Source organism: Sphaerodactylus townsendi, linkage group LG03 (assembly GCF_021028975.2).
Source record: "Sphaerodactylus townsendi isolate TG3544 linkage group LG03, MPM_Stown_v2.3, whole genome shotgun sequence".
NCBI lineage: Eukaryota > Metazoa > Chordata > Lepidosauria > Squamata > Sphaerodactylidae > Sphaerodactylus > Sphaerodactylus townsendi.
Window position 1 is genome coordinate 76,123,548 of NC_059427.1, and position 107,732 is coordinate 76,231,279.

The 107,732-nt window shown below is 44.2% G+C and overlaps 1 protein-coding gene and 1 long non-coding RNA gene across 2 annotated transcripts; one reads left to right on the forward strand and one right to left on the reverse strand.

The window, feature by feature from the left end:
* Nucleotides 1–31,739: 31,739 nt before the first annotated feature.
* LOC125429888 lies at nucleotides 31,740–57,980 on the reverse strand. The gene is made up of 3 exons (XR_007244062.1): nucleotides 57,715–57,980; nucleotides 34,216–34,424; nucleotides 31,740–32,405 (listed from the first exon to the last, which is right to left on the reverse strand). It is a non-coding gene; the product is annotated as an uncharacterized LOC125429888 (long non-coding RNA).
* Nucleotides 57,981–58,088: 108 nt separating this feature from the next.
* Nucleotides 58,089–85,147, forward strand: CLINT1 (clathrin interactor 1). Its single transcript, XM_048487360.1, has 7 exons — nucleotides 58,089–58,092; nucleotides 58,963–59,270; nucleotides 67,276–67,348; nucleotides 75,798–75,863; nucleotides 80,957–81,231; nucleotides 81,887–82,091; nucleotides 83,314–85,147. Exons 1-7 carry the CDS (start codon nucleotides 58,089–58,091, stop codon nucleotides 83,673–83,675), a joined length of 1,293 nt encoding a protein of 430 aa, XP_048343317.1. The 3' UTR covers nucleotides 83,676–85,147.
* Nucleotides 85,148–107,732: the final 22,585 nt, after the last annotated feature.

A 107,732-nucleotide genomic window follows, 5' to 3' on the forward strand; every position in this document is an offset into this window, starting at 1 on the left:
TGTCCCCAGCTCTAGAGGAATGAAGCCAGTCACTCCAAGGCTTCCCCCCTAATCCTGGAAACAACAAAGCAGTGGGTCAAAAGATCATGACTGACTGTATCAAAAGCTGCTGTGAGGTTGAGCAAAAACTTGGTGCTGGAGATCATCTGTGAGAGGGACCATCCCAAGACCAGTGTGGAAGCCAGAATGAAGTAGGTCAAAACCCAAAGTTTCATCTAAGAACACCTGTAGCTGCATTGCCATCACCCTTTCAACTACCTTTCCCAGATGTTTCACCACTGCCTCCTTCAGCCCTTCTGGTAAAGTTCCTGACTTTAAGGACAAGTTGACAATCTCCAGTAGGGACCATCACACCCCATCACCACTGGCCTTGACTAGCCATGAGAGACATGGATCCAGGAGGCAAGTGTTTGGCTTAGGAGAGAAAGCTGAATTGGTCAAACTGAAGACAGGAACTGAAGACAGTCAAGAGATCTTTAACTAACTATATCAATATTAACAGGAAAGTCCTGGTGGAGTGACAAGATTTTATTTACAAAAAAAAACCCTTCACAAAAGCATCACAGCCAAATCTTAATCACTAATCTTTTTAGGTCCCTCCGAAAGGGACCCTTTTAAATCCCTCAGAAGAACTACCTTAAACAATTGGGCTGGGCATGAGCTAGCAGATGCAATGTGTGGCCTTCAGAACCATCTCATAGGATTTAATAAAGTTAAGGTTTTTTTTTAAAAAAAAGCAAGTATTACTAGATTTTCAGGAAGGAAATATTTTTGCAGATATGAATAAGCATTTTGGCCAGAAAAAAGATAGATCTAAATTACTGGATGGGGGAAACTCTGCCAAAGTGTATTTCAGTATATGGAAATGTTAGAACTGAAAGATGTCTGGAGAAAATTATACCTGAATGAAAAAGATCTCATACATACATCTCAGACATACATTATTCTTATTCAAGAAATCATGTGCTGGATTTTAAAAGCATTAATTAAAGGTGCAGAAACAGTAGAAATTCAGTAAAGGACCTTAGAAGACTATAATCCAATTGAACAAAGTTGGAAAACAGGAAAAAGACATAAAGAAGATGGAGAATGAATGATACACTACTACTACAAGATGAAGTCAGGCAGAAATGCAAGAAAGATTTGATGGAATACTTCAAAATCAATAACACAGTTAGAATTGCTGTAACAACAGTTTGGGAAGCAAGTAAGGCTTTTATAAGAAGGGCTCTGTTGACAATAACTACAAGAAAGAAAAAATAAGAACTAATTAAGAGTATAACAGAGACAATAATGGTGTTAGAACAGAAACTTAAAACCAATTTGAACCAAGGCAAATTGAAGAAGTTAAGGCAACTAACAGTCTAATTTAGATGGGGGAGTGAATGGGTTGTGGGAGCAGCACTGGGCTATGCCTACACATTTGCTCCCTCTTCTAATAGACACCCCTGCCAGCAGAGGGGGCACAGGCACTGGTGTCTAGGCACCCCACAGCTCTGTGATGGTGAAATCAAGAAGTGGGCATCGCCATGGAGCAAAGCAAATGCCAGTAAACAGAGAGGATGGGCCAGGATGTTCCTGGGTTGGAGACAAATGTAGTCAGCTTCCACTGGTGTTTCAGCCCAGCCCAGAGGACACAAACCTATACTGCACTTTTGTGTGGCGTAAGTGTGTTCGGGCTATGGGGCAATTTGAACATCAGGAGGGTTTTCAAATTACCCTCCTTTCTGCACCACCCAAAGTCCCTGTGGAGATGGCATGGCAGCATCTTTGCCACCTCAGTGCTCTCCCCTCCCTCAATCTGGATTGCCGTTTAAAGAATCAACTGGACCTGTTAGAGACAGAAGAAATTCAGAAAAAAAGGAAATTTTTAAACATGATATTTTGCTAATAAAGAGAAAATGATACCAGGGATTAAGAATAGAAATTAAATTATGTATGTAGAGCAAGAGATATATGAACAAAATATAACTTTTTTCTCAAATCTATACACAGAAGAATTTATCGAAGAGGAAGGCATGAAAGAATATCGAGCAGAAACAGAAATTAAGAAATTTACATTGGAATATAGAAGAATTTTAAACCAAGCAATAATACAAGAAATTAATTATGTGATAAAAATCAAAAACAGATGAAGCACCTGGACCTAATGAACTGACAGCAACATATTATAAATGCGTTGAAGAAATTATAGCAATTCCTCTACAAAAGGTAATGAATGAAATACAGGACAGAAGAAATATTCCACCAATATGACAAGAAACATATAAAACATTAATATATAAAAGAAGGAAATGACCCCCAATAGTACTGCAATCTGCTGCTGTGGGTTTTCTGGGCTGGGCGACCATGGTCTGGTAGTTTTTGTTTCTTACATTTTGCTTGTATCTATGGCTGGCATCTTTAGAGGCATATCGTAGCAAGATGTGTTTCTTTTCATGACACAGTACTGCAATTGCACAGAAGGATTGCATTGTTAAATATAGATTATAAAATCTTTACAACTTTCATGGCAGAAAAACTCAGAAATTGTTTATCAGAACTAATTCATGAAGATCAGATTTGTTCTTCGAAGATACATGAAAGACAGTATTAAATACATAATAAATGCTATAGAATATTTGAGAAGAAAAAGAGAGAAAACCCTGTTAAAGTTTTCAAATGCAGAAAAAGCTTTTGACAGCCTACCTTGGTCCTTCCTTACGACACTGCTTCAAAATATGAACTGTGGAACAGAGTTTTTGAATTGGATCCAAAGTATTTATAGTAAACAGCATGCAAGAATTCTAATAAATGGGACTATGACAGAAAAGATTGCAAAGGCAAAAGGGCAAGGCTGCCCAATATCACCTATCTTATTTACCTATCTTAATGGAGATATTAGCTACCCAAAATGGACAAGGTAAGAGGATTTGCAGAATAAAAATTGACAAAGAGGAGAATAAAATGAAAATCTATGCAGGTGACATTATGACATGATGAAACAAAAAACTTTGCCTCTGGATGTGCCATAGCCCAGGGCTCCAACCTACACCACCCTTTTGGATAGTGTAGGTCCAATGGATGGTTTTCCGATGCTGGGAGGTTTTGCTTTCCTTTTTTTTCCTCCCTGGACCATCAAAAAGTCCTCTGGAGTCTGCATTGACCAATAGTTAAAAACAGTTATTTTTCTGTATTCTGCCCTACATTATCAATATCCACAAATAATGAGAGAACAACTCAAATGCTAGTAGAATCCATGAGTTTGAAATTGTTTAATTGGACCAAATCCAGTAACCTTCCCATTAATCCACATTATTACACAAAAGAGCAAGCATGAAAATCTGGTATCTAACTTAAACTGTGTGTGTGTAAAGGGCTTTCAAGTTGCAACTGACTAATGGCAACCCCAGGAATGCACTTTCAAGGCAAATGAGAAGCAGAGGTGGTTTGCCACTGCCTTCCTCTACAAGATTTTTCTAGATGGGTCTCCCTTCCAAGTACCAACCTTGTCTTACTCCCATGATCTGACAAGACTGGGCTATACCATGCCACCTTTCCCTCTACTAAGCTGTGCAGCCACAGAATAAAACCAACAACTGTATTTGTACTTTTAAATAAAAAGCTTATCTGCCATTAGTTGAAAGTGACTTGATGGTTCTTAACATGCACTGTGTCAGCAAACAGTCCTCACTTTTCTTGGTCCCATTATTGCATCCACGCTCAGTAAATAGGTTCTGAATATATCTTCAGCCAAACTTTTAAAATTTAACTTCTACTTTCTTGAAGTTTTCCAAATTCAATGTAATTTCCCCTCACACAATTAGAAATCTGTTGTCTTCTCTGTCCTCTGTCCTACATTTTATTGAGATTATAAGCCTGTGAAATAAATTAGACTGGTACCACATTATCCAAATAAGTTAGCAAATAACAGACTTAATTCTAGACACTTCCTTGCTCTTAAATTTGAATTACATGGGTCAATTGCTCATTGACTTCAATAGCCCTAGAAAGGCATACCTCTGATTAGGATTGCATCATAAAGAAACAACTCAACAGCTAATGTGGCTAACCATTAATATAAGAAACCTTTTCACCACCACACCTGTGCTCTATTACATAAAATATTGACAAGCTTAGGAGGCCTGTCATGCAAGATAGAACTTGCAAGGATGTTGCAAGGCATATCTAAATCTTCAGTGTGTGAACTATAAATTGCATACAGTGTAGCAGTTAAGAAAAAATTAGAGACATGCATCTAAAAAAATCAGTATTTTTCAGATTTAGATTTTGGAAAGAGCCTAAATACACTTCAGCACTGGCATTCTTGTTCCCTCTCACTCCTGTGAAGAAGAAAACATCCCCCCCCCACACACACACACACATACACTTAAACATAAAAATTTCATTTTAGGTCTTTTGTGGGATCTTCTTCAGCTTGTTTTCAATGGAGATACTTGCCTACTTTCCTAACAACTCTTGCTTCAATGATATTTGGGGGGGGGGAGTTATGAGAGTGACAACATTTGTGAGATGATATTTATTTATTTATTGCACAAAAGTGCTCCCCCAACATCTGAATCCATTGCCTGGGAGATCTACTTCCTCCCCAACCAAAATGCCTGGAAAATGTATAAAATTAAAGAAAAACAGACCATAAAATTCCAGTCCCAAAATTTTGGAGATTCCCAAATATTTACAGATTTGGGGGAGAATCAATATCCAGTATTCCATAGAATCCCAAATATACCCCCAAAATACCAGTATATATTTTCAGACCAGAAATATCTGGATACATATTCCTAGGGAACTCTGTATTCTAAATAATCAACAAATATTTTGAATGAAACTGAGCCACAGGGGAAATCTATCTTTCAAATTCAATTATAAACATATTCCTGTGCAACTGTAATAGGTCAACATACATTCACCCTGATTAGGCAAAAAAGTTGAGATAAAAATTGTTCGTAAATATAAACAGTACATAAAAATCTCAACTTTATAGCATCTATGCTGACTCCATGGTTCAGTTTTGAACAGAGTAAATTGATACATAATAGCAGAGATTAAAAATTAGGGGTAAATTATGCAGTTAGTGCATGGACGTAGGTAAGGGGGGGTTCTCGGGTTTGAACCCCCCCCCATTCATGTCCGAAGCATTGTTTGGGCTAGCAGCACCAAACTTTCAGGGATTGTTTGGGGGACTCTCCTGATGATACCGCCCAGGTTTGGTGAGCTTTGGTTCAGGGGGTCCAAAGTTATGGACTCCCAAAGGGGGTGCCCCCATCCTCCATTGTTTCCAATAGGAGCTAATAGAAGATGAAGGCTACATCTTTGAGGGTCCATAACTTCGGACATCCTGAACCAAACTTCACCAAACCTGGGATGTACTATCAGGAGAGTCTCTTATTGATACCACCCAGGTTTTGTGAAGTTTGGTCCAGGGAGTCCAAAGCTATGGTCTCCTAAAGGGGGTGCCCCATCCCCCATAGTTTCCAATGGGAGCTAACAGGAGATGGGGGATAGACCTTTGAGGGTCCATAACTTTGGACCCCCTGAACCAAACTTCACCAAAATCTGGCTCAGCGTGAGTATCATTAGCCAGGAGACTACTTCTTAAAGATTACCCCTGAAAGTTTGGTGCTGCTAAAAACTCCAGGGGAATTTAGAGAACCTGCAGCTTCTGATGTTCCAGGAACTATAATTCTCATCAACCTTCTCGTCAGCATGGCCACCATTGGCCATGCTGGTAGGGGCTGATGGGAATTGCAGTTCCTCGAATTTATCTGAGAGCTGCAGGTTCCCTACCCCCCCGTGCTGCTAGCTTAACAATTTCCCACCCTGACAGCAGGCACCCCCCAAATTTCCCCAGATTCTCCTTTTAAATCCACCCCCTGTGGCATGGATTTAAAGGGAGAATCTGAGGTCCTCAGTTTAGAAGAAGAGGAGGAGTTTGGATTTATATCCCCCCTTTCTCTCCTGCAGGAGACTCAAAGGGGCTTACAATCTCCTTGCCCTTGCTCCCTCACAACAAACACCCTGTGAGGTGGGTGGGGCTGGGAGAGCTCCAAAAAGCTGTGACTAGCCCAAGGTCCTTGGCAGCCCCAGCTGGCGTGCGGTGTGGGAGGCAAGCGCATGAGCTAATCCTGGAATTCCCCAGATAAGCCTCCACAGCTCAAGTGGCAGAGCAGGGGATCAAAGCCGGTTCACCAGATTAGAATGCACCTGCTCTTAACCACTACGCCACATTGAAAGTGATGCTGTTTCAGGGTGGGGGATAATCCACCCCAAAACAGCATCACTTTCAATGTTGTTTAACTAGGGACCCCAGATTCTCCCTTTAAGGTGGATTTTAAAGGAGAATTTGGGCTCTCTAGTTTAAACACCATTGAAAGTGATGCTGTTTCAGGGTGGATTCCAGCATCACAGTGGCTGCCTGGGGGGGGGGGGAGGACTCAGATTTTGCACCATGTTCCATTTTCCCTCTATGCCTCTGCCCAGAGGGAAGGGGCAGGGCAGGGCAGGGCAGGGGAGTCTGCCATCCCCGACCTCGGAGAGCTGCTTTTATAAGCGCTAGGCCAGGGGTGGGGCTTGGGAAGGCATGGCCATGCCCTAGGGGTGGGTGGGGGTGTGGCCCCACCCTGAACCCCCTCCATAAAAAATTTATACCTACGTCCCTGAGTTAGTGTATGATCAAAAATTATTTTACACTGGAAAGGGGTTTACAGCTATGGAGTTACTCTCCCAACTCTACCATGTTCATTATACCTTAAGAGAGCTGTTTACTACTCAGTACTCTTGAGTAGGTAAGAAATAGCAGACCACAAATCTTGCAAAACGTTGTTAACAAGTAGGGTGAGTTAATATTCTTTGAGGTAGCTTTAATGCAGGAGTCGTTCTTTAAATGTATTTGGTTTGTTTGTTTTTCCTTGAAAAGATAAAAAGAAGATTCTTCAAGCATGCATATTTCCAACAGAGTCCGTGGCCCTTTCCTCACAGGCCATTTACAGCACCCCAGGGACAGCAAAAACGCCGTCCCTAGGGAGCTGTTCGCATGTGCGAAGCCGCTGTTTCCAAACATCGCTCCCCGAGTGAGGTTTTTTGGAAACAGTGACTTCCAGCCGCTGCCATGCGAACGGTAGCAGCTGGAAGGCACCATCCCCCCCTTTCCCGATCGACGTACTTTCCCTGCGACCTTCCGGCACATTGCCCAGGCCTGGGGACACACCCCCTGCAACTCCAGAGCTGTTGCGCAGGGCAGGGGTGTGTGTCCCCTGGCCTGGGCGACGCCACCGGGAAGATCGGTGAGGGAAGGGTATCGGCCAATCGGGCGATCGGCGTAGCGCTTACACGCCGTTTTCCTCGCTGCTCCTTACCGGGACCGGGTTTCGCGGGCGATTGTGGTCCCGGGGTGTTGGTTGTATATGCCGTAGACGCACTCTCGCTCGCGGGCTACATATGTGGAAACGGCCTGTGATTAACATCAGCTTTTTTTTTCCTGTTGGGAATCGTTTATTTGGCTTTTTTCCTTGAACATCATCATGCATTTTCAAGTTCAGAATCTCTGTCCAGTTTTCACACCTATCTTTTAATATCCTATTTCTTCTTTTTACCACATTGCTTAGTCCATTGCTTGCTAAGCTTTGTTGCCCAAAGAACCATTGCTATAATGTCTGGTTCAAGCATATGTGTATCCTTACAGGTGTAGTATTCCAGGTTCCAGAGGATCTGTATGTCTGCTGTATGCATACTTATTGTCTTGAACCTGATAGGAAGAGCAGGATGACAAGTGTTTAAACAGAGAATAACACTGTTGTCCTGACCAGCATACTTAGAAGCAAAGAAAAGTTAAATAACAGTAATAAAAATGTACAATTTTTTCTGATAGTTCAATAAAAGTTTCTTCTTCGTCTTCTTTCCTTTTCTCTTTCTTTTTCTCTTTCTCCTTTTTCTCCTCCTTTTTCTCCTTCTCCTTCCCCCTGAACTGGTTTCCTGCATGTGCAGGGTCAGTTTTGTAACTGTTTCTTCTAAAGGTCACGATTTTGAGTGTCTTCTGGGGTAAGGTTCTTTGCCCACAGGTCTTCATTGATTGTGTCTATCCACCATTTTTTGGGTCTGCCACATGGGCGCCATCCACCAGATTTAAGGTGCAGGGCTGTCTTTGCTACCAATGTTTCCTCACAGCGCATGACATTGCCATACCACCTTAGCTGTACCTGCCTCATGTACTGGTCAATTGGTGTTATTTTAAGTCTTTGCTGTATGTCACCATTTGGCACATGGTCGAACAGTGTCAGGTTTAGCATCCTTCGAAGCATCCTCATTTCCATGACATTGTTCATGTTTTCTCGTTGCTGGTCAGCATTCAGCTCCAAACAGTGCTACTGGGCAAACAACTGTTTTGTAGATTTTGGCCTTGAGGTGTTCAATAAAAGTTTCACTTTGCAAATTCTAATGTCCAGGTATGGTTACTTTAAAAGTAGTAGCCAGAATCAAAGGCCAAAGGCATGCTCGGTTCATGGACAATGGACTCCACCCAGACATGGGGTTTGCATTCACTAAGACTGTTGCTGCTGCAGGGAATGCAAATGTGAATCATTCCCTGGACAGAAAAACCCCACCCACAATACAATACTAACAACCACACCTTTGCATAGCAAGTTCCACTCAAACACTTACTGATTTGTTTCCCACCCTGGGACATGGACATATATATCTCACTAAAACACTCCCTTCTCACTGGACACAGTGTGTAACAGACTTCCCTCTATGATACACCTCTGAAGATGCCAGCCACAGGGGCAGCAAAACGTTACAAAAAAGATCTACCAGATCATGGCTACACAGCCTAGAAAACCCATAATAACCAACTATACTCAATCTCACCAAAAGATCTAAGGAGATTTTTGAAATCATCCATTGTCATGTCCTGGACCTTCTTGGTTGCTCTGCTTGGGTCCTAGTGCCCACCTTGTGTCCTCCAGCAATATCTGCCTAAGGGACACCCACGCCTTTCCATCCCAAGTCTCCTGAGAAGTCCTCTGCTGGGGGAGGGCGGAGGAGTCCACTCAGAAGAACCCCAAGCAGGGGTAGGGAGACAGCTGAGGCAGTCCACCTGCTGAAGCACCTTACCTTCTGCTGCCACTGCCGCTGCCTTCTCCTTGCCCTGCTGCTAGCACAGGCCTTACCCAATGTGGCCACTGGGTAAAGTGGACAGCTGAGTGAGTGAGCAGAGTGGGTACTACTTTGTGTGGAGGTGCTGAAGGCAGAGGAGCACTCCAGAGCTGCCACCACCTCACCTCTCTTGGGGCTGCCTCTGTGACAGGTGTACGTGTGGCTAAAGAATGGGTGCTTGCTTGGGGTCCAGTGTGGCATTCTGGGCAGGGAGCAGCAGCAGTGGTGGTTCCTTTGTAGGGTGCCTTCCTTCTTTGGGGTGGAGGCAGCGGTGGGATTTAAATAATTTAACAACCTGTTCCGGTGATGGGATTCAAATAATTTAACAACTGGTTGTTTACAAACACCGTTTTAGAAGAAGAAGAAGAGTTTGGATTTATATCCCCCCTTTCTCTCCTGCAGGAGACTCAAAGGGGCTTACAATCTCCTTGCCCTTCCCCCCTCACAACAAACACCCTGTGAGGTGGGTGGGGCTGAGAGAGCTCCGAGAAGCTGTGACTAGCCCAAGGTCACCCAGCTGGCGTGTGTGGGAGTGTACAGGCTAATCTGAATTCCCCAGATAAGCCTCCACAGCTCAGGCGGCAGAGCTGGGAATCAAACCTGGTTCCTCCAGATTAAATACACGAGCTCTTAACCTCCTACGCCACTGCTGCTCCTTTTAACAGCCAGTTCTGCCGAAGTAGTGTGAACCTGTTGAATCCCTCTGCTGGGTGGGGGACACAGTCCTTCCAACCTTCGGCTCTGTTGCTTGGTGCCCACCATAAACCCGCAGTAGCAGCAGAAGCAATGGATGGCCACCATAGGCACCTACAAGGAGCTCAGAGATCTACTTGACTTCAGAATGGTTGGCACTCCATGGGGTCCACACAGGCTGGAGGGAGCAGGGAAGGGAAGCGGGCAGCCAACCTGCCTTGCAGAGTAAGCCAGAGCCAGTCATCCCCATGTGCCACCACCTTCCCCTCCAGGAGGTCGCTCTTGGTCTCAAGTAGAAGGATTGGAAAGGTGATCAAGAGCTCTTTCCTGACATGAAGTGAGTGGGTGAAAGGGGGGCTTCCCTGTTAATGTGGCAGGAGGCACCTTTTGCAAGAGCTGTGAGTGAGCCAGGACTCCATGGAGGATTGGAGAGGACTTGGGGGTGGTGGTGCTGGGCCTGGCGGGGCAGTGGGATAAGCTGCTCTGTCTCATTGGCCCGGGCTTGGTATTTGGGGTAGGGGAGGGTTGGAGGTCTAAGTGCAGTCAGGAATATTTTCTATTGTGGAAGCACACTACCTACACTGCTTCCCCAAAACTAGGTCTTAGGTTTAATGCTAATAATCGAGCCCAGCGGCCCAGGTCAGCCTAGATGTTTGTGGGGAGTAGGGGGGGGGGGCGACTCTGTTTGCGCACGCCCACAGAGAGGGCTCTGAGTACCACCTTTGCCACCACTGTTATAAGCCTAATTGGCAAGTGAGAAAATATGCCTTTGTAGCTAGGTCTGTTTAAGGAACTTGAAAGAAATAAGAACTGTACCTACCTAAACCATTACGTTTATTAACTTTATTGAAATCATTATGCTAAATTAACTTTATCTTAAAATCTTTATTTACATTATTTATAGTCTTCCTGTCTCACTGGGATTTATTTATTTATGTATTTTATTGATTTTGGTTTAAGCGAAAACAACTGTTTTATTTAGGATTCACTTTTGCCTCAGAGCCACATCTACACCCTGACCATTCTATCATTCTACCAAATATAACTAAGCTATCCCATTCTTTGGGTCCAGCTAAGAATTCTGAGGCAAGAGCCTCTGGTAACAGTGAAAATAAGTAAGAAACACAAAGGGAGAGAATGCGACAGATAACACATTTCACCTCAGAACACTATAGAGTGGCACCTTTATATGTATTACATAAAAATGGTCTCAGAAAAGAATAACATGTAACAATGATGGTTGTTAATATTTTAAATATAGCACCAACTGTTACCCTTCCAGTCTAAATAATGACTGTAGGGGAGTAACAGAGTGCATGGACACAGTGGGAGCCAAGACAGAGTTCTATTAAATTTTGAACACTCCTGTTTTTCCCAAATACTCCCACTGCCCAGATAATGCAAAGTAAAATCTTGAATCCTTGTCCAGTATACTTTTGTAATGAGTAAGGTAGGAGAAAAGTTTCTGCTGCTGTAAAGGATATTCTGCCCAACTCTTTCTGCTTAAAATTATGAAAGTAGGAAGTAACTGTCCTAAATTCCATAAATGTTTGTAGTGTCATTTAAGAAAAGAAGACGAATTTGGATTTATGCTCCACCTTTCTGTCCTGTAAGGAGACTCAAGATGTCTTACAATCACCTTTCCCTTCCTCTCCCCACAACAGACACCTTGTGAGGTGGGTGGGGCTGAGAGAGTTTTGAAAAACTGTGACTAGTTCAAGGTCTCCCAGCAGGAATGCTACTCAGGTGGAGGAGTTGGGAATCAAACCTGGTTCATCAGATTAGAATCCACCTGCTCTAAACCACTACACCATGCTAACTTTTTTAGAAATGTGGATCATCAGGTCATAATGAAATTTGTCTGCAAAAGTATGACTGTTACTAGGACAAAGGCGTTTTCAATAGGATTCTCACCAGTGAGCCAGAAGTACAGAGCTTTTGCAAATGCAAACATTATTTTGTAAGGGCAGCTGTGAAAAATATTTCCCTGCAAAGATAGTAACTACCTCCAGTTGTTTTTCTCATTCTTCTTGTTATCAAACCGTCTACAGATGGAATACTGAAACAGAGAGCAATGTCAATTGTAGTAATGTACAAGCCATTGGGAGACATGAGAAATAGTATAGTAACACAAATTTTAAATGTTGCAAACCTAACATTGTGTCTACTATTTAAATTGAGTTTCTGAAAACCTGTTATAAAAACACAACAAAAGGGACAGTCTTCTATTAATACAGATGCAAAGGCATTAACAAAGGCATGGCACAAGTTCATTTCCAAAGATATGGGAGGTGATTAAAGGAGAAGGGGGTAACATTTCATATAATGACTTAAACTATCTAGCCAGATCTGAAGTAGGAGGCCCTTGGGCACGCACATACTAATTACTTCTCTTTAAGTTGCCAATCTTTTACTAGAGGTCATTTTACCAGTGATAATTTACTGAATATGGTGCATTGATGTCTTGAGATCACATGTGAGAATGTAAATATTCCCTTTGCACCACAGTAGGTTACTAAAACCGCTGGTCCAAACAAAAAGTGTATTTTATTAATCCAGTTGGAGGTTGAATAGCCCCCAATGTAAATAATAGAGATAAAAAAGATCTTCTGGGTTGCATTGCCCAAGGAAAAGATCAACCCTTTATTAACTATACCCCTTAAGAGTTACAGAGCACCAATAAAGATACTAAAGAGAAAACACAGGGGTAAAATTGTAAGAAAATACAATTTTGTCAGTTTTACCATATATACTACTTTCAGTTATCTTACAAAGGCAATTGGACCCCAATTCCAGAGTATACAGTACAATTTACAATGAATATGTGTGTGTGTGTGTGCGTGTGTGTATGTACGCGCGCGCACACACACACACACACACAAGGGGTCATAATAAATGTTCAGGGTGCTCAGTCTGCAATCTGTGTATCATTACGGAAAGGTTCATTCATCCTGATACTGGCTTTAAATATGAAATTATACACTTTAGCAACTGTAATACAAAACATTTAATATACTTAATTCAATGTTCCTGTAATAAATTGTATATAGGTGTAAATATACAGGACATCTCTGAGGGTGGACCCAGATCTTTTTTGTTGTTGACTGATCTAATACTTTTTTTTACTTTACACTTAGCAGTTGAAGGAAGTTTGTGCTACATTAAGGAAGAGGATTTTCTCATGCAAGCAAGCACATCATTCCATCTCCCCATCAGAAACTGTTTTGGTATTTTTGTTGGCAAATACTGATGAAGTTTATAAAACAGTGTAGTTAGCTTTTTGTTTGTTTGCCCGTTGCCTTTACCTATATACATTGGATATGTTTGATTACAACAAATATCAAGCTCATGTTAATATAAGCACCATGTAGACTATTTGATTTGTTGCCTATACTTACTGAAAATAAGTTTGGTTGTGTAAAATATCATTTTTAGATTGATACAAACCAAATTGGTTGTGCAAAATATAATATTTATGCTGATTCAACCAGTGCTTATTTACATTAACAGTTGGAATTTAATAGATATTAATCCTCAACACAATTTTGTTGGCACTCTTACAGATGAATTTGGGAGGGGAGCGCAAGCCACCTTAGGAGGAGGCATAGCCCTGTGCCGACATATTTGCCCCCTCTGCCAGTGCAAGGGGCAAATGTGCGAGCAAAGGAGAGGGAGATACACAGGCAGGCAGGTGCCCCTCGGCCCTGCTGCCACAAAAGCTGGAAGTCCTGACTGCAGTGCAGCTGTGCAAGCATGGAGGAAGGGGGATGTGACAGGGCATCCCTGCCAGGGTTGTGGCCAGCTGTGCCACAAGATGTCCTCCCGCTACAGCGCAGGGGGGCAGGGGCGGCCTCCCAGCCCGGCCGAGAGCCGCGGCCGGGAGGGGTGAAGGTGGCGCGCCCGGCTGCAGCCAAGCGCGCGGACCATGCGATTCCCCGGCCCCGCTACAGCGCAGGGCGGCGGGAGCGGCTTCTCGGCGCTGCCGGGAGCTGCAGTCCCCTACCGCAGGAGCGCCCGGCGCGCCCGGCTTGGCGGTGCTGGGGCTGAAGAGCGCTGAGTCGGGCTCCTAGCGAGGGAGACTGGGGCAGGACTAGAGGCCTAGACCGAGAGGGCGTCTCATATAATTTTCTTGCCACTGCGTCAGCGCCTGCGACACTCGCCTAAAATCAATTAAGATCAGACTAACAAAGTGCTGTACGAAAAACGAACCGCCCAACCCCCTCCCACACCCCGCAACGAATGTAGTAGAGGGGAAGCTGAAGTCAGCCCCTAACTGCATGCTTTGGCCGCGCCCACAAAACAGGAAAGACTACAAGTCCCAATATTCAACGCGAACCAATGCTTTTCTCGCTAACCCTTGGCTGAAGAGTTGCGGAGAGACTTCTTCTCCCAGCAGGCTTTGCGGCCACCGCTGCCTGTTTCCGGGGGGAAGAGTTTCTTTCTGTGCCGTTGGGGAAGCCGAGGAGGTGGCGAGGGAGGCCGGACGGGGCCTGTCTTTGCGGTGCTGGGGCTGAAGATCGCTGAGTCGGGCTCCTGGCGAGGGAGGCTGGGGCAGGACTAGAGGCCTAGACCGAGAGGGCGTCTCTCGGCGCCTCCACCGACACCACGGCCGCGATGCTCAATATGTGGAAGGTCCGGGAGCTGGTGGACAAGGCGTGAGTATTATGGGGTGTTGGGGAAAATGTGGGTGCCTGGGTGGCTCCTCCTCCTCGCCTCACTTACTGAACTCTTACTCCTTCCTACCCGTCTCTTGCCTAATCGTTTCCTGCGTCCCATTAAAAAAACAAACTCTCCACTCCTGCCTTAATAGCTACAGCAATTCCCTCCTTTAATTCACTCGCATCCCCCATTACCAGGAAACCTTCCTTTCTTCCCCTGTCCTAGGCAAGGTTGGTAGCTTTTTTCCGTGCAGCCTCCTTAACCCTCCTCCCTCGTTACAGGTTGTGATACTGACTGAAACTTCTTCTGTTTCACCTGCTGTAACTGAGACGTATGGCATTCTCATGCCCTGATGTCATTTCTTGCGGGACTTTAGCCTTTGGCTTAGTTAACTTTCTTCCTCCTCCACATCTCCCAGTACCTTTGCTACTATTTCAAGGCTTTTGACTCCCGTATAACTTGTTTGTGTGTTCTCCCATCTCTTTCTTGGCAGCTGCCTCCTGTTGATCTGATACTTTTCGCCAACTCTCACTCTTATCTGCCTAATTTAATTTTGCTGTTCTTTCTCCGCTCTTGGCCAAGGATATATACAGAGCCCCTGTTGTAGATTATAGGTAGATTTTGTTCTTGCTGAGTTGGCCACAACCTTAGGCCGCTTCTCTACATGTTTGTCTTTCTACAATAAGTGATCTTGATGGAAAATCCTAGGATACACAGCAGTACATGTCAGGCCTCTATAGCCGAGCTTCCTTGTCATTATAGTACTAAGCCTTTGGTGGAATGCATGAGGGAGAGGAATTTCATACAGGAAGTAAAACAACTTAGTACTTTAGGTGGGGAACCTGCATATAATAGCTGTGGTTTTGAGCCAATTGCAAACCAATAGACAAGCTTTTCTGTTACTAACAACTCTTAGATCTGTTCAGAAAAACAAGGTGGGATAGGCAAACATTATCTGGCACCGCCCTTGCATTTGGAGATTCAGAAGTCTACTTTATCTGAAACCACAGCTTTTTTGAAATGTCAGATTTTTTTTTTGCAACATGGTATTTCTCTTTGATTCTCAAGAACATTCACTTTTAGGGGCCTAGGTTTGCCATTGGTTCTAGAAATGGCAAAAACAGAAGCATCAACTCTATAACCAGCACCTTGCATTATCAAGGGTATTCTCCTCTGCGACTTCCTGTAAAGTGAAAGGTACAGCTGATGTTTAAAACCATTTGTGGATGAGACTTTTTTTAACAAGGCTATTTACCTTTTGCATATGATGGTTGGACTTTGGAAGGGAAAATTAAATTTGCTCATAATACAGTGATGTTAGTTAAGTACCATCTTAGGCTTAATGTAGCTGGTGACATTCACTCAACTAAAATTCACAGAAGGGTCAAAATTTAAAGAGGCCATCCTGTGTTTTGATGCATTAGCATTCCCCAGTGTATTAATAATTTAAGTTTTCTAAGGTTACTTGAGGATTCCAGGAAATTGCTGTGCTAGAGCAAAGAATACAGGAGAACCAGGTTTTATAGTCTTTGCACAGTAGCTTTTATTCATCATCCAGCATATTCATTAAGACTGAAGGCAGAGGTTACTGGGAAACTATGGAGTCAGAGTTGGAAGAGACCATAAGGGCCATTGAGTCTAACTCATTGAGTCTAACTCTGTGCCATGCAGGAAGACACAATTTATTTATTTATTTATTATATTTGTATACCGCCCTCCCCAAAGGCTCATTCTTGATAGATGGCCATCCAGCTGCTGTTTAACAGTCACCAAAGAAAAAGACTCCACCACGCACTGAGGTAGCAGATTCCACTGTTGGACAGCCCTCACCGACATGAAATTCTTCCTAATGTTTGTGTGAAATCTCTTTTCCTGTACTTTGAACTAATTACTTCTGGTCCTAGTCTCTGGAGCAACAGAAAACAAGTTCCATCTCCAACATGACACTCCTTCAAACATTTAAACAAGGCTATCATTACCTTAATCTTGTCCAGACTAAACATACCTAGCTCCCTGAGTCGCTCCTCATGGGGCATGGAATCCAGACCTTTAACCATTTTGGTTGCCCTCCTCTGGACCCATTCCAGCTTGTCAATATCCTTTTTGAATTGTGGTGCCTAGAACTGGACACAATATCCCAGGTGAGGTCTGACCAGTGCAGAATAGAGTGGTACTGTTATGTCCCACGATCTAGGCACTATATTCCTATTGCATTGGCTTTCTTGGCGGCTGCTGCTGACTCATGTTCAGTTTATAGTGTACTAAGATTTCCCAGATCCCTTTCACATAAGGGGAAGCCAGGTGTCACCCATCTTATATCTATACATTTTATTCTTTCTGCCTAGTTGAAGTATCTTGCATTTATCTCTGTTGAAAATTCATTTTGTTAGTTTTGGCCTAGCTCTCTAATCTGTCCAGGTCATTTTGAATTCCGACTCTGTCCTCTGGAGTTTTAGCTACCCCACCTAATTTGATGTCATATGCAAATTTAACTAGCATACCCTCTTTTCTATCACCCAGGTTATTGATAAAAATGACAGAACCCTATGACATCCCATTAGTCACTTCTGTCCAGGATGAAGATGAGCCATTGAATCAAATAATACAAAGTATTAACAATGAAAGTGGTATAATATAAGTATGTCAGGGTTCACAGCTTCCTTTTTTGAAAGTTGTATTCTAATTAGACCACCACAACATTTCTATCTGGGAACAGTATACTGTAAATGTAAGTTTTGCTTAAACACAATCAGTCATGTGTTCCTTTAGTAACTTTTGGACACACACTGAAAAATATTTGGAAATCAAAATAAAGTTCTGTTGTGAACACCAAACCTCCAACAACAGTGTGCCAAAAACCTTTTAAGAAAGTTTTCCGATAACATGACATTGAGATCTGCATTGCTTGCTGGAAGAATGAATTACAATTATTATTACTCAGTTTGCAACAACTAAAATGGCACTGTTCTATACAGAAGACTCTTTAGGAGTAACATGCAGAGTATACACGTTCTTCCTGTGAAGAATGAGCTTAAGTGAAGAATGGATTTATATGCATAAGCCTTGGCTTGAAAAAGCTTGCTTATTTCTAGACCTACGCTGACCTTGAATCTGGAGGTTGTATATGTACTTTTTGCCCCTATATATTAGATTGTTACATGAATTCAAGGAAGTTATGAGATTGAAAATAGGTTGATTGAAAGTTTTAAAAAATCAAGGAATTTTTGAAACGTGTATATTCTTTACAAAGTCAGTTTTAACATCTAAAAGGAATATTGCTAGGCCATGTAGCTTCTGAGTGATTCTACAAATGATTATTTAAAGTTTCTTGTTCTGTGTAATAGTTCACCACAAGTACAAATGTGTTTTGCCGCTTAGTTTTGCTACATTATTTGTCCATTTTTCCATCAGCATCCTACTGTGGTCAACACTATATGAACTTAGCAGATCTTATCTGAACTACCTTTCAAATCCTCACAATTACTTAGTCGCAGCTACCACTAAGAAATATGGATCAGATCATCCTAGGTTGCCATTGTTTGGTCTGGATGTTGTTGAGGAAGAAGTGGATACCTCCTTTGGTCCTTGCGCTGTTTCCTGATTGACACGGGCTAGCTCGCTCTCATCAGATCTTATAAATTAATCAGGGTCAGCTTTGGCTAGTACTTGGATGGAAGACTACCAAGGATGTCCAGGGTTATTACACAGAGACAGGCAATGGCAAACTTTCTGTATCTCGCCTTGAAACCCGTATAGGGTTGCCATAAATTATCTTTGACTTGATGGCACTTTCCACTACCACTTCATTTTACAGTGATAGATGTGGCAAAGTTATTATTTTATTGCACTTTATATATGAGAAACAATATTTTCCCCAGTTTTTAATAAGGCTGTGATTTCTATATTAATTGTACAGAGCAAAAGATAATTCTCCAAGGGTTCAACCCTGTTCATATTAACCTGACAGTGAGTTTTATTAAACTCAGTAAGACTTCTGCGTATTTGCAATTAGGATCACAGTAAACTGAATAAAACTTTTTAGTAAAAAAGTTGGTGTACCTTTTTGAGGGATGGGTCGAAGTAGTTTGGGGCTTCAGTCCACCAGCTTATATAGCTTTGTTTCTGTATATAGACAAGAGGATTTTGCATCTTTCATCGTATCCCTGCTGTTTCTAATGGAGGAAATTCCACAGAATGGAGTTTAGAAATATATCAACATGTAATATCGCCAAATTCCTCAAGAGCTACTCAAGAATTGCTTGAGTGTGTGGATTTAGAATGATATATTGTCTGTTTCAAGAGATACAATTACCACTTACCGCCCTGTAATTTGAATGTACTTTTCTTTTTGTACTAAACTACCATTAAGTTAATTTTAAACTTCAGCATTAGAACAAACATAACCTTTGGTTTCATGAACTTAGAAATATTCATATACAGATGAAATTTCAAAGCTGTAATTCACAGAGTAAAACATTTTATTTCTAATCAGACAGTTTTAGTACTGTTGCCATCTTAACAGTGCAATCCTGAGAGAAGGGGGTGGGGGAGTGGTGCAAAAGGGCTCTATATGTGACATGACCCTGCCAATGGCATAAATGCCACTCAGCGTGGCGTAAATGGCATCTATGCTGGTGGTGGCGCACTTGCTCCAGTATTATGTGTCTTCACAACAGCCAGGTGTGAATGCTGCCATGGCGCCAGCACTCTTCTGGTGCAGGAGCCCATGCCAGCGCCAATGGGGAAATTCTCGGGGCAGAGCCAACTTTAAATGGCTTCCTGAGCCTGCCCAGGATCAATTTCTGCCATCAAAGAAGGGTGGAACAACTCACTTAGCTGCCTAGGGGCTTTTCACAGCCCTTGGGGAGTATTCCTTGTTTTCTTGCTGGGCGCATATCTGCATACCTTTTTGGAAGCAGTGGGGGTGTGCCGTGCCTGGTTGCTGCTCAACTGCCCCCCCCCCCCTTTCAGGATACCACTGCCTGTCTTGCTATCGTAGCTCATCAAGAAATATTCAGGTGTGGCATTCTGTGAGCAAGGTTAACTCAGATGGCACCGCTGTTCTGAATCGCCTGTTGTACAGATACCCTTGTACATTCTTGGGATACCATTAGCACGGCAGTTTGGCTTGCCATCCCCTCTCTAATTCAGTAGATTTTTGTACTACTCGTATTTAGAATTTCCTGTTTGTGCACAGGATATCCAGTTGCCTTGGTTTCCCCTTTTCATTGATTTATTTGATTTCCTTTGTTCAAACAGACTTTAAAAATGTAAAAAAAAAAAATCCAACCTGTTAACCTATTCATTCTTTAAAGTGATCTTTTGTGGTTCATTTCACAGAAATAATTTTTTTTGCTTCCCTTCTTTTGGTAGGTTCCTGCTCAATTATATTTCAGTTGCCTGAGTTGGTGTATTAAGTAGCAGGTATTCAGTCTCTGTAGTAACTTTAATAATGTAATGAGGTGAGAGTGCAAAATTCAGTTCGTGAAATATTCCTACATTGGACATTCAAATATAAATTGCACCAGGAACCAAAATGAGGAGAAACTGAAAAAAACCTCTGTAGTTGTGAACACATTATTCAACCATGTGTAATAGCTTTCATCTAGTTTTTCAGAATTCAAAGAAGTATTGGCTATAAACATATAAATGAATTTACATAAGTTTCAAATATGTAGCCTTGGTGAATTAATTTGTGTGATCAAGGAAAAATGATTTTGGGCGACGATAGATTAGTTTGACACTGATGTCATAGTCTGATTTTTAAGAGTTTTCTCTCTTACAGTGAAACTTATTACATTGTGTCTGACAGAGAAAAAAATGTATGTTTTCTTTCTTTATAGTTGGCTTTTCATACTACAACTGAGGTAGTTCAACTGTGTGTTTCCTTAGTGAAATATTTATACAATTCCACCCCCATCAAAGGGAAGTTCAAAACATGATTACAAACAATCCTGTTTGAGTGAGTTGGCAATACATATTGTGTGTGAGGTGAGGGGGAAGGAGGGATAGCGCTATAAGAATGGTGTGTACTAGTATGATATTGCTGCATCAGGTTCACAAAATTGGCTAATTTTCTGTTTCTTCCAGTTACAAACAACTCGCTACAAAAGAGTAGTTAAGGTTACGCTGTAGTATTCTCTTTTCCACTGAAAGATTAAAGTACAGTTGTACATTCATTTGCCACATGCTGGATCCTCCTTGTCGTAGATTGCTCCACTTGGATCCTAGTGCCGACCTAGTTTGCTACACCCCTGTTCAGTCACCTTTTGCTACCCCTCCTTCCTCTTTAAGAGGCTAGGCGTGGGGCATTGCCTGGCTCTGCCATGGTGTGGAGCTGGCTGTGGACGAATTTGTCTGTCTGCAACTGCCTGTGCACTCCTTCTTTCCACCTCCTCCACCTATCCACCAAGTCTCACTGCTGCCACCTCCCACATTGGCAAGGCGACCTGAAGATTCCTCCCCCTGGTGGGTTCCTACTACCCCTGCCTGCTGAGCCTTGCTGCCACCTCTCACCTCATTGGTGAGGCGGCCTGAAGATTCCTCCTCCCCTGCCTGCTGAGGCATGTTTAAATATGCATAGAATAATGGTTTTGACAAAGGCAGCGCTTAAAAATGAATTATAATTTTCACATTCATTTGGGACTATTTTCTATTGTGGAAGCATACTACTTCCTCTTCTGCTGTGCTGCAACTGACTGCACTTTAATCCTTCAGTGGAAAAAAATATAGTTGGTTTCACTGTATGGAAAAAAACCTTTTGCCCTCCTCAATAATTTCCCTTTTTTGTCAGCATTGTGTAGTAGTTAATGTCATGCTGGACTCTGAGAAATCCTATTTCAGATCTTGACACTGATGTGCAAGCTTAGTGTGTGACTTTGGGTCAGTCACTCACTCTTAGCTTGTCTTACCTCACATGACTGTTGTGAAGATCAAACGGAAAAGCTGATAACATTGCACGCTGTTTGGGTTCCCATTGGGAAGAAAAGTAAGGTAGGAATATCTAAAGTAAAATGTAAGCAAATAAATACAGGGGACCAAAATATATAAGTTGTTCCAGATTGGAAAGGGGGAGCAGGGGGAGAGAAAATCCTCATAAAGATGTATTCCAGTCAACAGTCATAATTACCTGATAACTGTCAACCAAGCAGGTATCATTGTATAGCTTCCTCCAGTTTGACACCCATTTCTTCTCCCTCTGAGGTGTAGGACAAACTCTCTGAGAGGCAGGAATGACTTTTTTCTCTGTCCTGTCTTCATTGTGGGGGTCACCCATTCTTCCATTCTTCTCCTGCCTCATCAGGGGAAGCAGCTAGAAGTAGCATGTTCTCATCTATTTCTGTTTCTCATTCTAATCACTCAATTATTAGTCCTTCTCCTTACTATTCTTATCTTTCATCTTACCTCTCTTTTGCTCCTTTTCATTGTAAAAAGTGGAGAGTGTAGTGAGGGTTCTTCTAGGAGTGATGACTGAGTGCCACCACATGGCTTACCAGGCATGCCTTTTTTTCTGCTGCTCAAAGCATGGAGCGAGAGGAAAGCAATGGATTTTTCTCAGGGATGAAATTAGAGGCTCTGATCACAGCAAGAACAGGAAAGTCTCCAAAGTGAGCAAGTGTCGTTCCAAACAGGGCTGCTGCTCTGATGCACTCCCAACATCAGCTGAAAAAAACATGCCAACAATGCCACTTGCAGAAAGCTTTTAAACAGCTGGTCTGCTCTAGTGCTGGCTGTGAGTGGCAGCCATTTTCAGTGCACAGGCCAAGACAGCAGTGAAGCTGCCACTGCTTCAGTTGGGCACAGGAAATGGCAGGAAGGATTTGGACCTCACGGTTCAAGCCTCAGCATGATCAAAAATTAAGTCTGGATAAGGGAATATCAATGTACTCACCCATGAGCCCTTCCCCCTTCCTGCAGAATTTTTCTCTGTCATCCGGCAGAGCATGAGAGAAGAGATATGGTTCTTTCAGAACAGCTTCAGTTCAAACAGGGCTCTGTCCAGTCCCCACACCAGACGTGGAAGCTTGGGTGGAGATTCCATGTTCAGATAGCCAACTAAAGCTTCCCAAAGTGACTCATTCAGCAGGAAAAGAGGGAGGAATGGTCCATGATGGGAAACCAATCCTTGTTTAGAGAATGATCCTAGATGACATGGAGGAGGGAGAATTCCTCTCTGACGAGGAAGAGAAAGATACTGAAGTCCCTGAGCAATCAATCAGATTTTTAAAAGAATCTTTTATCTAAGACCCTGTAACTTTGGACTTACGGAAGATACCTGTGGAGAGGATCAGTCACCCACAGTGCCGGAGTTACACTGCAGGCCAAAGGGAAATAAAGATTTTTTTCCCCCAGATCAGGTACTAATGAGAAAATTTTTCCTGTAACTAAGTTATTCAAGAAGCAGGTGAAGGCAGACTAGCCCAAGCCTATGGCCAATGAACAGTTCCCAGGATTCATTAAAAATTGTATGCCTTACCTTGCAGCTTCCCTTAGCAGGTGCAGCTGTTACAGCACTGTAGTTGTCAGGTCGGTTGTTAGAGGACTACCGAGGCTTCATTAAAGGCAGCCTGGACAAGAAGGCAGACTTTGCATTAAGAAAAGTGCACGAAGCCACAGCCATAGCAGTTAGAGTATATATACCATAGCATCCATTACCAGAATGGACCAGAAAATTACTCCAACTTACCCCAAGCAACAGTTGCCATCTGAGCGAACGTGGCCAACAGATTACTCTGATTCTACCCTAGACTCCTTTTTTAAAAAATCTAGGACCATGATAGCAGCAGCTGCTGCCATACGAATCCTTTGGCTGCACTCATGGTAGGCAGATTACCATTCCAAGGGTATAGTGTCAGCCTATTCATTCCAGGGGGACAGACTGTTTGATGAGCCATACACAAAATCATAGAACCCTACATTGCAGTGATAAAAGACCATGTGGAAATTTTGTCTTTTGTGCCCAACATGAACTTCCCAGATTTAAACAGGAAATTAGGAGAAGCTGCTGGAATTCTAGACAGGCATTCAGAAGGGGAAACTCCAGTGCCATATTCTAAAGACAATCAAATATCAGACTGGAAAAGTCTGATAGAGATGGAAAGATTCCCAAGGCCTAGGTGGCTATCTGCTGCGGTGGGTGGAGGTTGGCTACTGCGTTTCAGAGATTTCTGGATCAACTCTCAAGCCAACCGTTGGGCAGTAAGGATAGTCACCAACTATAACCTACTGGAGCAGTTCATAACCTTATAACAATTTATAAAAACCTTTCAGAAACACCAAAACAATCAAGCATACAAGCCTTGGAGCTTGTTCCCCATTTAGGGAGGGGACGTGGTGTGTACTCTGTCTTCTTTGTGGTCCCAAAGAAAAGTGGGTTTGGAGGACAATTCTACATCTGACGTTCCTCAACTGATTTGTGAAATGAAGACACTTCTGAATGGAGACATTGTGGTCAATCGCTGAATCCCTTCAACTCAATTAGTTCCTTACCTCAGTAGATCCACTGCCTTAGTCTAGATCAGAGGCTCAAGTTCTATTAGAATTTCTTCAGGAAGGCATTGACAAATGTTTGAAAGCTGCGACTCTCAAAAGTCAGATTGCAGCACCTTCCATAGTATTACCTAAACTGGAGGGGAAGGGTTTGTCAGAACATCCACATATATATCTGTTTCTCAGGGGTGTATCCCTGAGGAATCCCTCTCAGATACATAGATTTCCAACCTACAAGTTACATACAATATTTGATCCCTAATCAAATCAGGATGAAAACCTTATTTCTGGAGGCCATTACATCTGTGAGGAGGGAGAGATCGGGGCACATTACATCAAGCCTGGACATTGCATATTCCACAAGGATAAGATAACACTGAAAACTGACCCTACATTCCAACCAAAGGTGAATTCTATCTTCCATACGTCTCAAGACATTAAACAAATAAATTTTTATTAGACATAATTTGATCATACATAAAAATATAACTCATAGGGCCAGAGCCTGTAACAAAAACTGAGCAATCTTCTCCAGAATAAGAGGATTGTCACTATTCAAGAGTCGCACGATAATTCGGCTTAAAGGGCCATTTGCCTTGGATAAGAGAGCAGCCACCTCTAAGCAGAAAATATTTTGGACAAATAAACAGAATATGTTCAAGAGTTTCCACAGAGAACAGGCAGTTTATACAATATCGGGGGGGGGGGGCGCATATATTACAGAAGCGTCCCTGTTGCAGAGCTGATGGCAAAGCATTGCATCTGGCCCTCATAATGACCTACCTTTGTCTGGGCTCAGTTAGATGGTACAAATATTTAGCAGTCTGTCCCAGTTTGGGGGTAATACCAAAATAAAGTGGGGAACATGATGTCATAGCACAACTTAAAAGATATTGTTGTTCCTGGTTAAGAAGGCACATTTTGACTTGCCTCAGTCTCAAGACATTAATTGACTATCATTCTCTCTGAATTCCAGTAGTTCAGAAGAAAAAAAATGTGGCACAGTCTGGCCATCAGAAGAGCCTTAGACATTCATATGCAGGAAGGAACATATCAGAAAAATGAACACACTGTACATTTCTACCTTTCCATCGTATGGAGGTTGGGGGATGTCCAAGTCAGCCATCAGCAGATGTATCAAGGATTGTATTATTCGAGTCATACAAGCTCCCTGATTTGGACGTGCTGCATGGAATCACAGCTCAGTCGAGTTTGGCAGCCAATGCAGCCTTTAAGAAGAAAGGTGGCAACATGGTAGTCCAGCTCTACATTAATAAGGCACCACAAAATAAACGTCTACAATTTGACTGATGCTGTCTTCACCAGAAGGGTATTCCAGCATATCCTAGATGCAGAAGACAATGACCCACCCAGGGCTTGAGGACAGTGCTATGGGAAGTCCCATCAATATGTCCTCCACTTTTGTGGAAGAACAAGCCTTGGGTATTTACTGTGAAGAGTCCTGTTCCTTTTATCCCTCCCAAGTCATTGTCAGTTAGTCAGACAACTAAATATAATTATCTACAGGGTGTTTTTTGACTTGTTATATACAGTCATAGGGTGTAAGGTGGTTAATTGCTTTCAGAGTCCCCAGAACTGAAGGACTGGTAACTCCCACAATGGAGACAGAAAGTAGGGGGGAAATCATTTTTGCTTCCCTGAGGAGATGGTGGGCCATCAAAATGCCCTCCTTTCTTCATGAGAGAAGGACCCTATATGGTAAGTACCCAATTGGTGTTCCCCTCTGCACCAATACCAGTGGCTGTGTGCAGAGAACCCTACGGTCATAATTCTGATCAAATCTACCTTCGGTGGGAAACTTGAATAAATGTCCCACTTTCTGATCAGCCCCAAAGAAACTTCTGCTCCTAAGGAACCCCTTGAATTGTAAGGCGGCGTGAACCAAGGTTTTGTTATTCTTGCCAAAGCTGATAACCACTGTGGGAAAAGCAATCCATGCCTAAGGATAGAGATGTCTGATACCTATAAAATTTTAGTTGTAGGAACTATAATGTTTTGTTTTCTGTATTATATAATTTTATCCATTTAGTCTACCAAATTGATTAGTTGGGTACATGTAAAAACATTATTCTACATTATTACTTTAATTTCTGAGAGATTTTCTAAGTTACTTTCCTCAATGACCTTACAGAATGCCATTAAACTGTTGTGACAGCCTGTGTGAATCAACACTAAAAGGCCACTTCTAGAAATAGTAATTTAAGGGATTTTAGCAATACACTTTTTAATAGGTTTATCTTCAATCACATGGAGTTTTTAAACATTCTAAAATATTGCAGTGGAATTTTGACAAGACATACTACTATTGAGTATATAATCTGATTTTATTATCACATTGAGCAGTCATTCTATCATCAGAAGTTTATTGCCTACTTTTAATATCAAAAATAATGTTTTCCTTTCTAGTATTATTTTGTAGCTGTTTATCACGTTTCATATTTGACTTTGCAGTTTAGCATGTTTCATACTTTGTAGTTACAGTGAAGCTGAGTACTTGCATTTGGCTTTTTAGGCTTAGTGCGATGAAGTGATTTTATGTTTCTTCACTCATGTTAGTTTATGAGTCTTATGTACATAGGGACTCCCCAAAATATTAAACAGTCCTAAAATTCGCTGCCCTCCAAAGGATGCTGCAATCTTATGGCTGTGTTCTTGTTCTCCGTCTTATAAAATCATAGCTGTGGGAGAGATTGACTAGAGAGGGTATTTCTTCATTTGAGTAATGAATGCCTTGATGAATGGAAGGGAGCGATTAAAGTAAAACATTAAAGTTCACTTCAAGTTAAAATAACGGCTTGGTGAGACATTACTTGTAATAATGCTCCCTTGTACCACACTGCATGAGAAAATGTTATGCTAGAGTTTGATTGAGTGAATTATATTGTGCTTATAATAATTTCTGACCCCCCCTGCTCCCCCATACAGTGGTGATTTTTAGCATGTGCCAGTATTGACTGAGGGAGAAGAGAGGAAGATGCATGAGAGATCACAAATGGTGTGTCATGTCTATTTAGAAGAAAAATTCTGTTTCTCTTGTAATATTTAAATTTGTGTCAACCAGTAAAACTAATAGTTTCATCTTTCATGACTGACAAATGGAAGCATCTTTTCATTGCATCTGTAAATGGTTTATGGAATTCATAACCACAAAATGTGGCAATAACCTCTAACCAGGGTGGCTTTAAGAAAGGGTTACATAAACTTCCAGAGGGCAGGTATGCTAGTGACAGTTAGTTGTGACAGTTTAGGAAGACTTAAATACCATATATCTTAGTGCAAGATGCTAGGGGAATCACAGGAAGGCAAAGATTTCATGCTTTATTGTGAGCTCCCAAGGGTATTTGGCTGATTGCTGTAGGAAAAGCAATGCTGGATCTTTATCTAATAAAGTAGAGCAATTCTTTTGTATTTGTCAAGTTTTCAAAGGTATCTGGTTTTTGAAAAGAGAGCACCATACCAGATGAAGCCATGGTATCATCCAGTGAAGCAGTTCTTATATTAATATAAAGAACACAGAAACAAAACTCTTACAAGATGGTAAAGTGCATAAAGCATAGGAGGGGGCGCCACTCAGCGACTGGACACTCCAAAGGCCCGGCGGAACAACTCGGTCTTACAGGCCCTGCGGGACTCACCAAGGTCCCACAGGGCCCGGACAGCTGGAGGAATAGTGTTCCACCAGGCCGGGGCCAGGGCGGTGAAGGTCCTGGCCCGTGTGGAGGCCAGCCGCATCATTGCGGGGCCAGGAACCACCAGCAAATTGGCCTCTGCCGAACGCAGAGGCCGAGTAGGGGCATATGAGGTAATGCGGTCTCTCAGATACGAGGGTCCCAGGCCGCATAAGGCCTTGAAGGTCAAAACCCACACCTTGAAAATGATTCGGAATTCCACTGGGAGCCAATGCAACTGGCGCAACACAGGCTGTATATAATCACGAAAGGTGCCCCCTGTGAGCAAGTGCGCCGCTGCATGTTGGACCAGTTTCAGTTTCCGGATCAAACGCAAGGGAAGGCCCGTGTAGAGCGAGTTACAATAGTCAAGCCTGGAGGTGACCGTTGCATGGATCACAGTGGCCAGGTCTGCCTGAGAGAGGAAGGGGGCCAGCCGCCAGGCCTGCCGAAGATGGAAAAACGCAGTCCGGGTTACAAGGGCCACCTAGGTCTCCATTGAAAGAGACAAATCCAGGTGGACCCCCAGACTGCGGACGGAGGGGGCCAGCGCCAAAATGGCCCCCTCCCACTCCAGCGGCTGGAAATCCTCCACCTCCCCCCTGCGGCCAAGCCAAAGGATCTCCGTCTTCAATGGATTGCAAATTATTAATAAGCCACTACTTCATGTTCTCTTCTCTGCCCTCTCTTAGGTCCTTCCCACCTTTGCATTGTTCTATCTTTTCCCTTGCACACTTCATTCACCCTTTTCTGTTCAGTGGGCAATATAGTCTTGGGATGTAGAAGTATCAGAGGTAATTTCTACAACTTGGTAGGTGTTTCTCTGAGTAAATGTAGTTAGGGTTACAATCATAAATAGCTACATTAGTTGCTTGACAAAACCTGGAGCAAGTAAGATAGTTAATGTAGTCCCTAGAACTTTAAAAATTGGACTGAAGCTTGATACATAATTTTTTCAGACTGGAATCCTTCAAGCGCTAGTTAAACAAAAGAACGATTGATTACATCACCAATGTTTGCAATATTTCAGGATAAAATAAAAAGAGATCTGTACAGAAATTGTCCCTGACCCAAGGAAGGGTCAGGATAATACAACACAGAACATCATCTGATGTGTTTGTAGATCTTTTCTCCCTTGCCCGAAAAGCAATTAATACTGTTAAAGTTAGCTGCGCTGATTAGCTGATAAGTGGCAAGAATATATTTTCCATTCTGATTAAATCTCTGTATACTGCTGTTTTCTGACATATTATTTCCTGATCTACTTTCAGAACTTAATGAACTTTTCAGCCTCTGTCTGTAAAAATGTAAGAATTCATGTGTATTTGCAAAATCAAGAAGTGGAACTTCCTTCTGAAAACACAGCAGGTTTACTTCCCTTGGAGAGGCTTAATTGTAGGATAAAACATACGTGGATCTGCAGTGTGTTCCAGCTGTAATAGTGATACTGGATGTTACTGGCAAGCTTGCTTTCTTACATTGTGTTATACTCTTGTTCCACTGGTGGAGAACCTGTGAGTTCTTCTAGTTCAGGGGTAGGGAACCTGCGGCTCTCCAGATGTTCAGGAACTACAATTCCCATCAGCCCCTACCAGCATGGCCAATTGGCCATGCTGACAGAGGCTGATGGGAATTGTAGTTCCTGAACATCTGGAGAGCCGCAGGTTCCCTACCCCTGTTCTAGTTCATTCTTTCATACTGACTGAAGGGGTTATTGTTGACTAGTACTAAAGCCCACTTTAAATTAAAATAAAATGGACTCAGGGAGGGAGGAAACCCCCTCCTCCTTCCCTCCAGGAGAGCAGTTCATGTTGTTTGGGGCAGGGGAGGCTCCTGGGTTGGGGAAAAGTGTGTGGAAATGGGGTGGAATGTCGTGAGTCCTCCAAGCCTATTGGCTAGGGGTTCATTTTCGGACATTCCACCCTTAGGCAATTATGTATAAGGATTTCTTATATCAAGGAGCAACTTGGTTTGTTCATCACAATCAGCTTACCCGGAACTGAACTGCTGGTTCTTAAATACTTGTATGTTTTAGACAATAACAAGGATTCTGTTTAATGGTAGATACATGGAAATCCCAGTGGGGACTTCTAAACTTGTAGTCAGCGTGGTGTAGTGGTTAAGAGCAGGTGGATTCTAATCTGGAAAACCTGGTTTGATTCCCCACTCCTCCACCTGAGTGGCAGAGGCTTATCTGGTGAACCAGATGTGTTTCTATACTCCTACATTCCTGCAGGGTAACCTTGAGCTAGTTATAGTTCTACCGCACAAGGTGTCTGTTGTAGGGAGAAGAAGGGAAAGGAGCTTGTAAGCTACCTTGAATCTCCTTACAGGATAGAAACTCCTCCCCCTCCTCCTCCTTAAGTTGAACAAGAAATTTGAGTGTTATTTTTTCAAAATGCTCAGATATTAAGTGCCTTAGTAAATGCAGATACTTGGGGCCTTAAAAATATAATATAGAGAAGGGGTCATCTGTGTGCTTCCTGTAGAGATCATGGTGCCCTCCAGCACTTTTCCTAACACCCACCAAATGTTTTTTTTAAAATGGGCGGGACCTGGTGATTTTTTTTTATGTTTGTGGTATAATAGTGGCAATAGTTTTATGTAACATACTTTACCATGCAGATAGTGAAGTGATATTCTTAAAACACAGTTGAACTTGATTCTGACTTCTGATGCTTACTACGTATGCCTGGAACTTCTACTAAGTTTTATAATTTTATAATGTGTTTTATAATTCAGGTAGAAGACCATAATAGCATTCCTACATCAAATTATGTTCACTTAAATATTTATGTTCCTATCAACCTCTGTCCGGAATGTCTATTACTGTACACACGTGCAAGAATCTCTCGCCAGCCCTTCAGCACTGACTGTAATTGTTCCAAGTAATAGTGCAGGTTAAAAAGGCCTGGACCCATAAGAAAAGGTCTCATGTAAAGGGATGGTCAGGTGAAGAAGCATATTTTCCCTTTTGCTTTTGTATTAGTGTGATGGATGCCTGAAAAATGAAGGCAGATAGTGCAAGGTCAGGGTTTCTTAGCTAATGTTTATGCTTATTTCGTATGTAGGCAAGACACTATTTTTAAACAATGTGCTAATTTTAAAGGCAAGAAATTAATTTTAAAATATTAAACAGAGTGTCTGCCTGAAATGCTGACTAGAAGTATCTTCAATTGGACATGAAAGCAGATTGCAAGTCAGTGCAGATGGAACAAAACTGAAGTGATATGGCCCTTACATCCCACTCCAGGTAGCATTTTCACTACAGCATTCCGTACCAGCTGTCACTTCCAGACACTCTTCAAGGACAGCTTCACATAGGTATCATTCCAGTGATCTAGTCTTCAGGGGGTATACTCAAGAAATGCCACAGCTGCCTGGCCAGTTGAGGTTGGTAGAAGATGTCCCTGGTTGCTTCTGCCACCTGTTTAGCCCACAGGAGGCTTGAGTCCAGCAGGTCTCCCAGACTCCGAACATTCTCTTTCTAGGGGGAGTACAAGGCCAGCCAGTATGTTGTGGATATTTTTTAGGAGGAAAATATGCTCTTTGATAATTGGTAGAAGTGAAAAGTAACCTAGCTACTTGGACATATTATTTTACTAATCTTAGCCCAGCTTTCAAAATAAGCTTCCTTTTTTGCCTTCTCACTGCCTTCCTTTTTAAAGCATCATGTCACCTACCACCATCTTCTTAGGCTTAACAATGAGACCATGCCAACTTACGGCTCTATCTTTTTATTTCAAGAAGCCTCACTAGTTTAGCAGCGAAATCAAAGCTGACCTATATATTTCTCGGTGGGAATCAAGGCAGATTATAGCATTAAGCAATCTGATAGAAACAGTAAAAGTGTATAATAAATATTAGAATATGATTGTTTTCTATTGCATTCCGGTGTAGTAAAACAATATAAAAGATATGATGGATAAGATATGCAAGAGCTGGATTCAGAAATTAGAAAACAATGCAAATCAAGAAATGCATACTACAGTGTTGCACTTCAGGCCTATTGCCTTTTATTTTTAAAAAAATCCTTCCTAAACTTTACACTGAGTTCTCAGAACTGTCTGGTCATCACAACTTGTAAATGGCTCAAAATTCAGAATAAAAGGAATAGTGAACTCCAGAGCCAAGGATGTACAAGAAACTCCTAGCCTCAGGTTGGGAATCTTCCATACTGAGGCTTTTTTGCTGGACGTGTGGGCAGGCAGCCTTCTCCTTCAGAACCAGGAGAACTACCGGCTGCTCTGGGTGAAGGTAAAATACGTTGTGTCAGGAATTGCATGCATCATGTTTCTGAAGAGCTTATACCAGTGCTTTAGGTGAGAAAGGTTAGTGCAGAAAATGCTTTCATAAATGCCAAGGCTCATAAAGTGAGCTTTAAACTGTGTTGTGAAGTTCAGCTTTAAATCCTTTGTGCTCTTAACTCCATGGAAGTAAGATACTTAAGTTAATTCTCAGTCATAGTCACCAAGTTTGAATTGCTTCAGTATCCAGTGTTTGATTATCTTTTACTTGTGTGTGCTCTTCTCTTCACTTCAAAAGTTGAAATTGCTAGCGTTAATGAAGTAATGTCTCCTGTATTCTAATTATTGAATGGTTACTTTTGTTCTTAAAATACTTGCTTTTTAAAAACTTTCTTTGGTAACTTTCTGTGGCTGTTAAATTGGCGGTACAGTGGAGTCACATGTTGTTGATCTTCTTAGAAAGGCTTGATATAATCTGTAAGGGGAAAAGGTATCGAGTGAGCCCATTAAACAAATGCTATCAACAGACCAATATCCTCAATATGTAAGAATGCCATTGAGCAGCTCAGCTCAGCTCTGCATGAGGGTCAGGAACTTGGATTAAAAAACTGCTGTACTGCGTGATCTACTTAGCGTGTTTTTGTGTGTGTTTTAAGTGATGTTTTCCTTAGGTCTAACCATAAGGTAAGTGAGCACTGTGTAACCAGAGACAGCTGTGTGTATCCTGCCATTCCACAGGGCAGTTTGAAGCCTTCATCCAACTTCACTGCCTCTTCCTCTAGTCAGAGGCAGGATACTTTCCAGTTTTGTGAACTTTTCAGACCTTTATGGTGGGCACTGCTTTTTAAATACTGTGTGCTAGCATTCTTGTTCTAAAATCTGAATCTCCAGAAATAATCCTCAGGTTCCATGGCCGAATTCTACTGGTTGTGTGTGTGAGGCAAAGAACTTCTACACAAAGGTAAATAGACTGTTTTACAAAAGACCGGAAACTAAAAGGCAAAAAGAAACTTGAACTGAGTTTAGATATCCTGTTTTTGAAGTCAGACTCCAATAAAACCCAGCACTAGCTCTTGAGTTGCAATACTAATAGACATGCCATCCCGCCAGGGTCTCATGGATCAAAATGTGTTAGATGTTACACACAAAAGTAAATACTTTTTTTAAAAAAATGACAATGGTTTGATTGTTTTGTGAATTATTATCTGCAAGCAACACTCATGGCTTGTTCTTTGGATATTGTATTTTGGATGTCCGCAGACTGTTTAGTTAAAAGCAAACAACAGGCAAGTCCAGTGGAATCTGAATTTAAAAACTAAGCACATCAATTACTGGGACCTGCAAGCTGTGACATCTGCAGTGGTGCTACCATAGTAGGCTAGGTTGTGGTCAGGGTTCCATCCCTTTCTCTCTTGAATTAAGGACACTCATGGCCTGATGCTGCAGAACACGTTTACTTACAGAAGAAAAAGAGTTGACTTTTATCCCCTCTCTATCTTTAAGGAGTCTCAAAACGGTTTACAAACCCCTTCCTCTCCCCACAAGACACCTTTTGAGGGAGATAGGGATTTGAGAGGTTTGAGAAAACTCTGAGTAGCGGTCACCAAATAGGCTTCATGTGGAGAAATGAGGAAACAAATTCAGTTCACCAGATTACAGTTCATCCCTCTTAATCACTACATCATGCTGGTTTCATGCGTGCTTTCCCAGTGATCAGTGATCTACTCATTAAATATCAAATCTATATACTATATCTGAAAAGCTTGTAATGTTCTATACTAGAAAGTTCCCACCTCATAGGTTCTGTCACTCCACAGTCCTAGTAGAGTAGCTGTATGCCCCAGGAGCCATCTGCGGCCACAAATTTGCCCCCTTCTGACCTGTCTTTCCTTTCACTACAGTGACATCCAGCTTCAGTGAATGGCCTTCTTAAAGTCCCTTCCTAACTATTGGGTTCCCCTGCTCTCTCAGGACTTGGTTCAAATCCCATTTATGACCTAAAGATATTCCCTCATACTGAGGCTGTATGACCCAGCTGTTGGCCCCCCAGGCACTGTCTCCTAGTGGTTGGTCCCCTCATTGCCTGCATCAGATTATCCACCCTTTTGTACTAATACCAGGCCTCTTTTGTCTTTGCACGCTCACTAGGATTCTCATGTCTGCTTGACAGCACAACATCTTTACTTTTAGCACAGAATTAGAACCATGAATTGGAAGTTTGGGATATTGCCACGGTGATGCTTTCCTTTCCTCATCAGGTTTATATGTACTGATACATTGCTTACCATTGTTTTGGTTTGCAAACTTGTAAGCTTCCAAGTTAATGTTGCATCATAGCTGGCTTTAAATATTGCTGTGTGTGAAGAAGGAATTGGAGCCCAAGGGTGAAAGTACCTGTCAGCCGTTTCTGTACCATGGTTGAAACTGTTACATCTGTAGTCTTTGTTCCTTAGGAGACCATTTCTTCTTTTGCTACTTTTTCTGCCTCCAGTCTCTGCAAGAAAGGTGGACCAGTTTAATTTTATTTTTATTATGACTCAAGGCCAGCCAGAAAAATTCCTTAAAATATAATGTACAGTAGCAGTAAAGCCTGCTACAGGGTAAGGAATACAGTGGGCCTAGATAGGGCAAGGGAGGGTGAGGGCAGGTAGGGTACAGGGCTTTCCCAGTTTGTCTTTGGAGGTGGGAGAGGGTGGTCAGAGGGATGGGAAGGCTCATGGCAGACTCAGCAGGGCAGGTGGGGGCTATGTGCTGCTGCCCCGCCAGTCCGTCACATAAAGATATACCATACATCTAGCTTAATTGTAGAGCCACAAAAGCCATGTTGTCTCCATGCCCTGAGGAACAATGTGCCTGAAGATGCTTACTTTCTGGGTAAGAAAAATAGTGGCCACATTGGTCCCATATAGCAAATGAGAGAGAAAGAGAGCGCTTTTGGTTGAACCAGCTAGTGTTTTCGAGAACTGAACAATGCACAATGGCTGTATTAACAATGCTGAGGATTAATTTTGAAAGTATACTAATTACAAGGTGATTAGAAACCATATTACCATGTGTGGGAAAAAATTCAACATCCATTTTTTATAATATCTTCTGGTCTTTAATACCTGTTGAAATATCTGAAGTTATTGTTCATTGTGCTTTAATATTGAAGGCAAGGATATGTTGGTTGTGTTTTGATTAAGACCAAGTTATTGTAACAGTTCTAATGAATATGTCCAAGTCATGGGTGTGTGTGATGGATGCTTGCACATCTATTCTATGTTCAGTGTAAGGCTAAAAGTTGTACAGAACCACAGTGCGGATATGGGATTCAGTTTCCTCAGAGTCCTAACTTTAAAAAAAGAGAGAGAGAGGAGTTTCTGCTTTTAGCAAATATGCCTGAAAGTGTTTGACTGATGCCTGCTGACAATAAGCCAAAAGAATTCCTGAATAAGATCCCCAGTAGTCAAGGGACAGCCTTTTGAATGCTCTACATAGTCTCTTGCCATTCTGATGATTACTGTAAAAATAAATTATGCAGAATAAAGTATTCCAATATATTATTGCATAATATATGCAAATTTCAGAATTTATTCTAATAAAATAAAATGCAGAATTAAGCTTTTTTAAAAACACACACCCCCTCCCAAAATTAGGTTATTTCAGTACATACTGTTTTAAATTAATCACATGGAGCCAGGGTACGGCCTTCCTTATCAGACCCTCTTCCCCAGGCTGAAAATGAAGTGTGCACTTTGCTTTAAAACGTTGTCCCATTTTCTTGCAAGTTGGCATGGTCTCATTGTTAAGCCCTTTCCTATGAAAAGGTCCTGCTGCAATGAATCAGTTAGTCTTTGAGGTGTCCCTGTGCTTCTTGTCTTTAAAAACTCGTTAGTGGTTCACCTAATGCACAGTGCTCATTCGAATGTGCCTTGAAATATAATTCATGCAGTACAAAGGTTAAAGTGGCAAAAACGGTATGAGTGAGAAGATACAGGCTTGAAAGGAAAAGAATTAAAGAAGTTACAGTGTTAAAGGGACAAAGTTCATATTCTTGTCCTGTGTTCATTCTCTATTCATTGGTGAAAACGAGTTACAATGGACAGGAAAGATCAATGTAAAAATTTTCCCCTACCAAATAATATTTAAGCCTCACCAGCAGGAGGCAACTTCCTCCCGTGCAATACAGGAAACCAGGCCTTTGTGGCATTTTTTTAAAGCCTCCTCCTCAAAAAAGCTTTAATTAAAGGACTGTCTAAAAGGACATCACTGCTGTATTTAATCTTTCAGACTTCTCTAGGCCATTCTGAGAAATATGCAAGAGCTGAAAGACTGACTTCATAACCTGAACATTCAGCTTGAAAGGGAATCACTTTAGTTAAATTTAACAGTTAACTTCTAGCATGTTGTACTCAAATCTGACTGAAACCTATGTCCTCACCCTTCAGCTGTTCTGAAAGCATGGAAAAGGGTTCTGCTTAATGGGTTCGCTTGTTTTCTTGGTCCCTTTTAACCACAAAAGTTGCAGGAGCAGGAAATAGCTTTTATAGTTCCTTCCTGCCCCAAGTCATAACTCTGCTGTAGACATCAGGATGTTTTTCTTGGCTTATCTCTTTGAGCTCAGTTTGTCTTGCACATCTGCCACATAAATTATTAAACTGTTTCTTCCAAAGATGGAAATGAAAGTCTTATAGTGGCATGCTGAAGATGGCGTTGTTGGTCAGAAAAGAGAGATGTGGTATTTGGAGAGTGATTGTGGTATTGATGGTGTTTCTTAGCATGATGTCAGCCAAACAGATAATCCCTCTGTAGCATTCTCACTGGGAGGCAGTTTCCACAATTAAGGATCATTTTCTGAAATACAGGCTACAGATTTCACAGTGTTGCTGATGGCAGGCTCACACAGGAGCCAGGTTGTGGGTTTTTCTGGGTGTGTGCAGAATCACAAGGAAAAAGCTCTGTCTTAGTTGAGCAATCTATGGTGAAAATGTAAATGCAGTTGCAGAAATAGCTGCAGGCTATTTATGTAAACAGGTGAAGTTTCCTTGTACCATTTCTTGCAGAAGAATTGATCCTAACAACCAGAAATTCAGTTGCTGCCTTCTCATATGTTTACGCACTGACAGCACATTACCATACACTCTGGGGCTAGTGTATGTTATGTATATTATGCTAATTAATAAACAATTTTAAACTTAGTAGGTTATAAATAAAAGGAAAGCATGACTGTTGAGAGCTCTGGTACTTGTCTCCCCTCAAGACTTCCCAGGATGGGCTCCTTCAGAGCATGGATACTTGGTTAGATCTATGCTTATTTATTTATCCCTTTTGGCTCAAGCCTTTTGTGCTGTGGCAGATTCTACTTTGATATTATCTAGGGAGCTTCTTCCTTGCCTTCTGCCTGTCTGCTTATTTGTACCTCAAGTGCCTGTCCAATGTACTGATCACCAGAGCAGTAGCCCAACCCCAAATGAATTAGGTGAGCAAACACTCCTAGTTGCTGTTGCCACTCTGGCTCAGCTGCCTATCTGTCTTCCTTATGGCAAAGTGGCTCTTTCCTATCATAGCTGCTCTGACTCCAACCAGAGCAAGAAGTGGCTACTATTTTGCATTCTTCTGATGGCACAAGTCCTTGTATACTGCTGGGCCTTTCTAGAAAAGCAATTTTTTTCCCTCTTGCTCATGCAAGAGTAATTTGCGCAACACACAGAGGAGTGATGGGTGGTTACCAGATAGCTGAATGGCTCACAACTTGCCTGGGCCCAGCAGCAGCTTCCACTCAACTTATGCAATTGGCCAGGCCTGTCAGTGGCTACCATACAACTCATCTGAGTGACTTGCTGCTGCACAATTTTGACAATCTTGATGGGAGAGAAGAAAGCAGAAAAGGGGAAGAGGATGTGGAAGCTGCAAGTAGGAGGGAAAGATAAATTAATGTGGAGAAGGAGATGCAGGGGAAATCACCTTTGCAAGCTCTTGTGGGTTCCCTGTTTCATACTTGAGGGGACAATTAAGCAAATATAAATGGAAGCAAAAGATACCCTAGTGATATGTTGACACTCCATTGCTCACCCACCCAAAGTTAAGAAGCAGTGATGCCTAGCTGACTTTCATCAGTATCTGAAGAATCTTGTTGGTTTATTTGTAAAAATCTTTTTCCATGTCCATTCCTAAAAGGGTAGTGAAACGGAAGCATTGTGGGTAAACTTTGTTGTTGTGTGGCTATGGGTGTTCAGGCTAGTTCAAGTGTAATGTTTATGATTTTGCCCTGTAATTGGTTTTTAGTGTTTTGTTTTTAATCTCTGGAATGTGAACTACCTTTACAGTTGTGGAAAGGGGAGCATAAATGTCTGAAATAAATTTTTCTTAATGACTGATCATTTCATTCTTGGTTTGTGGAACGAGTGATGTAACGGCTATCGGTTAATAGTAGATGGGATACAGCTGAATGGCAGAACTCTCCTTCTTTGTAGATGTTAATGTTTCTCACATGGTTTGCTGGTCTCTAGTGACTCGTGAACAGTGCTGGAGTTCAGGAGCCCAAGTTTCATGTGATGCTGCTTACAACAAATGCATATTGACAGAAAGAGCTGGTTCACCAGAACCTGGGTGGGAGTATAGCAATACTATCCTTTCTGATGAACAAACATATTAAAAGCAGGATAAGACAGAGGTATAATTAGGGTTAGTGTCTTAGACCAATACAAAGGGGGGGGGGGAATTGATCTGTTAAAAGGACTGCAAGGATTAACCCTTTTCCAGCTCAGAGAAAAATGCCGCTGTGCATTGTGCTGAGAAAAGTGAACTTGGCCAACCACAGTAGAATTCATTTTCACAAATGCAGTTACTGCACATACAGTCTTTGTGGTAGAGCTTGATATTCCTAACTGTGGGTTATCGTATCAAGGTGGGTGGATGAAAAGTAAGCCGCACACAGACTGGTTTTAAAAACAGCAGTAGATGTTTATACATTGTATGTGTTTGATTTTTTAAAAAAATTGGGATTGATTGAAGATGTCAGTGTAGTGCTCTTTATTTTTACGATGTTCATTTTGGGCTGGCAAGAGTAGTTTTGGTATGCGTTCAAAGTCTGGATTCTACTGGAGAAGTTGGGTGTAAATGCTTGCTAAACATCTGAAATCTTTTTTGGGTGAGAATCTTTAAAATATTTTTCAAAGCTAATCAAAGTAAGTACAGAATGTCTTGCACATTAATCCCAACATTCATTTCTTGAGTATTTGGACACAGTGTATAACTCTGATTTGGAATTCATTAGAAGCTCAAATCGATCAAAATGAGCATTATTCCTCTATTGAGCATTATTCCATTATCCCTCTATTGATAGAGTGCCATGGTCCGACCATTATGCCCTGAAGGTCCGGGTGGACTTGCCACAACGCCCCCGTCTAGGCGACGGGCTTATTTATGCCCGCCCGCGGAGACTCATGGATCCACTTGGTTTCCTGAATGCTCTGCGGGACCCTGAACCCGCCGGCACACTCGATGAGCAGGTGGAGGACTGGAATGCCCGGCTCTCTGATGCCATCGATGTTGTTGCCCCCCGGCGTCCTCTACGCCCCCGCTCTCGACGCTCTCCGTGGTATTGAGGAGTTAAGGCTGTCAGATGAAACGGGGCCTTAGACGAAGCCAGGGAGCGAGTATGGAGGAAGTCTCCCCATGAAGCTGCTTTAACATCTTATAGGATGCTTATGAAAGTTTGCGAGATGGTGTTTTTTAAGGAGGTAAAGAGGGCTTCCTTCTCCTCCTGGCGTCCGCCAGCTCCCTACCGGCTCAATTATTCCGTAGACCAGTCATTGTATCTCTCTGTCAGAAAGGTCAGCCCTTCTCAATTGGATATTAGCTAGAGGCCTTTGCGAGCTTTTTTTTGCGGATATGCCGCGTCATTCACGCATTTACCTTCCACCCACGTTGGCTACAATCAGCTTAACTGGAGACTCCCTTGCCGCCTTTCTGGCCCTTTGTTTGGCCCAGTTTCCCCTGTTCAGTGAAGCCGCTGTTGACGTTAGGACCTTTAGCTGCTGTTAGACTCCATTACCTGTCCTCTCTGATCCGCGTCTGCCTTTGTTTAGAAAGCCCGCCGAAGCGTGAGCTACGGCCCCATCTCGTTGAGTATCGCTAACAACTCCCCGAGCAAGGAGTTTTCCCAGATGGGCTGAAGTATGCAGTGGTCCACCAAATCTTAAAAAGAATTCATCATTAGATCCTGGAGATCTGGCTTAATTATCGCCTGGCTCTCGAATCTTTCGCTTCTGGGGAAGGTAATTCGAGAGTGAAGTTGGAGCAGCCTCAAGCTTTCCTTGATGACACATCGCCTTTCGACCCCTTCCAGTCCGGGCTTCCGTATGGGCATGGGACGGAGACGGTTCTCGCCGCCATTACAGACATCAGCCCGGTGATGCAGCTTGACCCAGGGCGGATCGCCAAGTTGGTATTGTTGGATCTTACCGCAGCGCTTTGATGTGGTCGCATCACTCTATCTTCTGGCCCACCGCCTGGTTGCCTCTGGAGTGCAAACTGTCCTTCAATGGACATTTGCCTCGTTTCTCCGGGGGCGGACTCAGTAAGTGAGGTGCGGGGATGAAGCCTCCAGGAAGTGCCCGGCTTCATTGGCGGTAAAAATTCCCCAGGGGGGCATTACTATCCCCGCCGTTATTTAACATCTACATGCGACCTCTTGCTCAGCTGGTACGTGGAGTTTTGGGCTGTCCTTATCATCAGTACGCTGATGACACCCAGCTCATTCTGTTGATGGAGGGGGGGAACAGCCGCCGCCCCCGCTTTGGCCTCTACAGCATTGTTTGGAGGCGGTTGCTGGTTGGTTCGCGACAGAGCAGGTTAAAAACTGAATCCATCGAAGACGGAGATCCTCTGGCTGGAGCGTGAGGGGGAGAGGGGGATCGTTCAGCCGCCGGTGTGGGAGGGGGTCTCATTGGCTCCGACCCCTCCGGTGACGCATTCTCCTGGGGTCCACCTGGATTACGTCTCTATCAATGGAGACCCAGGTGGCCCTTATAACCCGGGCTAGCTTTTTTCCATCTTCTCCAGGCCGCCGTTAGCCCCCTTTCTCTCCCAGACCATTCGCTCAGCCACAGTGTGATCCATGCAACGGTCATCTCCAGATTAGACTATTGTAACTTCGCTCTACGCGGAGCCTTCCCGCTAGCGTCTGATTCGGAAGTTAAAACTGGTCCAAAAATGCAGCTGCGCCGTTTCGCTTGGGTAATGCCATCTGGGGATCATATCCAGCCTGTGCCTACGCCAGCCGCACTGGCTCCCAGTAGAGTTCAAATCATTTTCAAGGTGTTGGTGTTGACCTTTAAGGCCTTACGCTGGCGCTGGGACCTTCGTATCTTCGGGACCGCATCACCCCCCCCACATGTCCCAATCACGGCTTCTTCGTTCAGCAGAGGCCAACTTACCTGTCGAGTGGTCCCTGGCCCCTCGATGATAATGTGGCTGGCAGCCTTCCCACACGGGCCAGGGCTCCTTTACAGCCCTGGCCCCAGCCTGGTGGAAGCGGCTCTACCACCTCAGCTGTCCGGGAGCCCTCGCGGGGACCTGACAGAGTTCCACTTAGGGCCTGTAAGACAGAGCTGTTCCACCGGAGCCTTTGGAGGTACCCAGCCGTTGATGGTGCCCTCCTCCCATGGCGATCAGACATCTGCGCCTGTCATCTTGGGATTTGCTGCTCTTCCCTCCCATAAGAGGGTTTGAAATTGGGATTGCGGATGCCATCTTATACATTAATTTATCTATTATAGTCAGTTTCTATTTTACCGCTGCTTTTAAAAGTTTTAGTTGTTTTTAACTGTACCTGATGGTCATTATGTTGTGCACCGCCCAGAGCCCCTAGGGGATGGGGCGGTCTAGAAATCTGAAAATAAATAAATAAATAAAAATAAATTCCATTTTGGAAGTATGCAGAACTACCTTTCATCAAAGTATACTTCAAGAAAATCTGGACTTATTGTATTAATGTCCAAGCTAAATGGACTGAGAAATTGATTTTATTACATTATGAAATAACAGGTTCTGAGACAGCTTTCATTGCTATGTTTTCTTTGCTTTCTGAGAACTCTTTCATTGACTTGCTGTCATACAGGATGGGGTCTCAAAGATCTTAACATCTGAGATGACTTGATTATACCTGAGTTTAGGAGGAAGCCCACAATAATAAATATAATGCATGACTTGGTAGGGCTTGCTGTGTTTAAGTTCAGAAACTGTATTTCCCTCCATGGTTCATTTTTGCATCAAGAAACAGCCTAGAACTCAATCTGTGTGATGGATAATCATGACTTAAGAGAGTGAAAGTATTAGCTTTAATGCATTTAAAGAATGCATTTAAAATTAAATTATTTTAAGAGGCATAATTGTTTTCATAGAAGGAAAAAATTAAAATTTAAATCCAGATTTAGTATGTATATTGTCCCCCATCATATGATGATTGCTCAGTAGACATCTTGCAAGTTTGCTCTTTATTTTTGTTTCCATATCCATTTTTTGGAAACGTAACTTTTTACTACTGAGGATTTTTCAGGCTGTGTATTTGTTTGCAAAATCTTGACTGAGCTGTGAGTTCCACTCTGGGGTCTTGCTGTATGTACACACGTGAAAGCATCCTACATGTAAGAAGTTTCAGAGAAATGCCTGGTCACCAGAACGGAGAGGATGCATATGCTTCAATATCAAAATTTCACCTCACAATATTTACAACCATTTTCTTACCATCTGTGCTCTGTCCTCTGGAAACTATTTTTAAAAATTCTCCAAGGCACTAATGACTTTAAAGAAAATCTGATTGTTTTTGAAAAGTCTAATACTTTTAAATGCACTATAATTCCAACCCCTGTAGTAGTGGGGTTGAAAGCTTGTTTTGGATTGACAATTTAGTCTTGAAGTGACCAATAGACACCTTTTCATTTTCTATTTCCTATCGTACATTCTTTGTTGATTGTCAAGGTTATACTTGGACCACTTTTCTTTCAGTGGCATATGTCATGGTTGAAGGGGGGGGGGAGGGTGAGCAAGAATATTAGGGATTGCACAAAATTATGTTAAGTAGAAAAGGGACACCCAGGTTTCAACTTATACATTTAAGTGTAACTTAATAATAAAACTGCATTCATTATTCAAGTGGGATTTTCTACGCAGGCAGTAGGGTTGTGCTGTACAAAATGATTCACAAAATTACTTGGATAAATTATTAAGGACTGTGGACTGTATTGCTATGAATAACTCACTGTAAGTAGAATCCTACTATGCAATTTTTCTATCATTTACTGTGTCATATTAATATTTAGGTTTTGATTCAGTTCTGTTTATAGATTTCTGGTTGGTTCTGCAACCCTAATCATCTAGCATTGTTTATTGAATGCCCTATCCTGTTGATTGTATTGACTCACTTTGTGTGATCCACCTTGAATCCAAGTGAGAAAAGTAGATTATAAGTAGTTAAATAAGTAGACCGCAATGAACAGATTGTTAAAAAATACAGAATTTCCATATGCTAATATGTTTTCTACAAAAAGAATCCTTTTAGTTCCGAATGAATTGTAGCTCTGTGGTGTGTATATACACATTTAAGAAGCCCTGCTTCTTGTTTGTGTTTTTATGCTTGGTCAGAAATGCTGTAATTCAATTTTTTTATTGTATGGTATGTATTGTTAAAATGTTATACTGCTGATGAAGGCCTATTGTCTGAAACTTTTTTGATTTTATTGGTTTTTATGCTGCATCAAAGTTTTGTTAATTTATCACATGTAACCATTAAGTATTCATTTTGGTTACTTGGCTTTTCTGGATTGATGTTTTTCTTCCCCTTTCTGTTTTCATTTTTTGTATGCATCTGGGGAAGTTGTCCTTTGCTTGAGAAAACAGCCACTCCAGCCCTCTGGAAAGAATCCTCCATGAGTAGTAATAGAACTGAAAAATATTGGGTTTTTGAGAAAAAAAAACCTTGACATGGAATACTAGAACGATATTGGGGGACCAGAATAACCCAGAATAGTGGTATTTGTGCTTTTATCAGAACCATAGAATACTGAATTTTTCAGGTCCATTTTCCTAGTTAAAAGGATCTGTTCACAAACTTGTCACCAGTTGTCTTTGTGATTTCTGTGAGCTAGTTGATGCACCGTCTGGCGGCAGGTACAGAAGATGTGAGAGGGACGTGCTGCTACTGTATCAATGCATTTGTGGTTGTAAAGTATCTGTTCCACATTGGGTTTTTAAAGCTGCTTTTAAAAATATAAAAAGTACTTAAAATTCTATTGTGTTAATCTCTTTCTATTTTATAATAATAGCAGCAGTGTTTTTACTTTTGTTTAAGATCACTGTTGAAACAGTTATATTGTTGGAAATAAACTTTGCCTGGTTTTATTCATCTGGACAATTTTTGAAACTTGCATAGATACTAAGTTCACACAGGTATTAAGTGCTACAATTTGCAAATAGTGAGCTAGTTACTGCCGGATAATGCTTTGCTTCATAAAAGGCTTTTAAGCATAAAAAAGCTCAAAGTCCTTTTGTCAGTCTAGCTATTGTGTAGTCCATGTGTGGTGGTTGCAAAGGAGTCTGTCCATAGCAGCTTAGAAGGATTTCTTGGAAAAGGCCCAGGATAAACTAACCAGAGAGCCCCCCCTGGTGTCTGAAAGTGTCCTCAGATATCACATTTATATCAATCACAGGAAGTCTTAGTAATCAGACTAGTCACTTTCCCCCCTCACATCTGGAAGTTAAAAAAATTCTGCTGTAAAGGTCAATAGGCATTATGGGTAGGGCATGGAATAAGAGCCATAGAAAACATGGGAAAGGAAGAATAAAACGCTATTTCCACCTTTTTAGAAATAGTTATTTTTAAATGACCTGGAATGTAGCCAACCTACACAACCTCTCTTTTTGTAAGTTTACATTTGTTGCTGAATTAAATGTGGCTGAAAGATTTTGTTCTGGAGTGCTAGATCTTGGAATTTATGAGCAGTTTCTCTGATTTGCTGAGACCAATATTTTTATTATAAGAAGGATGAATTCAGAATTTGAGTGTGTTGCTGTACTCAGTGCTGTTTAAATGCAGCATTTGTTTTTGCGTTAACTTTGCCCAGTCTGTTCCTTTAACTTCTTCAGAGATTGTTTTAATCTTGAACATTTAATTGCTATCAACTGATACTGGTGGGCAGTATGTTAAAGGATGTTTGTGGCCTTTTTTCCCTACATGACTTGCATTTTAAAAAATTTTTAATCTGGATAAATGTAGGAAACGCTTCATCTTATAGTCTTTTCTTCAACCCTTCAAACAAGAGCTTGGGGAAAGGTGGTAAAATACAACATGCCCAGTTTGATCTGCAGGCATTACTTAAATTGCATAGGGAAAACTAGTGTGCTGAAAAGGTACTTAACCTTTGAAACCTGTCGTCGAAAACTAGTTCCATACAAATGGGGATTTAAAAACAATACCAACAATTTAAAAACAAAATTTAAATTTAAAAACAAAATTTAAAACAAAACAATGCCAACCTTTACATGTATATGTGGTAAAAAGGGATTGCACAATTTCAACTTCAAGTTATGATTTGGCGAGATGATCTTTTGGTGAAGCTACTCTGTTATGAATATTTCTGGTCAGTTTTCACATCAGTTTGTATTTATTCTTAGTTCAGGGGTACAGATGATGTACATGGTTGAATATCAGGCTGTTTCCGCACGGCCAAATAACAGCGTCATAGGGATGGAAAAAACACTGTACCTAGGAAGCTGTTTGCACACACAAGCAAAACTAGCGAGGTTTTATGGCTTGTATCGCTTTTGGAGCGGCGCTGTCGCGAACAGCTTTGACATGAGAAGCCGCTTTAAACCTCTCTGAATATGTGCAAGGCACACGGGGGTCAGAGGACAGCATGGGCTTGTCTGTGCAGCCGCCCGGAGCGGAACGAGATGGCAAGGTAAGTGCCTTGCACACACCCTGGGCGGCTGCAAGCAGTTCCAACTTCATTGAAGCCAGTGGAACGCCGCTGCCGCCTGCTGTGCGGAAACAGCCCAAGGTTCTGGTTTCAAGGATTATTGCTGTGGTGTGTGTGTGTGTGTGTATTAAATTTGTCACAGCATTACCTAACTCTTGGTAACTGACAACACATATTAAAAGAACAATACAGTAGTTTCCAATACAGAGTTTCATCTGGGTGATTGGTGAAGATCCTTAAATCAATTTTAACGTCTCCTAAAATTATTGTTGAAATAAAAATACTTCAGCAGTTCTTCCGAAACAAGGGTTGGAATATGTGCCTCAAACTTAAATCGTAACCAACATGAAATTTGTTTGCCTGGTGACTGTTTTCAGCTTCTTTACAAATAGGACAGTGTTTCTTGTTCACTTAGATTATTGGTTGAGCACATGAGTTGAATGCAAAAAGTTCTAGTTTCAACCCCTGGCATATCCAGTTAAAAGATCAGATAGCTGGTGAAGTAGAAGAGCTCTGCCTGAGACCTTGCAAACAGTTTGACAGTAGTGGGCTAGATGTGGCTTTGTGTGTTATGTGTGGAGGTATAGGGTGGACTGCATGGGAAAGGAATGTTCTAATATGCAAGACCCATGTGGATAAAGTTCTTCACAGATCAAAATCACTGCATCTGAATAGGATGTAAAATTGGAAAGTAGCAGCTGGTTAGCTTTGAATCCAATAAGTTGAGGTGTCATTGTCATTTCAAAAAAAAGATATTCTCATCTGATCTCTGGTCTGTTTAGTAAGCAACGTGTTTTGGTATGGTAAAGTGTCTCTTTTTTCTAATCTTCATTTGGCTGAAAGGTTTGTATGTCTCCTTGGTAGAGCAGAGCCATGCATCAGTAACTACCAGACTACTTGACTATTGCAAAGTACTCTATACTTGAAGTACTACTGAACTAGTACTTGAAGTACTACTGCCCTTGAAGTACTTGAAGTACTACTGTCACAATGAAATCTCCAGGTGCCATTATGACCTAGGACCCAGAAATTTGACAATTCATGTTTATAATGATTCTGAGAAAGAATCCTGGAGCACTGGCAGGCAGCAATCTTAGCTGTCTTGAGCATCCTTCTTTCCAGGGTTATCCCCTGCACCCACATTCACACATTATTGTATTACTGGTCTATCCTCAGCTGGGGAAGAACAAGTCCCAGGGGCCATCAGTCCAGCTATTGATCATGGAGACAGTCAGCAAAAGCCATACAAGAGCCTGGGAGGAGGCAGTCAGGGAAGGCCCAGATGAAGTCCTCCCAGGAAAAATACAATTGAGAGAAAGGAGGAGGACCAGCAAGAATGGAGGAGGAGACTGGGGAATTAGTTCTCCAACCCCTGGCCCAGCTCAGCTGATGAGGGTGGGGGAGGTGGTGGAATTGGGGTGATTGGCAGAGCAGGGAGGAAGCATAAGTGGTGGCTTCACAACCAGGCCAAGGAGGAATCAAAGGGAGGAAAGTGTCATACTCCGCAGGAACATGATGGGGGGGGGGCTTGGGCGGGGCAACCCTGTGCCCACCCCTTTCCTTTTCTGAGGCCTAAGAAATCTTAGGGATGTAAAGCAATGTGTGAAGACTGGGGAGTGGTGATGGGGAGTGAAGAGCCTCACACTTGATCTTGTTTTGTCGGTGACAGCTGGTATACCAGATACACACAATAACCTTCTGCCATTCCCCTATACCCAAACATTCAGAATTAAGGCTGCTTAGAGAAATATAATGCACTATGAACATCAACTCTTGTCATTCTCTAGATCAGTGGTGGCGAACCTATGGCACTCCAGACGTTCACGAACTACAATTCCCATCAGCCCCTGCCAGCATGGCTAATTGGCCATGCTGGCAGGTGGGGTGGGGGGGGGGGGGGGGGTGGGGGGGGGGGGGGGAGGGGGGGGGGGGGGGGGGGGGGGGGGGGGGGTGGGGGGGGGGGGGGGGGGGGGGGGGGGGGGGTGGGTGGGGGGAGGGGTGCGCGGGTAGGGGGGTGGGGGGGGGTGGGGTGGGGGCGGGGGGGGGGGGGGGGGGGGGGGGGGTGGGGGGGGGGGTGGGGGGGGGGGGGGGGGGGGGGGGGGGGGGGTGGACGGGGGGGGGCGGGGGGTGGGGGGGTGGGGCGGGGGGTGGTGGGGGGGGGGGGAGGGTGGGGGGGGGGGGGGGTGGGGGGGGGGGGGGGTGGGGGGGGGGGGGGGTGGGGGGGGGGGGGGGTGGGGGGGGGGGGGGGTGGGGGGGGGGGGGGGTGGGGGGGGGGGGGGGTGGGGGGGGGGGGGGGTGGGGGGGGGGGGGGGTGGGGGGGGGGGGGGGTGGGGGGGGGGGGGGGTGGGGGGGGGGGGGGGTGGGGGGGGGGGGGGGTGGGGGGGGGGGGGGGTGGGGGGGGGGGGGGGTGGGGGGGGGGGGGGGTGGGGGGGGGGGGGGGTGGGGGGGGGGGGGGGTGGGGGGGGGGGGGGGTGGGGGGGGGGGGGGGTGGGGGGGGGGGGGGGTGGGGGGGGGGGGGGGTGGGGGGGGGGGGGGGTGGGGGGGGGGGGGGGTGGGGGGGGGGGGGGGTGGGGGGGGGGGGGGGTGGGGGGGGGGGGGGGTGGGGGGGGGGGGGGGTGGGGGGGGGGGGGGGTGGGGGGGGGGGGGGGTGGGGGGGGGGGGGGGTGGGGGGGGGGGGGGGTGGGGGGGGGGGGGGGTGGGGGGGGGGGGGGGTGGGGGGGGGGGGGGGTGGGGGGGGGGGGGGGTGGGGGGGGGGGGGGGTGGGGGGGGGGGGGGGTGGGGGGGGGGGGGGGTGGGGGGGGGGGGGGGTGGGGGGGGGGGGGGGTGGGGGGGGGGGGGGGTGGGGGGGGGGGGGGGTGGGGGGGGGGGGGGGTGGGGGGGGGGGGGGGTGGGGGGGGGGGGGGGTGGGGGGGGGGGGGGGTGGGGGGGGGGGGGGGTGGGGGGGGGGGGGGGTGGGGGGGGGGGGGGGTGGGGGGGGGGGGGGGTGGGGGGGGGGGGGGGTGGGGGGGGGGGGGGGTGGGGGGGGGGGGGGGTGGGGGGGGGGGGGGGTGGGGGGGGGGGGGGGTGGGGGGGGGGGGGGGTGGGGGGGGGGGGGGGTGGGGGGGGGGGGGGGTGGGGGGGGGGGGGGGTGGGGGGGGGGGGGGGTGGGGGGGGGGGGGGGTGGGGGGGGGGGGGGGTGGGGGGGGGGGGGGGTGGGGGGGGGGGGGGGTGGGGGGGGGGGGGGGTGGGGGGGGGGGGGGGTGGGGGGGGGGGGGGGTGGGGGGGGGGGGGGGTGGGGGGGGGGGGGGGTGGGGGGGGGGGGGGGTGGGGGGGGGGGGGGGTGGGGGGGGGGGGGGGTGGGGGGGGGGGGGGGTGGGGGGGGGGGGGGGTGGGGGGGGGGGGGGGTGGGGGGGGGGGGGGGTGGGGGGGGGGGGGGGTGGGGGGGGGGGGGGGTGGGGGGGGGGGGGGGTGGGGGGGGGGGGGGGTGGGGGGGGGGGGGGGTGGGGGGGGGGGGGGGTGGGGGGGGGGGGGGGTGGGGGGGGGGGGGGGTGGGGGGGGGGGGGGGTGGGGGGGGGGGGGGGTGGGGGGGGGGGGGGGTGGGGGGGGGGGGGGGTGGGGGGGGGGGGGGGTGGGGGGGGGGGGGGGTGGGGGGGGGGGGGGGTGGGGGGGGGGGGGGGTGGGGGGGGGGGGGGGTGGGGGGGGGGGGGGGTGGGGGGGGGGGGGGGTGGGGGGGGGGGGGGGTGGGGGGGGGGGGGGGTGGGGGGGGGGGGGGGTGGGGGGGGGGGGGGGTGGGGGGGGGGGGGGGTGGGGGGGGGGGGGGGTGGGGGGGGGGGGGGGTGGGGGGGGGGGGGGGTGGGGGGGGGGGGGGGTGGGGGGGGGGGGGGGTGGGGGGGGGGGGGGGTGGGGGGGGGGGGGGGTGGGGGGGGGGGGGGGTGGGGGGGGGGGGGGGTGGGGGGGGGGGGGGGTGGGGGGGGGGGGGGGTGGGGGGGGGGGGGGGTGGGGGGGGGGGGGGGTGGGGGGGGGGGGGGGTGGGGGGGGGGGGGGGTGGGGGGGGGGGGGGGTGGGGGGGGGGGGGGGTGGGGGGGGGGGGGGGTGGGGGGGGGGGGGGGTGGGGGGGGGGGGGGGTGGGGGGGGGGGGGGGTGGGGGGGGGGGGGGGTGGGGGGGGGGGGGGGTGGGGGGGGGGGGGGGTGGGGGGGGGGGGGGGTGGGGGGGGGGGGGGGTGGGGGGGGGGGGGGGTGGGGGGGGGGGGGGGTGGGGGGGGGGGGGGGTGGGGGGGGGGGGGGGTGGGGGGGGGGGGGGGTGGGGGGGGGGGGGGGTGGGGGGGGGGGGGGGTGGGGGGGGGGGGGGGTGGGGGGGGGGGGGGGTGGGGGGGGGGGGGGGTGGGGGGGGGGGGGGGTGGGGGGGGGGGGGGGTGGGGGGGGGGGGGGGTGGGGGGGGGGGGGGGTGGGGGGGGGGGGGGGTGGGGGGGGGGGGGGGTGGGGGGGGGGGGGGGTGGGGGGGGGGGGGGGTGGGGGGGGGGGGGGGTGGGGGGGGGGGGGGGTGGGGGGGGGGGGGGGTGGGGGGGGGGGGGGGTGGGGGGGGGGGGGGGTGGGGGGGGGGGGGGGTGGGGGGGGGGGGGGGTGGGGGGGGGGGGGGGTGGGGGGGGGGGGGGGTGGGGGGGGGGGGGGGTGGGGGGGGGGGGGGGTGGGGGGGGGGGGGGGTGGGGGGGGGGGGGGGTGGGGGGGGGGGGGGGTGGGGGGGGGGGGGGGTGGGGGGGGGGGGGGGTGGGGGGGGGGGGGGGTGGGGGGGGGGGGGGGTGGGGGGGGGGGGGGGTGGGGGGGGGGGGGGGTGGGGGGGGGGGGGGGTGGGGGGGGGGGGGGGTGGGGGGGGGGGGGGGTGGGGGGGGGGGGGGGTGGGGGGGGGGGGGGGTGGGGGGGGGGGGGGGTGGGGGGGGGGGGGGGTGGGGGGGGGGGGGGGTGGGGGGGGGGGGGGGTGGGGGGGGGGGGGGGTGGGGGGGGGGGGGGGTGGGGGGGGGGGGGGGTGGGGGGGGGGGGGGGTGGGGGGGGGGGGGGGTGGGGGGGGGGGGGGGTGGGGGGGGGGGGGGGTGGGGGGGGGGGGGGGTGGGGGGGGGGGGGGGTGGGGGGGGGGGGGGGTGGGGGGGGGGGGGGGTGGGGGGGGGGGGGGGTGGGGGGGGGGGGGGGTGGGGGGGGGGGGGGGTGGGGGGGGGGGGGGGTGGGGGGGGGGGGGGGTGGGGGGGGGGGGGGGTGGGGGGGGGGGGGGGTGGGGGGGGGGGGGGGTGGGGGGGGGGGGGGGTGGGGGGGGGGGGGGGTGGGGGGGGGGGGGGGTGGGGGGGGGGGGGGGTGGGGGGGGGGGGGGGTGGGGGGGGGGGGGGGTGGGGGGGGGGGGGGGTGGGGGGGGGGGGGGGTGGGGGGGGGGGGGGGTGGGGGGGGGGGGGGGTGGGGGGGGGGGGGGGTGGGGGGGGGGGGGGGTGGGGGGGGGGGGGGGTGGGGGGGGGGGGGGGTGGGGGGGGGGGGGGGTGGGGGGGGGGGGGGGTGGGGGGGGGGGGGGGTGGGGGGGGGGGGGGGTGGGGGGGGGGGGGGGTGGGGGGGGGGGGGGGTGGGGGGGGGGGGGGGTGGGGGGGGGGGGGGGTGGGGGGGGGGGGGGGTGGGGGGGGGGGGGGGTGGGGGGGGGGGGGGGTGGGGGGGGGGGGGGGTGGGGGGGGGGGGGGGTGGGGGGGGGGGGGGGTGGGGGGGGGGGGGGGTGGGGGGGGGGGGGGGTGGGGGGGGGGGGGGGTGGGGGGGGGGGGGGGTGGGGGGGGGGGGGGGTGGGGGGGGGGGGGGGTGGGGGGGGGGGGGGGTGGGGGGGGGGGGGGGTGGGGGGGGGGGGGGGTGGGGGGGGGGGGGGGTGGGGGGGGGGGGGGGTGGGGGGGGGGGGGGGTGGGGGGGGGGGGGGGTGGGGGGGGGGGGGGGTGGGGGGGGGGGGGGGTGGGGGGGGGGGGGGGTGGGGGGGGGGGGGGGTGGGGGGGGGGGGGGGTGGGGGGGGGGGGGGGTGGGGGGGGGGGGGGGTGGGGGGGGGGGGGGGTGGGGGGGGGGGGGGGTGGGGGGGGGGGGGGGTGGGGGGGGGGGGGGGTGGGGGGGGGGGGGGGTGGGGGGGGGGGGGGGTGGGGGGGGGGGGGGGTGGGGGGGGGGGGGGGTGGGGGGGGGGGGGGGTGGGGGGGGGGGGGGGTGGGGGGGGGGGGGGGTGGGGGGGGGGGGGGGTGGGGGGGGGGGGGGGTGGGGGGGGGGGGGGGTGGGGGGGGGGGGGGGTGGGGGGGGGGGGGGGTGGGGGGGGGGGGGGGTGGGGGGGGGGGGGGGTGGGGGGGGGGGGGGGTGGGGGGGGGGGGGGGTGGGGGGGGGGGGGGGTGGGGGGGGGGGGGGGTGGGGGGGGGGGGGGGTGGGGGGGGGGGGGGGTGGGGGGGGGGGGGGGTGGGGGGGGGGGGGGGTGGGGGGGGGGGGGGGTGGGGGGGGGGGGGGGTGGGGGGGGGGGGGGGTGGGGGGGGGGGGGGGTGGGGGGGGGGGGGGGTGGGGGGGGGGGGGGGTGGGGGGGGGGGGGGGTGGGGGGGGGGGGGGGTGGGGGGGGGGGGGGGTGGGGGGGGGGGGGGGTGGGGGGGGGGGGGGGTGGGGGGGGGGGGGGGTGGGGGGGGGGGGGGGTGGGGGGGGGGGGGGGTGGGGGGGGGGGGGGGTGGGGGGGGGGGGGGGTGGGGGGGGGGGGGGGTGGGGGGGGGGGGGGGTGGGGGGGGGGGGGGGTGGGGGGGGGGGGGGGTGGGGGGGGGGGGGGGTGGGGGGGGGGGGGGGTGGGGGGGGGGGGGGGTGGGGGGGGGGGGGGGTGGGGGGGGGGGGGGGTGGGGGGGGGGGGGGGTGGGGGGGGGGGGGGGTGGGGGAATTGTAGTCCATAACATCTGGAGTGCCAAAGGTTCGCCACCACTGCCATAGGGTTTTCAAGGCAAGAGATGTTCAGAGGTAGCTTGCCTTTGCTTGCCTCCATGTTACAACCCTGGTATTCCTTGGAGATCTTCCATCCAAACACTAACCAGAACATGGCTCAGGGCTCAGAACATGTGACTGGCCCAAGGTCACCCCGCAAGAGGATAGTCTGACACCTTAACCACTACACCAGACTGGCTCTCTTATGTATACCTCATCACAATTAGGGGACTAGTACTTTAAGGGATGTTCCATGTGCAGTGGACCAGTTTTTTAAGAGTGGAGGTAAGGAACCTCAAAGGACTCGAAACAAAGTAACTGAGTTCATTTCTTTTATTTCATAAGCTTCAATGATCGCAATACATGGAATGCGGATTCTGACTTTCCCGGGCTTAAAGTGTCGCTTTTACGGACCCTTCAGCCACCTCCCCCAAACGTCCCAGCAGAATTCCCACGACAGGATAGAAACAAGCTTCAAACACACAAGATAACCACAGCAAGGTTAAGGCCACAACCACCCCGGGCACAAAGCCCAGAACGAGGAATGCGCCAAGGACAGGCAGAAGGAGCAGAAACTCACCCCCACCCTTACACTCCGCCTCCTCTATGAAAGCCCCCTCTCCACCTGGTTTATGAGGGAAAGCCTTATGGAAAGCAGCGATCAAAGGGGGGGGGCGTCAATGTACTCAACAATACACGCATTAGTTATGGCGGCCCGAGGGATATCCCACCCAGGAAACCAAATATTGCAAGGCGTTTGCGTATGTAAGCGAAGATCCAGAATGGCGTCGATTTAGTAGTGTTTGTGGCCATCAGCGATCACCGGCTGGGGAACCTCCGTTGGAGTCGTGCCAAACATCTGAATCTGGGCAGCAGGCTTAAGAAAGCTGGGAATGAAATACGGGGTAGATATTACTGAGAGAATTAGACGTTCCAACTGAGCAGTCACATCATTGATCACTTGGGTGATCCGAAGCGAAGACTATGAATTTCTTGCCCTGGCTTGGAATATTTATGCACATCCCTAAGGTTTTTTGGTAGACAAATATTACGCCCCCACTTGCAGAGGAAAATCCATCCTATGATAAACATCTTTTGGAGGCTTCCTGCGCTTGCGAATATGTTGCAGCACAGCCCTGACCAGGCGTTCATGCTCTTCCATCATTTGCAGGAATATATTAGAGCGTCATCCAAATACACCACCCTGCCACCTTTGAACAGAAAATCTTGTAGGACATGGATTAATAGAGTGACGCAATGAAGAAGCCCCTGGGGTGCGGATAATCCGAATGGCATTACAAGATATTCATACTATTAAATTTAGGTATTTAAAATGCTGTTAAATGCTTGAATCCCTCAGCAATTCGTACTCGATAATAGAGCCTCCCTCAGGTTCCAGTTTGGTGAAAATACGCCCCTTTCCCAAGGCATCGAGCAGGTCCTTGATCAGGGGCAAGGGGTATTTATTTGACAGCGAAACAGCGTTGAGACCACGATAATCAGTGCACAGACGTTAGGGTTCCATCGCTTCTTTTCGTCACAAACAAAGCGCTGGGGGGCTGCGTGAGAATTGCTCTTGGTGGCTCGGCCAGATGAAACCCGCCGAAGGCAGATTCTTACCGAGAAGGCTCGAAGCTCCTTCTCCTCGGTTGGACTCATCCGATATATTCTACCTTTGGGGAGTTGTGCCCCTGGGACCAAGAGGATTTTACAGTCTGTGTCCCTATGGGGGGGGAGTTGATCGCACTCCTGTTCTGCAAAGACTTTGGCTAAATCCCAGTACTGTTTGGGAACTCCGGCCAGTTCCGGACTCGGGTCGATGGCTAGAGCCATTGCCTGGGGCGCATCGGGGTCTTCTTCAGCCTCTGCCGGTGGCTCATCCTCGTGTATGTGATTACACCCTTACAGTGGAGAATATAATTACAAATAACATTCCAGTCTCAAAAAATGAATTGCCTCTCTCTCTCTTCAGACTTTCAGAATGAAAATTCTTAAATGCCAGCAACACTGGAAGGGAACTTGCCTTTGCTGTTTTCCAAGTAGGGTAGTATGAAAAAAAAAATCTAGGTTTTCTTTTATCAGCTTGTCCTTACAGTAAACATGGTAACTGTTTTTCTTTTGTGTGTGTGTGTGTGTGTGTTGAAGTAGCCTTTTCCCTTTTTAATGGACTGTGTGGACAAGCGTTGCCTTTACCTTAGTGAGCCCAGAAACCTGATGTCTTTTCATCTTGCCAAGTTCTATCCTCCAGGGCCTTGACAAACTGCCACACTAGATGGAGCAGCTGCGCTTGCATCCATTCCTGACTGACACTAGCCACATGGCAGACCAAAACACTGCCTCAGTAAAAGCTACTTCAGTCAAATCAGCTTTTCCTCTCTAAAAGCTCCTCCCCAGGGCATAAAAAAGAAAACGGCTGTAAAAAGCTAGCTGATAAAGTTGGTCCTGGTAACACTGCATGCTGTAGCTCTATTTATTCTGTCCTAGATATGTAGATCTGCAGGAAGCAATCTTTGATCACACTGAGGGTGTTTTGGTCTGTGGTAAACTATTGGAACCAGCCCTGCCAATACTTTATGTAGGAGTTCCTGATTTTATCCTTACATGCTCAACAAACACTTCACATAAAACCTGTTTTGGTGCCTGTGTAATACAAGTCCTATTCAGGCTTTCCCCCACAGAAACAGGATTTCCTGAGGATTTCTTGCACCACAAAATCAGGGAGCAACAAGCAGCAGATTGGCCCCTCAAGTGCATAAGCTACTCTGTAAATGTTTGACGAGGACCACAATCTAGACTCGCTTGTAAACCCAGTTTTCTGTTTACACAGCAGTGCAGCTGTTATACTGTTCTGCAGTTCATCTTGCCAAAGTAGTAAGGCTACATGTTACATCAAGTTTTAGATGTCGCTTTGCTGGAACTGTTTCCTTTCCTTTAGGAAAGGATTACAGTGCAAAGTATAGCACGGTCCAACTTTCGATCATGTGTTTGGATATCTGCAGAGGCTGGTTTTGCTGCTTATGTTCTCTCCCACTAACACCCCCCCCCCCTCGCCCACTCCTGAGATTTGGGAAAGGATGTGATACAGAAAACTACAGCCAGAAGGTAGAATCTATAGGAATCTATGCATACCACATAATCTCAGCTCCTCCTACAGCCTGTGGTCAACCTGCTCTCGATTATTTACAGGAGTTCTGGCAACCAGCATATACTTGATGGTCTACCAGCGAGTTATAATCTACCTGTTGCCCACCCTGTTTTAAACTATTTGGCCCAACTATGACTAAGCAGATTTCCACTGATTAGACTTCTGTCAGTTTACTGAAATCATTCTACACTGTAAATGGTTTTGCAGTATTGATAATCAGGTTGACTTCAAATGTTTACAAGCTGTTGTACAAATGTTCTCTTCTACTTTAAAATAATAACTACAGCCACGGAAATGAAGATTTATGTGCTAACCTTGTTAGGGTATTTTTGTCCCCTGGTCATGCCTCTCATCTCATTTAATGTGCTTCTGTATAGCCAGAGAGGCTTCTGACTCTTGTTTCTAAATTAATGAGTGTTGTGACTTTTGGCTGTAATTCATGGTTCAGAGAAACAGAACAATAGTATTGAAAAATGCTATAATGCTTTGTTGTTTACTCATATTGCCCCTTCGTGCTGACTGTCTTGTCTGCATATCAGCTGTTCCAACTTTTTTAGTGTGGAAGCTGCAAGTAATTCACATCAGCATCTAATTGTGCTGAGCATAGTACCCCTGCTTCAAACTGCTGGCAGATAGGTTTGTTGACACAAGGAGTTGTATTCATTTATGAGGAACTCTTTATCCTAATTAAACCCACAGTAGGCAGGAGGTTGTGTAGGACACCCTGGATTGGTTTTAAATCAAATTGACATTCTATGAATAATCTAAAGCAAGAGCAGCTTGATTGACTCTATTGTTAAATATACACAACGAAGAATTTTCACTGCTGCAACCTTCTGGGTAGTGAGTGTTCGGGGGGAGGGGGTAGCAGACCCAGTAATATGGGCCAAGCCTCTAAGACTTAGATTAAAATCTAAATTGTATGGCATAAAACAGAAGGGTAATGCCTTCATTTTATTCCTCTGCTTGTGACAAAACTAATACCCTCTCGGGGTTCTTTTAGCACAGTCTCAGCAGTTGACCGTTCTATACAAAATGCTCTATAAGAATTATGTGGGAATCTGGCACTGTATTTAACTCAGCATGGGAGCAATCCACCCAGTGCTGTTGCTACATAATTTTGCTTCATTTCAGTAGGACTTGAATTTCTGCACAAAACTGTCTCAGAACAGAAGGAGACTACTCAATAGCAGTGTTTGGATTTACTCTCCTTACATTTGACTGGTGCTATTAGTGCTTTTTATTAGTTTGCATCTGCAATCTCTGTTGGAATAGACAGTGAAATGCTGGGTGTTTATTTCACTGATCTTAATGAATTAAACGACCTTTACTGGCAAGTAGATAATATACAGAGATGCAGTGGGAGGCATAAACTAAGTAATAATAATAATAATGGGAAAAGCCTAAACCATTGTTAGTGGAGAACAAAGGCTGCCCCGCAGAGCATACTGCAGTTTATGTTGCATCCATGCTGACAAGAAGACAGCCTTTCTTAAATGAGATGGTTTAGTGCTCTGTTACTTTATTGAAACATAGACACCTTTTGCAGCCATTTCCTGCTTGAGAGCAGTTATCTTTCAAAATATTTTTCAGTTATGTTCGTGCTCTTTATCTTTGTGAATTGGCCTACAGAAATTACTTTTAGAATAAAAGTACAAGAAAAGTCAATACAGGTTTGTGGAAGACTTTTAACCTTGCCTTTCCCAGAAGTGCAGAACAAGTGGTAACTTTTTCAAAGCAGTTTATAAAATACTCACACATGTCCTGCATAGGTCCAGTTCATCCACATGGTTGGGTCTGGTGATCTGTGAGCTCAAGAATAACTGATCTTTGCCTCGTTCCCTTTCCTCCAGAAGTTCTTTGTGACCCCGTGAAAGTTGATTTGTGACAATCCACGTTTCCACATGCAGATTATCTTCTGATGAACTGCTGGATCCACTTGTGATTTGTAGGCCTTAAACAGCATTTGTGCTAGATCTGTTCCACACCTAAACTCTAAGCATAGCAAGGGAAAAGAGGAGGAATTTGGATCACAAAGTAGGAGAGTAAAAACTGCTGATTTGCCGGCAACTGTTTGAAAGGTGGCAGTAATGAGACTGTAACAAACCAATTACATGATAATAATATGTGTATGCGTATCTCTTGTGTCATTCAATCCCCAAATAATCAAAAGCTACTTATATAGAAGCATCTCTACATTGGCTCCAATAAGTGATTTGATTTGTTAAACATCTGAAGAAAGGAAATTTAAAACTGGTGAATGTCATCAAACAGAGCTAGAAAAGACATGCAGTGCAGAATTGTTCCTCTGCATAGAGAGCACCATCAGTTGGCTATAAGAGCTTCATGAAGTATTATGTAAAGCCCAACAGATCAAACTAGCACCTTGGATTGTTCCTGAGAAAGCTCATTCCTGTCAGGAGGAAGGCTGTTGAAATTCATGCCAGCTTCAACTATCAGAGTAAGAGATTTTGGAGACAGAACTACTTCTGTGTCACAATGTCCAAAAATAGAAAACTATATTCTTCTCCACAGAGAAAATTAGCTGAGGGTGTCTAGGCTTTGTCTGGACAGTTCTGTCAGCAATTCCAACCAAGAATGAAGAAGAGCTAGAACCTACTCTCACTGAAAGGTGCCAGTTAAAGTCTTTGACAACCACCACAACAGAGTACTTGAGCATCTTGCATACCATCCATGTATTGAGGCTTGATTATTTTTGAAAATGCAAGTTAACTAAGAAAGCATTTCTATTGTTACAGTCACAAAATGAATAGCCACAGGCAGCCATTTTAAGCAGCAGCCTCCTTTTATGGTTGAAGAGTGTGAAGCTATTTTTTAGGATATCATGAAGGACTTCTTTCCATCAGCTAATTGGGCATAAATGCAGAATGTTATTCAAATTCATTTGATTGCTTATTAATGTGTATTATGCTTTGAAAAGCCTGAATTTTTCTGAGTTTAAAATGTCTCCCCAGAGGCTAGTGTTCAACAATAACTCTGGCAAGTCATCTGCCACACTCTTTTTATTGATCCTTTATCTGAGCAATATACTCTTTATTTTTGCAGTGATAGTGATGAGGAAAAGAGGTCCAGAAGAGGTAAATCCCCAAAAGGTGAATTTAAAGATGAAGAGGAGACAGTGACAACAAAACATATTCATATTACGCAAGCTACAGAGACCACCACCACAAGACACAAACGCACAGCAAATCCTTCCAAAACCATTGATCTAGGAGCAGCTGCACATTACACAGGGGACAAAGCAAGTCCAGACCAAAATTCTGCAACTCACACACCACAGTCAACAGCAAAGGTAGGAGGCCTACAAAAAACCATGGTTGTACTTTATTGAATTCACATTCATCCTAATCAAAGTTGTTATTTCCTGTGGATTGTATAGCGATCAAGTCTACTGCTTATAGAAAACAATGGGCCCATTACTAACTTTGAGGGGTAGACAGATCAGATTTACCGTACAGGGAAAAGAAATTTTGTATTGGCCATCAAGCCATTGTCAACTTATGGCTTCAAGGCAAGAAGTGTTCAAAGGTGGTTTGTCATTGCCTATTTCTGCATAGCAACCCTAAACTTTTCTTGGTAGTCTCCCATCCATGTACTAACTTGGACTGACCCTGCTTGGCTCTGAAAATCAGGTGAGATTGAGCTAGCCTGGGCAGTCTAGGTAAGGAGACTATAGGAAATAATGGCCCTTTAAAATGTAAATGGAGGGAGATGCTTCCTCTCTATCCATCTTGGCTTCTGGCCTCCAAAATGCATCTAAAATTCTGGGAGATAAATTTTTTTTAACTTCCAAAATTTGAGAGTGTTTGGGGTCATTTTGAATAGCCCTGAGTGGATGCAAAACATCTGATTTCCAGTTTATTCTTGGCTCCAGTATATCTAAATTCTCACCCCTTAAAGGTAGTCTTCCTCTGATTCGTGGGATAAACTTTTCCTCATCTACCTGATATTCTGCCATTGCTGCTTTATTATCTTTACTGCTAAGTAAGCAAGTGTCAGTTATGTTAGTAGCATCTCTTTACTGATTACATCTATGGCGTACACTGTTCTCCTTTTTGAAAAAGATTGATCAGTATGGGTAGTGTTGTCTAGAACTGACTACTATAATAAACGTAGCAGTCAACTGAGAAGCTCTTGCTAGTGCAGAATATGTAAGTATGGCAGGAAGAAACATATTAAGCCTGTTCAGTTCAATTGATGCAGATTACAGATTACTTTCAGGTCCATTTTAAGATTACTATTATTGTCTTTAAATCCCTCCCTGGCTTGGTTCGCTTCTGGTGGGAGGACTGGTGGCATGCTGCTACCTCAGTTCTGTGAAGGAGCTTTGCTACTATTACAGACTGGTATGTGTAAATCACCAGCCAAATAACTACTCTGGATAAAGAGTGATCAGGAGATAACCCACAATGCCCTAAGAAGCTCTCCTCCAATGCTCTAAAAAGCTCAGCTCACAGCCATGCGGAATATAAGTGGACCTTCAGCATGACCACCTACTATTTCTTTACTAATGGAAGATAATCAGTCATACATATAAAGAGAGACTTCATCTGTGCTGACCTTGCAGTGAGACAGTCCTAATCTGAGGTGGAGAACATTTTGCAGGGTAATTCCCACCCTCCAGTCTGGGAGTCACCTAAGCCCCAGTTCTTTTCTTGCCTCCAGAGGGAGAACACATCTAGATTAATTTAGCAACCATAGAACTAAATTTAGATATAGCTTCTTCCTAGTTTCTAATCTTTACTCCTTCCTTTTCATTACTCATTCTGTCTAGAGTTGCATAAATTGTTCCCTCCAATGTTTCCCTCTTCTTACTGTTTTTTTTCCAAGCCTTTTTTTCTCTCCACCCCTCTTCCTCTACCTGGGTAGCAACTAGCTTGCTAGAATCAGCTTCTCTCTGACTTGGACAGCATGCTTTAGCCACTCAAGTCATGAGCAGCGACAAAAACAGAGTTTTTTTGTCAGAAGGTGAGGGAGAAGCCCAGATGGATTGCGGAGAAGAAAGCTTGTCAATTCTGGGCAAAGCGCAAACAAGTTTTGCCTCTAACACGCTGGCCAGAACTATTTAGGCAAATGCGACAATTCACACCAAAAAAAACAGCGCGCAGAAGAAGAGCCCAGCAGTAGCCACAGTGCTCCGGACAGCTCCAGTGGCCATTTTGAAAACAGAATTTGGCTTCACACCGAAAACAAGAACTTCAATCCATATTATCCGGGAGCAGGAAATGGCGAGGGGGACCAGGTTTCCCACATTCCTGCTCCCAGCAGCAGTAATTAGACTTAAAAACCAACCAGATTCCTGAGGTACCTCCTGAGGTACCATGTTCATGAGAATATCTAAGCATGAAGAGAGGTATATCTTTTTGTGAGCAGTAGAGATTACTACCAAGCGCCCACTCCCCTGCCTGTTTGACTCAAGCAGGTTCCAATAGAGTTGTCCCTTCTACCAGTAAAGGGCTAATTAAGGCAACTCAGAAATCCATTCCTAACCCTTAGGAGCAGCAGTGGCGTAGTGGTTAAGAGCAGGTGCATTCTAATCTAGAGGAACCGAGTTTGATTCCCCACTCTGCCGCTTGAGCTGTAGAGGCTTACTGGGGAATTCAGATTAGCCTGTGCACTCCCACACACGCCAGCTAGGTGACCGTGGGCTAGTCACAACTTTTTGGAGCTCTCTCAGCCCCATCCACCTCACAGGGTGTTTGTTGTGAGGGGGAAAGGGCAAGGAGATTGTAAGACCTTTTGAGTCTCCTACAGGAGAGAAAGGGGGGATATAAATCCAAACTCCTCCTCCTCCTCCTCCTTCTTCATTATTATTTCTGGCCCCTCCTGTCTCAAAGATGACGAGTCTATCAATGACTCAGAGGGAGAGTTCATGATAGATGATGAAAAGGAGGAAATAGACCTGGCTGAACCTGCTATCAGGTTCTTCCAGATTGAGGACTAGTCATACTATTGTCCAGAACACTAGCGACCCTAGAACTGCTGGAGAAGCTAGGGGATAATGGAGAAGATCAGGATGCCAACCCCACCAAGAGAAAACACCCCAAGGACAGCAAGGAATTATTTCCCAGATCAGGTAAAGCTGAGAAAGTGTTCCCCATATCTGAATACCTTGAGGAACAAATCAAAATGGGCCAAACCTATGGCTAATAGTCAAGGTCTATAAGCCAATATGCTCAAGAGACAGACATCTTAGCTACAGTTCTGCCAGAATTTGATGGATACTTTCATATCATCCACACATTATGTACTTCTTCAAGGGAGCAACCAACGAAGAGCCTCCTATACTTTCTTGGAACCTGAACTTGGGCCTTCATGTCCTTACTAAGCCATCCTTTGAACCGATCACAGAGATCTCACTGAAGTTCCTTCAAATTAAAACATTTTTTCTCATCACAATAACATCAACAAGGAGAATCTCTTATTCATGTTTGGGATTTGGAGAAATGGTTGGCAAATTTATATTCTTTTAGTACTCATGGGCAGATAGCTTGAAGAAAAGTCATGGAACTTTGTTTTGGGATTTGACAGCAGCAAGAATATTACATGATCCCAAACAGAAACCTTAATCTGTACCTACCTCAGAAAAATGGCTTCTGAAATTTTTGCAGTTGGCAGTGATGGCCAAAATTACTTTGATTAAAGAAAATAATTTGTTTAAATTCTCAGATAGTTGGAACCCTTGATAAACTTTTTGTGTGAAACGGTAAAGAATGAATTGATGATTTGTGGAAATGAGGAATAGAAGATGAAAATAATTATAGTAGAGAAAAGTGTAAAGTAATAATAACAACTAAGAATTTATTTTACAACTATAACTAGAGAGCAAGTAGTACTTTCTTTAGTGTGCTTGTACTTGGTACAGATGAAAGTGGGAGTCTCCCTTACCCTTGGTCAAATGTAATTTTTGTGGGTTTTTTCATTCTTTTTGTTTGTAAGCTTTCAGAGTCTTAATAAAAAATCTCTAAAGGTTAAAAAAAACCCCACCTTTCCTGGTTTGGGATCCACATATCAGGCTAGCTGCTATTTGTATTGTGTGTCCCTGAGTCACTGATAGACTCGTCATCTTTGAGACAGGGGTGCCAAAACTGGCCCTCCAGATGTTCATGGGCTAGGATTCCCATCAGCCCCTGCCAGCATGGCCAATTAATGTAGAACATTCCTCTAGTGTATGGCACAGCGCCTGGGGTAAGGTGCTCCCCACTTCATGTTCCCTCAGCATGTGAGCTGAAGGCATAGATAGGAAGCCTTTATTGTAATTGCTCTGGAGTCATGGAATACTTTTTCTCAGTGAAATTTTCTGCGAGTGTGGGTTGTTTGTTTTTTGTTGGTTTTTCTTTTGTGTGTGTGTTTTTTTGTTTTGTTTTGTTTGAGGAGTATGGGAAAGAATGCAGAACCTCTCTTTTCCAAAAGATGTACGATTGCTTAAATGGCACGTCAGTCTTGTATTGCTCCTGCTGTTGACCCCACTTTCATTATGAATTATTTGACTTGTTTTGTTATTGGAAGCAATTTCAGGAAGAGGAAGGGAATCAGATATTTTAAGTAACTACTGCAAGTGTTATAGTGTAGGAAACTTCTATAGCTGAATGACTCATGTTCATACCTGCATTACTTCATTTCTTTTGTTTGCTTGCATTCACCTAAGTGATAGAACTTTGAATAATTTAGCTAAATGATTTAGCTAGAAGAAGGCAAGATTGAATTTGCAGAGGATCAGTGCCCATTAGGCTGTAGGCCAAATTAATGAATGGGTGAAGCGACCCTGTTCTCAAGCACTTACTCTCAGTAAACTTGACAAACCTTCAAACAAATGGTACGGCCAGGTATATTACAGGTTTTGGGAGACTCTCCAGTTATGCAGAAAGATGTTCATTTGTAAACTTAAAGGGGAAGAGGCAAACACACTGAGAGTTCTTGTCCTCACAGAAGCTACTGAATATTGATCAGTACTGTTCCTGCATATGTGTTCTTGCATTGCAGGGTTTTGGACTTGATGGCCCTTGTGGTTTCTTCCAGCTCTGTGATTCTGTATAAAACTATCTGCTCCTGTATTGTACTGTTTGGATTCATACTACATGATTAACTTTCTGCTTGCCTAGCCTGAAACCTTAGAAGGCAGGATGAATGAACTATAGAAGTAGACTATTCAGACTGAAGGCCAGGTGAGCAAGGAATTTCTCATCCAGCCCTGCAGCTCAGCCGGACTGTACCAATGTGCCATGTAGGGGGATGGGGTGCACTTATTGCTAAGTGCACTGCAGGCAACATGTTTCTTAAAGGCAAATTACGCAGACAAATTACTTGCCTTAATCAATAAAGTTGTAATGAGCAGGTTTCCCCTCAGGTGTTGCATCAAGTTTATCATAAATGTACTTGACTTTGTGCCAAGGTTCATAGAATATTAAAAATGACATTGTGCTCGAGGAAAAGCGCTTCTCACACATGGTGCCATTCTTTGTAAATTCGTGCGGAAATATAGGTCTATTCAGTGATATTGGAGGATGTTATTGCTCTGCGGTAAACTGTGTGTGTAAGACAGAGAGAGTGAAACTATGGGTCTTGTTGGCAAATATATTTCTTTCGTTGTGACAAGAGGGGAAAACTGAGTACCTTTAATTTATCTGAAAAAATTGTTTAATTGTTTAATTACCTTCTGTAACCTGAAATCTGGTTTTATAATTAAATTCTGTGCATTCGATAAAGCTGCAGAACATACCGTAGTTTCCAACTGTGACAGACAGAAGGCCATCCTGCCCCTGAAGGGAAAATCAGCCACTCAGAGGAGCCCATAAGAGTGCTGCTCCAGCATCCAATCACCTTCCAGAAAGGGGATGAGATGTTGCAGGGATGCACAAGAAGGAGGAAGTTGAATTCTGCCTCAGGTGGCAAGCTCAGTAGCAAGCAGTGGCAAGCTCAGATCTGGCTCAGGAAAAAGAACTGAGAGAGTGAAAGGGAGCTCTGCCTGGTAGTGTCTATCTCTGAAAGAGAAGCGAGTGCTCGATTGTTTGGCCTGTCTCTGATGAGCAGACCTTGTACAGTGTAGTCTGACTCTGCGGAAAGGGCGAGCTGGTGTAGGTGGAATCTTGTGTGTAAGAGAGGATCCAACCTAGGGGCTGGTCAGTGAAAGTCAGTTTTTTCCTGAAAGCGTTGTAGAAAAGTCTAACTACACTCTGAAGTCATAACCAGTTTAAATTTTTTGGCCTCAGTCACATTTCTACTTTGACTGTTTGGAAACCCTTACTGATTGTTTGTTCCTTTAAAACCAACCTTTAAATAAATAAAGCTTCTTAGTTGCTTATATATTAATCCAGCCTCAGTAATTTCAATAATCTCCTTTGCATAAGGTGACCAGCCGTCCCGATTTTCGCGGGACGCTTTTGCGCGATGTGTCCCGCGTCCCACCGGGCTTTGGCATTGTCCCATTGTCCCAATGCTTTGGCATTGTCCCGGTGCACGCGGCCGCAGGAGCACACTGCCTTTTGCAGCGGCGCTCCCCGTCAGGAAACGGGGAAGTGCCCCAGAAGGCACTGCGGCAGCGCAGGAGGGAGCACCTCCCGCATTGCCGCAGTGCCTTCTGGGGCGCTTCCCTGTTTCCTGACGGGGAGCGCTGCCGCAAAAGGCAGTGTGTTCCTGCAGCCACAGGAGCACGCTGCCTTTTGCGGCCGCGCCTTTTACGCGGCGCTCCCCGGTCAGGAAACGGAAGTGCCCCAGAAGGCACTGCGGCTGCCGCAGTGCCTTCTGGGGCGCTTCCCTGTTTCCTGACCGGGGAGCGCCACACAAAAGGCAGTGTGCTCATGCGGGTGCGCGCGCGCTTACGCTCGCCCCGCTTTTTAATAGTAGAAATCTGGTCACCTTACCTTTGCACCATAAAACTTACCTCCCAGCTGAAAACCTCAAACTTATACACTTGCTACCTGTTTGGAATCTGAAGAGAAGGTTGATATTCAAAATGAACCTAGAAAGCAAAATCTTAAGAGGTTGTCTACTTCCCCTCAGGACTCTAATCTGGTGAACCAGATTTGTTTCCTCACTCCTACATTCCTGCTGGGTAACCTTGGGCTAGTCACACTTTGTTCAGAACTCTCTCAGCCCCACGTACTTCACAAGGTGTCTGTTGTGGGGAGAGAAAGGGAAAGGAGTTTGTAAGCCCCTTTGAGTCTCCTTACAGGAGAGAAATGCGGGGTATAAATCCAAATTTTCTTCGTTTCCTGGCCAGTTGTGTCTCCATCCTGCCTAGCCTGTATGCACTAAGAAGTTTGGATTTATATCCCCACTTTCTCTCCTGATTGAGGCCTTTTTAAATACATACTTCGGAATGCTGACTTCAAATTCCAGGTTGGCTTCAAAGTTCAAGGGTCCCTTAGGAAATTACACTTCTAGTCAACCCTCCATTTTTAGTGGGCATAGTCACAGAAAAATGGAAGCAATACTTAAAGAATTAAAATTATTTCAAAGTACCCACAGGATTATATATATATATTTAAAGTTGAATGTTTCACTTTCATATAACCTGTAGGTGGTGATGGTAGCAGCAGAAAGTGCCATGAAGTCGCCGCCAACATTTAGTTACATCATAGAGTTTTCGGGGCTGATGTAACAATGTAGAATGCTTAATGAATAACGTAGCATATAAAATTATACTATTTTGCATGTAAATGGAATTTACAAGTAAAAAAAATTTCTAAAAGAAAAATTACAAGTATTCCTAGTACTTGAGAAAGAGTTGTAAATTGCTGCATACTATGCTACCAAAACATGTGTATCTCAATTTTTGCCATCTGAGAGGTTAGAAAAACTGAAGGTAGAAAACAAATTCTGTAGTAAACAAAAGAAAGTGTATTATTTGGGAAGAAACACAAAATGTATCACTAGTATATTTGGACATTAAACATTATAACATGGAAGACATTTAACTCCTTAATTTATTATACATATTATATTATACTAATTATTGCAAAATTATTTACATTTTTTAAAAAGTATCTTGAAAATATTTTCCTTTTTGTTTCAATAGTGTAAATAGATTTCCACTGAATATCGGCCTTCCTATACAAATTGGCTGAGAAATCCTGGATAAATTCATAGGCATTTTTGCCCCAGCTCTTATTCAGATTTTCTCTTATTGCCAAGGTCTGCATCAGCCCCTGCCATCATGGCCAATTGGCAGGTTGCAGACCTCTGTTTATTGCAAACTGTCTCCATAGACACACCTTCGAATTATTTTGTTTGGGAAGTATAAGCTTTACTTCATTCATATCTGTATTTCTTAATACTCTCCTTGTGCTTGACTGCAGGTTCCTGGCAGCAAATCATCCAGTGACCTGGTGGATATTTTGTTTGATGGTGCTGATCAGTCAGTCTCAACAGGTAAGTGAACTTTTCATTCTGAGAAACTGGTTTAGTCAGAAGTCGGTATTTCTTAATACTAGAGTAACTGAAAGATCAGAGTGTTATGAAGCTAAGGGAAAATGATATGAGTCACTTAAATACTAAGCTGTGCATATATTCATAGAATCGCATGCAAATTACCACAGTATATAGATTAATAATAACCATAACACCTTACAGTGATTCACAGCTAAGTCATTTTGTCAGGAAATGTGGTAGCTAGAACGCAGCGTTATTCATAATTAATTCTAAAAGCATGTAATATAGTCAGGTTTCAACACTTCTCATGTTACACATTAACAGAAGCAGCATTAGAAATAGATTACTTCCATGCACAAGTCGCATCTAATGTATATGGAAGAAGTGAAGCCAACACTGCTATTGTCATTGTTTTAATGACTCTTGGATGACCTGGTAGGAAAAATTATGTGTCTTGATCGTTTTGAAATTATTATTGCATTCATTTGATGTATTGTAGGCTACCCACTGAAACTACTGATTCTGCACTTGATATCCATCTTTATTTTTATTCTAAATACTGAAATACTTGTTTGGTAAATGAAAAATAGCGAACAGCCTGATCGGGATAGCATAAGGATTATCTGTGGCTGGCATGAAATATTAAAGGGGTTCTGTTCATATGTTTTTGTACCAGAAGAATAGCCGTTGTTGAAGAATCAACCAGAGCAGATGTCCGAATGTTAAGTGATAGTTGTGTAATGCAGGTTATGATGAAAAAACTACTGTAAATTCAACAGAGAAACTTAGATCTAGAGACAGGAGAGGGAGAGAAGGTAAACAGATCCTAAACATGACAGGTGTGAAATGGGCTACAGCTTTATTGATTACAACCATTGGTGTACTTGCAAAGCATAAGGCAGCATTAGGCAACCCTCCTGCCATCCAGTGGCCTAACCCCTTCCCCAGCCCACCTGCTAGGGAGCAATGTGAAGTTCTGTGAACCCACATGGTTGCCAGCCAGTGTGTGGTTCCCCTGTCACCTGGGAGTGAAACCAGCTGACAGCTCCCAATTTAGGATCGCTGCTGAACAGCTCCACCTCAAGACCCCATAAGAAAGTCCCCAAAATGGTGGTGGGTAGACACACAGGCATAGTCTCTCCCAAATGGATCCAATCCAGTGGCCAAACTGCTCTCAGTCAAAGCTGTGATGATAGCATACCAACAAAAAGAAATGAACACAATGCCACGAACGCATAAAACCAAGAGAGAAGAGGAGGAGGAGTTTGGATTTATACCCCCTCTTTTTCTCCTGTAAAAAGACTCAAGGCAGCTTACAAGCTCCTTTCCCTTCTTCTCCCCACAACAGACACCTTGGCTCATTCCGCACATGCAGAATAATGCACTTTCAAACTGCTTTCAATGCTCTTTGAAGCTGTGCAGAATGGCAAAATCCACTTGCAAACAGTTGTGAAAGTGGTTTGAAAATGCATTATTTTGCGTGTGCAGAAGGGGCCCTTGTGAGGTAGCCCAAAGACCCCCAGCAGGAATGTCAGAGTAGGGAAGCAAATCTGGTTCACCAGATAAGACTCAGCTGCTCATGTGGAGGAATGGGGAATTAAACTCAGTTCTCCAGATTAGAGTCCATCTGCTCTTATTTCAACACACTAAGAGGGGAGGAAGGAGAACCAGGAGCTGATTGTGCAAACTCAGGCATTGGTGCTTGCCATAAAAGAAAAGAGCAGAGTGAAGACTCCAGTCTTGAGGTCCTCCCTGGTAGTTCTTCCCTTCAGCCATCCCAAACGGCATTGGTTCAACTGCCAGGGCCTCCATCTGAGCCTGCCCTGGAGCCCCCTGGCCACTGCCGCAAAATCAAGGGGAAGAAACATTCACCTGTTCTGCTTGCTCAGCAACTGCAAAAACATCCCCAAGTAAGTCCAGGGCCATCGCTTCCCTCTTCTACCAGTCCTTACTCTTTCTTTATGCACACTGCAATTTTGTAAGTAAAACTTAAATAACCCCAAGATTTGCCAGGGAAAAGGAAAGGTGGGGTATATAGTAGGGTACGTAAAAGCATTCCTTAGAAAGTTTAACTTAGCAGAAGTAACCATATTAATAGACAGATGAAAGAATTTGGCTCCTTTGTCGTGGTCCCAGAATATTAAGTACCTCTAGCCCTGGGAAGAAGGGATTAGAAGGCACCCCACTAGCAGCTACCATTCTGATGCCATAAATGCAGCAACATCTCAGCTGGCCTGTATCCAGTGCAGAAATTCTACTTTTACTATAGAGCTCTTGAACAGGTGGAAAAGTCAGACTTGTTGCATTCCTGCTTGCTTTTCCACTTGCATAATTTCTAGTCACTATCATATGTTTGGGGTGTGTGGGGGGGGGAGATGTTCTTGAACAAGTGCAAAAGTGCTAAACCCTTCACTGTTCATTTGAATATTTCCATTCAAGCATTGCTGAATTCTGCCTATTGTCTCAAAATCTATTATGGCAAATAGGATAGACATCTAATAAATAAAAAAAGTCTGCTTGTAAACATCTAGATCTTATTCCAGCTGTCTGCAACAGAGAACCACCTGTTCTCAAGTGTTCTTTCACCTTTCTCATACTGGAATAGAATGTGTCATCTTAAATACAGAGACTGATTATCCAAAGGTTTTATACAACAGGGTCAATGCAGTCTTTTGCATGCCCTACCTCAAATGAAATACTTTCCAGGATGGGATTCAGTGGAATTCAAAGCACTGCAGTGGCAAGGAAGATGCGGCAGCCCCCCTCCCCGCAAACACAGGGCCTCTGAGTGGAAGCTCTTTCAAGTTGTGCTCCTGTCTCTCTGGATCCAGTACAGAAGTCCCATTGCCTAGTAACAGCTTGTTTACAAGGAACCTAGAGTTTCTTTCCCTATTAGGCTGAATAAACAGTCTTTTACAGCTACGTTAAGTGAAACTTGAATTTTGTATAATATTTCAATAACAAGAGTGTGCTGGCTGATCTTAGAGGCAACATCCTTTATTGCTGTTGTGAAACTGTCTCATGATTTGCAGTTTGAATAGTGTCCATGATTTTCTTTCCCTGCTACAACGGAAATTGTTAACCTTGTTTCTAACATCAACCTTTAAGAGATGTCTTAGAGATGAGACATGTTACCAGCTGGCCTCACAAATAATGTCTCTTCTGCCCTAAGGAGACAGATGGAAGGAGTTAATTTATAACGACCAGTCTCACCTGGGAGTCTTTGAGGCCAATTGCTGTTGTGGAGATTAGCACCATTCTTCATAAGCAGGTCGCTTTTACTGACCATCCTGCTCCTTGCTGCACAGCCTACACAAATACACCTTTTGTGTATGTAACAGCAAAGAGTCCAAAACTAGACCTTATTAGATGTATCGGCAGGAGCATCATGTTTTCAAGAACCTTTGGCAACAGTTGCCAAGCAGCTAGTCCATATCTAACATATGAAAACATGTGGTTCTTGGAATAAAGTACCAGATAGGAGGTTACCATTTAGACGAGATTGGAAATGCCAAGTATAATTATTATACAGGACTTTTATTCCTAATTTGATTGCTATGGTTATTATTTCAACTTTTAATAGGGAATGTTGAGATTGGGAGAAAAGTGTAGGACTCCTAAAATTGTACAAGCCTAGGAAATACTTTAAAAAAAACCCATGGATATAGGAGAGGTCATTCTAGGAATTAAGCCGCACAAACCACTGTGTGCACAGTTAAAAAGCTGAATTAGTTCTGTTGACTTTGGTGTACAGCATTCTAACGAACCCAGACAGATGTAGTTATGCCAACATACTTAAAATGTTCTGTGACAATGTGCATTTGATGGTTATGTACGCTAGTTCAGCTACTTTTACCTGTTAGGTGAAAATCCATTGTCAAAGGTTGCTACCCAAACTTAGGTGCCACTGTCTTCTTCAGGATCCTTGTCACTCAACAGATTTGTGACATGTTTTATCTAGAAAAGGTAGCTGTTGGCCTGTGCCAATTCATGAGTTTAGCCTCATGGTAGCTATCTTGGCACAGCATTAATGGCACCACATTTTAAATCCCAGAATTCGTACATTTGCTGTTGCTTGACAGCATGCATTCCCAAGATACCTATAACTATGCTGGCCAATCAGTTGTATAGGTAAACCTGAGTTTACCAGATGTGGAGCTTAACCTATTATAGTTCACAAGCATGGTTTAGGAATGGGCCCTTGAATTGATTGTTAGGGTGAACGTTGTTGTTGCTGCTGCTGCTGCTGCTGCTGTTGTTGTTAATTCGATTTATAAGACTGCCCTACCCATGAAGGGCTCAGGGTGGTTTACAGGCAACCAAGCACAATACATTGCAGCTAAAACAATTGAATAATCCCAATTTAAACAATAAATACAATAAAAACAGTAGCAGCAGTAATCTTTCCATAATTAATTAATTAGGTGTATGACGTCCAGTACTAAACCCCGGGAGGGGACTGGCAGATTTTCAGATAAGCCGATGACACATAGGGCAACAAAGAGGGGCGGGCTCAGCGGCCAGCCTCTCCAAAAGCCCGGCGGAACAGCTCTGTTTTACAGGCTCTGCGGAACTCCCCAAGGTCCCACAGCGCCCTAACAGCTGGAGGAAGAGCGTTCCACCAGGCAGGGGCCAGGGCTGTAAAAGCCCTGGCCCAGGTGGAGGCTAGCCGCATCATAGAGGGACAAGGGACCACCAGTAAATTCGCCTCTGCCAAATGGAGAGGGCGACTCGGGACACATGGGGTAAGGCGGTCTTGCAGGTATGAGGGCCCCAGGCCCTAAAGGGCCTTAAAGGTCAATACCAACACCTTGAAGATAATGCGGAACTCCACTGGGAGCCAGTGCAGGCGGCACAACACGGGGGTAATATGATCTCTAACTGAGCCACCCGTGAGAAGACAGGCCGCTGCATTCTGGACCAGCTTCAATTTCTGGATCAGCCACAAGGGAAGGCCTGTGTAGAGCAAGTTACAATAGTCCAACCTGGAGGTGACCCTTGCATGGATCACTGTGGCCAGGTCAACCTGGGAGAGATAGTGGGCCAGCCGCTGGGCCTGGTGAAGATGGAAAAAAGCAACCCGAGTTACATGTGCCACCTGGGTCTCCATTGAAAGAGACGAGTCCAGGTGGACAGCCAGGTTGCGAGCCAAAAGGATCGGTGCCAGGGAGACCTCTTCCAACACTGGCGGCTGGAAATCCCTAATCTCCCCCTCGCGACCCAGCCAGAGGATCTCTGTCTTCGTTGGATTAAGTTTTAACCTGCTCTGCTTCAACCAACCAGCAACCACCTCTAAACAATGCTGTAGAACTGCAGGGGCAGCGACCGCCCACCCCTCCATCAACAGAATGAGCTGAATGTCATCAGCATATTGATGACAGATCAGCCCAAAACTCCACACCAGCTGAGCAAGGGGTCGCATGTAGATGTTAAATAACAGCGGGGACAACAGCGGTCCCTGAGGCACACCACGAAAAAGTGGGCATTGCTAAGAGGCCTGATCCCCACACCACACTTGCTGACTCCGTTCCTGGAGGAATGAGGCAAGCCACTGAAGGACAGTGCCCCATACCCCGGCAGCAGCCAGGTGGTGGGTCAAAAGGTCATGGTCAACCACATCAAATGCTGCAGTAAGGTCCAATAATACCAGCAGCGCCGATCTGCCTCGGTCAAGCTGCATGCGGAGTGTATCTGTGACGGTGACGAGCACTGTCTCCATCCCATGCCCAGCATGGAAGCCGGACATTATTGAATCCATGTTCAAAAGCCCAACATCTCTGAAGTTTCTAATTCAGATGTGCATCCCCATATGTGCCTCATGAAAGAACGTGCATGATTAATCAAAAGAGTGGATTACCCTCAAATTCACAAATTTTCAAGACAACTTCCCATAATGATTTAAAATAAATTTTAGCAAGTGCCCTGTCTGTCTCTGATGCAAAATGTACTAAAGCATTCACCTTATAGAAGTGTGAGAGATTTTTACTGTTTTTTAAAGGTAACTGCTGATATCAGCACCTAAAATCTAAGCATTCTTTCTGTATTGACTAAAAATGGTATTAAAGTACGCGTGTCGTAGAAGGGGAACTGTTTCTTTTATTACTGCTAGCCATTTATTTAAAAAGGAGATAGTTCTAGTTTAATTAACCCAGTTGAGAGCAGCAGATGGGGCAGAATGTCTTACAGTGATAAGACAATTCTGAAATGGCACCAGATGTTAGAAGCTGTCCCTGGTGGTGTTTGAGTGCAACACAGATGTTACAGTCCCACCTGGCTAGTTTCTAAGCACTGCAGGCTAAGCAGCTGTGATGTAACCCATATAATGTACGCAAACACTAAAAGCAGAATAATTGAGCTGCTGCTACTCCTTGGAAAGATATGACTACTTGGAGGTGAAATATTTTTAAGGACGAACAGTTGCAGCCAAGGCAACTCTTTCATTCTTTCAGGAGAAGGATGACTCGCCAGTTCATTGCAGCTAGAAGACAACTACACAGTCTGAGAGACTGCTTCACACACAACATTTCTCTCCATGTAGGAGAATCTGTTTCTCTGTGTGAGAAGAAATACGCAGCATAAGTGGTTGTGAGTTTTCCGGGCTGTGTGGCCGTGGTCTGGTAGATCTTGTTCCTAACATGTCACTTGCATCTGTGGCTGGCATCTTCAGAGGTATCACAGAGGGAAGTCTGTTACACTTCCCTCTGTGATACACCTCTGAAGATGCCAGCCACAGATGCAAGTGACATGTTAGGAACAAGATCTACCAGACCACGGCCACACAGCCCGGAAAACCCACCACAACCAGTTGAATCCGGTCGTGAAAGCTTTTGAAAATGCACACAGCATAAGTGTTTATCTTTCCTGTAAGCACCATGGTCCAGGAGCTGTTTGGTGTCTTGATATGCACTTTTAAGATAAAAGGCATACATAGAACAACATATAAAGAAGTGTATCTACTCTTCTTCCTGTATGGAAGTGGCCTCCTTTGTAGGAGAGAATGTCACTTGTGAAGCAGCCTTCAGTTTAATCTGATGAATTTATTTAATCAGAATTTTATCCATCATAGATTGTATGAGGGATTTCCACCGTGATTTATAAGATAGGTTATAAGGAAAAATAATTCTAATTCTGTATTTTGATGTAAATTATTTACTGGTAGCTTGCATATGCACACTGGGACTTTTGTTTTCTGCTTTGGAGCAGACTTATACAAATGAATTCTAGTGCAGGCTTAATAGTTTGAAATCATGAATCTGAAATCAGTGGCACATCTTTTATTCTTAAAGTCACACAGGGGTTATGTGGAAGAAAAATTTAAACTTTTCATTGTAGGAGGTATAATAAGCATATGAAAGGATTCCCGAGTATGAAACTGTTTTGTATGTGAAAGCTAATTCCTTTTGGAACTGGTCTAATCTTAAACTTCGTGGTGTTTTTGCTAGGCCTCCATTGGCCCTACAGTAGGTTTTTCTCTGAAGCTTCATCTGTCTTGATAAATTATTACTGAAATGAGTATATAAACCTCTTGTTTTGAATTTGTGTAGAAGTAATAAGTTGGGAGGAACAGTTTGTCTGCATTCCTCCTTGGAGGAAGACAACTAAGAAAGCAGACTTGGACCTTGTATGTGCTTAGAAATTTTAGTTTGATAGTGCTTAGAATTTCCCCTTGTGTGTTCTCCTATGCGTCCTATGTGAAATATGCATTTTATTTTTCATATGAGTTAACTGAATAGCACTGGATCATCTATCATCCATATAAATTAACTATTATTTAATTTTCACAATAATTTGTAGCATCGAAACAGTACATCCATGTGAAGCTCCTTATAAGCAACTGGTCAAAGAAGAACATAAGCAACTTTCAAAGTCCAACTGGTTGTGGTGGGTTTTCTGGGCTGTGTGGCCGTGGTCTGGGTAGCAGACTTCCCTCTGTGATCCACCTCTGAAGATGCCAGCCACAGATGCAGGCGAAACGATAGGAACAAGATCTACCAGTTCACGGCCACACAGCCTGGAAAACCCACAACAACCAGTTGAATCCGGCTGTGAAAGCCTTCGACATTACTTTCAAAGTCCAGTTTGCAGGATTTCCAGTTATTTTATAGTATGTGATAACACAGAAATTTGGCTCTTTTTGTACTGGCACAGATTTTCAGAGATTTTTAGGCCACATACACAACTTGGTTGTTCATTATATGTGTCACTGCGGCAGTTAGTTCCTAAGGTAGATAATAGCTTAGTGTGTAATCAGTCAAGCTCTGCAAACAGAGATCACACAGTACCACTTAGTATCTCTTGGTATATTCTGACACTTGGCATATTGGAGATTTAAATGTAAAATGTTGTGCTATGTTGAGTTGCTACAAGGTTTTTTAAACAGTTCTGTCAACTGTTGCTGAAATAGCTGTTTCTGTTCCAATAACAGCCTTTTAACTGCTTTTGTTTTTAGGTGGATCCACTGACCCCTTTGGAGGGTTTGCTGACTTCAGCTCTGGGAGTTGTCCCCCCTCACAAGGTACAGCATTCTATTGGTGGAAAAACTACTTTTGAAAGGATGGTGTAAAAAACGACTTCCATAATATCCAGTTGTCATGTTGATAGCGTGCAATAAGTTGTTGAATTACTTTGTGAGTTTGATGTAACAGTTTGGAGTTTGATGGCTATCACACTGTTATTTGGAATCAGAGGCTTCATTTGTTCCGTACTTTAGCCTTACTCACTGTAGAACTAAATTGTTCATGTATCTCCAATAATTCACAAATATTTTTGCTTCTCTTATCAAACAATTGCCATTCTATTAGGTATGCAAATTTTTATAGAGACATGCATGAATGAGAGAATTTACCAATTTTCCTTTCTTGTCGTGGATTTCTACATACTGAGTAACCCATTTGGAAGTAAACAAAAGTTAGAGATTATTACGCTGGGTGGCCCGAAATTACCTAGGATCAAATCATTTCATTTCTAGAAAATAGTGTTTCTCTGATTAGGTTTATACAGTTCTTGTGTTTCACACAGCCATCTATTCCATAAATGCAAATTAATATTTTTATATCTCTAAGGAGGAACCATAGACGGTTGTTGTGGACTTTCCGAACTGTGTGGCCATGGTCCGGTAGATCTCATTCCTAATGTTTAGCCTGCATCTGTGGCTGGCATCTTCAGTGGTGTATCATAGGAGCCAAACATGATTGAGTAATATACATGACTGGTGTTTGTCTTGACTTTTGACATTTACAGCCCAATCAAAGCCTGAGGCAGCCAGGGTGGCGCCACTCCCACGCTGCCCGGCTGCTTCCATAGGGCTTTTAGGCAAGTGTGGGAAGATAGACAAAAACCTCCCAATCCAAAAGCCCACCTGTATGGTTGGCATAAATCTCGAGTTCAGGCCACCTTGTTTCCAGCCCAAAAGCCTGGGTGGAAATGCCCTGGCTGTCCCCCCTTGCACTGGCACCCAATCAGATGCCAGTGTTCCTCCACTGTGGCAGCCACTTCCTGGTTTAGCTGCTGTGGAGCTGAGGGGTGGCTGGCCGCCGGTACCTTTGCCTTTTCCACCAGCAGGGGTGCCTGTATGCCACCAGAGGAAGCAAATGTGCCAGTGTGGCCCTGCACCACCTTCATCAGCCAATTCACCCCTACCCCCATAGGACTGGGCTGTTCAGATATTGTTAATGTACTAACAAATAAGGGTTTTTAATTTTTAAAAAATTCTTATGTTTGAGTATTTTGTTTTCATACGTTGAGCAGAAGTACTAACAACAGACACAAGCTTTTTGACTGCTATATAAGCCTGAATAAATTTGCAAAGGAATTGCAACTCAAATCCCAGCTTTAATAAACATTAGGATCAGGTTCTTTTCTGTAATGGCATTTGTTTCCTAGTCAAGTAAAATAATGTTAAGTTTCAGAACATTTTAAATGCCCCTTGTGCATTTTACAAAAATGTTATCCACTATTGTACGTCCATGTGTATGCCTGGTGTTTTTTTTTTAAACCTTTGTGGCTAGCCCCTTAGCAGATTTTAAACAAAGCTGAGCAAAAAAATTTTACACCTAAATTTTGATAAAATACATAGTAACATTGGAGAATATGATTGGAAAGCCATGTGAAGTAAACAAATTACGTTCCTTTACAGAGTTCCTTTGCAGCATAATCTTAAAGAGTTGGGTTATTCCAGTTTACCTCCATCAATGCCAGTAAGAGACCAGGGTCCTTCCATATATAGATGTAATTGTCTATGTTCTAATTACTCAAGTGCGACGGAATCAATATGGTAGCTTTCCGGTACCTTTCTTACCTGATTGCCCCTCAGTGGTAGCTGCAGCTCCCTCTGTGCCACTGGAGGACTTTTTCTTGTATTTCAAAAAGTAATCATAACTACATAAATATAGCATTTTAATGTAATGATCTGGTGCAACAGTGTACTACTTCCTAGCCTTCATTTTTTTAAAAAAGTAGGTCTTTAGTTGTTGTGTCGTGGATTTATAAGGGAAGATGCGCACCCTGCACCATCACTTTACAATTGAACTGCCAAACAAAAGGGCTAGACGAGACATTTAAAAATGGAAGATGAAAGCTAGTACGTAGTGCTAATACTTGAATGTAGTGATTAATCCAATTATTTGTACTCTGTTTAAACTGGGAGTTAAAATGCTTCATTTCTAGTATGCTTACCTCACCTATTCATTTGGACATGTAGCTTGTGTGTAAACTACAAAGAAAGATTGTCTCAACCAAGGTTGAGAAATACCACAGCAAAGCTGCAGAAAACATGGAAATAGTGTGAATCTAATATGATAATATATGCATGTTCCTGAAAATGGCACTGCTGAAAAGAAGCCAAGGTGGAGCAAAATAGCCGTGTGGAAACTTCTGTGATGGCTTTCTCCTGTTTTATTGGAAGAACACCTTTGGGACTGATCAGCATTTAACAGTGCAATGCTATGCAGAGTTACTTCAGTCTGAAATCAGTGGACTTTCAATAGGAATACTTTTGCATAGAATTGCATTGTAAATTGCTCAGTAGTTGCAACCCTAATCTTTGGTTCTCCATTTCATTTGGTTCAAGCAAATCGGTATATCATATAATGCTCTGTGTTGAGAGAAGGCTGAAATTAATATATGAGAGCAGTTATGGTGCAACACTGAACTCACAGATGCTTTAGGCAAGATGTCCATCTAGGAAGAGAAGGATTACGGTGCTCAGTGAGAAGTGGATGGTGAGGAAGTTAACCTTCTCTAGCATAATTCTGCTCGTTCTGGTTAGGATCCAAACCTGTAGTGTCCATACAACCCCCTCTTCCTGAAAAAGAACTCTAATTTATCAATTTTTTTCTTCAATAGGAATTAGTAGATCATTTTTAATTTCTGGGAAAACAACTGAAAAATGGTTTTGTTACAAAGCATTTAGTCTAGAAGAAAAGAACTTTATTCCTTTCAGGAAAGCATCTGTCTTGGGGACAGGATCCAATTTGAATTGAGAATCTAAGCCGTTAAATATTTGAAACTGTGCTGTTCTGTCTTGATTTTACTGTTGACTGAAAATGGAGGTTTTGGTGTTTGGAAGCCTATTATGCAAATAATGCAATCTAACATGAGGTATTCCTTTATCAGTATTAATATGATTAATCTATACTGATCACCATTATGCAAGGAGCCAGCAATGATTAATCATTCTTGAACAATAAAGCCCCTCTAGAACTTAGTTGATTAATCATCTTTGGTAAAGTTCCCAAAAGAATGTCAACAAATTCCTCTCCATTCTCCCCACTTTCTTTAAGCATGTTTTGAATGTGAGCATCCAGGAACTGGAGAATCGGCACATTCAGCATTTACTTATCCATCAGGAATACTTAAAATGTGCTTAAATTTTTAATAGGCAGTACTAATTGAAATACTCCCAATAAAGTCCCTTTTGTAGGGCAGATCAAAGCAAAATGGTTCATTATGGCCCCAAGCTAATGAATTTCAGCCTACTACTTGCATTAAAGCAGGCTGTAGAACATACATATTTGTTAATATTCTTTTGCCTTTCTTCCCTTCCTTATTTAAATTCCAGTTTACCTCTGAAAGTAAAATTGATAAGATTTTAATACCCAGATGCATAGGTAGTATTAAGAAATATTGTTTTAATATTAGGTAAGTAAGACTCTAGTTAATAGGCAAGTTTGTAAATTTCTAATTTCTAGCCAGCTGCATAGACCAGATTATTTTGAAGTCATTAGGGTCTCATCACTCTGACCTTACATCTCCCAAGTCTGTCATTTTGCAGTTAGGTAGGAAAACTCATCAAGTGTTCTTGTAATCAGTGATTAAAAATCCTGAACTATTTCCTTTGTCCACACACACATGTAATTTCTAGCCAAACTGAAGAACGTGAATGGCATCTAGAGCACTTCAGAAAGCTTCATTCATCATTTGTAACATTCTTCCCAGGTTTTGCATGACAGCATTAAGCAAAATACATGCATCTTGTCTGTTTCAGGCCTAGATAGTATAATCATCTTAACCATTTGCCATGTTTTTTTATTTTTATAACATGAGTATTTCTCAACTGAAATACCAGTGACTAAAGACTGTGTCCAAAGCTACTTTATCTTGAAAATGGAACATTCCTCCCTTTTCATTATCACCTTTACGATTTTCAATTTCACTTGTACACTTAATTCTTCAAGTAAAAATATTTTGAATTGAGGAAGTACAAACTCTTTCTGGTGTAAAAGAAAATGCCTGTGATAGGAAAGTTTGCGAGCATGTGTGAACTTTGAATGCATATTTATCAAAGCACCCGTGGAGTGCTAAATAAATACTACACAATGCATTTAACAAGCACAACAGCGGTGAGATAAACACCCTGAGGCATCTGAATTTGAAAACCCGTGATTTTATTGGTATCCCACTTAGCAATACTAGCTTAATAACTCGTACAGCATGTAATTTATATGTAATCAGACTGGTTTGAACAAATTGCTGTTTTTATGACTTCTTACAGCTGTGAGACTAGCCTTGTTCACAGTGATTGATTCAAAGCATCAGTGAGACGATGGCCCCTTCCGCACATGCAGAATAATACACTTTTAATCCACTTTGCAGCTGGATTTTACTGTGTGGAATAGCAAAATCCACTTGCAAACAATTGTGAAAGTGGATTGAAAGTGCATTATTCTGCATGTGCAGAAGAGGCCAATGTCTGCAGCTTTGCCTAAGACTCCAGGATTTGGATGGTAGCAGTTTAGGTATTGAATTTCTGCAGTGTCTTTGATGCCGCTTTTTGTCAACAGCCATTTTTGTTAGAGGTTTCCTTAGGTCCTGCAGATTTACTCGTAGGAGAACTCTGCGTATGTGACTCTCACTCTGTGCGGAGTCTGTAGGTGATGCATTATCTAGCCATACTTCTAGATCGATGGGTGTTCTTATGTCCTTTGCTACCTTGTTAAAATGGTTGGAATATTCATGAGACAGAGTAATGTCCAGATGGAGATTCTACCTGCAGATGTTAATCTGGATGGGCACCAATCAGCTCTCATTTGTTTCACTTCATGGAGTGTGGCATTTGTTCCATGCCCTTCACAAAGTCTCTTACCTTTTCTTTTCCCTCCCCTGGTACAGCTGCAAGTGGGAATGGAGAGTTTGGTGACTGGAGTGCCTTCAACCAAGCCCCTTCCACTGGAGAGATCTTCAGTGGCCCTGCTCAACCAGCTGTTGAGCTCTTTGGTAGCCCTGCTCAGCCAAGTCTTGGCCAGCCTCCAACAGCTTCAAATTCTGCTGACCTCTTTGATTTGATGGGTTCCTCCCAAGCCACCATGACCTCCTCCCAAAGCATGAATTTCTCTATGACAGGTTCTAATACTGTCAGCCTGAATCTACCCATGTCAAGATCACAGGTATGATGTTATTCTTCAGTCCCTTAACGAGCCATTATGAAAAATTACCTGAATGGTTTTGACAAACTTGTAGTTAAAGCATCTTGTCATTTGTAGCTCTCAAGTGCCATCTTCTTGCTTCTGTTACCACACTTTATATGGGGTTTAGTTACCTTAAAAGAAAAATTCTTAAGTAATCAAAGAGTCATAGAACATATTGAGAACTTCCAACTTGTGGTGTCTTGTAGTGAGAGAATCCCTATGTTGTGACATTCTGTGTCACAGGAAATTTTGCCCCGTTGGAAAGTAATAGACTATTAAACAGTCTTTTTTGGTTGGAAAAATGTCACAGGTAATATTCCAAAATAATTTAGAGTGACAGTATTACATTTTGGGAAGTGATAGGGGGGAAAGCAAACATGGGACCATACTTTTATGGGTTACTACCATTGGTATAGCTTCAGCCACTGATGAGCAAAGTACTCTCAGGTGATCTTGAGAATTTTATGAGTATGAACTTCAACTTCCTTCACTCTGAGTTCTCTTAGGCAAGCATAAATGTCCATCTGTTTCTCTTTATGGAAGCAGAACGAACTCTCAGAGAAATTACTACTCTAAAGTACGGTAAGCAACAAATGGCACATATTCAATTTTTTTATTATTATTATGCTTCTAGCCCTTGCAAAATGTTAACCCGATGATACAGAAGCCTAACCCACTTTATAATCTGGGCACTGAGATGGTTCAAAAGAATGCAAGCAAAACTCTTCCATCGACCTGGTCAGACCCTAGTGTAAATATCAGTTTGGACAATTTAGTTCCTGGTATGCAGCCTTCTAAGCCTCAGCAACCCTCACTGAATACAATGATTCAGCAACAAAGTAAGTAATCTTGGCTGAGCATTATTGTTGACATAGTTGTTTGGCTGATATTTTTTTAAAGAATCTGTTTGCCAGATGTATTTCATTTTAATGTATCTTTGTAGTCATGATTGAGGTCTGCTAAAATAGAGTAAAAGAATAAGACTTTCTCAGTCCCAGTAGGATCTCTTTTTCTCCTGTGACCAGAGTAGCTTGCTCAAATCTGGTTATAGAAAATTCACCACTTTCATATGGGATGGAGTAGGCAATACATGAGCAGCATTAAAGAAACTGCAATGAGGAAAATGAGTCCACAGAAATGTAAATCTGAGTTGACTGCCCATTGATGGGCAGGAAATGGTTACTAAACATATGCCTGACACTCAAAATGGGCAGTAATGTTTGTGTCTAATAGTCAATGATCAGCAACCACAACATATTTTACAATGATTCTGTAACAGCTTTTGAATTTTGTAAGCTTATGTTACCTGGTTGCAACTCTGCCATGTCACTCTGCAGTGTCTGTGTAATTGCATCCTTACAGGTGTTTCTTGTATCTTTAAAAGGTGCTTGAAATACCAGAAGGTTATAGATGAAGTGCAAAATATATGACGCACCACCAGCCACTTATGGTGGCCTGCTCTCTGCCTGACAGCCATTGTTATACAGTGCTGGTTAAGATGCAAAAGCAAGAGGTTTTTCAAGGCTCAGATTGTCTATAACACATGGTTGATAAGATGCATTTAGACTGGCAGATGATAAATTGTGTAGGTCTGTTTCTAACACTTTGTTCCCCACAACCACCATAATCCAAGGATTTGGTTCAATCTCAAAAATCCTGCAGTGTCTTTTCCCAAGCTTTTGATGCACACTTCCCTCAAACAAATAAAAGCAATATGTTGAAGAGATCTTCTCTCACACTCTACTGTTTATCCAACGTTCTTGTGAAGACAAAGAGAATTTGGATTAAGAAGGTCTACCTAGAGCCCTTTGGGGATGAGGCGGTCTACAAAATCAAATAAATAAATCAAATAAAAATAAAATAAAAATATTTGAACAATAGATTTATATCCCTGAGAGTATATATTCACAGTTTTATAGAAGAAGCATGGGAGAGGGGACTAGCAGAGTTGGAAGAGGAGGAACTTTGAGAGAATAAGAAATACATAACCTTTTTTAAAATTTCAGCTGCAGAAATAGCTGAAGAATTTAGTTTTTTAATTTATACTTTGTTTTTGTATAGGTATGCAACAACCCATGAATGTGATGAGTCAAAGTTTTGCAGCCTTGAGTCTCAACTCACCACCCAGCATGATGCCTGTTCGACCTCCAGCAAACCCATTGATGGGAGGGCCTGTTCCCATGGGAATGGGAGTGCCCACTGCGATGACTGGCACAATGGGCATGGCTTCAATGGGAGGCACATCAATGATGAACCAGGGAATGATGGGAATGAATGTGAACATGACCATGCCTTCTTCTGGAATGGGTTTGCCAGGCACAATGGGCGGGGTTCCTAACATAACTATGGCCTCTGCCCTGTCTCCTGGAACTGTGCAACCTAAGCAAGATGCCTTTGCAAATTTTGCCAATTTTAGCAAATAGATTGTAAAATCAGTCAGAGTGAATGAAGGATTTTAGCTGCACAAATAAAGCTGGGGTAAGGGTTGAAAATGCTGATCATTTTTTTCCTTTTGCTTTTATCACTTGCTTTCAAGAAGCCCACATAAAGAACCCAAAGGTTATTTTGTAAACTCTGAAACTACTATTATTCAAGTTTTAGTGAGCTTCAAGGTTCTTCCAGTGAAATGAATCAAATAGCTGAAATAGCTGATATTGTTCTGACAAGACTATTAAAATCCTTTCTCGAAGGCAGAACCAGTTTTAATTTTGAAACTTGTGGAAAGTCTGGGATTTGAGGAAGGGGCTGGGTGAATATGTGTGAATCTAATTTTATACTTGATTTCTTTTTTCTCTCTTGGAATCTGTTTATCACAATTGGATCCGTTCCTTTTTCTGCCACTGAGTCAAATTTGAAGTCAAAGTATGCAGATCAGTTTTTTATAAGAATATATATTTTTGTCCAAAAAATGGCTTACATATGTGGTTGTGGCTAATTCAAAGAGACCTGGAATGTATATATACTTTTGCTACTCTTCCAGCAACACTCCTATACTATCCAAATTTTTATTATAGACTTCTTTAAGCAATTTGCTGATGGGTAAGTTTTGTGCAGTTTCCTTCTTCTTTCTCCTGTCATATCCAATGCAGAACTGGTACAAGCTTCATTCGGAGCTGCTATGTGGTTTCTGTTCAGAGAACTTAAGAGAAAACTTATGTATATATATATATATATATGTATACATACATACATATATATATGTATATAACTATATGGTTGGGATTTCTTTGCAATGTTACTTTTCTACAGTCCTACTTCACTGATGATTGGCATATTTCAAATTACGGTTTACACGGTTACACGATCACGGTTACACCTCTGTCAGTCAAAAGGCAAACTCTTTTATTTGGGGGAGGGGGGGCTTTCCAAAAGAAGAAGTAACTGCACCTTTTAAGTTAACTGTAAACACCTCAAAACCACTTGTTGATACAACAACATTGGATTTTAGATTTATATACTTGGAGACTTCATTTCTCTTATGTAAATATGGCCTTAGCAATTGCGGAATCCAATAGAGAGAAATTAAATACATATATATATATATATATATATAAATATATATATAATTAAAGGAAACCTGTACCAGGCAGATTTTATGGATTAATGAAAACAAAGGAAATGAACGACTGAATAAAAGCTTTTTTTCCTTTTTCTACTGTAATTCTGCATCTAGGTTCACACACAAATCATGATTTTAGTCTGGGATGCAGAGTTTCAGTTTCTGTTCACAAGCCGGAGCTGCTATTGAGAATAAGTACTATACTCTAGGTATGAAATTGTATTGCCTCCCCTTTCTTACTTGGATTTTTTATTATTATTAAATTGATACAACTTTATTTCCATTGTATTCATAATGTTCTGTTATACATAACATTAAAGTGTTCATTAAAAACTATGTTGGGGCTGCCTCTCCGTTCATTCCATTTGACGTTTATGAGGGGGGGGGAGAGAAATAATTATAATTTGGGCAAAGTAATTTTTATAAATAATTTAAAATTGTTTAATGACTTTTTATCTCCCTCCTTTCTTATCTGACTCTACTGTTAGGGATTAAAAATGAAGCAGCCAAGATATCTTGACCCGCTCCAGCCCTGCTAATGCTCCATCTACAACATTTCTAATTAGGCAGAAATTCATGTACTTCAGCTAAGTGGTAATGAAAAGTGATTCATTTGCTGAATAAGAGATGAGAGTGAGTGTAATTAGCTGACTGCGGTTTTTAATCTTTCAACAATTCAATGTGTTTAAATGAGTTTCAAAGAATAGGAGCTTTCAAGTGTTGTTACATCAAAGTAATCAAGACAAGCTTTACTGGCTGAACGGGACAGATTGCCTTCTCTTCAGCCTCCAGTTTTGGAACCCTCGAACTTTTGGGAGGATTGTCTACACTTTGGCTTGTGACAGGTTTTGAGATAGAGAAAAGTAGAATGTTTATAATCACAGGAGATGGAAGGAAACTGTTTCTCTGGGGCCAGCAGAGAAGTTGTCAAACATGTTTTTAAAAATTTCATTTCTATTACAGTGACACCAGTACTGCCAAGTCTGGAAATTTATTTTGTATGATCAGTTAAAAAGCTGGAAGGTGTTTCAGTAGAGCAGAATTTTGAGCAAAATTGGTGAAGCAAATGAACTTAGAAACTTCAGATGCTGAGAGAGCTATCATCTCTTTTGCAAGTTGTTCTACTGCAGTGTATGCTGTTGCTTTCCAAATGGTTCAGGTCTACAAACCACATATTCAAAACAAGCGTGGTGTTCGAAATGAAAGTAGTTTAGCAACTTGCCCAACAGGTCAGTTGAAATGGGCCACCTGGTGTCAAGACAAACAATAACTCTTCTGGAAAACAGTTTGAAATATTTGGTAAAACTGCAACTGTAGCCAGCCCTGAAAGATGTTTCTCTGAATGATCTTGTTGATTGGTTTTATGGATTCTGGTATCAAGAACAGTTAATGTTCTACTGATCCTAGATCAGGAAAATAATATATCCAGGAGTTGAGATGGCACCACACAGAGAGGAAATATGCTGTTGATTGTGTTGTTGCTTTTAACTTCTTTCTTTCCCACTGTTTTCCTTCTTTGCTGGAGTTACAGGCTTTCAATGAATAGGTAATTTCAGAAGCTAAAATGCAATGCAAGTAGAGCTAACTTAAAAGATTTATAAATGAAGATCAGACTTTTGATTTGTGCCTAGAAGACTGTTGAAGTACAGTTGTTGAAAATCTGACAGAATGTGTTTCTTGTGATGACCATATTCGGCACCTTCTCTTTATTTTTATGTATTTGCTTCATTTATATTCTCACCTTTTTTCCTAGTGGGGATTCAAAACATTCTTCTCTCCTCCATTTTATCCTTATAACAACCCTGAGAGATAAGCTAGTGTTACGGCCCAGCCCAGCATGTCTGGGGACTCCTTGGGGAATGACTCAGATGGGGGAGAGGGCACAGCTTTGACCCCAGAGTCCTAGGTAATATCTACAGGCCCAGTAGTACCTGCAGGACCTGACCCAGAGGCTCAGACGAAACCTTCAGTATTCCCTAAAGACCAGGTCCAGAGGCTCAGAAAGAGCAAGCAGGTTGGGAGCCACAGCCAAATCCCAGCTCTGAGATTCCCAAGCCTCCTGACACCAAACCAGGGGAGGCCCTGCCAGTTCTCTAACCCACTTTGTCTCCAGAGTCTCAGGAGCAATGCCAGAGGAAGCTGTGTGCCCGTTTGCATGAAAGGAGATGCAGCAGCAGGCTAGCAGCTCAGGGGCAAACTGGGCTCAGCAAGAAGGCTCTGCAGGAGCCAGGCTGAAGTAATGCAGCTGCCTGAGCTTATTGCACTGGTGGGTGGGTTATTTGCTACATAAGGGATTGGAAGTCAAGCTAGGATATGGCAGCAACATCGTGCTTGGACCTGAAAGCCACTGTTCGTGTTTCTGTTGCCTGAGCCTGGTTTGGATCTTGCTTTGGACTCTGGACTTGACTCTGGTACACCCTTCTGTACTTGATGCTTCATTATGATGAACTGCTGAACCAGCTGTGAGCTGCTTCTGATTCTGTTTGGTAAGGGTCTGCCTATGACAGTTGGGTTTAGTATATGTCTGGGCTAAATTTCTATGGCAGAGTGGGGATTTGAACCTGTCTCCCAGATCCTAATCTGACACGTTAACTACTACACAGGATTAATCACCACAAACATCTTCCAACTTGATTTCCTTGCAATAATGGTTACCAGAGAAGTACAAACACAAGACCTGCATTCTTCATGTTCAACTGATGTACCAACACTTAGGTGTTTCTCTAAGAAACAATTTGTGTGGAGGTAATCAAATAGCTATGTGACACAGTAGCTTGGGAAATTTGAACTTCCTCTTATATTCACTGTTGAGCCCTGAAGGGGAGGGGCAGCCTATTAACCCAATAAATAAATAATGGTCTGTGAGTCACCACAGATACTTTATGCTGGGTTATAGAAGAAAGTTGAAGATAAATCCCTAGGTTCATCGTCATATTTGTTGGAACATCATACAAAATTCTTAAACAGTTTCATTTTGCAGCAGTGTAGTCATAATGAACAAGAAGAAGGGGAACTGTGAACTCTGTTGAACATGACAGCACAGGAGTTGAAGGGAGAGTGTAGGATGACACATGGCATGCGGTAGCCCTGGCCTCCATTAGTTGATGATAATGTTACTGTATATGCAAAAAGACTGTTACTGTTTATGCAACAAAAAATGCCTGATGTTTATCCTTGATTCAGAAAAGAAAGGGGTACTAATGATCATAATGCAGATTTTTTTCATTGGTTGCTGGAGCATGCAAGAGAATCTCAGAAAAAAAATCAGCTTGTGCTTCATTGATTGCAGCAAAACTTTTGACTGGGTGACTCATGAAAAGCTATGGCTGGTTTTAAAGGAAATGGGTGTGTCACAGCATCTGATGGTTTTGATGTCAACCTGTACTCTGGACAAGAGGCTACTGTTAGGACAGAATATGGAGAAACAGAATGGTTTCCCTCCAGCAAAGATGTCAGCCAAGGATGTATTTCATCCCCCAATCTCTTCAATGTATATGCAGAATATGTAAGTAAAGCTGAATTAGATTTAAATTAAGGTGGAGTGAAAATTGGTATAAAGAACATTAACAATTTGAGATACGCAGATTATACCACATTGCTGGCAAAAAATAATGAAGACTTAAAGTGACTGTTGGTGAAATCTAACACAGAAAGTGCCAATGCAGGATTACATCTAAACATCAAGAAGGCGAGTAATGACTACTGGGAATTACTCAACTTTAAGGTTGACAGTAAGGAAACTGAAATTGTTCAAGACTTTTTATTCCTTGGCTCCATCATTAGCTAAAAGGGAGACTGCAACCAAGAAACCAGAAGGAGATTGAGACTGGGCAGGGCAGGGCAGGGCAGCCATGAAGGACCTAGAAAAGATGTGCTATTGGTAAATTAATTCATGCCATAGTATTTCCTATTGCTATGTATGAGTGTGAAAATTGGACAATGCAGAAATCAGACAGGAAGAAAGTACCATATACTCATGTATAAGCCGACCCGTGTATAAGCCGAGGCACATAATTTTACTGCCCAAACCTGGGAAAACTTATTGACTGGGGTATAAGCCGAGGGCGGGAGGCAGAGGGAGCTCCTTATTTGGGCAGTGACATCAGGGGGAGTCACTGCCCAAATATGGAGCTCCCTCTGCCTGCGTCTAGCTGGGCTTTGTCAAACCCAGCCGGCAGGCAGAGGGAGCTTGTTATTTGGGCAGTGACTTCCCCTGATGTCACTGCCCAAATAAGGAGCTTCCTCTGCCTGCCGGTTGGGCTTGGTCAAACCCAGCCAGCCAGCAGGCAGAGGGAGCTCCTTATTTGGGCAGTGAGATCAGGGGAGTCACTGCCCAAATAAGGAGCTCCCTCTTCCTCCCTGGGTTTGACCAAGCCCAGCCAGCCAGGGTGCCTCGGGGTTCCTCCTTCACCCTCCTAGGAGGGCAGCAACAAGCAGCTTCCTGGTCCCAGTCCCACCCCCAGCCTTCTTGTGATGGATAGAAAATAGTGACTTGCGTATAATCCGAGGGGGCTTTTCCCAGCCTTTAAACAGGGCTGAAAAACTTGGCTTATACACGAGTATATACGGTAGATTTCTTTGTGGTGTTGGACGAGGGTATTGGACTGCCAAAAAGACAAATCAGTGGGTTCTAGATCAAATCAAGGGTGAACTATCACTAGAAGCTACAATGACTAAACTGAGACTACTGAATTTTGGTCATGTAATGAGAAGACAAGCATCATAGAAAAAGAGTAATTCTAGAAAAGGTTGAAGGCAGCAGGACTAGAGGAAGACCCAACATAAGATGGATTGACTCTATAAAGGAAGCCACAGCCCTCAGTTTGCAAGACCTGAGCAAGGTAGGACATTTTGAGGACATTGATTCATAGGGTGACCATGACTTGGAAGCAACTTGGCAGCACTTAACACATACAGTCACAAATGTGATCTTCCACACATCACAGAATGAATGCTACAACCTTCTGGGCATTTCTGAAAGTGTGCTGGGAGCAGGCATTAGAAGATGTTTAGAAGCATCCTTTGCAGTATATGTAACCAATTCCAAGAAAGCCTTATTTTGCTACCTTATCTGTCCCAAATTCCTGTGGTATGGAGCAATCTTCAAACTGTGTATCTTGATGTATCAAGAAAGTAGGTACATATTTAATTACTTCATACATTTCAGGTTTAAGGCACCCAGCCAATATCAAAATGACTTTATTTTGTTACACTATAAACAGTATGTTTGGCTCTCTGTGTACAGAATGCATTTCTTCTACCATCACAGTGCTAGGAGCCTAACAAAGAAATAGAATGCACAGGTGTGGGCTTGCTGATAACCTGAGCTCTCGGTGTGTTCTACAAAACACAAACTGCATTTGAAACCGCTAAACAAGAGTATTTATGGCAGCATCTGTTTCATCTCTATCCATCAGCAAAGAGGTATCTGACACTTCTTGGGGAAAGAAGTGGGGGGAGGGATTTATCAATGAAGTGTTTGCATAATCTGAGCAGGCATTCTGTACTCAAGGTGATATCAACAATAACAGTAACAAGCACTTAAAACCATCTATATTCTCCTAGGTCTTTTGCTCCCAGAGACTTTTATTCCAGGAAACTGTTTCTTTGGCCTATGCATATGTCCATAAGTATAACAACAAGCCCAGGCTAAAGTGTTGCTTGGCTCTAATCAATATTTTATTTCACAGCTCAGATCTACAAAAGAAGGATGTTGTTAAAGGAAATTTCATATGCGCTTGATCCACCATAGTGTTGGTGAAATTCATGGTCATTACAGATGCATCCTTTTGATTTTGTTTGTTTGCTTATTTTGGTAATAGTTTAGCCAGATTGCCCTTTTCCAGTTACTGCTTTATTTATTTTCATATTTATACACCTCTGTTTTCCCCATCGGAGATTCGAGCAGCCTATATCATTTTCCCCTTCTCCATTTTATATTCACAATAAAACCCCATGAAGTACCTTCGGTTGAGAGAAAGTGTCTGGCCCAAAATCACAAAGTAAAATTCCATGGCAGGGTGGGGATTTAAAACTGGGTCTCCCATATCCTAGTCTTGATTGTCTACTAGTACACTATTCATTACATGAAAAATAGGTTTGTTTTAGTCTTAATTTTGGTTGAACTATTTATACGTACAAGAGGTACCATGGGGGGGAGGGGTGGCAGTTCTGCCACAATGGTACAAAAATGCCTTGTGCTGGCAATTGTCTATCTTAAGCATTTTTGTAATGTGCTATAAATTCCCTCTGTTGTAGTTTACAATTCCTTAATCCAGTTTCTTGGTTTTTGTTACTGATCCTGGCACCTTTCCAATATGGAGATGGAGCTGCTGCTCTGTTTGGTGAGAAGTAACTTACAAAGCAGTCTCTGCTGAAGATAAATCTACAGCGTAATGGTGTTCCCCACCTCCATTCTTGGTCATTTACATGTTTATAACATGGATGTAGATTTAGCATTTGTAGTTTAATTTATAGATGACACTTGTGAAGTAGATCAGTGGAAATTGGCAGCTATATTTTATCACACAGTGCTGTTTCCTTACTTCCAGGGGCACGTGACTCATTATTACAACTGTTTCATTAGATGTACTCTGGACAAGAGTTGTCAGTAACTTGTATTTACAGTCATAGACTGTAATGGTGTTCCTGAAGCTCTGAATGGAGCTACATCTGATGATGGAGCTATATATATATAAAATGGCCCTGAAATATCAATGTAAGGGGAGTGTTCTGCAGCCACCAATGACAACTGCACACTGCCTAATATATATATATATCACATCATGTGGTGTTGTAATGGTAGATTAAGCATGTTCTCTGAATTCCTAGCTTTCATTTTAAAAAGTCTCTAGTCCTTTCCCTCATGAAGCTAGGCCCTTTTTCCTTTTATCACTGCAGGGGAAGGAACTAGAGCAGGGGTAGGGAACCTGCGGCTCTCCAGATGTTCAGGAACTACAATTCCCATCAGCCCCTACCAGCATGGCCAATTGGCCATGCTGACAGAGGCTGATGGGAATTGTAGTTCCTGAACATCTGGAGAGCCGCAGGTTCCCTACCCCTGAACTAGAGGCTTACTTTTTTAATGAAAGCTGGGAATTCAGAGAATCTGCTTAATCTATCATTATACCATATATTGATGTTTGAGGGCTGTTTAAAAAAACCTTAAATTACTCATCTTTGGTGGAGGGAAGAGAGAGAGTTTTAACAATAATAGTCCAGTAATTGAAAACTGGGTTGGAGGTGGGTGGGACAAAAAACCAGTAGAAACATTACTCACTTGGCAAAAGCAGACTCAATCAGCTTCCAGGAAAAACTTTAGGATAAAAATGGCCTCAAAAGTGCCAGAAATAAACTTTGTGGGGGAGGAAGACAAAAAACCAACATGAAAACTGAAGGCAGAAAAATGCAAGTGAAAGTTGGAATGAACCAAAGCAGTATAGGACCAGAACCAATTAAAAAACTTATGTGGAAAAGAGCTGTAATATGCATCAAAGCCTTTCGGCTAAATGATTCCTACATGAACATACAATTGCACAAAAAAGTCAAAATTGCTGCTTTGTTTTAAGGTGATAAAAAAATAGAAATCTCCAAAATTTTATTACTCGTATCATTAAAGGGGATATAAAAAATGACTGGGTACCATAAGGTACCAGTTTAGTAATTAACTGGCTTTTTTAATAGGCCTTCAATTACTTTGTTTCATGATAAGGGTCTTTTTAAAAAAAATTCTAAGACAAAGCAACATTCGACATCTGGGAACCTCTGAACAGCTGGCTACCTAATGAATATGCATCTGCTTAAGAGGCTGCAGCCCATTAATAAACCAATAGATATAAAGCAGAAACAATCTTTGTCAGCTTCAAATGAGATTGGATGCAATGTGCTGTGAAGTGTCACTGTCACATTGAATTGGGCTGGTGAGGTTAACAGTCAACTGCTTGGTACCCATGTCTTTTTGTCTGCATGCTGGGCTTTGCTTCCCCTCCATTGTGAGGCATGAAGGCTGATGGCATTGCATTTGTTGCATTTTGTTCTCTTTATATTTCCGGATGCTCAGTTATATGGTGAGCACTTCTTGTATCCTTTTGAGTTGAAATGACACTTTCCTTTAGGCAACACAAACAGTTCTGTGAATTCTAGGATGCTTAGGGTTATTTTGATTGAATTAGTTAATAAAGTTTAAAACCCCACCATACAAATTGGTGAGCAGAATATTTTACTACAGCCCTGGCTCAAGATGAATGTATAAATAATCTGTATCATACTAAGAACATTGGTCTATCTAGCTCTGTTTCCGATTGGCAGCAGCTCTCTGGGATCTCAGGTAGATAAAGGTCTTTTCACCGTTGGAGACACCAGGATGCAAACCTAGTACCTTCTGCATGTAAAGCATGCAGTTCTGATATAAGACCCTTTCTACATGAGATGATCTCCGCAGGAAAAAGCATTTTATCTTTCTTTTTGCTGTTGCTTATTATGGGGTCTCCTAAACCTTGTGGCTACACAGTGAAATCTGGTATCTAGTGCCCATGTTATTCATCTATCACCTATGCTGGATGCAACTGTATCTGTCCTTGTTACTCTAAATCCGTAAGATTTCAAACAAGAGTATCTATCTAACAACCTTTAATAAGAGGTTCTACATATGAAAGCAGGGCATCCAACTACCACCTTCTATCGCTTGAGGGAATGCATGCTATTTTATGTGGATCTAAAGTAGGTTTTGATGCAAAAGATCAAGTTACATAACAATGTAATCCTTTTAACAAAGTGTATGGAAGCACTAATGATTTGCATGCTTATGATGCAGCAGAAGTTTATAATGTACTCAAAATGATCTGATTATTTATTGCAGGGGTAGGCATAGCTGTAACTTCTGATGTCAATGAAATTCACTGAATTCTATTTTCCAAAATAAAAAATTGCTTTATTATGACTTAAAAATTAGGTCGTGACAAAAGGAGGCTGTACGAAATAACAGTGATGACAGCCAAACCCCATGAGACTGAAAAAGAGGGAAAAGCAGCCCTCTTTGACATGTGTACAATGTGACTATTCTCATTGGCAACTAGGGCTGAATTTATCTATAGGTTTGGCAGGATGAAGCCTAAATCCTCAAAATCTAGCGGGCATCCAGCCAAGATGTATAATATTTTTGACACGGTCATAGGCCTTTTTATACACCCTGCCGTAAAGCACTGTAGTCTCTAACAACCCTTCCGTAATTTTCCTTGTTTAAACCTGAGTCCACTAGGGGAGCAAAAGGTTTAGGATATTCCATATAAGGAAGAAACAGCGCACTCTTTTCAGATTGCCTGGAGCGGCATAAAGGTGCATGTAGTTCCCCTCAGAAGGTCTCCAACCTTATTATAAACTACATATTAATAGTTGAGGTATGAGGATTTTTTATACTGATTATTGGAAGGGGGGATGGTGTTTATATTAATTGGCTATTAGAATTAAAAATGAATTAAGGGCCACAATATCTCAAGACAGGTTGTCTGCACTGAACATTCTGCGCATTGAAAGTGACAAAATTAGACAAATTTTGATGAATTTTGCTGGCACTGGATTATTTGCTTGCTTAAGATCCCACAACAAATTAGGAGGTGCAATTGGTATGTTTTTGTCTCAAGGCTGCGCTATGATGGTCAAGAACAGTAATGAATTGTGTTGGTTAAAGAGTCAAGTGAAAAGAATTCCAAATTGTTTTGGATGTAAGAAAGAATATAAGATAGGGAATAAAGTCAAGGTTGGTCTACAACAGTGGTTCTCAACCTGTGGGTCACGACCCCTTTGGGGGTCGAACGACCCTTTCACATGGGTCGCCTAAGACTCTCTGCATCAGTGTTTTCCATCTGTAAAATGGATAAATGTTAGGGTTGGGGGTCACCACTACATGAGGAACTGTATTAAAGGGTTGCGGCATTAGGAAGGTTGAGAACCACTGGTCTACAAGTTATATTATCCACATTCTCTCCCCCGCCCCCAGCTGCAACAGAATTTCTTCACCTGTACTAGATATTCCTGTTGAGAATCCATGTTAGGAAGGAACTGCATATGAGTAGCAAGATCACGTGGTTATGAGGGCCATGTGAGGCTGTGTAGAAGTGCAAAATCATCCCAAGTTATATGTAGACTGAGACAGACTTGTCAGTTTATTAGTGAAAGTCTTGTTCACACATTAATTTATAGGTTACAGACTCCATGGTTTAAAAAAGATTGCTCTACTTTTAGTATAAGATATCCCTGTTAGCTGACCTAGAGACAGTCACATTACCTTCCAATATATGACACTGCCAACATAATACAGAGTTAGACCATTTCTTCACAGCACAATTATACCAATTACAATCGGTATCTTACAATCCAGGTCTATTTTACCCCTGTTTCTCCCTTCACATGGCTGCCCATTTCTGTGAAGGAATCGAGTGAAGACTGGGAGGAAATAGCCAGTTTGTTTTGCACGAACCCAGGTCTTTTGTTTTTACACCGCAAGCGTATTTGTACATGTGCAAACATCCCAGCATCCTGCATTCTGATTGGCTGTTATTTTTGGGCAGCAGCTGGGGAAAACAAAGTCCCAGCTTTTCCAGTTCTGGATAGGACCCGGCACAGGCCTCAACACACCAAGTGGCAGCAAGAAACAATGGGGCACAGCATCACATCACATTCCCACTCATGTTCTCATATTTTTGTGGAAAATGAGAGGAACCCTCCCCCCCCATGATATGCCCACTAACGTTCGACCCAAAGTGCGCAGTCCGAGCAACCAGTACATGTACAGAAAAGAAAACAGGGACATTTTGGGATTTCACTCCTGATTAACCCAGGCAAAATGGCACCCAGTTGACTCCAGAAACAGAAAATGTGCTTGGGGAAACATTTTGGGAAGGGTGGGCTGCAACGATTGGCGGCTCAGCAGAGTTGAAAACTGATAGGTGGCTGGGTGTGAAAAATAAACTGGTTCTGCTCCCGTGGTGTTTGCAAAATAGCGGGTTCACTGTGGGATTTTTTAAAAGAATCGCCAAATTGGCGATTATTGAAAATCCCAGGATGAAGGAAATGTTGCAGGACAAACCAGCTTTAAGACCGGTAACAGTGCAAACTTCTTTGCCAACCCAGGATATTTGGACCATGCAGAATCAACCCTAGACTTAAACAATGCTTTCATTCCATAAAGTGGGTCCTCCCTCATTCTGTCATCTTCTATTTTCCTTCAACTGAGGGGAAAGTAGTGCTGGAATAGAAGCTGTTGATGAAGTGGCAGGAGGGAGGCAGGTAAAGCACTCCCCTGCTGCTGCTGCTGCTGCTGCTGCTCCTCCTCCTCCTCCCTGGAGCACCCTCCCTCTTGCCAAAGAAGTGGCCCTTGGGCTATGTGGGCAGGCAGTTTTGTTCTGCTTTGTCATTTAGCCTCTCCCGACTTGTCAAAGCCTCAGCAATTCTCTAAGAAGTGATCTAAGGTTCCTTTATATGAGCTAGGCTTAGTTGTCAACATTAAGCTTTTGACAGGCTGACATTTTAGTTCATCATTGGTCTCTTTTTTTCCCCCTGTAATGTCATTTTGACATTGGAACTAGCCCCACACTCTATGGTGAAGTCTAGATGATGATATAAGGTGCTACTGATGTGAGGTTAACTGGGAGGTTTCAAAACTGCAGGTATTGTGCAATGGTAACAAAGACTAATACAAACCCTGGGGCTGTGTGTGTCCCCTGCTTGTCATTGATTTTTTTTTTGCAGCAATCCACCTGGTGTCACAAAGCTAACTGCATACATAAACTATTTTGTGATATTTAATCACTGAATAGCCATGCTTTCAGCAGTGCAGTTCTGATGTACCTCAAGATCAGCAGTCACACTACGGAAAAAGATTTTGCCAGCTTTGTCCAATTATGAAACTGAAACATTTCGAACCTGACAACAATGGTTTGTACGGTGCGTTCAAAACAGGCCTCTGGAGAGGTGGCACATACATTTCCTAAACCCTTTCTGACGTACATCTGAATCGTCTAATCAATACTAATTCTGTGGCTAACTTGCATTTTCCCTGCACACGTTGGATAAGTATCATTACTGCATAAGCTGTCTTATATTCAACTGTCATGTGTTTTTCAAATTAACTGAAGTAATTTTTCCAAAATTTCTTTGAGGTTTCTTCAGCAAAAGTTACAAGTTTTGACATATCTGAGTATTCAGAGTAACGAAAGAACTGAGATAAAAGACCCATGGAGCAAACTGTAATTGAAATCTGAGGAGGGAAGAGAAGGTAAAACAATAATATAGCAGTTGAAAAGAAAAACAGTTAGCAAAGCAGTATTCACAATGCAAAGAGCCTCTGAGCCTTTTACGCCTCCTTCCTCTGTGTATGCTAAATATTGAGTGATCTGTTAATGCCCTCTTAGAATTCAATTTATAACTTTTGTTTGCTGTTTTAACATTTCTATCTGGTGCTTATGTTGAGGCTCAACTTATTGCAGAGTTGCCTCACTGAGCCAACCAAAATCAACTCAAGAGTTAAAACAGAAGCAGGAAAGGTGATTTTACTCCCTGACCATCTTTTTCCCATTTCAGCCTTCTGATCTCCCACAGATATTGCTATTCTAGGAATCAACTTTGCTATCATTGGATGGGCCTTCTGTGACGAATGCAGTAAATATCCCACATTTTTGTGCTGATGGATTATGAGATCCAACCCAGAACTTTCCGGATTTTCAGTTCAGTCTCTTTTCTTCTAAGCTATTACACTATATGAATACCATAACAACAGGATACTGATCTCATTTTGGTTTTAAAGAAGTCTAAAGGCATGCCATAATCACAATAATAATGTTCGAGGTTTGGGGGGGGGGGTGTTAAAGTCTTCAGATGTCCAGTGAGTTGACTGAGTCATGCATCCCACCCTGTGCCCTAGACAATTTCAGTCCTGTACTGACAGATGTAACCTAGGGCAAGGCATCTATCCCCCTTAGATATTCTTGTGGATTCTTGTGTAAAAATGGGCCTCAGAAGAAATGCCAACCCTGAGCGATCCAGGGCTTTTGTAGGGAATTGCAAGTATCTTTAATTGTGCTTGAATGTAAATAACCACAGTTGTTGGGGTGGATCCAACCATCCTCCAAGTAGCCTTCCTTTGGCTGAAGGAGTTTTTGCCAAAATTAAGTAGCTCTTCCTCCTCCAATGGAAGGCCAAATTAATTTGGAGAAAGGCTTCAAAAGATAAGCACCAAAAGATAAGGTGAGATTTAAATATTTTAATTAATAAGGGGGGGAGTTGTTTTGTTTTGCTCAGAGGAGTGGCAGACCCACATCTTTATCTGATTACATGGAGATATGTCAAATTCATGGAGAATGTGACTGGCTAAGTCTACTAGCCACGTTTACTAGCCACTGTGGCTAAATGGAACCACCGTGATTGGAGACTTGAATACCAGAAATCATAGTTAAATAATAGCAGAGGAGGTTTTGTATTGTGCTGCTGGTGAACTTCCCAGATATATATGGCTTTCTGTTAGTAAAAATGGGACTAGACTAGAGGGCTCTTGGTATGATCTGGCACAACTTTTGTTCCTTTTATGAGAAAGCACAAATCAGTTACACACACACACACACACACCGTAATCCACAAGGCAGGTGGAAGCACCAGTTTCAGCTTCCAAACCATTTCCCAGAACAGCTCTAATTACAGTGTGTGGTGCCGATCAATCTGTGAGGTTACCAAGGTATAAATGATGGCCAGGTTCTTCTTTTCAGGAGTGAACAGTATCCCCTATCCAGCTGATAAAAAGCAGTCTTGGTTAGTACCACTGTCAGTGCTTCCAGAAACCCTTCCAGGCTGATCTGTAGGTTATATTATGCTAGAAAATCTAGGTAAATGTTATCTTGAATCTGGCTCTTGAGTGACTATGTCTATCAAGCAATTTCAAGTATGAATATAGTATTTGTGGTTTGGTGTTGTTTTCCCCCCACTCCGCCCAATAATTGGTTTATTAATGATAGCATCTTAATGATCTGTTTAAAATAAGTAAACCATTCATACCATTTCAAAGGTATTTTGTGAGGCTCAGCTGATACTAAAATAGCACCAACCTTATGTGCTTTTTCAGCAAGTGACCTAATTAGTTAATAAAGTAATTGAATATTAAAAAGGATGTTGCAAGTGATTAAAATTTAAGAGCCTTCAGAACATTATTAAAGCTATAAATCATACATCACTGTTTTAATTTGCATAGCAACAGAATTACTAATGGTCCCATATGCATATGTTACTTGGCAATTAGTCTTTTTACAAAATGTTGGTGATGCCAAGGGAGTTGCCAAAACCTCCCCTCTCCTTTTTTTCCCAGCTAATTCCTGATTTGAACACAAAAACTAAGGTGTGTCTATAGAGGGAGGAGGATGCGGATCAGAGCCTCAAAGGGCAAATGCACTTGAAGTTCCTTAAGGTCCCAAATGGGATATCTCCAGTAACTCCAAGCTCACTTGTTCTCTGAAAGCCCTTGACGGTGATATATTCACAACCACAGCTGTAAATAAGGAGAGGCGGGAGAGGTTCTGTTTCAAAACAGGCAAAAGCAAACATGTATTTTGAGTTTAGGGTAGTGGTTCTCGACCCTTTAATACAGTTCCTCATGTTGTGGTAACCCCCAACCCTAACATTTATCCCTTTTACAGATGGAGAACACTGATGCAGAGAGTCTTAGGCAACCCCTGTGAAAGGGTCGTTTGACCTCCAAAGGGGTCGCGACCCACAGGTTGAGAACTGCTGGTTTAGGGTGTGTTTATGGATTTTGAAGAAGACTCTCCAAAGCTTCCATTGGTTAAGTGCATTAAATGCTAATGGATGCTTTTCACTCTTCTTTATTCAACTGGCGTGCGACTATTATAACTTATAAAACCATGATGTAAGTAGCAGGGATTGGATGCTCAGACTCCCTTTCTGGAGTCTTCCTCACTCCAACTCTTCCCAGAGAAAAAAAAAGGCCCTGACACAAATGGAGAGAGTTTTGGCTTTTACGCAGCCAGACACCACCCTTTGTAGACACACAGGAAAATAGACTGAAACTCTTTGGTAATGTGAAACAGAATTTGTAAAGTTTATTTGGCTAGAAATGAAGGCTTCTCAGTTGACTTGAGAGGTTTTAAACGCTTGTTGGTTACAGAAAGTAAAACTTATTTCTTGAGAAGTTATTCAGTCAGTTACACTAAAGTTTTCTGTTTGGTCACATGCAGGTGGCCACTATACTCCTTCTCTTAAAGAGGTTCTGGTTCTTAAGCTTTATCAAATACACAGGTTCTGATTTACTTCAGCTTTCTCTCACAGAGGTTTCAGCTTTTAGTTGTTACACACACAGACACTAGATTTTCTCTGTTCCATGCCCTTTCCAGTTCACTTAAACACCCAAGTCTTAAGACTGGAAGGACTCTGGCTTAAAACTCGCCACCTTCCCTTTCAGTCCCCTGTTAAGGCCTAACTGCCCCCTTTATGGACTGGTCTTCTCCTGACTGGGTTTTGAACTGAGGTTGGACAGACACTAGTCTGGACAGCCAAGCTGCCAAGCACCTGAGCGGCGGATTCACCTTCCACCAAGCCCAGGGCTTTCCCTCACACTCTTTCAAGCCTCCTCAGGCTGAATAGAGAAGTCTGACTACTGTCAGAATGCACAAGCAGCGACAGATCTTTCTTCCTGATCTGCACTCAGCTTTCTGGAACCTAGTCCAAGAACGAACCAAGACAAAAGAACCCACAGCACTCTTGCTGCCTCCTTTTCTTCCCCCTGGCAATTTCCTTCAGCCAATCAGGACTGGGCAGGACTTAACTATTTCAGGGCAGTCTCTCTTTGGAAACCACTTCCCAAATATGGGTATTTGTCACACCATGATGGAAGAGGCCTTATTTTCGGCTCATTGTTTCCTAGAACAAGACCAGTAGCTTTGTCATACTTTTTATTAAGACCAACCAAATGACACAAAATACTGTGTATGTCTTCAAGCACACGAAAGCTTTTCATCAGACTGGATGTTACAAAACTTTAAAAGATAAAGGGCAGGAAGCAGCTCCTCAGGCTATGATGTAATGTCTGATCTTGACTCCTTCATCTGAGGGCGGCAAGCGGCAGGTAGCTTAGCTTTACTGCCAGCGCAATGTCACCTTACAGGACTTTCTTTCGGTAGCCGCAGTCCGTCCATGCTGTCCTTTCTTTTTTCTTTTGCAAAAATACAGAAACTATCCAAAGGAGAAACAGTTCTCTTGCTGGCTGACAGCAATAGGAAGCACCTTACGGCCTCTGTATTATCAGTGTTTGAAATAAAGTATTGCATGCAGTAATAGAATCAATTAAAGCCACACTAGCTGGTTTTGCCTTGCTTTACGAAAAACAGTCTTTATCCAGGTGTGCTTCATTCTGTTAATATTTTATTTCAACGCACCATATTTGCAATCAGGCAACAACCATTTCTGCTGTTGTGTTGATATTGGTTCATTGTTTCATTTATTTATTTTTTTCGTGTATATCCTGCCTTGTTCCCCATTGGGGGGCCAAAGTGGATTACATCATTCTCTTTACTTTTCCATTCCCTGGTTTTCATGAAACTGAAGAAAAAGTTTGGATCCAAGACCCTATTGTGAAGTACTTTGATACACCCAGTCTCTAAGAACAAAGAGTGGCTGGTTTGTGCTATGCATGGGTATCTGCTATACCGGCGGCAGACAGAGTGGTAGTTGAACAGCCAGACAGAGTGGTGAGGGAGCAAGGAGCAAAGCAAGGTGGCCAGTGGGCAGAGTGGCGGGGGACAAGGCAAGCCCAGGCAGACAGAGTGGCCAGAGTAGACAGCAAGGAACAGAGAGAAACGGAGGGGAACAAGACAAGCAGATGCATGGTGAACAAGTGAGTGGGGAGCAAGGCAAGCAGGTAAGTGGAAGCAGACAGAAGTGGGAGGGAGCAAGGCAAGAAGCAAGGTGGTAGTAGGTGGAAGACAAAGGACAAACAGATGGAGTGGTGAGGGGCAAGGCAAGCAGGGCAAAATGGGGCGAGACAGAGTGTGAGGAGGAGACAAGGCAGAAGCAGGTGGCAGGAAGGAAGGCAAACAGGTAGAGATGGGTGGAGCAGAAGTGGTGGAGACAAGGCAAGCAAGGTGGCGAGCGAAGACAAGTGGAGTGGGGGGGAGACAAGACAAACAGGTGGCTGGTGGTGAAGTGGTGAGGGAACAAGGCCAGGCAGGTGAAAGTGGTGGTGAACCAAAGAACAGGTGCTATACCAATAATCATGCATCTCAAAAACAAAAGAAACCCTCTGTCCATTCCTGGGGGTTCAGTGGTTAGTGTCTGGGACTACAGCACCCTCCAGGATTTCTGTTTTCTTGGCCAGTCCTTCAGAATAGTTTTGGTAAAGCAAGGGAGGTTATCATCCAACTCCCTTGCTGCTTCTCAGTCCTTTCCACTGTCTAGGGATGGATCTGGCCCTACTTCCTTGCCTCTTCTGACCTTGAAAGGTCAATATCTGACTGAGCATGAGGCACTTTCCTGTTCCTAGCAAGGGACAGCATATCTGTGCAAACTGAAATACATTTTTCCACGCTCAGTAATAGAAGCCTTCGTGGTTTGGCATTGTCTAGCACAATTGCATTGCATTGCAGATACAGATTTTTGTTTGTGTTTGATTTTTCTACAAAGTGTTTCATTTTGATGCTTTTGTCACAGTGCGTACTGCAAGAGGTTTCAAGAGGCCATGGACTGCATTAACGCCTGTCACCCTGAAACACTAATTGAAACCTCTTGCAGTACGCACTGTGACAAAAGCAAGATCTTTATTCATTAGGTGACATGAGCAATAAAGGCAGAGCTGAGAGCCAGACCGGTGAACAATTCACACACTGGTACACACAAGCGTTCAAAGCACTGAGACACTTGAAGTCCTCTTTTAAAGAGTTGAGATTTTAATTAAATAGGAAGCTAATGGAAGAGGCAACCTCTGAACATCTTTAATCCAACGCAGAATGACAATGCTGCTTTTAAAATAAATTAATTCCCACTGCCTCCTGGCATAAGGAAAGCATTGTGCAAGATGATTGGACAAAAAGTCCACACACACAGATTGGTTAAGAGTGCAATAATATCAGCCAAGATTAGCACAAGGAGCTGTCAAACTCAGTTTGAATCAGTCAGAATCCGGTGCTGCTCTTTTTGAATGGCTAGTGAGGTTTACCTCAGAGAGAAATAGGTTGGCATTTGTTATTTTTTAATCTGTCATTTACTTGGTTTTTTAACTTAAGTCTCAGACAATATTTCAAACCATAAAAATCAACTAAAATATGAACTAGCATCAGCTCTTTGCAGATAAAATCTCTCGCAGCCATTCCATCTTGGACTCTACGTTAGAAATGGCAGGGTCAGATGGTGCGACGGTGCTCACTTGTCCAATTGTTTGAAATACTGTTCACTTTATTCAGTTTGAGGATATGGACAGGATCCTTGGAGGTTTGAGGCTTACCAACTGCTGGTATGACTCTTACCTTTCCAGGTTACTTAAATCTTCTTGGGGAGGGGACAGCTCACAGGGTTTGAGAGGTAATTCTTTCTTAAGAGAGGGGCTGGTCATTTTTGCCTTGATACAGGCTGTGGTTTGTCCACTTTTGAAGAAGCCTATCCTCAACCCAGGAGATCTCAAGAATTATCGACCAGTCTCAAATGTTCCATTCTTAAGTGAGGTAATTGAACAGGTGGTGGCTATATCCAAGCCTTTCTGGAAGAGGCAAATTGTTCAGGTTCCTTTCAGTCACGGTTGAGGTGTAGTTAAGGGACTGAAGGAACTCTAATGCATGACTTGTGCCAGGAGGCGGACAGAGAATGTGCAACTCTGTTAATTCTTTTGGAGCTTTCAGCAGCTTTTAGTACCACTGACTATGGTGTTCTTCTGGATTGCCCATGTGGGTTGGGAAGCACCATTTTGCAGTGGTTCCAATCTCCCTGAAGGGCTGGTTTCAAAAAGAGATTCTTGAGAACTGCCTTTGGCCTATAGAATCCAGCAAAGTTTTGCCTTGTCTTATATGTTGTTTAACATCTACATGAAACCATTGGGTAAGGTCACCCAGCAATTTGGGCTGGGTTGTCACTAATATGTGGGTGACACTCAGCCCTATCTCACGTTTCCAGTTGATCGATCCCAGGGAGTTTACAGAAACCCTGGACCAATACCTACAGGTAGTTTTGGAGTGGATGTGGGCTAATGAATTGAAGCATAATCCCCACAAGACTGCTGTGCTACAGGTGGGTGGAAGGTCTGACCCAGGATTTAAGGTGCCATAAGCAGAGGCGTAGCAAGGGGGAAAAGTGCCCAGTGCACTGGTGCGTCCTCTGCCCCGCCCTGGAATGCCCCCGCCCCAACCTGGAATGACTCGCCACACCCCTGGAACGCCCTTGCCACACCCACACAGGGGCATGCGCCTGCTGCGTCATGCACCCCCTGTCCCCTTGGAACTACGCCTCTGGCCACAAGCTCTGGATGGAGTTGCACTCCCCTTGAAGGAACAAGTCTATAATTTGGGGGTGCTCTTAGACCCAGGGCTACCACTAGATATGGAGGTGGCAGGTTTAACAGGAGTGCTTTTTACCAGCTTCAGCTGGTCAGTCAGCTGCAGCCTTTCCTGGGCAGAAAATGCTTGCATGCCCTGGTTACACCTAGATTAGATTACTACAATGTACTCTATAGTGGGGCTGCCCTTGAGGAGTGTTTGGAAACTTCAATTGGTACAGAATGCTATGGACAGGATGTTGACTGGAATGGATCATTAGGAACCATATCTTGGCTTGTCTACATTGGCTCCCAGTTTGTTTCCAGGAAAAAATGCAAGGTGCTGGTCTTGACCTCCAGCATTGTACAGTTTGGGACCAACATATCTGAAGAACTGCCTATGGCCTTATGAACCTGCCTGACTACTACAGTCCTCTTTGGAGGCCTTGCTTTGGAATTCACCAACGTTAAAGGTCAGGCAGGTGGCAACCAAGAGAGAGGACCTTTTTGATCATGGCACCAAAAGTCTGGAACTGTCTCCCCAGAGAAACTCACCTGTCCCCTTCTGTTGTCTTCCAACAATAGATGAAGACTTTTTTTCATTTGACATTCTCTGATCCTTCCTTTCTAGCCAGTGTTTAATTACTGTTTTTATATTTTGTATGTGCTTTGACTTTTTGATTGTTTTCCTGATGTGTGGGAGTGATTTTATCATGGATGTTTTGCATTGTTGGCTGCCTGGGTAGCCCTTGGGAAGGCAGAGAGGCAGGATACAAGTTCTGTAAATATTTTTTTTTTAAAAAATTATGTGGAAACTAATTTCAAATATTCATTGTTGATCAAGCTCCTGCCCCTTATCTCAGCTTATCCTACCCCCCCCCCACACCCCAGGATTGGGACAGAGATGGCCAGCCTGAGTGTGCTACAGATAGCATGAAAAGTAAGATGTATGGAACTCTTGGCTAGTAGGCTGAAGTTCTGTTGGCCTAGTCTGAGTACAGAGAATCAGGTCTACATTCTTCTCTGTGTCTCCAGTGATACCACTCTGTCACTCAGTAAGCTACTCCAAGGTCTAAGGAGCCTTGTCTATGTAGCACACGTTGCAGGTGGCACAAATGTATGTTCTTGATTTGCAACACTCTTTCCTCCAACAGGGTGGGAGGAACTGAAAGAGAAGTTATTGCTCTGGTCCTCAATAGCTAGAAATGTTTAAGGGGCAGGGAAACAGATTTTATTATCTTTGATAAGGACCTTGCAGAACTAGATGAGAGTTTACTTAAGTAGTTGTAGGGCTGTGAAGAAATATTATCCAACAAGTGACACAGTGTGCTCCAGCAAAGCTACCAGTGCCTTTTCCTTCTTTAAGTTTGACCTGCAACATCAGGCAACAGCCGAAAGAATCAGTCTGATGGAAGTGACAGAACAGGACAGGAAGATAACCGCAAAGGCAATCTTAACCTGGAAATCTGCACTTTGGGCTCAATTTATACAAAAGCCTAGTTTGTTTATTTAAAACGTTTCTATGCCGCCTTTCCACCCGATTCAGGGTACCCAGCAGCAAACGTTTCAAAACATTTAAAACACAATATGTATAAAATATTTAAAGCAATTGCACAAAACATGTAAACACATACGAAAACAGGGGGAAGAGCTAGTAAGAATTAGTGAGGGAATCCCAAACAAAACAAAATTAAGCTATTTTCACCCGCAATTGGAAGATAGCCATAGAGGCAGACACATCATCCTGGGAGAGGGTGTTCCAAACTTTCAGTGTGTAGATTGAGAGGCCCTTTCTCCACTTGCCAGCCATTTCAGCTAGGCTTGCTACCTTCCAGTTGGCACCTGCTTATCTCCTGCTGTTACAACTGATTTCCTGATGACCAAGATCAGTTTCCCTGGAGAAAATGGCTGCTTAGAGGGTAGACTCTATGGCATTATATCTCATTGAGGTGCCTACCCAAACCCAGCCCTCCCCAAACACCCCCCCCCCCAAAAAAAAAACCTCCAGGTATTTTGCAACCCAGAGCTGACAACCCCAATCTCAACTCTGGTGGTCGAAACACTCGAAGCAGGGTTTTTGAGGGTGGCTGACATGGTCAGATAGATTCACACTGCAGTAGGAGATCCTTAAGGCTGGCTGTAATGACCTAGAATGAATCTGTCCCATTTTAGGCCAAAGGTCCACTAGTAGAAGTAATCACCTTTAGTGCGTAAAACTAGAGAAATTGATTTATAGTTTTTTTAAATCACTTCTGTTAAACGAGGTAAAATGAGCAGCTATTCTAGCAAAGATTTGCCATTTCCACTATAATCAGGTTCTTGGCGGCAGCAAACCTGTGTCTCTAATCCCACTTCCCACCCTATTTTATCTGCTTTCCAGCATACTTGACGGCTGCTAAACTAACAAATTCTTTTTAAAATACTGCCATCTTGTGGACAGTATGACTATTACAGCTCAGTCTCTTTTTAAGGGAGATTTCAGAAAATCAGCCTTTTCCTTCATTGGGAAATTTTGCAGCAAGGCTAGGGTACTGGGGCCAATGCCTAGAAACTAGAGTTCCCAATGTCTTCATTTATATTTTTGATACCTTGTGTTCATATACCAAAGGTGGCCCATTTAATAAGGGACTGAGAACAAATAAGAGCTTAAAGCACAGACATACAGAACACTGGCAGTTATTAGATTCTTTGGAACATGTTTCAAGTGAGGGAAATGGGATGGTGTTTAGTAATTGTTCATACTTGAAATAGTAGTTATATGCCCCCTATATCTATTGGATCATAAACCTTGAGGCCTGGTTCTCCCTAGACGTAAGCAGTACAAACTGAACCACTTTGGACTGCAGGTCTCCTCTAGACACATACACGCAAACTTAAATGCACTTAGAAACCTTTGAAATCATAGAACAGGCAGGGCTAGAATCCTTCCCCAACCATCATGATTTTATACATACATGGGTTTTTAAAAAATTGCTTTGAATCACATGAGCACCCAACTATTGTCTGAAGTAGCATAACCCCAATCTAATCCTTATAATACAGTCCAGATATGAAATTCAAATAGCCCTATGTCATAAGGGGGATCTTTCAATAAGAGGCAAGGATGCTTATTACTCCCACATAGGCTAGCATTTCACCACAGTCACTGTTTGACTTGGCCTCACAACCCCTGCCACTCTGCTTTTTGTCTACTTATTCACACACTCATGCACACAAACATTTATATTTAAGCATCTATGTTCTAGTCATACTGGAGTTTGGAATGCTATCCTTCTGCAATCTTTGCATGTACCTTAATTTAGTAATTGATCCAATTTAGTCTCTGCTTATGATGTATGACATCTTCAAGCTACCCGCCCCCCCCCAGTTGAAAACATTGTGCCTTCCTTGGAAGTACAAAAGCATTTTGCT

What these genes read in the sequence shown, in the direction of transcription:
- CLINT1 (XM_048487360.1), top strand. An exon ending in GAGTTGTCCCCCCTCACAAG is followed by an intron (nt 75,864 to 80,956) that starts GTACAGCATTCT and finishes CCCCTGGTACAG; the next exon opens with CTGCAAGTGGGAATGGAGAG. An exon ending in TACAATGATTCAGCAACAAA is followed by an intron (nt 82,092 to 83,313) that starts GTAAGTAATCTT and finishes GTTTTTGTATAG; the next exon opens with GTATGCAACAACCCATGAAT.